This window comes from Gobius niger (assembly GCF_951799975.1).
Source record: "Gobius niger genome assembly, chromosome: 6".
Lineage (NCBI taxonomy): Eukaryota > Metazoa > Chordata > Actinopteri > Gobiiformes > Gobiidae > Gobius > Gobius niger.
Window position 1 is genome coordinate 9,816,867 of NC_136857.1, and position 144,179 is coordinate 9,961,045.

At 40.7% G+C, this 144,179-nt stretch overlaps 6 protein-coding genes across 6 annotated transcripts; 4 read left to right on the forward strand and 2 right to left on the reverse strand.

The window, feature by feature from the left end:
- Positions 1-5,683: 5,683 nt before the first annotated feature.
- Positions 5,684-21,671, forward strand: LOC306964388 (uncharacterized protein; the record flags this gene model as incomplete). The annotated part of the gene is made up of 16 exons (XM_079558381.1): positions 5,684-5,768; positions 6,444-6,560; positions 6,963-7,073; positions 7,350-7,466; positions 7,984-8,124; positions 8,389-8,493; positions 8,826-8,963; positions 9,250-9,399; positions 10,244-10,396; positions 14,735-14,866; positions 15,102-15,215; positions 18,289-18,394; positions 18,527-18,676; positions 19,850-19,932; positions 20,255-20,401; positions 21,499-21,671. Exons 1-16 carry the CDS (start codon positions 5,720-5,722, stop codon positions 21,669-21,671), a joined length of 1,986 nt encoding a protein of 661 aa, XP_079414507.1. The 5' UTR covers positions 5,684-5,719.
- A 12,618-nt stretch (positions 21,672-34,289) lies between these two features.
- On the forward strand, positions 34,290-35,402 carry LOC306964812 (WAP four-disulfide core domain protein 18-like). The gene is made up of 3 exons (XM_079558968.1): positions 34,290-34,508; positions 34,740-34,877; positions 34,972-35,402. The coding sequence occupies exons 1-3, from the start codon at positions 34,406-34,408 to the stop codon at positions 35,109-35,111; spliced, it is 381 nt and encodes a 126-aa protein (XP_079415094.1). The 5' UTR covers positions 34,290-34,405; the 3' UTR covers positions 35,112-35,402.
- A 132-nt stretch (positions 35,403-35,534) lies between these two features.
- Positions 35,535-42,586, reverse strand: pigt (phosphatidylinositol glycan anchor biosynthesis, class T). Its single transcript, XM_079558630.1, has 11 exons — positions 42,148-42,586; positions 41,597-41,774; positions 41,138-41,265; positions 40,947-41,047; positions 40,600-40,774; positions 39,656-39,753; positions 39,407-39,563; positions 38,970-39,170; positions 37,692-37,857; positions 37,125-37,208; positions 35,535-37,052 (listed from the first exon to the last, which is right to left on the reverse strand). The coding sequence occupies exons 1-11, from the start codon at positions 42,542-42,544 to the stop codon at positions 36,803-36,805; spliced, it is 1,935 nt and encodes a 644-aa protein (XP_079414756.1). The 5' UTR covers positions 42,545-42,586; the 3' UTR covers positions 35,535-36,802.
- Positions 42,587-43,134: 548 nt separating this feature from the next.
- On the forward strand, positions 43,135-99,579 carry phactr3a (phosphatase and actin regulator 3a). Its single transcript, XM_079558604.1, has 12 exons — positions 43,135-43,577; positions 78,378-78,542; positions 81,487-81,654; positions 82,621-82,836; positions 83,914-84,142; positions 85,526-85,758; positions 86,424-86,577; positions 97,582-97,637; positions 97,950-98,011; positions 98,153-98,293; positions 98,501-98,577; positions 99,016-99,579. The coding sequence occupies exons 1-12, from the start codon at positions 43,475-43,477 to the stop codon at positions 99,029-99,031; spliced, it is 1,620 nt and encodes a 539-aa protein (XP_079414730.1). The 5' UTR covers positions 43,135-43,474; the 3' UTR covers positions 99,032-99,579.
- A 19,235-nt stretch (positions 99,580-118,814) lies between these two features.
- On the reverse strand, positions 118,815-120,671 carry ppp1r3da (protein phosphatase 1, regulatory subunit 3Da). Its single transcript, XM_079559076.1, has 2 exons — positions 120,312-120,671; positions 118,815-120,107 (listed from the first exon to the last, which is right to left on the reverse strand). The coding sequence occupies exon 2, from the start codon at positions 120,073-120,075 to the stop codon at positions 119,158-119,160; it is 918 nt and encodes a 305-aa protein (XP_079415202.1). The 5' UTR covers positions 120,076-120,107; positions 120,312-120,671; the 3' UTR covers positions 118,815-119,157.
- A 173-nt stretch (positions 120,672-120,844) lies between these two features.
- fam217ba (family with sequence similarity 217 member Ba) lies at positions 120,845-124,808 on the forward strand. Its single transcript, XM_079559075.1, has 4 exons — positions 120,845-121,351; positions 121,451-121,550; positions 121,641-121,705; positions 122,049-124,808. Exons 1-4 carry the CDS (start codon positions 121,245-121,247, stop codon positions 123,445-123,447), a joined length of 1,671 nt encoding a protein of 556 aa, XP_079415201.1. The 5' UTR covers positions 120,845-121,244; the 3' UTR covers positions 123,448-124,808.
- The last annotated feature ends 19,371 nt before the right edge of the window (positions 124,809-144,179 follow it).

The window sequence follows — 144,179 nt, forward strand, 5'->3', positions numbered from 1 at the left end:
ATGCCATCCTAGCCAGTTGGCCTAAAGTTTGCGGTCACACCACACTCCCAAAGATGATCAAAAATGACGAGAAAATGTGTGAAAAAAGTCTTCATTTTGATCGAACAATGATGTGCTAACTATTTATGGAAAGGAGAACAAGTGGTGGCCCAATTTCGGGACCAGTCCAATATAGGTACATCTCCCCTACTTTTTTACTCTTACATGAGTAAATATTTGGGTCACAAAGAAAGAAAGAAAGAAAGAAAGAAAGAAAGAAAGAAAGAAAGAAAGAAAGAAAGAAAGAAAGAAAGAAAGAAAGAAAGAAAGAAAGAAAGAGAGAAAGAACGAAATAATGAAAAGAAAGAAAGAAAGAAAGAAAGAGAAAGAAAGAAAGAAAGAAAGAAAGAAAGAGAGAAAGAACGAAATAATGAAAAGAAAGAAAGAAAGAAAGAAAGAGAAAGAAAGAAAGAAAGAAAGAAAGAAAGAAAGAAAGAAAGAAAGAAAGAAAGAAAGAAAGAAAGAAAGAAAGAAAGAAAGAAAGAAACTGTCATTAAGTTCAGTGTCTGACCAGAACTTGCCATTGTTCCCAAAGGCACATTTGAAGACTCAGGACGACCTGTCATTTCAGTCTGTAGGCTCCATTTAAATTTGACTGTCCACCCAGGATCCCCCGCCCCAGTCCTCAAGCAGTCACCTGAGATTATTATTGTCTATATGGTCGGCTATATAAGTATATACATAGACAAGTATATATATAGACGTATAGAAGTTTATTTGCCATCAATATGGAACCTATAGACGTGAACTTTCAACACAATGTGATAGTGTATTGACACATTCATTATTACACTTTCCCAAGAGAAGGGTTTAGCTGCCCTTTGCGTCAGTGATTAGCAAAAATGTCAGTGAGACTTAGATGCGACAACATGGCCATGGCATTTTCATAGCATAAGGCATCTCTGTGAGACAATGTGAATGTTGAAGGAAACTGATAATTGCAGAGAAGGACAAACCTCAGTGTTAAAATGACACGAGTCCTAGATAGAATCCTTTGAGAAATGTCAACAATGGCTGAACAACAATGGACTGTCCTTGGTTCAGCTGTGCAGAGAATTACAGGATATATAAAAAAGTTTTGACCAATTGTTATTATAGTTGAGAACTCACAGAGCAGGCAGGTTTAGTTACTTTTATATGCAATAAAAAAGTTCCAGAACAACAAAAAGTCTACAGAATTGTCAAATCTCTCAAGGTTTCTTTTCATTTCAGTTGGACAGTTATTGCACTTGTTTGTCTGTTTCACTGTTTGTCTGTTCCTCTGATTGATCACATTAGATTGGATTAATGTGTGAAGCGACCGATGCTGATGTTGAGCTCCACAACAATAACTTAAATTGAATTAAATACATTTTTTTGTCAGATTTCCCACTGCACTTTATCACAGCGTGTGCCAGACTCAAGTATGTCTGACACAAGATAAAGAGTCACACTGACAGAGAAACAGCACATTCAAACAACCAGATAAGCCGTGTCTGAAGCCATGTTGACTTCTGATAAAGCTTCTGAGATCAGCCCGGGCACAGTTTATGTGAATAAATACGAGCACATGGGAGGTCAGTGTGTGACTGCAGCAGAGATGAACATGGATCGGTCTGTCCTCTGCCTCCTGATCATAGCTCTGGTCTTTGTGGATCTGCACCACGCTTGGTCATGTAGGTGCTGTTCATTCATTTACAGTGACGGGGAATAGATGCGTAAAAGAAAAAAACTTAGCTCTGTGTGTAGCTGAACATGCACCTTTTTATTAAGCATCCAAGATTTGTCTAGGCGAGATTATTAAGTGTTCATTTGAAAGCTGAGCTGCTTCTTCTCTTATTGTTTCAGTGTGTGGGCAATGGCATCGGGATGGCTCTTTCCTTAATTTGTTTGTGATTTAAACTAAACTTGTCTCTCCACAGTTGTCCCCCAGCCCAAACCCGTGTCGTGTCCTCATGATCCGTGTGGCGGGTGCTCCTCTGACCATGACTGTGGTCCAGGCCGGAAATGTTGCACCAAAAACTGCATGAGGACGTGCCTTAATACGTATGGACGTAAGGCGACACATTCACATTCACTCTTGAGGACGGAGAAAGTCTGTTGTTTTTGCTTGTAACTAACATAATCTTGTGTCTTTTTCCAAATCAGACCCATGTCCTCTTCCGCTCCCTCATGAAATCTGTCCGAGGGAGTGCTCCTCCGACACGGAGTGTGGAGTTGGCCTGAAATGCTGCTCCAAAGACTGCAGAAAACAGTGTGTGAAGCCTGAAGGTAACAATGAAGAATTATTTAAGGCATTCTTAACAATGAGGGGATTAAGTGACTTTACAATTATTTGTCATTATACTTACAATTACAAATGTGAGTTTTGGAAGCCGCTTAAAGTGCACGTGGCAGGTTTTAATCCTTTTGTTATTAAGACTTAATTCGATGACATCTGTTGTAAGTGATAATTGTAGTTTTATTTCAGTGAAGTGGAAACATAATGAAGAAAAGTTGTGAGGAAAGGTTTTTATTACATTTTTAAACTGACGGCAGATAGAGGGAAAATAGCATCTGACTCACTCATTTCTCATTGATATGACATGGTCGGCACGGCAACCGTTTAACCTTGGCTATCTGTGTCACTTCGTGTCAGTGTCCAATAAGGAAGTGAAACAATACACATTAAAAAAAAAGTATCAAACTAATGAAAACTGTGTCAAGATTTTTGCTTAAAGGGGCTAGACGCAAGTTGGCCATTTTATACTCACTACCGCCACCTCAGGTCATATGTGTAACTGCACCTTCTATATTAAGCTCGGGCATGACGGCAATTCGGACCCGAAGTAACACCGTTTTTTGGCAGTTTAGAGGCAGTTGTGGTGAACAGGTCTGGGCTCATTCTACACATTAGGACATTGTTGGAACATGTAGGGGGAGGAAAATACTTAATTTGAACATTTTTAAACTCCGTATAGTCCCTTTAAGCATAATTGTGTCTAATGTGTGAGCTGATGCACGTGCTGGTGTTTTGATCTCGTTTCTACTGCGTGTAGATTCAAACTCTGTCTTGAAATAGGCGGAAGATCTGTGACTTTATTGAAACTTATATTCTCATGTGTCTTTCGTCAAACCAGTGAATCCCTGGAATCCAGGAAAACCATGGAATCCAGGGAAACCGTGGACTCCAAAGAAACCGTGTGACGAATGCTCCACGGACAGAGACTGTGCCTATGGCCTGAGATGCTGCTCCGACGGCTGCAGTAAGAAGTGTTTGAGGACAAGAGGTACTTATGGATTCATTCAATACACAATTATTTCATATCAGTCAGTCGCCATGTTATACACATTATACAATTCACAATATCTAAAATTAGATAATAATCTAAGTTTCTTCCCTCAATAATCACAGCCATATTTCTATTCTAGAAAGTTGTCTCTGCTGAATTGCCAATTTGTAGTAGTTTTATCTCACAGTATTTTTCACTCTTACTTAAGCGGGCTGTTTGGTTATTCTTTCAGTTGTGAGTAAGTGACAAAATGAATCCAAGTTTAACTCATTCTTTACTCATACTCACACTCCACTTTATTTTACCAGTATCTTAGTTGGACAAAACGGGTTTTTAATTTCCAATTTTTGAATTGCTCTCCTACATTTATTAGAAGAAGAAGGTCTTTATTTGTGCCTTTCACAGACATAGTCACAAAGCGCTTATATTGACATTTTATTACTGCTATATTTTTAAAAAGAAGAAGGTCAGAACTGCAGAGTTTTGTAAAAGAACATTTTTCTCCCATATTGTTACATTCATCAGACAGACAACAATTAATGTATTTTTAATGATTCCAACCCAGTTTAAACTCATCATTTCATTCCCTTTATTTGCTTCCTCCTCTGCTCCTCCTGTGTTTCCTTTCTTTCCTCTTCTGCTCCTCCTGTGATCCTTTCCTTTCCTCCTCTGCTCCTCCTGTTTCCTTTCCTTCTCTGCTCCTCCTGTGTTTCCTTTCTTTCCTCTTCTGCTCCTCCTGTGTTTCCTTTCCCTTCCTCTTCTGCTCCTCCTGTGCTTTCTTACCCTTCCTCTTCTGCTCCTCCTGTGTTTCCTTCCCTTCCTCCTCTGCTCCTCCTGTGTTTCCTTTCCTTTCCTCCTCTGCTCCTCCTGTGCTTTCTTTCCTTTCCTCCTCTGCTCCTCCTGTGTTTCCTTTCCCTTCCTCTTTTGCTCCTCCTGTGTTTCCTTCCCTTCCTCTTCTGCTCCTCCTGTGCTTTCTTTCCTTTCCTCCTCTGCTCCTCCTGTGTTTCCTTTCCTTTCCTCCTCTGCTCCTCCTGTGTTTCCTTTCCTTTCCTCCTCTGCTCCTCCTGTGTTTCCTTTCCTTTCCTCCTCTGCTCCTCCTGTGTTTCCTTTCCTTTCCTCCTCTGCTCCTCCTTTGCTTCCCTTATCTTCTCCTCTGCTCCTCTTGGAGTTTTTACTCAGGTATAAATAGATGAACATTAAACACTTTTTACCCATAATCAAAATTCCAGTAGCCCTACATGTAACAGCACATTGGGCTCAAAAAGTAAACTGCCATGTGTTGATTTTTTATTTATTTATTTCATTTTGATTTTATTAAATTAAATTGTGAAAAAAATATTTTCTTTATATTTATATTTTCATGAAATGACACCATGAAATGACTCCAAATGATTTCCAGGTGTGACAGTAACACAACTGCTCTTGTTTGTCTGAAATATACAAAAAAAGTCAGGTGGTATTTTTTTTCTTTTACTTAAAGGCACACCGCGTAGAATTTTACTTATGAATATAATTGCAATACTAGCATTTATTTTATGATAGATCATTTCATCATTGAAAAATACCTCATAAATGCACAAACAAACATGTGTGTTTGCGGTGAGCTGCTCCTATCTCCTAAGACATGACTGTATCTTTACTGGGAGTGGGTACGTCTCCAGCTCGTCTCCATGGAGATGTGACTAAAGGCAGTTGAATTTAAGATTAAAACAGGTTAGATTCTCATCCAAATCCATTATTTGATTATTCCCTGCAGTAATAGTATTCTTCTGTGTCGAGATGGTCGGCAGGATCATGTTTTGCACTGATGGCAACAGTATAGTCCAAAATGTTACACGGTGTCCCTTCAAGTATATATTCTGGCTACTCTGCTCACTTCTGCCTAAGAAACCTTCCACACTGACTGCTGTTGGGTGGTGAAAAGGCAGAAGTAATGTAAATGTATATTGTTTAAAAGCAACCTCGAATTATCATGTGTCTTTACCCAAATCAGGACAGCGGTGTCCCCATCCGTCGAGGAGGCGATGTGACGAGTGCTCCACTGACAGTGACTGTGGAAAGTGTGAGAAATGCATCTTAGACGGCTGTTGGAGAAAGTGTGTGAAGCCAGGTAATAGAGCTATCATTTAAATTGTCTTTATTAGTTAGTAATTAGTAATATAGCAATGTTTCTTTCCACAATAACTGTAACGTTAGTCTATGAGGCATCAGTGAGTAAATCATTAATTTCCCCCTAATTTCTGGGCTTTATAAATTGTATAGACCTACCTACCTAAAAAAAAATCACAATTGAAGGGGTGAAAATGAAAAGGGCTGTTTTTGATGATTACCTTTAACTTACATTTCCTTGTGTTTAACCCAAACCAGAAAACACTTCTCCACCAAATCCATGTGACGATTGCTCTTCAGACTGTGACTGTGGAGAGGGCATGTCATGCTGCTTTGACGGCTGTAAGAGGACGTGTGTGCGGTGTGCAGGTAATTCAATAACAAAGCACAAATCTACACGACACAAAACCATATTTAAACTGAATTTACTGAAAAAATGCAGTCATTTTCCTTTATGACAATAGGAAAAGGGTAATGTTTCCTATCACATTAATCACAGCCCTGAATTTTTGTCTAAAATATGTTTGTTACTGAAATAGAGTCTCATTGATGCAAACATGAAAACACTGGACTTTCATAATAATAAGGTATTGTGCTTTTCAAGCCTGTCTTATCAAGTTTCGTAAAAAGCCACAACATGTAGAATTGTAAATAAGATTAAAAATTACCTCATAAATGTACAAACAAACATGTACTTTTGCAGTGAGCGGCTCCTCTCTCCTAAGACATGACAGTAACTTTACCAGGAGTGGGTGCGTCTCCAGCTCGTCTCGTTGGAGATGTGACTGAAGTCAGCAGAATTCATCCAAATCCACTCTTTGATTTCCCACTGCTGTTGTAGCATTTTCTGTGTTAAGCTGGTCATCAGGAGCTTGTTTTGTACTGATGGCAACGGTCGTCCAATATGCTACGTAGTGTGCCTTTAAAGTTCCACACTGTAGTCATTATTCATTCACAGCACACTTGAGTTTGAAAGCCGTGCCTCAGTGAAAGGAAACATTGCACTGGAGTTCATGGACTTCATTTTTTACTCATTTTACCCAGGTCGCTGTCCTCGTCCTCCTCCGGGAAAGCGCTGTCACGAGTGCTCGAGTGACAGAGACTGTAAAAGATGCCAGACCTGCGTCTCCGACGGCTGTTGGAGCAAGTGTGTGATGCAAGGTAAAGCAGATCAATCAATCAATCAAAGTTTATTTCTGTCACACTTTACAGGAAGTCAAGTATTAGAGCTATCATTTAAATTGCCTTTGTGCTGTATGAGATCCTGAAAATACGTCTTTTTTCTGGCTCTACTTTATAAATTGTATGGACGGACCTCAAAAATAAAAAGTCACATGAATTATAAAGTATGCCCTGATGAGGAAACCTTGAAAATAGACAAAGTAATCAGCGGCACACTGACTTAATTAAAGTCCTTTATTCTAAGTCGGACACCAACGTGTTTCGCTCAGTGCGGTCCTCGGCAGGGGTTACAAGTTATAAAAAGTCACAAATGCAAAGGGCTCTTTGTTGTTTTTGATGATTACATTTAACTTACATTGCCTTGTGTTTAACCCAAACCAGAAAACATTCCTCCTCCAAATCCATGTGACGATTGCGCCGCAGACTGTCACTGTGAAGAGGGCATGTCATGCTGCTTTGACGGCTGTAAGAAGACGTGTGTGCGGTGTGCAGGTAATTCAATAACAAAGTCATTTAAAGCACAAATCTACACGACACAAAACCATATTTAAAGTGAACTTAAACTTCTAATAAAGATGTCCCTCATGGTTAAACTGAATGTTTATACATTCTGAATATAATTCTCAAACATTGATTGCACTGTCACAAAATGCATATACTGTTTAATCCTGTCTTGTGTTAAAACACAACAAACCTTTTTATTGGTCAATTTACTGCTGTTGGTTGAAAAGGAAGGCTTTTAATTTTGATTTATCTATTTTTATCCAGGAATGTGTCCTCGTCCAAGCCGGTGGAGGGAATGTGACGAGTGCCAGTCAGACAGAGACTGTCAAAGATGTGAGACATGCAAGCCTGACGGCTGTTGGAAGAAGTGTGTGAAGTCAGGTAGTAGCTCCGTGAAATTATTTAAATTGGAAAGAAATAGAAATGATTAATCCATTGTAGTGTGTTATTTGTGGTTATATGTCGATGTTGTACGGCTTTTAGAAGGCACAATAACAGGCAATGAATAAAAAATTAAAAAAAACACTGGGCTTGCATTGAAGCAAACATTATAACATTTTATATTAAATGATTGCACAAACTGTAATGCCTTTGTGCTATTTGCTATTATGTTTCTTCCCACAAAAATAGGAAGGCAAAGCTATGTGACATCTGCATAAATAGATCAATAAACTTTATAAAAACTTTGAGCTGCATTTAATTTCTGAATAACCTTAGATTAAATAAAACAAGGGGAATAACCAGTTGTTCATTGATTTCATATTGAGCAGTTTTAAGGCAAACTGCTTCATCTCTCATTAGTTCAGTCTTTGGAGCAATCAATGCATCCATATCGATAGTACTGTACATCACTTCTTTAACTTTGTGTTTGATTGAACTGAAATAATCTTCTCCTCAGATGGGCCCAAACCCGGATCCTGCCCTGTAGTGATCCCACTCGCGTGGTGCCCGAAGTGCAAGACAGACAGAGATTGTTTCCTCGGCCAAAAATGCTGTGACGACGGCTGTGGGTTTAAAACGTGTAAACACTCACTTCAAGGTATTTTTCAATTCATTTTTTTTTATGTTTTACAACTCACATGATCACATTTAAACATAATTTACTGTATATCCTACATCTTTCGTTTTACTTTTATTTTATAGTGTCAATACGTTTTGACATGTATCATTGTAAAGAAATGTGTACTTTGAATGTAACCCTTTTTTGTTTGTCAAAGTAAGTGAAGCTGACGTTGGCTTTTTGCTTATATTGTTTTTGAGTAGAACTAACACAACTTGTTCTTTGTGTCTTTATCTGAACCAGCGATCTCTCTTGGAAAAAAGTCTTGTTGCACATCAGACTGTGACTGTAGAGATGATCTGAAATGCTGCTCTAATGGCTGTGGAACTCACTGCGTGAAGCCTGATGGTAAAGCTATTATCACAAAAAACTGGGAGGTCACTCAGTATAAAGTAATACTATTACTATTAAAAGTACTCTTGTTGGTAAATCAGGTTATGTATGCACTTATTGATAAAAAAAACACACACACAACTCTCGGTCTGGTTGCCTTTACAGCTTTACAACACGAACATTTTAGCCATTGGATCTGGCAAACTTATTGGATTATTATCAGCAAATAAAGATAATCCAGATCTACCTCTAAATTTTACATGAAGCCACGTTTATTGCATGTACTGTACTGTACTTTTTCTGACTAGTGACGGATGTGATTGCTCATTGAGGTCTTGTGTTTGTAGTGCCTTCAGACAAACCTGGAGTGTGTCCCAGCACCGCTCAGCATCCACACACATGTCTGATTCCTGTGTGCCAGTGTGACGGTGACTGTAAGGGGAACTTAAAGTGCTGCTTCAACGGCTGTGCCTGTGTGCCGCCAGGTAATGTGTCTCAGAGCACCGGCAGCTCAGATGTTGATGATTGTTGCACAGTTTACTCTGGGAACACACTGCTGTCCACAAGTTATACATCTAGATTTTTTAATACTTGGGCTATACTTTTGGATTTAGTTCTGTTATGTCTTATTGGTCAGTATTGAAAAGTGAAAATATTTCAGTATAAGTCTTAAGACAGTAAAATTTTGGTTCGAAATATATGCAGTTTATTTTTTTTAACCTCCCACCAGATCTTTTTGATTGGAACTAACATGAATGTGTCTTTTCACAGTTTTATGCAAACAAGGGTCGTGTCCGGTGGTGCACGGTCCAGGCCACTGTGCCGAGATGTGCTCCTCCGACATGGACTGTGGGCAAAACCAGAAATGCTGCTCCAACGGCTGTGGACATGAGTGTATGCCGGCAGCGCCACCACTGCCAGGTAATGCAGAAAAAGCCTCGATTTAAAATACTGTAGAAATGTGGAAGCCACTCAGAGTTAACTGATAGTACAATCAATTATGGTCGATCTGATATCATCAAGTAATGAAGAGTCCAGGACCAATGTAAAGTTGGACAAATGTTACAGCCAGTCAATCAGCCAAACCCTAACCCCAACATTGGTTCTGGGCAAACAACTTTACATTGACCCTGGCGATTTGAATTGATTTCCCTTTTAATAGCAATTCAAAAAACCCTTAAATCGATCCAAAGGTTGTGTTTCACAGCATGAACTATGTTTATTTAAATTGACAGTAACTTCAGAATTATATGCTCTTCATTTTGAGCGCTTGTCCTTCTAGCGCTCCGGGAGCAAAGTTACAGCATGGCAAAAAACGTGTAAAAAAAATAGCTCACCCTGGCTTTAAAATGGCTTTTGCGCACATGTTTTCATTGTCTTGCATATCTTCCAAACAAAGATTTAGTGGTTTATTTCCAAAAATCTTGCCATGGACAGTTTCAGTCTGGTTTCTATGGTGGCAGCCATGTTGTTTACTGTCAAAGGCCGTGCTGTGCTAGTGCTTCATTATGCACATGGCAACAAAGGGAGGGTTCAATTCTTAATGTAGATATTCATATTTTTACTCATTTACCAAGCTAGAGTTAGTTTCTACTATTTGCAGCATTAGTTCTTCTGAGAATGTGTTCCATAACCAAGTAAAATTGGTACTGCATAATAAATCCAATTGAATCATGAATCAAATTGGGCCCATATTTAGTGCAGTTGGTAGATTTCTCCAGATCTTGTTTTTAGTTGAAACTTACATGGCCTTGTATCTCCACAGCCAAGCCCGGGGTCTGCCCTTATCCAGTCCCTCATTTGACCATATGTGGACGCCCCTGCTGCATAGACTATGACTGTGATGCGACCCAGAAGTGCTGCAACAGTGGTGGCTGTGGGATGCAGTGTATGAGGCCCTACAGCCCCTACACAGGGGGTAAGATAGTTGGACATCAACAACAACAACAACAACAACAACAGCAACAGCAACAACAACAACAACAGCAGCAACAAAACAACCGGCGACACGGTAAAAAACAGTAATATCTGAGAAGTTACTTTTTTTTGCCACTCATGTCAAGAACCTTTAAGTACAACACAAGTGATGTACTGTTGATGTTATTGACCTTGGCGTTTTTTGCCAGATGCTTTCGTGAACGTTAGACAAACAGCTGATACATGATGTTGTCTTTGTGTATGTTTTTACTCTCAGTGAATTCATTTACTCACGGGGACAATAAATGTTCTGCTACTATTGTCCAGGCCTCCAACGCTTTTGATCTGTTACAGCACAAGGGAAGCTGTTTGTGATAACAGTTTATTTGCCTTTTCATTTCTCATTTATTTATCAATCATTTATTTTATACATTCATGTTGCCCATGACAACATTGTTTGTAGTTCAAATGGACAGGTTTTTATCTGACAGGAATCCTTTGAGCTTAAAAACGCAACTGCAGTTCACTGGCCACACCTGTGTCAGACTGTGTTGCCAGATAAGATGTATATCCAGTTTAAGGCATTCCCTACCAAAAGCCGAGATAGATTCGATTTTTTTAATTTATCCAAGTTAAGAAAATAATTACAGTAATATATTTTGAGAAGACTGTCGTGGAAAAAAGAGACTGTTATCACTTACTCTTCCTTGTCTTGATTATTATTATTTTTTCTTCAGTAGATTGAATACATTAAATATGATTTATCTAATGAATAAAGGTATAATTATATTCAACTATTCTTATTTTTGTGGACAAATGAATAACTTTGTCTCTTATTTGTAAGAACATGTTTGTTAAAGCCTGCTTCTCTCCTTTTGTCTGCATTTTCTTCACTCTATTAGCTATTCAATAAAGAATCAAACACTCCATATTTGTGTTTCCTTGCTGTTTTTGTTCATCAGCTTTTTATACTGTATATATATATATTTTAAAAAGTTTCACAGAATCTGTGTTAATATTAATAGTAATATTTGTATTCAATTAAAGTTCTTGAGTCATCCTCTGTGCTCCGTAGTTGAAGTGTCAAAAAGTGTCGCTTCTCATCCAAAAGGCTTCGCTCACAGCTCAGATAAAGACCACTGGGAGGAGTTCAGCCTGGCTTAGTCCCTCCCCTCTATTAACAGCTATTTTCACCTCAAGGTTAACATCTTTGTCTTTTTTTAATCTTTGTAATTCTATGTCCTAATGACCTTATTCACACCTAAGTTTCAGTCTGAACAGTCGACAAATTTCTCCAAAAAGTTCAACATTTCCCAACTTTAGCCCTGGAAAAAAAAACTAAAAAAGCTAACCATGTGCGAAAAGCTTTGAAACGTGCTGCACAGGAGGCGCGTGACTCGCTGCGGGATATTTTGACGCTCCCCGAGGCACGGCCTCCGCAGCAGCTCAGGACTAAAACCTGAACACTACTTGGATTATACGCTTGCACAATGACAATAAAGCAATTACTTACTTACTTAACTTACTTAGCTTACTAACTTACTTAGCTTACTTACTTACTTACTCTTACTTACTTACTTACTTACTTACTTACTTACTTACTTACTTACTTACTTACTTACTTACTTACTTACTTACATTATACTGTAGTCCCATTTTGCAATCAAAGGTAAGTGAACCATCTTTCATTGGTTCACTGCTGGTGGGTGACAAGGCATTTTTTAAATCGTTATTATTAACGTGACTTTGTGTCTTCACCGAAAACAGGATTCTGTCGTTCTATGTTCCCTCGGAAGCCATGTGTAAAAGAATGCACCTCGGACCAAGACTAAACCAGGCCTGAAATGCTGCAAAAACAGTTGTGGATACATGTCTTAAGCCACAGTCATAAGTACACTGTTCACAATTGTCCTGGCTATGAAACAAATAAAAACAAATGATCAAATAAACTAACAACAAACAACTTTTGATAACTGCTATAATTTATGTCAGGGATTTTAGTGTTCGATAAGATTTGTTGTTTTTGTCATGGTTAGTTTTGTTGTTGTGGTGGTAGTATTTGTAACAAACACATAAATAATTATATGTCATGTAATAAACCCAGTTTGGAAAGAAAAATGCATCAAATGTATTACTACTTATGATTTTAGTCATATGTTACGACATTATGTCAGTATCAGTGTAGACAACTTGTAAATTTGTGTTTTTTTGCATCAGGTGAGAACCACATACATATCTCATAAGTGCTATAAACCTGGAGACTGGTAACACTGTGTTTCGGCCAACAGCATCTACCTCACATAAAACAGTAAATACAATAAAACTATGGAATAACAGATCTGCAATAAGGTAACCGTAATGGTAATAATACCCATTTCATCACATTTGACTCAAAAGGTTCAAAATTAGGTATAGTCCTTTTAAGGACATTAGCATCATATATTATTATTAATATTATTATTAATATTTTTTATTTATTTATTTTTATCATAAACTGTATGTACTTTTGCTCACTATCAAAGATAGAGCACATTTTGGAACACACACTGTAACAGCTCATTATTTCATTAAAGTGTTTATGATGCAACAAAAGAGACAAACCAAGGTACAAACTGTACAACTTAACTCTAACTCAAAGCAATCAGTGTTACCAATATTTCCTTTGTAAACATTCAGAGAAAAATAAATTCACCCGGATTTATATCATCAGCATAATTCATATTTATATCATACAAGTATGAGCTCATGTTACATAATACAGTGCCGTGAAAAAGTATTTGCCCCTTCCAGATTTCATACTCTCATCTCACTTTAATGTTTCCGGTCAAGCGTGAGTGCAACAACGACTCATCCAGGAGGTCACCAAAGAAACCAGAACAACATCTGAAGATCTGCAGCTTCACTGGGCTTTTCACTGGTGGTCACAACAATAGCCGTCTGACAGATGCTTCACCACAGTCCAGATGACTGTATGGTTCTTATGGTGAACCATACAGTGTTCCAGGCCCTGATGAGCTCACAGAAAAATGAATTTTATCCATAGGTCTTCCTGTAGCTAGGTATGGGTAAGATTTGGTTTGTGGTGGATCTGGCTGAACGCTCGGATCGAGAGCTCAGTCAAAGTCAGTGTTCATGACACAACTACAAGATAAACACTGAGCAAAAATGGCACCCACGGACAGTTCTGGGGCGAAAACCATTGCGGACAAATAAGAACTCAGCATCTCGTCTCTCATTTGCCAAAAAACATCTGGATGATTCCCAAGCCTTTTAGAGAAATCCTCTGTGGACTGATGAGACGAAAGTTGAACTTTTTGTGATCTCTGCAACTCGTCACATTGGGCGTAAAAACAAGGAAGAATTTGATTTTAAGAAAGAACACCATGCCAAAAGTCAAACATGGATGTGGCAGTGCAATGGTCTGGGTCTGCTTTGCTGCTGGACAACTTGCTGTCATTGTTGGAATAATGCATTCTACAGTCCAGCTATTAGTTCAAGCCCTCAAGCTCAAGCCCACTTGGGCCATGCAGGAGGACAAGGATCCCAAAAATATGGCTCAAAAAGAACAAATTACAGTTTAGAAGTGACCGTGTCCAGACTTAACTCCAATTGAGATTCTGTGATGTGACCTTAAAGGGGCAGTTCATGCACAAAAACCCTCCAATATGCAGCAACTATATCCTGTGGCATGAGCTGATACAGTAACTTGTACGTGTAGCCCCTGATTACTCTGAATGTACAGGTTTGCTTCGCCAAATCAACAGACTTTTATTCAAAAGACTTTTAAACATTGAGAATCGAGTACAGATATTTAATCTCCAAAACCTGCTGAAGTTTGTGACTTTTTTATATTTACATAAAGTTATTGGTTAAGGATTAACCAAAAACCAAAACAATCAGCTGTGGTCTTTTAAAAAAAAAACTTCTGACAGACATCTGAAAAAGCACCCGAGCCCATTCAGTTTAGTCACTGAATTCATTAATACACAACGTAAAGAGCAAGGGCCCAAGAACAGACCCTTGTAGTACTCCTGTGTTATTTTATTAGGAGTGTGGATGTTTCATTATTGACCACTTCATTGCTCTTTCTGTTCCAGTTTATCAAGTGTGTCAGAGGCTTTACAAAAAGAAATTCTTACTTTGGCTAGGTATGTATCTGTTGTGTTCAAAACCACAATAAAGATATTAACATGCACATGAATTGTGACAAAACTGAAGTTGTAATCCAATATATGCATTTTTTTAAAAACCCACCCGGGAGGACAAGAAATGACATATGTGTGGCCTTATTTTGATCTTACTCTCGGATTGAAACTAACAAGAAAGTGTCTTTTCACAGTTTCATGCAAACAAGGGTCATGTCCGAGTGTGCAGGCCAGTGTGTTGAGCTCCACTGACACGGACTGTGGGGAAAATCTAAAATGCTGCTCCAACGGCTGTGGACATGAGTGTATGCAGCCACAACTGCCAGGTAATGCAGAAAAACCTTGACTTTACAATACTGTAGAAATGTGGACACCACTCAGGTTAGCAAAAGTTATTTTTACTTTTTACCTTTTCATTGTGTATGTCAATTGTAAAGTGGCAACATTTCTTCTCACACATTTGTATTTGTACTAAGTCCAAGACTAGCATAGAAATGTGGATTTTTAGTTGGAACTTACATGGCCTTGTATCTCCAATCTCTCATCTGACCACATGTGAAGACAAGTGCTGCAATGACTATGACTGTGACGTGAACCAGAAGTGCTGCTACAGTGGCTGTGGGATGCACTGTGTGAAGCCCAGGTCCTGCAGGGGCAAGAAAGTTGGACAAAAAGGTAAATAGCTCTCATTAAGAGCTATGACATCTTTTAAGAAGAGCACGTCACTTACTCTTAATAATAATAATAATAATAATAATGCATCGGTTTTATATAGCGCTTTTCTGGACACTCAAAGACGCTTTACATTGCATTGTTCATTCACTCCATACCCGGTGGTGGTAAGCTACTATTGTAGCCACAGCTGCCCTGGGGTAGACTGACGGAAGCGAGGCAACCAGTCTGCGCCATCGGCCCCTCCGACCACCACCAACCACTCACTCACACACTACATTCGCTAGGCTTCCTGGTGTTATACTAAACGGTCTCCCATCTAAGTACCGACCAGGCCCTTCCCTGCTTAGCTTCCAAGGTCTGATGGGATTGGGCATCGCAAAGGCGGTCTTCCCTGCCTTTAACTAAATGTTTGGATTAGGCAGATTGGATAAAGTCACCGGATAAAATAAAAGAAAGATTTTCACCCATTCTTATTTTAGTGCACATATGATCATGTTATGGTGATTACTTCTCATTTGTAACAACATGTTTGTTAAAGCTGCTTCTCTCCTTTTGTCTGCATTTTCTTTCATTTTAAAAGTATTTATTAAATAAAAAATTAAACACTTCAGAGTTGAGTTTACTCGCTTTTTTGTTCTTTTCATTCTTTTCAGGGTCAGTGTAAATATTATTTATAATGAGAATAAATGAGATTTTAATCAGATTTAGAATCTCAGTGTCAGTGTTGAATTTTCTTTTCTTTGCGAGAAGAAAGTGAATGGTCTCATTTGAAAGTGTCTTTAGAAATATAGAAGAAAAATAAATGTAAATGAATGTCAAAGTGCTCCTCAGGTATTATTACGAATAGCAATATAGTTCCCCTTTTCATCCGCTTAGAAAATTGACATATTTCATTTTGTATAACTATACTTTGAATTGTGTAACTACTCATGTAACTGTATCTAAAAATGTCACTTGGGCGCTTCTAACTTCACCCCCGTTTGGCCCCATAGAAGAGAGGAGGAGAGGCTAAATGCTAACAACATCTTTGGTCTTTTTGCGTGACTGAGCGCACGCACAAAGACCAGACAGGTACGCATCAACTCGTCATATCTCAGTATCCTGGCAAAATGGATGGTTGCGCCTTCATGTGGCGCTGTGTGGTACCGCATATCAAGTGTTGTTGTGCTGGAAGTTTATTTTTGTAGATTGTTAATTGTCTTTATGTCCTTTCTTACCAGGCATTGTGTCAGTTATTTTAGTCCTGTTTTAGTAGTTTTTAAGTTAGTCGTCTGTCCCCTTGTTATGTCACATCCTGTTTTGCTGTACCCTGATATAGGCCATATATTGGGGCTTCTCGCTTCCTCTTTCCCTTTTGCTAATTCCTTGTGGGAAAGAGCAGAACATGTGGGGCAGAGCTACAGTCGGGGCTCATGCCAATTTATTTGTGTTGCCAGAATACATGGAGTGGAGTGCTGTTTGCACGTATTTGTTGTATGTTGAGAACCAGGTTAAAACCTTAAATAATGCGATTCAAAAACCATAATATTAAAAGTTAAAAATTAGACAAATTCTACTTTATAAGATAATCTTTTCTTCTCTTTGATGCAACTAATTTCTTTCTTTTTTTCTTCTTTTATGGTTTTCAACCTGCAACTACTTTGAAAAAAGCTGAGTTGGCCTCCCGTCCTTTGTGTCTGTACAGGTCCATCAAGCTGGACCAGCATTGCAACTAATAAAGCTTGGCATTAGTGTGGTCATTTCTTTTCTCTGTAAATAGGCCTACAGCACTTTTGCTCCCCGTCAAAGTTAGTGTCTGTTTGGACTCTAAATAGAATCAAGCAAATCTATTACTAAAAGATTTACTAGAAACACACACGCACAAAAAACCCTGCTTCACAAAAGCTCAGTATTTGTTTGTTCTGTTCATAGTGTTAGGTCTGTCACAATTTGCTCTACTTTTGTTCACTATCTAAATGAATGCACCTTTTGTCTTCAGAGTGCTCCTGATAAAAGATAAACAGGTAATATCTGTATATATATATATATATATAAAATATTGTATATTATACTGAGGAGAACAACCATTTGCCCTTTGTCAAAGATAATGATGACAAAACAAATAAATCTTCTCCTTTTAACATTTTCTTATCTTCAATATAAGTTATTTCGGTATTGCAGTGATTCTATGTTCCGCTATAGAAATAGCGGTTTGATGGCACAGCGGTCAGAGCAACACGCATCCTACAGATACAAAAAAGTACACCTCAACCATAACATTTTATTGGAAAATGTAACTGCAGGGGTCATTGTTTAAACAGACATTTTCCCTCAAACCAGCCAACTATTTCTATAATAGTTGTTCCACGAAGAACATTGTGAATGGAAGCCAAACTGGGATGGGTGTAAAATGTTGTTGATTGTATATGAAAACCGTGGACAGGGAATTCTACTTCCGTCTTCATCAGAGGCGTCTCCCGACGTGCATGATGCGTCTCTTTGGAATGTTCTTCCCAGGCGTGGCCACACTGACATAAGCAATAAACCAGTGAGTGTGGCCACGCCGGCCGCCGAGTGGCCTTGTTTTTGTAGCCGCCAAATTACCCTGTGCAATGTCCACTCTGATTCCAGCGCTTAAAGACGTCTCGGACGCGTGTCTTCCAACAAATAGTCCAGAAAAATACTGTGTTCCAAAAGCTTTATTGGCATTACCTTCAGCCATGCACAATATACACAGCTCCTCAGTGACAACAAGACTGTTTACCTCTGCACTGCAACACCTGTGTGCCCTTCCCTCCTTCATTATATAGTGCAGGTAATCGGAACACACAGTGCCGCGCAATGGCGGGAGGCTAAACATAGATGAAGGCATAAATGGCTCCAACACAGTTTTATATCTGGTTAGCCGTCCCGCTGTCTCCTTTTCGCACTCCTTTTGATGTTTTCATTTGCGTTTTGAAAGTCTGTCCTGTTTCCCCAATGTATGTTTCATTGCAAGTTTTGCATGGCATTCTTAGATCACGTTGCATTAATGGTCGGGTTCAATTTTGTCTTAGGGGTGTACGACAGTAAAACCTGTTGGGGTGTACAACAGTCGACACGACAGTACACCCCACACAACAGTACGACAGTACAACAGTAAAGCCAGTCCACATTATGGACTGGGAGGGGGCGAGGATCGTGGGCACAGAAGAGCACAAGTACAAAAGCGCTGGATCCGGGAAGCCATAGATCAGAAAGGGAAGAGAATGATCCATCAGCAGAGATGAGGGCGTCTTTACCCTGGCGCACAAATGGGACTCATTTCTCCACTAACCACCACTTGGCGGCAGGTGTGGCCACACTGACCGGTTTATTGCTTATGCCAGTGTGGCCACGCCTGAGAAGAACTTTCCAGTAAGAGACGCATCATGCACGTTGGCGAACGTCGTCTTCTCTGAAGAAGACGGAAGTAGAATTCCCAGTCCAGCGAAACGTGTAAGGTATTTCAACAGAAACGTTTGTGTTATACCTAGTGTCTTTCTGAAAGAACCTTTAATATATTTGTAAACAAGAAGACATAATGAATGTAATAAAAGAGACGCTACTTTACACTACTCAATTCTTCCCTGTTTCCCAGATGTAGGGAGTTGTTCGCACTGAATGAACTAACTTATCAAGTGTGTCAGAGGCTTTACAAAAAGAATCCTTAATTTGACTTTGGTATTTAAGCATGTATGTATTTATTTACCTTTTTATGTATTTTTCATCCTCTGTCCGTTTTAAAGTATTTATTAGAATTACCATTTCCAGTTTAACCCCTTAAGCCCCGGTCGAACCGATTCCCGTTTACCCTGCAGGGCGGGTACGAGGACCAAGTGCTCGATGCTGACGGGGCAGTTCATGTGAATATATACAAGTGCCACACAGGAGTTTAATCTATCTGCCTTTGTACAGCAAGAGCAACATGGACCAGTGTGTGCTTCCGCCTCCTGACTCTGGCCCTTTGCGAATCTACACTCAGCTCTGACCGCAAGCAAGTGCATGTGACAAGATCTCTCTAAAGTTTACAATTTTTCTATCTGTATAAGCCATATTTATTTGCATACGTTTGATGTCAGGTGGGAAAGTGTTTTGACCCACTGTATTTGAAAGCTCTGTTGTGTTCAAAACCACTATAAAGATACTAACATGCACATGAATTGTTACAAAACTGAAGATTGTAATCCAATATATGCAATTTTTTAAAAACCCACCCGGGAGGACAAGAAATGACATATGTGTGGCCTTGTTTCGATCTTACTCTCAGATTGAAACTAACAAGAAAGCGTCTTTTCACAGTTTCATGCAAACAAGGGTCATGTCCGAGTGTGCAAGGTCCAGGCCAGTGTGTTAAGCTCCACTGACACGGACTGTGGGGAAAATCTGAAATGCTGCTCCAAATGGGACTCACTTCTCCACTAACCACCACTCGGCAGCAGGCGTGGCCACACTAACCGGTTTATTGCTTATGAATTACCATTTTAAGTGTATCATTGTGAGTAAGCGGTGATAGGTAGGTAACCCATTGATTGCAGGGCGGGTTCTAGGATCCAGTGCTAAATGCTGGCGGGGCAGTTCATGTGAATAAATACAAGTGCCACACATGAGTTTGATCTATCTGCCTTTGTCTACAGCAAGAGCAACATGGACCAGTGCGTGCTCCGCCTCCTGACTGTGGCCCTCGTCTTTGTGAATCTACACTCAGCTCTGACAACAAGTAAGTGCATGTGACAAGATGTCTCTAAAGTTTACAATTTTTCAATCTGTATAAGCCATATTTATATATAAAAATATATCTCATGAATAACAAATGTCTAGAAGTGTTTTCCCCTAAAATGACAGTCGTCACAATCGCTCTTTGTTTAAACTTTGTAACAGAACTATAATGTTTGATGTCAGGTAGGAAAGTGTTCCATAGTTTTGAGTCATAATTCACAAGAGACAATACACCAACTCGGGAGTACGAGGAATTACACATGTGTGGCCTCGTTTTGATCTTCTTCTTTGATTGCAACTAACATGAATGTTTCTTTTTACAGTTTCAGGCAAACAAGGGTCATGTCCGAGTGTGCAAGGTCAAGTAGGCCTGTGTGTCGAGATGTGCTCCACTGACACGGAGTGTGAGGGAAACCTGAAATGCTGCTCCAACGGCTGTGGACATGTGTGTATGCAGCCAGAACTGCCAGGTAATGCAGAAAAAGTTCACTTTAAAATACTGTAGAAATGTGGACGCCACTCAGGTTAGTAAAAGTGGATTTACCTTTTAACTTTGCATTGTGCATGTCAATTGTAAGGTGGGAACATTTCTTCTCACACAACCCCAATGTGACATCTGCATTGCAATACAATGAAATATAGTTTTAATTATAACATTTGTATTTGTACTACGTCCAATTTCTTACTATTGCTACAAGTCTATGGTGGGTTATAAACAGGCAACCGCAAAATAAAGTTTCCAAGTTATTTTTATTTTTTTTAACAGAGAGATGGGCATCGCTACGATTGACTTAATCACTGTGTTGTGTCCGGGTACATTACTCAGATCCCGAAGTCGTCTAAACGCTGTTAAAGGCAGACAAACAGATACAGTTCACTTCAAACCAACTCAGGGCATGCAATAACACGGCAAACCAAAAGCACCACAATGCACACACCTATGATCGGGTTTGTCATGAACCGGGATAACCAGCAATATTGGTAAGGTAGGGAAGTGACCCGCACAAAAGGACAAACAAACCAAAATACTGAAGGCATTAGTCCGCTCGTACAATCGGTCTATACAAAACAAAGGAGATTCCCTAACGGAGCAAACTAACGCGAAACAAAAAACAAAAATACAATCTAAAGGACAGCAGGAAGCGGTAACAGCAGTACTGCAATAAACCAAATAGATACATTACTATGTTTAAAACGCTTTTTAAATATTAAAATTCTTAAAATACCGCATACCTGGCGTAGAATTCCCTTTTCCAGACGGTCTCGCATAAAACCGTGTGACCCTGCCATAAAAAAAAAACAGCACTTAAAACTCCAATCACACAATTAAAACATTCATCAGATTAAAATATTTACCAGTGGTCGCTTCAATCAATAAAACACGGGGCCCAGCTAACGTCCTGGCCACCCCACAGAAAACTGGCACTTCCATCCACTTGCCAACTTCCTTCTATATAAGAAGTGCCCTGGGGCAAGAGCGACCCCCCAATGGTGTCACCCGTTACATTATACATACAAAGTAATGTGGATTTTTTGTTGAACCTGACATGGCCTTGTATCTCCACAGCCAAGCCCGGGGTCTGCCCTCGTCCAATCCCTCATCTGACCACGTGTGAAGACAAGTGCTTCGCAGACAGTGACTGTGATGCGAACCAGAAGTGCTGCTACAGTGGCTGTGGGATGCACTGTGTGAAGCCCAGGCCCCACAAGGGCAAGAAAGGTGGACGAAAAGATAAATAGGTCTCATTAAGAGCTATGACATCTTTTAAGAAGAGCACGTCGCTTACCCTGCCTTTAACTAAATGTTTGGATTAGGCAGATTGCATTTTCTTTACTTTTAAAATAATGATTCAATAAAGAATTAAACACTTCAGAGTTGAGTTTATGCGCTGTTTTTGTGTAAATATCATTTTTAATAATTACGAGAATTTGATCAGACTTAGAATCTCAGTGTCTGTGTTGAATTTTCTTTTCTTTGTGAGAAGAAAGTGAATGCTCACATTTTAAAGTGTCTTTGGAGATATGAAAGAAAAGAAAATCTAAATGAATATCAAATGTCACTTCCAACTGTCAATAAAACTTCCACCGATGTATGACCTCTATTTAAAACATGCTACTGCAAAACCAACTTACTCAAGCTTTAGCTCATGAGACAAGAGTTCAGGAAACCTCTCTGCACAAAGGCTGACAACCTGTTTTACAAGCTTTGGGTCGCATGTGCAACGACTGCGCTCACTTGGGACACCAGGGTCTAAGTTATATAAAGTGGTGTGATATCAGGACCCACCTTGAACAGAAAAGCTGTGATTCCAGCAGCCTCAAAGATGTGGATTCAGGCATTGATAATAAAGCTGATGATGAGAAGGTGTGAGGAAAACAATCTATTAACACTCCGAGAGGCCCCTTTAACCCCGGGTATAGTCCACACAAAGAGTATGTTACGGCCTGTTACACTGGTTTTCCCATTTCATTTGAGCTGTCATAGCGTACCAGGTTTTACAGTGACACTAAAAACATACCTCTACCTATAGGTTGTCCAAATAAACAGAGGTAAATAATAAATTAATTAATAAATATGGCATTTTAATAAGGCACCAGTCTATGCATTGATCCATTGAGACTATTAGTTGTTGTGCATATTCCTAAAGAACAAAAGCTCTCCTATCATATCTACTATTTTCCTTAATTTATTTTTCGATCAACTGTCCCTCTTTACCTACAGTGCATCCAAGTATTCACACCCTACACCTTTCCTATATTTTCTTGTATCACAGCCTCATTTCAACATGGATTAAATTCATTTCGTCTGTCCCCTTGTTATGTCACATCCTGTTTTGCTGTACCCTGATATAGGCCATATATTGGGGCTCCCTCCCTTCCTCTTTCCCTTTTGCTAATTCCTCATGCCAATTTTGTGCTGACTGGAAATGGAGTGGAGTGTCGTTTGCCTCCTCCAAATTGCATATCGAGTCCTTTTCATGGTAGAACACAACACAGAGTCCAAGCCACACCAGCCACACACACACACCCATGCAATGCAATGGGAGAGCTCAGGGATGTTGTTGGTTTTTGCACAATTCTATATATGTAGCAAAGGTTTAGGTTCATATTCATGCTTGGGACATGTTTAAGTCCCTAAGCAGATATGATTTAAAACACAAATATATATTGTATGTTGAGAACCAAGTTAAAACCTTAAATACTGCGGAAAAAAACATCATATAAAGAGTAAAAAATGAGCCAAATGTTATGTTATAGGATAATCTTTTCTTCTCTTTGATGCAACTCATTTCTTCCTTTTTTCCTTTTAAGGTTTTCAGCCTGCAACTACTTTTGATGAAAGCTGAGTTGGCCTCCCGTCCTTTGTGTCTGTACAGGTCCATCAAGCTGGACCAGCATTGCAATTAATAAAGCTTGGCATTAGTGTGGTAGTTTTTATGTTCTCTGTAAATCGACCTACAGCACTTTTGCTCACCGTCAAAGTTAGTGTCTGATTGGACCATGTTATGGACACAGAAGGAGGCAAGGTCCAGCACATTCAACATAATCTCTAAATAGAATAGTTTCACCTACCAAGTAAATCTATTGCTAAAAGATTTACTAAAAACACACACAAAACTGCTTCTCAAAAGCTCAGTACTTGTTTGTTCTGTTCATAGTGTTAGTTCTGTAACACTTCATTTGCTCTACTTTTGTTCACTATCAAAACGACAGCACCTTTTGTCTTGCTCTGTATTTGTGGTTGGACACAGTGTAACAGCTGATGCTCAGAGTGCTCCTGATAAAAGATCAACAGATATGCTGAGGAGAACAACCATTTGCCCTTTGTCAAAGATAATGATGACAAAACAAATACATTTTCTTCTTTTAACATTCCCTAATCTTCAAAATAAGTTGTTTTTATTCATTATATTATATCTATGGCTATTTCGGTATTGCAGTGATTCTATGTTCCTCTATAGAAATAGCGGTTGGATGGCACAGCGGTCAGAGCAAGATGCATCCTACAGATACAAAAAGTACACCACAACCTTAACCTGTAATTGGAAAATGTAACTGCAGAGGTCATTGTTTAAACAGACATTTTCCCTCAAACTGTGACAATAACATCTTTACTTAAAATACAACAACAGACATCAAATCATGCAGTTATCCAATATTTGTCTTCCCCAAAGGATCTAATCCCCAGCCTGATGCATTAAACGTTGTGCCTAAAAACATTTTTCTTCATACAGTAATTTCCCATTAGATAATCCACTGTAGCTGTATGTGGCTTTTGTTGATTAAAAAGGTGCTATTCTTATTTTTCACTATACTGCTTTATGAGATCCAAAAAGAAGGCGCCATCTATTTCTCTATAGCAACTTTGAGTTGTTTCACGAAGAACGTTGTGAATGGAAGCCAAACTGCGATGGCTGCGAAATGTTACTGATGTATATGAAAACCGTGAGCTGACCAGGTCATTCATCATCATTGTGAGTAAATGGTGATAAGTAGTGCTTGCGGGGTGGGTTCTAGGACCCAGTGCTCGATGCTGACGGGGCAGTTCATGTGAATAAATACAAGTGCCACACATGAGTTTAATCCACCCGTCTTTGTCGACAGCAAGAGCAACATGGACCAGTGCGTGCTCCGCCTCCTGACTCTGGCCCTCGTCTTTGTGAATCTACACTCAGCTCTGACAGCAGGTAAGTGCATGTGACAAGATCTCTCTAAAGTTTAATTTTTGTCAATATGTATAAGCCATAATTATGTATAAAAATATATCTTGTAAATAACAAATGTCTACAAGTGTTTTCCCCTAAAATGACAGAGGTTACAATCGCTCAATTAGGTGTTTTGTTTGCAGTGGCTTCAGACAAACCTGGAGTGTGTCCCAACCACAAGGATCTTCCAGATGTATGTTACCTGATTCCTGTGTGCCACACTGACCGTGACTGCGAGGGGAACTTCAAGTGCTGCTTCAACGGCTGTGGGAACGACTGTGTAAAGCCAGGTAACGTGTTTCAGAGCTTCGTCAGGTCAGGTTGATGATTGTTGCACAGTTTACTCTGAGAACACCCTGCTGTAAACGTCCAACACTTCAACTGCAGAGTACAGATCAAGAAACCTTGTCTAGAATGGACAACTTCTGTACGACTGAAAGCTCAAACAGACAAATAATAACAATGTTAAAAAGTAGTAAAGGTAAAACAATAGAAAATATATGTTAACCTATGTTAATAGCTTTGGGTCATAATTCACAAGAGACAATTTTTCCCCACTGTATTTGAAAGCTCTGTTGTGTTTAAAACCACTATAAAGATATTAATATCACATGAATTGTGACAAAACTGAAGTTGTAATCCAATATATGCATTTACATATTACCCACCCGGGAGTACAAGAAATGACACGTGTGTGGCCTTGTTTTGATCTTACTCTTGGATTGCTACTAACATGAATTGAATGTTTCTTTTCACAGTTTTATGCAAACAAGGGTCATGTCCGAGGGTGCAAGGTCTACGCGAGTGTGACGAGCGGTGCTCCACCGACATGGACTGTGGGGAAAACCTGAAATGCTGCTCCAACGGCTGTGGACATGAGTGTGTGCAGCCAGCGCCACCACTGCCAGGTAAAGCAGAAAAAGATTCACTTTAAAATGCTGTAGAAATGTGGACGCCACTCAGGTTAGTAAAAGTGAATTTTACCTTTTAACTTTTAATTGTGCATGTCAATTGTAAAGTGGCAACATTTCTTCTCACACTTCTGTATTTGTACTCGATCCAATTTCTTAAAGACAAGCATAGAAATGTTGATTAAATATTTATTGAAAAGACATCAGTGTTGACATCAGTAACACTCTCCCTTATCTTGTTTTCAGTTGAAACTTACATGGCCTTGTATCTCCACAGCCAAGCCCGGGTTCTGCCCTCGTCCAATCCCTCATCTGACCACGTGTGAAGACAAGTGCTGCACAGACTATGACTGTGACGTGAACCAGAAGTGCTGCTACAGTGGCTGTGGGATGCACTGTGTGAAGCCCCACAAGGGTAAGAAAGGTGGACGAAAAGATAAATAGCCCTCATTAAGAGCTATGACATCTTTTAAGAAGAGCACGTCGCTTACCCTGCCTTTAACTAAATGTTTGGATTAGGCAGATTGGATAAAGTTACTGGATAAAATTAAAACTCTTGGATTGCTACTAACATGAATTGAATGTTTCTTTTCACAGTTTTATGCAAACAAGGGTCATGTCCGAGGGTGCAAGGTCCAGGCCACTGTGCCGAGCGGTGCTCCACCGACATGGACTGTGTGAAAAACCTGAAATGCTGCTCCAACGGCTGTGGACATGATTGTATGAAGCCAGCGCCACCACTGCCAGGTAAAGCAGAAAAAGATTCACTTTAAAATGCTGTAGAAATGTGGACGCCACTCAGGTTAGTAAAAGTGAATTTTACCTTTTAGATTTTAATTGTGCATGTCAATTGTAAAGTGGCAACATTTCCTCTCACACTTCTGTATTGGTACTCCGTCCAATTTCTTAAAGACAAGCATAGAAATGTCGATTAAATATTTATTGAAAAGACATCAGTGTTGACATCAGTAACACTCTCCCTTATCTTGTTTTCAGTTGAAACTTACATGGCCTTGTATCTCCACAGCCAAGCCCGGGTTCTGCCCTCGTCCAATCCCTCATCTGACCACGTGTGAAGACAAGTGCTGCACAGACTATGACTGTAATGTGCACCAGAAGTGCTGCTACAGTGGCTGTGGGATGCACTGTGTGAAGCCCCACAAGGGCTGGACAAAAAGATAAATAGCTCTCATTAAGAGCTATGACATCTTGTAAGAAGAGCACGTTGCTTACCCTGCCTTTAACTAAATGTTTGGATTAGGCAGATTGGATAAAGTTACTGGATAAAATCCAAATATTTTTTTCACCCATTCTTATTTTTGTGCACATGATTATGTTATGGTGATTACTTCTCATTTGTAACAACATGTTTGTTAAAGCTGCTTCTCTCCTTCTGTCTGCATTTTCTTTACTTTTAAAATAATGATTCAATAAAGAATTAAACACTTCAGAGTTGAGTTTATGCGCTGTTTTTGTGTAAATATCATTTTTAATAATTACGAGAATTTGATCAGACTTAGAATCTCAGTGTCTGTGTTGAATTTTCTTTTCTTTGTGAGAAGAAAGTGAATGCTCACATTTGAAAGTGTCTTTGGAGATATGAAAGAAAAGAAAATCTAAATGAATATCAAATGTCACTTCCAACTGTCAATTAAACTTCCACCGAGATATGACCTCTATTTAAAACATGCTAGTGCAAAACCAACTTACTCAGGCTTTAGCTCATGAGACAAGAGTTCAGGAAACCTCTCTGCACAAAGGCTGACTGCCCGTTTTACAAGCTTTGGGTCGCGTGTGCAACGACTGCGCTCACTTGGGACACCAGGGTCTAAGTTATATAAAGTGGTGTGATATCAGGACCCACCTTGAACAGAAAAGCCGTGATTCCAGCAGCCTCAAAGATGTGGATTCAGGCATTGATAATAAAGCTGATGATGAGAAGGTGTGAAGAAAACAATCTATCAACACTCCGAGAGGCCCCTTTGAACCCGGGTATAGTCCACACAAAGAGTATGTTACGGCCTGTTACACTGGTTTTCCCATTTCATTTGAGCTGTCATAGCGTACCAGGTTTTACAGTGACACTAAAAACATACCTCTACCTTTAGGTTGTCCAGATAAACAGAAGTAAATAATAAATAAATTAATAAATATGGCATTTTAATAAGGCACCAGTCTATGCATTGATCCATTGAGACTATTAGTTGTTGTGCATATTCCTAAAGAACAAAAGCTCTCCTACCATATCTACTATTTTCCTTTATTTATTTTTTTATCAACTGTCCCTCTTTACCTACAGTGCATCCAAGTATTCACACCCTACACCTTTCCCACATTTTCTTGTATCACAGCCTCATTTCAACATGGATTAAATTCATTTCGTCTGTCCCCTTGTTATGTCACATCCTGTTTTGCTGTACCCCTATAGGCCATATATTGGCGCTCCCCCCTTCCTCTTTCTCTTTTGCTAATTCCTCATGCCAATTTTGTGTTGACTGGAAATGGAGTGGAGTGTCGTTTGCCTCCTCCAAATTGCATGTCGAGTCCTTTTCATGGTAGAACACAACACAGAGTCCAAGCCACACCAGCCACACACACACACCCATGCAATGCAATGGGAGAGCTCAGGGATGTTGTTGGTTTTTGCACAATTCTATATATAGTGGGGAAAAAAAGTATTTGCCCAAAATCCAATACAATGTCTATGTGAAACTGACTAAATACTTTTTTCCCCCACTATATGTAGCAAAGGTTTAGGTTCATATTCATGCTAGGGACATGTTTAAGACCCTAAGCAGATATGATATATCAATCAATCAATCCAATTTTATTTATAGAGCCTTTTACAACACTCAAGGCGACCAAAGTGCTTTACAATAAAACCACATAAAATCCATTAAAAACATTCATACAACCAACAATAAAACAGATAAAATGTACTAAAAGTGTTGCCGTGCTACTTAGTGTTAAAAGCCAGTCTGAATAAATGCGTCTTGAGCCTGGATTTAAAAAGGCCAAAGTCAGTGATGGTGCATATCAGGGGGCAGCTTATTCCAGAGTCTGGGTCCAGCTGCTGAAAAGGACCGATCACCCCAGTGCTTGGACTTGGTCCTGGGCACTTCCAGCAAGAGCTGGTTTGACGACCTCAAGGATCTGCCCGAGTCACGAACAGTTAAAAGTTCAGATAAGTACGAAGGGGCAAGACCATTGAGGGCTTTAAAAACAAAAAGAAGGATTTTAAAATCAACTCTAAAAGAAACTGGAAGCCAATGCAACGAAAAAAGGACTGGGGTGATGTGCTGACGTCTGGGTGTATTTGTTAAAAAACGAGCTGAAGCATTTTGCACCAATTGAAGACGATTAAGACAGGACTGGGAAACTCCAAAATAAAGGGCATTACAATAATCAATTCTTGAACTGATAAAAGCGTGGATGGTTCGCTCCAGGTCTGAGCGGTTTAAAAAAGGCTTTACTCTAGTTAAAACACGCAGCTGATATATTGCATGTTGAGAACCAAGTTAAAACCTTAAATACTGCGATTTAAAAACCATCATATAAAAAGTAAAAAATGAGACAAATGTTACGTTATAAGATAATCTTTTCTTCTCTTTGATGCAACTCATTTCTTCCTTTTTTCCTTTTAAGGTTTTCAGCCTGCAACAACTTTGATGAAAGCTGAGTTGACCTCCCGTCCTTTGTGTCTGTACAGGTCCATCAAGCTGGACCAGCATTGCAATTAATAAAGCTTGGCATTAGTGTGGTAGTTTTTATTTTCTCTGTAAATCGACCAACAGCACTTTTGCTCACCGTCAAAGTTAGTGTCTGATTGGACCATGTTATGGACACAGAAGGAGGCAAGGTCCAGTACATTCAACATAATCTCTAAATAGAATAGTTTCACCTACCAAGTAAATCTATTGCTAAAAGATTTACTAAAAACACACACAAAACTGATTCTCAAAAGCTCAGTACTTGTTTGTTCTGTTCATAGTGTTAGTTCTGTAACACTTCATTTGCTCTACTTTTGTTCACTATCAAAAAGACAGCACCTTTTGTCTTGCTCTGTATTTGTGGTTGGACACAGTGTAACAGCTGATGCTCAGAGTGCTCCTGATAAAAGATCAACAGATATGCTGAGGAGAACAACCATTTGCCCTTTGTCAAAGATAATGATGACAAAACAAATAAATTTTCTTCTTTTAACATTCCCTACTCTTCAAATAAGTTATTTTTATTCATTATATTATATCTATGGCTATTTCGGTATTGCAGTGATTCTATGTTCCTCTATAGAAATAGCGGTTGGATGGCACAGCGGTCAGAGCAAGATGCATCCTACAGATACAAAAAGTACACCACAACCTTAACCTGTAATTGGAAAATGTAACTGCAGAGGTCATTGTTTAAACAGACATTTTCCCTCAAACTGTGACAATAACATCTTTACTTAAAATACAACAACAGACATCAAATCATGCAGTTATCCAATATTTGTCTTCCCCAAAGGATCTAATCCCCAGCCTGATGCATTAAACGTTGTGCCTAAAAACATTTTTCTTCATACAGTAATTTCCCATTAGATAATCCACTGTAGCTGTATGTGGCTTTTGTTGATTAAAAAGGTGCTATTCTTATTTTTCACTATACTGCTTTATGAGATCCAAAAAGAAGGCGCCATCTATTTCTCTATAGCAACTTTGAGTTGTTTCACGAAGAACGTTGTGAATGGAAGCCAAACTGCGATGGCTGCGAAATGTTACTGATGTATATGAAAACCGTGAGCTGACCAGATCATTCATCATCATTGTGAGTAAATGGTGATAAGTAGTGCTTGCGGGGTGGGTTCTAGGACCCAGTGCTCGATGCTGACGGGGCAGTTCATGTGAATAAATACAAGTGCCACACATGAGTTTAATCCACCCGTCTTTGTCGACAGCAAGAGCAACATGGACCAGTGCGTGCTCCGCCTCCTGACTCTGGCCCTCGTCTTTGTGAATCTACACTCAGCTCTGACAGCAGGTAAGTGCATGTGACAAGATCTCTCTAAAGTTTAATTTTTGTCAATATGTATAAGCCATAATTATGTATAAAAATATATCTTGTAAATAACAAATGTCTACAAGTGTTTTCCCCTAAAATGACAGAGGTTACAATCGCTCAATTAGGTGTTTTGTTTGCAGTGGCTTCAGACAAACCTGGAGTGTGTCCCAACCACAAGGATCTTCCAGATGTATGTTACCTGATTCCTGTGTGCCACACTGACCGTGACTGCGAGGGGAACTTCAAGTGCTGCTTCAACGGCTGTGGGAACGACTGTGTAAAGCCAGGTAACGTGTTTCAGAGCTTCGTCAGGTCAGGTTGATGATTGTTGCACAGTTTACTCTGAGAACACCCTGCTGTAAACGTCCAACACTTCAACTGCAGAGTACAGATCAAGAAACCTTGTCTAGAATGGACAACTTCTGTACGACTGAAAGCTCAAACAGACAAATAAAAACAATGTTAAAAAGTAGTAAAGGTAAAACAATAGAAAATATATGTTAACCTATGTTAATAGCTTTGGGTCATAATTCACAAGAGACAATTTTTTCCCACTGTATTTGAAAGCTCTGTTGTGTTTAAAACCACTATAAAGATATTAATATCACATGAATTGTGACAAAACTGAAGTTGTAATCCAATATATGCATTTACATATTACCCACCCGGGAGTACAAGAAATGACACGTGTGGCCTTGTTTTGATCTTACTCTTGGATTGCTACTAACATGAATTGAATGTTTCTTTTCACAGTTTTATGCAAACAAGGGTCATGTCCGAGGGTGCAAGGTCTAGGCCCGTGTGTCGAGATGTGCTCCACCGACATGGACTGTGGGGAAAACCTGAAATGCTGCTCCAACGGCTGTGGACATGATTGTATGCAGCCAGCGCCACCACTGCCAGGTAAAGCAGAAAAAGATTCACTTTAAAATGCTGTAGAAATGTGGACGCCACTCAGGTTAGTAAAAGTGAATTTTACCTTTTAACTTTTAATTGTGCATGTCAATTGTAAAGTGGCCACATTTCTTCTCACACTTCTGTATTTGTACTCGATCCAATTTCTTAAAGACTAGCATAGAAATGTCGATTAAATATTTATTGAAAAGACATCAGTGTTGACATCAGTAACACTCTCCCTTATCTTGTTTTCAGTTGAAACTTACATGGCCTTGTATCTCCACAGCCAAGCCCGGGTTCTGCCCTCGTCCAATCCCTCATCTGACCACGTGTGAAGACAAGTGCTGCACAGACTATGACTGTGACGTGAACCAGAAGTGCTGCTACAGTGGCTGTGGGATGCACTGTGTGAAGCCCCACAAGGGTAAGAAAGGTGGACGAAAAGATAAATAGGTCTCATTAAGAGCTATGACATCTTTTAAGAAGAGCACGTCGCTTACCCTGCCTTTAACTAAATGTTTGGATTAGGCAGATTGGATAAAGTTACTGGATAAAATTAAAACTCTTGGATTGCTACTAACATGAATTGAATGTTTCTTTTCACAGTTTTATGCAAACAAGGGTCATGTCCGAGGGTGCAAGGTCCAGGCCACTGTGCCGAGCGGTGCTCCACCGACATGGACTGTGGGGAAAACCTGAAATGCTGCTCCAACGGCTGTGGACATGATTGTATGCAGCCAGCGCCACCACTGCCAGGTAAAGCAGAAAAAGATTCACTTTAAAATGCTGTAGAAATGTGGACGCCACTCAGGTTAGTAAAAGTGAATTTTACCTTTTAGATTTTAATTGTGCATGTCAATTGTAAAGTGGCAACATTTCCTCTCACACTTCTGTATTTGTACTCCGTCCAATTTGTTAAAGACAAGCATAGAAATGTCGATTAAATATTTATTGAAAAGACATCAGTGTTGACATCAGTAACACTCTCCCTTATCTTGTTTTCAGTTGAAACTTACATGGCCTTGTATCTCCACAGCCAAGCCCGGGTTCTGCCCTCGTCCAAACCCTCATCTGACCACATGTGAAGACAAGTGCTGCACAGACTATGACTGTGACGTGAACCAGAAGTGCTGCTACAGTGGCTGTGGGATGCACTGTGTGAAGCCCAGGTCCTGCAGGGGCAAGAAAGTTGGACAAAAAGGCAAATAACTCTCATTAAGAACTATGACATCTTGTAAGAAGAGCACGTCGCTTACCCTGCCTTTAACTAAATGTTTGGATTAGGCAGATTGGATAAAGTTACCGGATAAAATCAAAACATTTTTTTTCACCCATTCTTATTTTTGTGCACATATGATCATGTTATGGTGATTACCTGTCATTTGTAACAACATGTTTGTTAAAGCTGCTTCTCTCCGTTTGTCTGCATTTTCTTTACTTTTATTATTGAAATTAATATTTTAATAAAGAATTAAACACTTCAGAGTTAAGTTTACTTGCGTTTTTTGTTCGGTTCAGGCTTTCCAGGGTCTGTGTAAATATTATTTCTAATAATGATTGAGATTTAGAAAAAGTACAAGCAGATTTGATTTAAAACATAAACATTGCAAGTTAAAACCTTAAATTTACAAACCTTAACCATTTATAGGGCAAGTCCCTATATTTGGTAATTTCTGCACACTTTACATAATGGTCTCCTTGCTGCACATCAGCAAGGTAAAGAAGCATGTGGTCCTCAATCAGCCAATCAGAAGAGATCACCCTACATCACAGATCCCACTACTGTGGCATTTGACCAATCAGCAGAGACCGGTCACGCTCTAAACATCCTGTTTTCTCTGAATTTGGAAAAAGACCCAAGTCTGGCTAATTTCATGGTACATTTCTTTACATATTTGAAAACTAACCCTGGTAAATTGATGAAACTTACACATTTCATTGGTGAATAATTTTGCTAAGTAATGATATTTGTGTTGGTTTTGGAGGACATAGTGAAATGAGTGACATTACAGCATGAAAAAGGCAGGCACCATATTTTATCATATGCCCTGTTCACTTAAATCTATAGTTAATTTAGTTTTGTCCATATTTGGACATGCCCATTGAACCTATTATTCATACTTACAGGTATTTTCTTGACAAAAGAACCAATAAACCTTAGGACTATGTTTTTATGTTGCCAAAGGTTATTTTTGTAACAACAATATTGGAGGTGACTGACCCCTCCCACTGCACATAAAGCACATTACAAAATCTCTTGCCTACGACAGGTATACATCAATACCACAAAACACAACACCTCCTGAATACCAGCACTCCCCCCCCAAGCCCGTGACCTGAAAGTATTTTTTGTATACTTTATATGTGAACTTTTATATTATTATTATTTTTTTTACCAAATATGGTAACTTTGCTCACATATTTTTCTAATTCCACCAGTAATTCTTCAGAAAGAAACTGTTAATTCAAAGAGTAAATAGGTCATTATTCAAATTTTCTCAACCCAAATACATTTTTTTTCTCATACAATGCTTTAAATTCATAGGGAAAACATTAAATGAAAGAAAACGTATAGGACTTTTTAAGCTACTCTCAGCTATACTCCTGACATGTATTTTTACATTTCATTTATGGATTTTGCTTTTGATATTTCTAAATATCATATAAACAGAAAAGATATACACAAATCACGGCCATAACTGATAATCATTGTTTGCAAAACATAAAATATTTGCCTTGTTTTTTTTTGTCTTTGTACATGTTAAGAGCTGTACATATTCCCCTGCAGCAGTATGTGACTTTTGGTGACTAAAATGTGCACCGATGGGCACGAGGACCCAGGGCCAAACCTCAGCAGTGGGTGTAGTTTTTGTAAACACAAGTGGGAACCGTCAGTGCACTCCAGTCTGCAGCAGTCAACATGAACAAGCACTGGTCTGTTATTTGTGCCCTGACTCTCACTCTTTGCATCTTTGTGAATTTTCATGTGAGCTGGGCTACAAAACCTGGGGACAAGTGGATTGGTAAGTTCAAATATTTTTCTCTCTCTCTCATGGCTGAGCTGTTAATTCCACTGTTGGTTACATTGAGAGTCTTGATTACCTTTCACTCACTGACACTGGGCAGAATATCTTAAAATTATGTTCGTGTTTGCATATTTACATTAAATTTTGCCATCCACAAACACCAACAACTAAACTCAAGAGCACTGTCTGTACAAATAGATTCAACTCTCAAATGTCTGTGTCTGGCAGTAAAGCCCGGCACGTGTCCGCGACGGACCTGGGGTGTGGGGATGTGTGCGGAGTACTGCTCCTCGGACAGTGAGTGCGAGGGGGCCCTCAAGTGCTGCTCCAACGGCTGCGGACACGAGTGCATGGAGCCCTACAAAGGTAAGGAACAAGCGTTTACTTTGGGAGGATAAGAATGACAAAGTATAAGAAAAGTTTGTAAAAGTGTGAACATTAAACTGTGTTGTGTTGACAGTGAAGCGCGGCCGCTGCCCTCCCGCTCAGCCCACTCACATGTGTGCCGAGTACTGCCATCATGACGGACAGTGCCCCGAGGAGCAGAAGTGCTGCAGGACGTCCTGTGGCCACGCCTGCAGTGAGGTCCAGCCCTGCTGAACACACCGTCCCCAAACACACTACAGCATGTCAACATTTCTTTATTCTTTGTTTATGGGTGCATTTAATACTGACACTATGCCGTAACCACCAGTCCCATGTGTAGGCTAGTGTATGCCGCAACACTTCAAGTGAAGGGGGCAAAACCAGCTGGAGAGGTGGTATTCTTATTTTTCACTGTACTGTACTGTGCCTTTTGCACGTAGGATATTTAAAAGCAGATTTAACAGATAATTGTTTTTGTATTTTCTTTGTTTGTAGCGTCAAAAAGAGTGTCCCTTTGCATTAAATTGGGCCTACTTTTACTTTACTATTTTATCTGTGAGACTTAATCAATAAAGTGTACCGAAATTGAATATGTGCTAGGGCTCTTTTTGGCCTTGCTTTTGATTCAGCTACAAAATACAAAAATTCCCCCTACCTTGCACATTCCTCATACATGTTGTTGTTGCTTGGGCGTATCTTTGAGGTCTGTTTTCATTCCTCGCTGAGGTCAAACGCGGCTCGTGAGCGACTGGGACACAGAGAACAGTGTCTCCGCTCAGAGCACAGAGCCAACAGAGGGGCCAGGTCTGTTTACTCTCAAGCGCTCACTGGAAGTAATGTGGCCCAATTTCTGCATTACTGCAATATAACAAGAGCTCAGTGAGAAGCACAACAGATTATTAAACTTTATTAAGTACGCATTCCTGAACGTCTTTCAAACATTCAGTTGTTAGAAAACTCGAAAAAGTGGGATAGAAAACAAACTCCTGAAACAAATAAAAGATATTTCTGACTAAGTGAGATGTTTATAAAAGGGACATTTATGTAATTGGGGAAATACAGTATGTTTCAACATTCAAGTGTGTATCCAAAATCAGTGCAAATAAAACATTTGGTTAAAAGGCCAGCTCAGCAGTTTTCACAAAACAAGACTTAACTCATACACAGATAAACGTCAATAAATACAAACAATAGACTAATATTTATGGTTTCACACTTAGTGAAAATAGTATAACCTTGCTCTTTTCAATTGATGAATTTATGGTAAGGTACACTGTTTATCTGAGTAGCATTGTCACATGGTTTTTCGAAGGTGGACATGAGTCACAATGTTCAGACTAAGGTGATCTGGGTGTGAGCCGAAACTGGTGATCTATGTAATTAAAAGAAAAATAAAAGTACCGTAGTATACGTATGTGTTTTCAGAGCCAAGAGCTTGCAATTTGGCTCTGAAAGCACATACTAACTAAACCCAAAAGACACACAGGCAACCAAACAGTCATTTTCATTCATTCATTCATTCACTGTAAGAACTTTCAACTCACCAGGGAAGTCCCAGAGACCAGGTTTGTGCAAGAATAAAAGAATACAATGCAATTCATATATGCCCTAGATGAAACCTAAGCAATCCGACAATAAACAAGATTTCCAAATAATAAACTGAAGATTTCCCACTTCAACGGGCGCTTTTGGTTCCTTTATGTGGTTTAAAACATTTCATTGAAGCCTCAGCATAGTAGTAGGCAGCCACTATCAATACATCACCCTTTGACCCCAAGAAGAATAGCAACAGTTTATGAGGATCCCACCAAGAAACATAAAATCCTCTGCAAAAACTTCATTCAAAAGGTTCAGAGACTAGCCCATCCCTGAGCTTAACCATTCAATCAACCGGTGTAACCTCCCATTTCGGTTAGTATCGGGCCTCAGAGTGGCGGTACCCCCCTCATTCTCCGAATAACGTTGGCAATCCTCTTGGCCAGTCCTGGGTTTGGCTCCTCAATCTGAAAGTTGCGAGTTAGTAGATTGTAGAGGGAGCCGTAGCCCACGGCCACCACTGTACAGGTGAGGCAGATGACGTTGTAGGGCATGCTAAAGTCTGGGGTGGGCAGGTTCACCAAAAGAGGCTCCGTGTAGACGCGGATAAAGTAACTGGACTCCTCTTTTGTCGGGAAACTACAGCACAAAACAAAGATTTGGCGTTAAAAAGAGTGATAAAACCATAAAAAGAGGATAACAGGGACTTACAAGCTGCTGAAAAGAGGCCGGTCTCGAGTGTTGTTGGTGTCCATGGCAACAATGCTTGGGACAAGGGAGCTGACAACTGAGGACCTGGGAATATGATTAAAAAAAAGGAGAAAATAAATAAGCAGTCACTGTTTTGTTTGTCGACACCAGATGGCAGCAGAGTGCAAGAGACAAGCACAATATCTCACATACCTGTATTCTGATGCCTGGTTTTAAGCCCAGACGTACATGTAGGGAAATGATAATTGACCGGAGTTTACGGATGGCTAAGGCCAGGCTAGTATTCTGAGATAAAATATAAAAAATATAGAATGTATAGTATTTTATGCACATAACCTAATCCAAATAAAATTCAAAAGTTTAAAATGTCTAATTTAAATACTACTTGTATAATTGCCTTTTCAATTCCTCTAAAATTGTGTGGTTACATATATACAGTCTATGTTACTTGCTCAAGAACATAAGAACACACGTAAAAAATACACTCCTCATTCTCCTTCATTCTGGCCAACACATGTAAACCATTTCCAGATATTCAGTGTTGAGTGTAGAGTATGAATTTCATACCCGACATAGAATCCGTGGTTTGGGTCCGGTGTGTACTCGGTCCATTTGAGCAGAGCCCTCTCGAACTGCACCGTGACCTCCGTGACAGAGTTGGGAGGCAGCTGGACCAACATCTCTAGAAGGTGAGGCCTGATACGGTCTTTAGACGGCTGGTAGTGGATGTAACCTGACAGGGGCAGAATCACATCCAAATATGTACCACGCTGTATTAAGGTTTAATCTAAACTATCCTAAAAATGGTAACGATCGATGATGATTGAAGATCTGAGTTAAAAAAAAAAAAACTTGCCCTGGAAAAATGTACTAAAAGGTCCATCTTCTACCACAAGAAAATATTTATTTAAATATTAATGATTTTCTATGTATTGCAAGTCGGTTTCATTTCAACGCACTTAAATGTAGTGATCTGGGCTTGTGTATTTAGTCCAGATAACTATTGGCTTTAAAAAGGTCCTGTCATTCTTTATTCAGACTTTCACAGCTACTGAAAGCCTATTCACCTTATTCCGCCCCGCCCACTTTTGCCTCTTTTTGTTTTGTCTCGGCACCTCCGTTGTACAGACACTTCTGGTCAAGCGCTAAGCCCGTTCGTTCAAAAGGAGAACGAGGGAAAATATTCTCCGCTCAAATCTGATGTTTAGTAGATTGATTTGTGTATAATGGCCAATGTTCATTTGTACCAACATGTCAACACTGCACCGTTTCACTGCGCGGCCGAACAACGGCTTTGTTTTCGTGTAGTGACTGATTTTATGTGGACTCCAGTCCCATGTTAACAGACAGGAGAAAAGGGGAGGGCACAATTCCACGCAAACTTCCGGAATAAGGTGAATACAAATATTGGCTTTCATAGATGCATGTTGTACAGCACTTTGCGCAGTTACTGGGTGACCACTTGTTCCTCTTTTTGTTATACTACACAGCCAAACTGTCTCTGTCCTCACATCCCACCCGTTTAGACAATGTCCCTCTTTTTCGATGTTGCCACAGGAATTGTTTAAAAGATGGATTCACAAAGAACACAATACAGTATCCATTCTCATTTCAAGTATGTAGTTTAAGTTGCTTAACATCTATTACTACGCCAATCATCCGCTTTCAGTTTTAGGGTTCAAAACGGCAAATTAAATGATCCCATTATAGTCCTTATCCGTTTTGAATTCACTCCACCATGTCACACATCTATAATGTTTTACAGATGAGTTTTATACTTTCTCTACGAATATATCGGACCTGACAATGCAGTGTAAACAGGAGAGATTGGTTTAGATAACTCACTGGGCTTGTTGTCCTTGCCCTTGCTGGTGACGGTGAGCGTGTGCACGTACAGGCGCAGGTACCAGGGAACAGAGTCCAGCAGAAGTACCGGGAAGGACCTGTAGGGGTGGTGGTTGTACATCAGAGTGTGGATCTCTCCAGTCTGCAGCCCGTATCCTGCCACATACCGCTCGGCATGGAGCAGAGGGCGCAGTATGGCCCCTGCACAGAACACAGAGTTTGGGTTTGTATAACCTCTGTATAAATTACTATTTTATCATAATAGCTACCTTTCATACCTTAATGCACTTCTACTTAATAACCAAAGTGGAACGCAGACATTGATTTAGACAGTATTTAGCTCAGTTCACCAATCAGAATATAATTTATGAACTACTAATGTGCTATGATCTGTGAGCTTTGAAATATATAATAAATATATAAAAATCAACATTAACCTTCGGTGTTTTTCCATTTAATTTGTAGGTTAAAAGTTCGCATTGTGCCAAAGGTGGACGGATCAGTCAGGTCATAGACAGAGAACGTTCGTCTGTCTCCCAGCACCACGGCCTGGCTGAGGAGAGGAGTGGCGGGACTCAACTCAAAATGCTCCCCCTAAAAAGAAGAAATTAGTATAATTTGACTTTTTAATAAATGAGAGTAGGATTCTTCCCAGAATGTAAGTTAGACAGAGTAGGAAGACTCACCTCGGGATTGTCAGTGATGTCGATGTATATTTTGCTGGAGGAGGCCAGTGGGCAGGCGTCCGTCAGCGTGCGGGCAAACATCTTGAACAATGACCACTCTGGAAGTAAACAACTTTGATCAGAAGAAGCAGAATTACTCGGAACCCTAATAATCACAAATCAAATGAATAAATATGTTCAATTAGCTTTATTGTCAATGGGTTGCGTTCACGATATAGAATGATCACATTCTATATCGTGTGGAGGGCAGGGGCCAATACAACTATGGGTGAAATACAGTTCTTGTGAGAAATAAAAAATGAACAATTTATTTTCCTCATCAGTATTTGACAGTACCTATAGGCTCTTTAGAATGTTGTGATGTCACGTGAACGTATCCTATTCTATCAGATGTTTAGCACATGCAGAGAATCAAAATGTACACAAAATTCAGAGTAAGAGTCAATTTTTGTACACAATAGAGGGCAGCACGAGGAGGGAAGGGGAGAGTTCAGTTTCCTGACATCTATCCTATTAACTTCTCAAAACCAAATAATGGTATAATATAAATAAATATACAACAAAAAGGAAAAGAACACTCAAAGACTGAACAAAACCCTATTATTTCTGTATCCTTGATCTCAATTCTCTGATCTTGCGAGAGCTGCCACTTCTGACAGTGCTTTACTGTCACAAGAACAAAGCTGCCAGAATGTGATAGACAACCTTTGTTTCAACATGTATCAACGCTAAAGGCGTTTGTTTTGTCCCGCCTTGAAATATTACATTTCCTTACAAATGTAAGTGGAATTCTTAATTAAAACTGACTGACTCACTCACACTTCACATCAATAGAACATTAATCCATTCACAGCAAACACCAGTGAAAGAAGACGTTGGAAGCGAGGCTTGAAAGCGTCTTGCCCATGGGCTGAACAGCTGACAGAACCGCCAACCCGACTGACCTCTTTTGCCCTGTCCCGAGGTGTGCAAGTCAAACACCACGTCGAGTGTCTGCCTGAGCTCCCAGGACGTGCTCTTACACTCAACGTCTCCACACACCGGCCGAATGTGCACGGCCTCAGAGTGGAAACTGCTGTGGAAAAGCTTCTCTGACTTCATCAGGACCGCAAGACCTGCCTGAGAAAAACAAGAGCACAGTAGAGAACGATATAATTAAGGTTTTAGGGAGGACTTTTGTACAGGTTCTTGTTGTCGTTTTAGTGCAGCTCAAAAGAAAGCTCTCTATAGAGCTATGATATTCAGAATAAAAGCTATTAAAGCTCTAATAGCGTTTCATTCACAGACGCACCTTGGACCCGCATGGCAGCAGTTTCTTCCAGGGTGTAAGATTTTCAGTGCAAACTATTTCCCGTGGGAGAGTGGCATAACGGAGGAAGCGGTGATCCGTAACTGGCCGAAGACAACAACACTGTTACACATTATATCATGGTTGTCTAAACATTTTAATATAGCCAAAAAGACATAAATAGTTGGCTTTACCATTGCCAATACCCAGGGGTTTGAAGGAGGCACTGGGCTGGACTGTATTTGTTGAGTCGATGAAGTTCAGAGAGGCACAGAAGATCCCAGATAAAACATTTGTCAGCTCCTTCCAAGTGCCATCCACACTAAAGGAAAACAAAAGCACGTCTGTCAAAAGACACATTTCAAGACTGACTATAGTGAGATTCATCCTTTTTCGTTTTTTTGATCAAATCTTTATTTAGTCAGCCCCTCCTGGCCCTCTTCTTTTAGTGGTGGGGTAAACAGAAGCCCATCACAAGAGCAACCTGAGAATCCAACCTGGGACTTCAGCCTCCTAGAGCGAACCACTACATGTAGTTATCACTTTGGGACATAGAATAATGTGAATCGCTGTTGTTGTGATTTCAACGCACATTTGCAGAATGTGTTACCATCACATGAACAGTATCTTGACCAGCAGAGGGCAGTACTTACTCTGTGACTGTGTCCTGAAACCAGACCCACAGCTCCGCCCCTGGAGGAGCGGGCAGGAAGGGCTGTCCCCACTGCATGGTCCTCCAGTAGCCCTGGGTGAAGCTGATGTGCAGCTCCCGCACAGAAAACTTCGAGATGACCTGCCCCAGCGACTTGGGGAACAGACGGTAGTGGGACACTGGAAAATACAGAAAAGTGCATTGAGATGTATGATTCATGAATTAAACTGTTGACTGACTACTACACATTTGAACAACACATTCCCACATTTTGTACGACAATATCTCTAAGAAATGGCTGACAAGGGCTTTCTTCATGTTTATTTTGAAGGCAAAGTGATAAACTACTTTTCAAAGAATATACAATATGGGCTCTGACATTTTTTAAATAATCTACTGAATCTACTTGAAGTTTGGGAGCTGATGGATAAATCTCAGGAGGTGATGTCGAGTTCACACATTACTACGTTGCCTGTATTCAGTCATTAAAAACAAGATAGCACTTAACAGGGTATTCCCAGTTGGCCTACTGTCTGTTGTGAACCTGCTCACCTTTGTTTCCTTTCATGAAGTCTGTTTCCCAGAGCGTCCGGAACTGGAAACTGGCGTAAATGTCTCCGGAGTGAAGCGGTCTGATCACCAGCTCCTCCTGAAAATCCTCCCTTTGGTGAGTCTCGATGAAGCTGCCTGCCGTCCCGGGGAGAGGCGCGTTCTCTGCCGTGACAGGACCATCTTCATCAGGACTGGCTTCCTGCACCTCGGTCGGTTCCCACTGTTTCTCCTCCACCGCTGGCGTCCGCGGAGTTGTTTCACCTTGACCATCGGTGTTCTCAGAAATATCTGGATTGCCTGTAGTCGACGCACTTTCTTGTGCATTAATACACATTAAAAACGATGAATTACACAGAATAACAAGCAGCGCCGCGGACCAGTAACTGTGCGCGGCCATCTTTGCCCGGCCTGTTGTGCGTAAAACCTACTTCCGCGTCTCTGCGTAATCAGCCTCTGCGACCAATGAGCGACTACCACTCGTATTTCTAAGGCAACGACACGAAACTGCTTTGTTTTATGGAAAAATACGATTTCAGAAAATCCATCAAAATGGATATGTGAAAAGGGTTGCAGCGTTTACAAAATAGCTAGACAACGTCACGAATAGATAATTACGAAAAGACAAATTAAAGCCTTGTCAGTTCCATTCATAAATACAAAATAAGAAAAAATGTGTATTTAATTTAATTAAAAAGCAAGAATGAAGAAAGCCAACAGTACATGATGATTTATTTGTTAAATATTATTTCTGTAGCATACACAAACTGATAAATGTTGTTGACCCATATGACCCATAGCCCAGTGCCACGAACACTGTGTATTTTCATAGCCAGGATAATTCAAAACGGCGAGTGGCTGTATTGGAACAGCCAGGTAACACCCACCGATATAGCTACTGAGGTTGGCTCTGTTTGCAATAAGGAATCAAACGCATGGCGAGGGTAGAATAGGCTACCCAGGTTTAAGCAGGCAAGGATAGCCTATTTTTGTAATTTACTACAGTCATCCTCCCGTGTTGCTTGATGGGAACGGACTCGGGCATAATCGGGGGCACAACACCCCTCCCACATCCTCACATCCCTACGCGCACAGCCCAGACGCACGGACGCACGCGCTGGCACGCACAGTACCACACGCTCCACGCACATACACACAGCGAATTTGGTCTCAGCCATGGCTCTCCGGTTGATGCTCTGAAAGCGGTGATTGTCAGAGCGAATTTACCCTCTCCTCACTTGCAGCTTCCCTCCTGACCTTGCCTCCCTCCGGTTGGCTTCGCGATCTTTTATTTATTTGGGATTCCTGCGCGCTGGCTGCCCGTCTCCTCATGGCTACATCGGATGGACTAGACGGCTGTCTGCAACGAGGCAGATCTCAAAGTGACCCAAACATTCTAACGGAATCGGAAATAGAGCTGGTCCACAGCGCAGGTAGGTCCTTGTTTGTATGTATACAATGCGTTTAAACCCATGGCTGCTGGCGGTGCAGCTGTTTCCAAAAAGCATAATCGAGCTGCCGGTGGGATACCATGACACCAAGGGATAATTAGCGCATATGGTCTCAGCGCTGGACGTGAAATACAAGGCGATAACGCTGCAAATTGAAAATTAATGTGCCACATCAAGGCGTGTGAACCTCTCCATGCCGCTCCCTTGGTTTTGCGCGTTTTTATGGAAGACGCTTGTAGCTCATTTGGTGGCTGCACAAAGTAGCCTACACATATTCACTCTGTTGATGCCGGGTCATTTCATGCAGAATTGACAAATGTGCAGGGTGTAGCTGTTGCTTTGTGCATAAGCCATCCTCCGTGGCTTTACTTATCATCGCACAATCCGCGTCCATGTGTGGTCCATGATGCCAGCTTAAACGCATTTGTTATGTTATCGGATCAGGACGCGGTGTAATAGCCTTGTTATTATTGGAGAGATGGGGTTTGAGTCTTTGGCTGAGACCTGGTTTAATAATGGCTGGTTTGGTCCTGATTTTCCTATATGGAGATGCTATACTGTGTGATTTGATCTATTAAAGCCTACACCTGATGGAGTCATATCTTAGTCATGGTTTATTATAAGCTTATGTACTTCTGCAGTTTAGTCATGCAGTCTTGGCTTAACCTTTTATAAAGTAATTTGATGAATCAGTATATGTTCCTCATTAGTTGCGTATTTAACACTACACATTGATCATAATTTACTAGGCCAGATAGTTTAGTTCAGAAAACCACTGTAAATCTTGTAGTGCTAAACCAGCACTTCGTCCTGCCTTGCGCCAATTATTTATTTTGGCCAAACTTGCTTATTTGTTTCTTTCTTTTTCTTTATAGTTTGACTTCCATCAAAGCCAAATTTATGTAAACATTTCTCTTCAGCTTCAGTCGCTTGTCCATCGCTTGTTGTATAACTTCATATCCCACTTTGTACATATTGCATGAGACTCTGGTTCCCATTGACAGCTCTTCCCCCACTCCTCCCTCAGCGTCACTGTCATAATCAATGTCCTTCTCCCGGTGATGTTGTCCAAAGGTGCACCCCGTGACCCCCTTGGATGCAGCTCACCTCTGCATTTGTTCAGCACTGTTCGATGACCGGTCGCTGTTCTTCTGAGAGGCCTTTCCCGTTACTCAACCCTGTGCATTTGAAATAATGAAGTGATGTTTCATTAATAGCACGCTGAACACCAGGGAGCAGTCCTGTTTGTAGCACTCCAGTGAACTGACAGGCAAATGCACTTGTTACTTCTCATACTCAAAGTGGGAGAGGCGCTGGACTGACAGCATATCTATGTTTTTTTTTTTTTTCACTATTTGTATAAATGTACTAGTGTAGGCTAAGATATTGTTGACCGGACTGAGTGGAGGGTGTTTTGCTTCCAAGTTCAGAAGCTTCCTCTTGTATGTTACCTTACATTGAACTCCATGTATATCTTTACCATTAACACGATTTATTACTCTACTACTTCATTTTCCTGCTTTTGATTGAGGCCTGATCATGCTTTAAGAATTTACTCCACTGTAAATATTTGGTTTTATCTTAGTTTGTTCTTACATTCATCAAGGTATTTGTGTTCACACATCTGGAATCATTTGAAGATTTTCTCACAAACACTGAACCAAATAACTGGATGTTGCTGTTCTTTTTTTAGCGATTTGATATTGATTTGCTCTTGGTAAAATAGAATAGTCTCAATGCTTCATGACAGAAAATTCTTCTCCGAATGAATAAGGTAAACATGTTTATATCTGAGTGATTTTTTTTATCCTTATTTACACCCAGATATCCATAGATTCCTTGTACGTATTCTGGCTTAGTCCTGATTATATGTTACTCCTGCATAACCCGCTCTATTTATGGTGAATCGCGTGGGCCTGGACAGTCATTTGTAACGCCCACACACATTGAGTCGTAAACGTTGAGACTGATTCACAAAAACACGGGTCGCTATTTACCTTTCAGCACTGCACTAATGAGGTGGCTTTTTCATAATGTTCTGAACCACACCTGTCCGGCACCCACGGACCGTCCCCGGAAAACACTTTTTAATTGGAGCCGTGGTTTGGTCCGCGCTTCCTGCAGGATTTCATTCACACTTTGCTGGACGTGATAATGCCACGCCAAGTCAGCTCTGTCAAACCTCTGGATAAACAGCGCTGCAGATGACACTTGAGCAACGCTGTGTAGGCAGTGATGAAAAAAAAAGTTGAACAAAGAGGTGGCCTATATCAGCAAGCAGTGTCTCACTTAAAGGGATATTTCAGGATTTTTTACATACGGCATCATTTCATAGCTATCCGGAGTGTTGTTGATTTCTGGACATTTTTAATTCATGCAGTCCTTATATTTGAAGAGTTTAGTGGTGCTAGGCAGGTGCTAGGCTAGCGCATGTCTGTGGTAGCTAGTAGCCTGCATTAAAAACAGTCTTAAAAAAAAATCACTTATCACACCAGACTGTCAATATAAGTGTCTGTTTTGGCTGAATAGTTTTTGCAATATAACCATTTTGCATTTAAAATAGCTTAAATTTCAGCAGCATCAGCTTCCTGGTTGTAAGCTACTCAGTGGCGGAGTGATCTGCTAGGTTACCGGATCTAGTTTGTTTACCTGCGGCCGGCATAACTACATGTGGAATTCACAAAGGAGCTTTCTACAAATGAGATATGGCAACGTTTGGAGTGCCCGATGATTTTGAAGAGGTTTTTAGTGCAGGCTACTAGTTACCATAGACATGCGCTAGCCTAGCACTAGCCCAGCATCAATAAACTCTACCAAATATAAGGACAGCATGAATAAAAATCAAAGACACTCTGGATAACAAGGAAATGAGGCCCTATTTCAAAAATCCTGTAATATCCCTTTAAGTTACATTGTCAATTAGTGTTGTGACAACGTTTGAATGTCACTCTGATGACAAATCTGCATATTTAAAACAACCAAGTACCTGCGAGATGAATCACAATATAAATCAATTATCAAATTGCAAAGCTGCAATTATTTAGGCAATAAAATGTCCCACGTTTATATGTAATTTATGTTAACGCTGTAGACCAGGAAAATGTTCTGAAAGGATTCTTGCAGTTTTAGCAGTTCATATTTCAGTCCTGTCTCAAAGTGTTTAAAAGATGCACCGTGAACTGAATCCTCATTTGAATAAGAAATTGAAAATCTCATTTCTTGCTGGAAACAATAGAGAAACATTACCCCAAAATGGTTCAGCTCTTTCCAAGCCCAGCCTATTGTCCTGAGTCTTGTGAGTATTATGCACTTTATAAGACCAACTTTTTTTTAAACTGCCGCATATTATTGTATTATTCAGAACCAACCGTGTGGACCTACATTATATTCCCATATAGCACCCACACACCTGTTTGATTGGCAGCTGTTATATTTCACAGAGATTGTTGGTGAATACTGTACAATCTCACACACGCCAAACCTATTGTCCGTCATTTGTTGATTTAAAGACAATAACCTCAGTTATAAGGCGTCTAAAGGCCTGTTTACCTATGACACACTACCTAATGGCTTCACAGTCATGATCTTCAGAATCAGAATAGGTTTTATTGCCAAGGTTGGTGAACAGGTTCACAACATAAAACATAAAACTTGGTAGGGATAAATAAAAACTTTAAAAGGCAAAGTTGTGAAACAGAGGATTTAAGTTTAGACAAAAGACAACCTTGTTTCCATTGATCCGCAGCTACAACTAAAACGCACTAACAATTATTTATTTATTAAAGATGGGAAAGTGCTTATTAATTAACATGAGTCCTCAAAGTCCACATGTAAATATGCCAGAGTTAGCCACAATGGCTAATTTTCATCTGTAGTCCCAGGGCAGGCAACAAGCACAACAGACATGAACAAAAGACAAGATAAAATGGTTAGTAAAAAGACATTATAAACAAAACTACACAGACAAATAAGAAATTTTAAACACTATTGGTAAACAGCCTACATGTTCACTCTGTGACTGCAGGTTTGATTGTCCAGGAGCCAAAGTTTTACTGATCTAGTGAAGGTTCTCAGTGTTGGGATGTTCCTGATGTGAGTTGGAACAGTGTTCCAGGTGTGAGCCGCCCTCACTGAAAAGCTCAACTGACCAAAACATGTTTTCCTGAAAGGAACAGCACAGTCTCCTCTGCTTTGGGCATTTTTAAAAAAAATTATTATTCAGTTCAGTGTATTCTGCTTTGTGCATTGACATTACACATAAAGCTGGATGTTGATTACCCACTAAATGTAACATATTATGCAGACAAAATAACGTCTGTCCATAATCCAGTGACTTTTAGTGTGTGCAGTTCATTAGTGCTACAGCACATTTAACACACATTGCATGCTTTTTATGACTGCACACATGCTTAACTTTGAATTTGTCCAATAAAACCGAAGCACAGTGTGCTGTCGAGAAATATTAGACTCTATATTTACCAGTGCTGCTGTCACACTGTGAAAGATGTTGATTTATGTCATCAATGAAAGACACTGTCCATACATTTGTCAGGGCAAGGACAATGTCAGTGTCTGGTGACCCAAAGTACACATCCCCCTCCTCACACCCCATCCCATCCAAGCACACAGCCATAAGCGCACACATACCCCCCCTGTAGCTCATCACTGCGCTAGCGTCTGGGACAGAAGTCACTGCCAACAGATTACTTTGGCAAAGACTGTCTTTTTCCCCTCAGCCCTGGGCCCTGCAGCTGCAGAGCCAGACACTGTATTCAGCCTCCTCTCAGCGCTCACACAAGTGTCAATACAGGCGCAGCTACAGTCGCCACCACTGAGGACAAGCCACTCCTTTTCGGATGGATGTGCGGGACAGGAGATTGTTTTTGTTGCCGAAAAGAATAATGAGTCCGGGTTGGTAGTTTAGCTCAGTAGCCTTCTTTTGCAAGCGGAAACACACAGAAAATGTAAGTCAGAGATATGAATTTCATCTAGGGGTGCACAATATGAGAAAACTAAAATCATATGACAGTCTTTTAACAATGTGATAAAAATATTGCGATTCTACTAAACTATTCCAACACAGTGCACTCCACAGAATTGAAACTGGTAAGCAATTAGTTTTTTTGTAAAATTGTGTCAAAATAAAACTAAGAAAGCAGGACCTAAACGAGGAACACATTTCGGAAAATTATACCTAGAACTGAGCTTTTACGTTTTAGGCACAACAATGATGTGTATGTCATGCGATACGTTATTGCTTGCAAAGTGGATATTGCATTACGGGATATTCACCGTATTCCGCCTCGCACCACTTTTGGCTTTTTTTTTTTGCCACTAACCGGCACCGGCACTTCCGCTGTCTTGACTCTTCCGGTAGAGCACGAAGTCAGTTCATTAAGCGAGGGAGAATGAGGGGAAATGTTTGCCGCCAAAATCCGACGTGCAGCAGATTGATTTGTGTAAAATGTCCGATGTTCATTTGCACCAACAAGTCAGCACTGCACTGTTTCTGTTGGCGGCATGAAAACGGCTTTGTGTCCGTGGAGTGATTTTCTCTTGTCGTCTGCCGTCCTATGTAAACTAATACGAGTGAAGGGGTGGGCACAATTCATGGCGTCGCCCACAGGAACTTCCGGAATAAGGTGAATTCTGCAGCCCTAACCAGATATTAAACTTGTATTCTCGAGCAAATATTATTAGAAATATCATATATACATTAACATACCACTTTGCCAGAAGCTCTACATGGGACCTCAACCATGAGAAGTAGGAAAATCACAGCATTTCTATCCCCATTTCCTTCTAACACCGGTTCTGAAAAGATTCGGGTAATGTGCATAAAATAAAAACAAATGATAATGAGAATTTAGAACTCTACTAAATAAAGTGAACATTTAGTAATATTTTATGCGCATTGAACCTTATGTGTTAAACAATTTAAACTTTGCCAGGTTGGCGGTGTGCAATGTAGGATTAGGGGTTGTTAAAAAGTGTTATTCACAAAAGCAAAAAAAGAAGAGTGAAATGGTTTGGAAAATGCTAAAAGAGAACATGACTTGAAAGTTATTTGCGCTTTTAAACTTTTAAACTGACCAGCTCACTTTATTCCTGAACACATCCCAAATATGAATTAAATTTGGTTGATTTGTGTGTCTTTGTGCTTCTTCTTATTGACTTTGATCACATTCCCCGACAATTTATTACAGTATATTCAAAAAGGCAGGGCATCTGGCATACTTACTCCTTGTATATTCTTGAGCTGACTCTAACTAGACAAGCTCCTCTTTACATTTGCCGCTAATGAAATGTCACTTTGTCTGCGCGTTTCCCTTCGCCGCCGCGGAGTCAGCCCAGGTAATGGTGCGGAGGGGACACCTTGGAGCGGTCAGCACAGTCCGGTCTCTCACGTGGCCTCCGTCCGTCCGGAGAGAAAGCGGTGATGTAAACAAAAATAGTTTGAGTGCGGCGATGTGGCAGGCACTGTATCGGCATTTAAGACGACAGCGAGGAGTGGCCTGCAGCAGTTTTGTTCCACTGTCTGCAAGCATGAGGAAAACAACAATCCTCCATGACACTTTTCAGTTCAGTCAACTTTATTTATCCCACATGGGGCGATTCCTTTATCTTGTCGGCTTCATAGTTGCCTAAGTCCAATTTTAGGGCGTTTGGGGAAACTGAAAAATCCTTGGATGCTGTTGATTTGTGTCATGTAGAGTTAGAGATTGTGATATGGCGGTTAGCACTCACATCTCACATGTTATCCCTCTGTGTGTGTTCCTAACAAGACTCCCTGTGACGATCTGCTAATTTGGAGTGATTATCATATCACCATTCTGTGTTGTGTTCGAACTCAGACTCTATTCCACACCCACTCCTCCTATTGGTCACGCTCCGTCAGATTTAACCAATCTTAGTGGAATGTGAACTTTGAGGAGCAGCAGATGACTTAATTTACATCTTAATGGTTACATAAACATACATATAAGTACATGTGAATTGTGCTGAACGTTTTTATCTCGGCTTTTTATTTTTATTAAGCAAAATCAAGCTTTTTATCTTATTACAATGTTGTTTTCCCTCAAAAAACATACCTGGAGCTACGTTTTGAGTTGCTTGCGGATCTTCGAGTAATCTATGGATCTTCTCCAGTAGCTATTCTTAGCACGTATCCAGGACATGTTTTCCTCACCTCTCGATCTCTTGCTAAGCTTAATCCTGCACAACAGTCTTTTTTTTCCTTTAGTCTTTTAAACAGCTGTGCAGCAAAGGGGAGCTTATATTTACATACACAAAATGTGTTTTGGATTATTTAGAAATACCTGCAAAAGCATATACCCCCTTCTTAAAATAATAATAATAATAGAGTCAAACCTTATAGCTATACATCTGATCAAGAATCTGGTTCCCTGGGGGGGGGAAAGGAAATGCCACTGACAAATGCAAGCTCAAAAATACACATAATAATTTGGAGTCTACATTTTATTAGGTTTAAACACAGCACATAGTATAGTAGAGATGCCTTAAAGGAATAGGCCACCGTTTTTGCATACTGAGATATGTTCTTACCTGAGCTTAGAGGAGTTGATGCGTAACTGTCTGGTCTTTACGCGTGCGCTCAGTCACGCAAAAACACCGAATATGCTGTTAGCATTTAGCCTCTCCTCCTCGACCAAGCTCTTCCACATTTTCCCTATTTGAATACGGTTAGGTAAGTAGTGACACGATCCAAGTATAGTCACACAAAATTAAACATGTCGACTTTCTAAGCGGATCAAAAGGGGCACTATATTGCAAGGCATAGTAATATTATAGGAGCACTTCGACTTTACTGGGCAGATGTTGAAGTGCTCCTAAGGTGTTATTACGCCTTGCAATATAGTGTCCCTTTTTATCCGCATAGAAAATCGATATGTTTCAATTTTTGGCTTGTGTAAAGGCTCATGTAACAGTATTTAAATAGGGAAAACATGGAAGAGCTTGGTTGATTCTAACTTCACTCCTGTTTGGGTCCATAGAGGAGAGGGGGAGAGGCTTTTGCTAATGCCGTCTGTGCTCTAATTATGTGACTGAGCGCACACGTAAAGACCAGACAGCGACGGATCAACTCGTCTAAGCCAAGGTAAGAACATATCTCAGTATTTAAAAACAATCTCCTATTCCTTTAAGTATCCACATCCTTCAGTATCCACATATGAAGAGTGTTTTCCCACATCCCTCGCCTATCGCGCAGACAGCAGCGGGGCAATCCTCTCAGATCTGTCATCAGAGCGATCTCCAATTATGACAGATATCCGTGTACCCCCCACCTCCACCCTGCTAAAACCCATCCACATACACAGCTGTACTGAGGGAGAACAGCACTGAGCGCTCCTATGACTCACCTGAGCCGTGTCTTACATATAGCTCTCTCATTGTGAGGCTGCTGTGAGGAGATACAGGGGACTCTGAGTCAGACAGCTGGCCTTACATAACCGCCTCCCGAATCAGCAACGGTTTGTTTAAAATGAGGGAGGAATATTCAGCAGAGGCCCTCGCGAATCTATCAAGAGTAGTTACTAAAACCGACATGCTTAAGTCCATAGGCTCATCATAGTTTCCAAAGTTGGCTTCTGGACTGAGCTGTTGAGTTTAGGACGTTTAGCCTCTTCACAAAAACTTTTATTGCTCTCAGATCAACCCAGTCCAGTTGACAATTTTGGAAACTTCTTCTATGATGGTGAACTCCTGGACGACAAAGACCCTTGTGCATTTTATTGTGAACAAGTAAAATGAGTAACATGGATGATGATGATGGTTTTGAATAGCTCTTTGTACATGCAAAGAAGATTTACATTGTCTTATTCATTTGCTTCATACTATAGTATGTAAGTGCTTTATTTGTCATTGTACAACCGTACAACAAAAGTGTGTTCAGGTGTTAGTCCTGAGCCACCGCCACTGTGGGTCAACCTGACCAGCATGTTTTTGGAGTTAGAGGAAACCTGGCTGTCTTCAGTCTCCTCTGATCCTTTGAAACGGTGTAGCGCCTCCTGGGTTTCTCCCAGAGCGTGGTGTCCTGCACTGGTCAGCTCCACCTCCTTCCTCCTGCGCTGCTCCCTCCACTCCACAACTGTCTTTTACCATCTTCTGGGAAGAGCTAATCTGTTTTATTCTCCATTGAACGCCCATTAGCCAGACAATAGAAGGCATGTGTGGAGTCTCGCCCGGATACCTCCTTGTTTGTCCCTGTTTTGTTTCTCCACTTGTGATGCCTCCACTGTGCTGCAGGTGTGGGGGGCTCTTAGCGCCTCTTTAGTCTCTCAGTGGAAGAAATGTGGAGGTTTCAAATGGGTTTAGCTGATTTTAGCTGTTTACTTTTGAAAAGCTGCTTTCTTCATTCATGCAGTAAAACATCCACTGATCCCCACAAAAACACGGCATACATACAAAAGTATGCAGTAAAACAATGTGGAGCATAGAAACAAGTTCGCAGAAAAAGGCAAAAAATACAGCTGCACCGAGAGAGTGGGAGGCTGCTGCCTGTTTACTTGTCGCCATGGTGGAAAGCTACTACTGTGGCCACAGCTGCCCTGGGGTAGACTGGCGGAAGCAAAGCTGCCCCTAACACTTTACGTTCCTCGGGAAAAAAAATCACTGGAACCAACGAAGATCCATGTGTAAATTGTAAAACTAAAGGCCACATGGATCTAAACAAACAAAATGAGAGCTAGCACTGGAGGGGGCAGATTCGGTGACCTGTGGCTGATGTACTTGACCTCTACAAGAGTCTTGTTAGTGCTTTGATGGGCCGTTCGAGTGTGCGCTGAAAGCTGGGATAAAGGAACGCTCATATTTGTTGTGGCTATTGACAAGTTTCTTTGTTCAGTAATAATGTGTGAACCTTTGAACTGATCCTGCCCCCAACTCAGCAGCAGCACCACCTCTTTCTTCACCGCTCCCCCCTGTATAAGTTAATGAGTTTATGAATGTGGTTGGTTTATTCATGCAGATGTGACTGTGCGGGTGTTGAATTGGGCTCCCGAAACCCATTTTATTCCCAGTCTCAATTATAGCGGCGCCTGTAAATGTGTCTGACACTTGCACTGTCTACGAGCCAGTAACTCAGAATAGACTCTCAGCAGAGAAAGTCATCACTGTAATCATGGGTTTGGAACTCAAGATAAAAAGTGGTCAAAGTATATTATTATATGTTTAATTTTTACAGGTCTGAAATTCCAAATGACCGGAAATTCAAAATGTCAAATATCTTTCTTGAAGAGATGCAGCCCTCGGTGTTGAGTGCTGTCTTGTTTGTTTTCTATTTAAATGGCAAGAAGAAGCTGTATTTGAAGAATTTATTGTCGACCGGTGGGTTCTTCATCAGGGTTGCGGTAGTGCAGCGGTTAGTGCTCGTGCTTCACAGCTAGTGGGTTTGATTGTATCTGTGTAGGTTTCCTCCGGGTACTCCGGTTTCTTCTACAATTAAAAACATGTACAATAAGTTAATCCTCCAGCCAGGTGATTCTGACCATCAGCCTGCCTGAAGATGGGTCCCCAGGTGCAGCACAGCAGTCGCCAACTGCTCCTTTTGGGTCGCCCCAGCGTCATCGAAGGATGGGTCAATGCAGAGGACAAATTTTCCTATGGGGACATTAAAGTACACCTTAAAACAAAAACTATGCAAAACTGGATGAGCAGCATTATATAGTAATTTACGCATTACTCACACTGCATTCACTCATTTACATATCAGATATACTGTATATGTTGGGACCATAAAGCTGTAATACAGGCAATTTGAAATGGTGAATTTAGGTGCTTTTCTGTCGATAGAAGTGTTCATTCACCTTTCTCTTTTAGATTGTCGTGAAACAAATGCAGGTGCAGCACTGGATATAGTCACTGTTAGTCTCAACATTATCATTAATATTGTCTCTGTCCTCCATACCGGCATCAGTAGAACCAGTGTGTTGGTTTCTCTTACCTATTATTCAATTTGCAGCTGCTCAAATAGATTAGTTTTAGCACTATCAGTATATGTTTGTGGATCAACTGCGTTTTTGAAACGAATGTGGAACAATAAGCTAAAACAAAGAATCGGAAGCCAGTGGTTTGTCGTACATTCACTTTCTAGACAGCCTGTGTCCAAATCCAAACATGGGCCAACTGCTTGCTTGCGTGTAACACGAGTCCATGTGGCACCAACTGCACAGTAACAGCTGATATAGTGAGCGCGGATAAGCCCTCTGCGGACCCTTCGCTGTCTTTGAGGCTGGCCCAGAAAGCAGGGCTGCAAAACTGAAGCTAAACTACAGGGGCCCTGCATCGCGCCTCGTCCCACTGGAGCAGAGAGGGAGAAGGTTTTTGACAGCAGCTACTGAACCATGTGCTGCTTTTGTTTCTTCTGACTGTATACGTTTGAGTGTGTAGGTAAATCGGAAGAAGGAAGAGTCGTGTTCACCAGAAACAAGAGGTTCCCCATTAGGCCATATTATGTCTGCTCTCAGTGTTTTTTTAATGGAGGCTCAGCTTGTTAACCTCGTACCAAGCCTGAACCGAGCGCATTTTCTCCAATTCGGCATTACCCAAATTTAAAAGCTTCAAAATGTGACAAGTGACAGAAATGTTACAAAAAAAACGTAAAAAAACGAGGCGAAAACAGAACATAACAGTAACGACAAAGTTACTTTTATGAATTGACTAAAATTTAAAAAGTAAAGCAACTGGCTGCAAAGCTTTTTTGAGTTCACTCAACTTGATCAAGAAGGAAGTTGTGCCAACAAGTCAACTTTGCACTTGATTCAACTCTTTTGTTTTTGTTTAAGAAATTGTAGTTGACCAAACGTATTGTTTTAAGTCCAGCAAACACTTAATTCTATGTTTGGTAAAGTTTTTCTTCCAAGTTGGATTTATTTAAAGTTTGTATTTGCTTGTAATAATAGAAAAAAATAGGCATAAAACAAACCAGGTATTTTTTTTACCAACTTCCACGTAAGATTTGGCTAAACAAATACCGTTAAAGTTGGAATAAAAAGCTTTGCAGACAGTTGCTTTACTTTTTAAAGTTGACTTAACTTTTTATTTATCACAATGTACTATACACGATATGACTGTATCGACAGGTCGTTTCAGCTCTTTGTTTGAAGCGGAAATTGGAAGTTGCTATTTTATGTCACGTTTATGGTACTGGAGTGGAAAGCATGTTGTCTATCCCATGAACCACATTAGTAACACATTCATGTATGTCTTTTTTTAATCTTTAAAGGTCCTATATCATGCACAATCGACTTTTTAGAGCTTTTAGCCATGTTGTTATGCTATTTCCTTATCAAAAACACCCCCAGAGTGGTTGGTGGCTTCATTCACGCAGCTCTCAGTAATCCTCCTGAATCCTGCTCTCTGAGCAGCTGCGCCTCCCTCTCCTGGTGAACGACTGAGTGTTCAGTTGTGTCGTAACAGCGGAACTGAAGTGCTCAACGTCTGTAAAGCAATGTCTTACAGCCTGATTTTAATTTGTATAACAGCTTTTTCATTATTTCTGTCTTAAGAGAGATGCAAAGAGAAAAAAAAAAGAAAAAAAAAAAAAAAAAGGATGTGCCCGAGGTGCTTCCAGGTCAGCTGAGGCCAAAACAAACACATCCCCTGAGCGTCTGAACAGATCAGTCATGTTTGCGCTGCAGCTGTGAAGATGGAGCTTGTTAAAACCTACTCTGGACACACCTGTTCTTTATTCTTACCTAACGATAATGTCACGGACGGAGAAAAAGAAGCGCATTTGGCTACGAGGACGGAAGTTTATTCAACCTTTTTCAAGAAGAGGCCACTTGAAGTTGTTTTTTTCTCCGGGATTCAGCTACTATCACCAAAATGGTGTTTTTCTGTGACTGTCTCTGATGGATGTTTGGTGAACCTTTGCCTGAATCAAAGCGGATTAACTTTTATAACCAACGCAAGTCCCATAATGTAAGCAGCGATGGACCAGAGCGGTGAGTCAATCCAAACGCGGGTTAGCTTGTGTGTTAGCATATTAGCATGTGTGTTAGCCATTTATGAAGCTGTGTTGCAGATGTCAACTCCTTATAACTGCATCGTGAAGCAATTTCACTTATTGCTGTTTATTTATATTACGGTAAAGTTGTATGTGCGGAGAGAGGGGGCGGAGTTAACTGAATCGAAGCGTTGTGTCTTCCGGGTTTGAAAAATACCTCCAGAAAACACTTATATTTATCACAAAAATGAGTTCTCAATAGTGGTAGAGGTACAATATATCATATAAATGCCTATACTTCACTTTGGAATGGCTAAAATAGCATGATATAGATCCTTTAACGAAAACCCGGACCAAAATGATGATAAACAGCTGAGATTTTTCACACATAGCTTTGAGATATGATGTGCAAAAGCCACTTCACTGACCTCGCTGCAGCTGATGATGAAAAACTCAAGCCAACTAAAATCACAGGTGGACAGTGGCAGCAGCTGAGGAAGAGAAATGAAGACCCCACAGCCCCACACACCTGTCAGGCAGCCACACAAAGGACGCGTGTAATGGAGCTATTTAGCCTTTAGCAGCTGAGGTTAGACCCGGAGCAGCACGGCGCATGCACTTTGCTTTTAAAAATCTGTAAGGAAAGCGTCTGTAGAGGGGGGTTAAATTACTAGGGTTTGGTACAGGCGGAAACAGAGCAAGGAAGTACAGCAACGGGGGAAACGATGAGGCGGCCAGTCTTGAGCTCCAGCCAAGAAGTTGTCCTAATTGCTAACTGGCCGTGGTGCAATGATGGATGGTGTATAGGAGACCATTTGCAAAGAGGCAGTGAGTGTGTGGATTTGGAAACTCGAGATATAAAACCTGGCCTGCTTTCAGTGACGCTCGTGCGAACCTTAAATAGGGGGAATGTCGAGCGAGGACGCCATGATTCTCTGTTTTAAATTTAGCAGCTTCTTTGTCATCAAATTATGTTTTGCAAATGCTGTTAACGCCTTCTACTTCTTTAAGTCTGTTGGTTAAGATCTGAAGATCACAGATCGATTCATAATGTGCTGTTTTGTGCTCCACATCATTGCTTTCTTTCTCCGTGGAACATTAGTCTTTCTGTAAACTAATGGAGCCTATCTCCATATTTAATTTAAGGAGGATTATTGTGATTCTTTACTTAAGAAACAAACTCAATACCAAAAACACTTATTACATTGGATCATTTTAATTAGGCCACATTTTTGCCAGCATTAACAAGCTGCAGTGTTTCATGATCCTATAATATAAAGCAGGGGTTCCGCAAACCCCAAAACCGGCAAGCAAACAACCCGGGACCCCCACTGTAAATGCCTCTTACTATATATACATTTTCTCCTGTTTGGCTTGACCCAAATGTAAAAGCTTTTTGAAAAAAAGCGTCAAAATAGCGACAAAAAGAAGAAGAAATCCAGGATGAAAACGCAAAGATCAATTTAGATCAGTTTTTATTGGTCTTAGCTTTCAAATGAGGCATTACTCTCCAAGAAACTTTTAGATTTGGGCAATGCCGAACAGGAGAAAATGTGTTCGGTTAAGGTGGATGATAAAAGGTTAATGTATTTTACTTTACGGTTTAATTTTCCTGGAGTACACGGTTTTTTACTTAGTTTTATCTTGGACGCCCACCCAGAGCCTCGCGACCTCCCGGGATGTCCTGACCCCTTCTTTGGGAACCCCTCCTCCAATGAGTGTCTAGTTTTTGCAACAATTAGTATGTGAGAATCTCCTTTTTTGACAGCCCTAAAGTTATGGAGAATATGCCTTTCGTGAAGCCTTTTGAGCTTACTCATTGGTCTTGATTTAGCCTGCCTGTGGTCAGACACCTTTAGTGCCTGCAGAGTCCAGACGATGGACAGCTCCTGTACGAGTGAGAGCTTACACAGACCTTACGGGAATTAAGGTTTGCCAACTTCACACTGAAAGGGAATGGAACTCAGGAAAATTTTCGCTCTAAGGAACAAATTAAAGAAAACCAAATTCACATTTTCTTCAGTTCGGCATTATCGAAATCTTAAAGCTTCTTGACCTGAGAGTTGACTGCCTGTAGGCCAATATAAAGGATCATTTGAAAGCCAAGGCCTACAAAACTCACTTAAGGGTCTTCATTGTTGTTGTCAAGCTTTAGTCATTTTTGTCGTGACAAAAACGTGTCGAAAAAGCGATGAAAACATGACGAAAACGCAACAAAAACATGACAAACACATGACGAACACGTGATGAAAATGATGAACATGTGACAACAAAAACGTCCTTAGCTTTCACATGAGCCGTCACACTGGCCTATAGGCTTTAAACTCTCAGATCAAGGAGCTTTTAGATTTGGGTAAAGCCGAACTGCAGTAAATGTCCTCAACGATGGGGGTTAAGAGGTTAATACTATTGCTTTTTTTCCATTATATTTTCAACGTAACAACTGCTCTGACCTCCATGACTCTTGTTCCAGGATGCTAAAACAGCACTTCATGTGATATTCCTCTGTGCCTCAATTGTGTTAGTCTTGGTAATGTTCAAACCGCAGCTGAGATGAGCAGTAGTGCCGTTCATAAAACCACCATCGCTCCTATATAGGCACTTTGCGCTCGCCTTTTATTGAACCTCCCCGCGCAGGCCTCTCGGGAGATGCTAAATTAAATACATAGTCATATCAGATCACTGGAGGAATGGCACCGTAAAAAGGAAATGAATGGGGGAGTTTCATTTTGGTGCTGAGAGTGGGATGCCAGAGCACGAGCCGAAAGATAAATGAACCTTTTCACTTTCATTCACTTCGAACGGCGGCCGCATTCCTCAACATCATGGAGTCAAGGACAGACACATAGTAAAGTAGTCTCGCTGAAGAAGACTAGCTCTCTAAAATTTGTTTCACTATGTTTGGAACTGCAAGTAAGCAATGCTCTATGCAATGGGAGATTAAAACTATGATGAATCTATTTTAATGTGTTCTGCATGCATAAGTGTCATCTCTGTATATAACAGGCACACCGCTGTTGCTATAGTATCCGCAACCTGCACAAACCCGCAAAGAAATGAAGGGAAGAATGTGCCTTTTCAGCTACACAAACAGTTGCTTTCAGTCACTTTAGATTGTTGTATTTGTAGGAAACTTTCCTTTATCGTTTATTTGTCTGCGCCGGTCCTGCTGCCTATTATTGTTGTCGATGTTTATTGCTATCAAGTCCAGACCAATCCACCCAAGCTCTGACTGGTGCAGACTGTTGAGTAAGGCACTTCACAGTATGTCTCAGTGTCTGGGTAAACTCGAGGGTCTGTTTACATGCCTCATGTGCAGTGTTGGGCAAGTTGCTTTAAAATTGTAATGTATCAGTAGTTATGGCTTTAAAAATGTAATGTGTTTGTATTACATATTACTGTTTCACTACTTTGTGTTACTTTGAGTTACTTTTGACAAAATACAAACTGAAAATAGTAATAACGCTACCGAGCAAATGTGCAGTCAAAGATTATTCCTCATGTTTTGTTTCACGTCGTTAGCTGAGGTTAAGGTCAAGGTTTCATTGTCCCCGTAAGGGAATTTGTCCCATTTGACCCATCCCTCGATGCCGCTTGGGCGACCTGTAAAAAGCTTACTTAAATTGTATAATGACACATATATTCCCATATTCTGTTTGAATGGCCAACGTTTTTTCCATTCCTGAGACATGTCCTTACCTGAGTTAGAAGCAACCAAGCTCTTCCATGTTTTCCCTTTTTAAATGCTGTTACATGAGTAATTCTACAGAAGTGAATATTACTGCTCAGACGTCGAATTGCTTAAGGTATTGTTACGCCTGACAATATAGCACCCCTTTTTATCCGCTTATAAAATCGACATGTTTCATTTTGTGTAACTATACTCGTGTAACTACTCATGTAACCGTATTTAAATAACGAACATGTGGAAGAGCTGTTTGGGTCCATAGAGGAAAGGAGGAGAGGCTAAATGCCAACAACATCTTTGGTCTTTTTGCTTGACTGAGCGTACGCGTAAAGACCAGACAGACAGGCATCAACTCGTCTAAGCTCAGGTAAGAACATATCTCAGTATGGAAAGACGCACTATCTTGTTCAATGTCTATTCTCCGAGTCCTGTGTCATAAAACTTAAAAAGCTTATTTCTTAGTGTTTGACACATTTTTTTTTATTGAAAGAAAACAACTTGAAAGTGATCAATATTATGAAAATGAATCTAAACAAAAATCAAAGGTCTGTTTTTAAATAAACCTCTACTGATAGAGCTGAGACAGTCCATTGCTTTCGTCATTGAGCTGAGAGTGTGTTTCAGCACCACGGACAGAGGCAGGCTTCTCCCACTGCGGTGCGTGTCTCGAGTTTTTATCAGCCCTGGCCCCGATGATCACTGATGCCTATAGACTCCACCGTCCCGTCTATCTCCCCAGGAAGACAGTGAGAGAGAGACAGACCGGCGCTTTCCCCCCCTATTTCCTTTCTCGTTTTTATCTTTTGCCCTGATAACACTTTAATGAGGATAGGACAATGTGCATATCCGCGCACAAAATCCCCTCCATCTAATCGTCCCGTACATCCATGTAAGCCAAAAGCCCCTCGTACAATCCTATTAAAAATGCTGTAAGAAGTGCGTCCAAGGCTGACTGTATGGTCATTATTGATGAGCTCACAGCCACTTTCTTCATCACTGATTCATCGTTTTTGTTGCAAAGGCACATCCCACTGCTAGATAATCACTCTCCTCGACGCTCAACGCTGCCGCCGCCTCTCCAGGGCTCGGGGCATGGAAGTTGGTGTGTAATGTATCTCTGTGGCTGGGAAAATCCTTTGTAGACAGTGGTTTGGTCTGCCAATAGCGGCTGATAGCTCCCAGCTCCGAATTGACTGGGAGAAGTGAGTCATTTGTGCCTCTGTCTGACCCGACACACTGTGCAATCGCAGCCCGTCGAGAGGAGGAACGGAAACATAAAGCCTAAAGTGCAGCTTTTCCTACATGTGCTCCCTAAGTAATCAATTAGCGGAGTATATGAGAAATCAATTAAAAGGTCACGAACTTTATTTTCAATGTTTTGAATCATTATTTTTATCAATAGCAATTAAAGCAGCCGTGACTCACTGGAGACTGGCCTCGTTTGTGAGACTGTAATTATGGATTCTTTTTTTGTAAACCTGTTTTAAAGGGGACCTATACAAAATCAGCTTTTTAAAGGTTTTAGCCATATAACCTCATCAGAAACAGCCCTGGAGAAGGTATGCGCTGAGTAATCCTGTTTCATTTGCTTGGGTCTTCTTCTACTACAGACTACTACTACTTCTAATCTGTATTTCTTGGATTTTGGGGATAACAAAACAGTCCCCCATAAGTTAGCATTATGCTTTTTTCCAGGTTATAATGTCAGCAACATCTTTATCTTATTATAAAGTCCAGCATCGAGAGGTAAGGAAATGATACGTAGGACCTCAGGAGGAGCTTTTTGAAAGCGGTCGCCTTGATTGTAAGAATAGCCGCTTGTGAAGACTCAAAGATTACTCAAAGATGTGCTAGCAGCTCGAAACACAGCTCCAGGTGTGTTTTTCCTGAGGGAATAACATTGTAACTTGGCAATTAGCTGATACAAAAACATGTAGAAAGTAGATTTTTTTTAAACCCTCCCCTATCACATTTGTTAGCACATTGTTTGCTTAAAGTAATAATCTGTATTCACTGTTTTAACACATGTCATTCCACATGTCATTCCTACCTGCAGAGGGTGACTCTGCATAATTTCAAATCATAACAACGCCACCAAAGAAGTGACTTCCATTACGCCAAAATAAAAGCACACGGCTCGTCATTGCAAGAATATAATTAAATACACACATTTATAAGTTTAACTAATGAACAGCTGAACTAATAAATAAGATGGTGCTTTTACTTTGGTGTGCTGGATTGAAACGTGTTGTTAAAAATTCTGACCAGCCCAGTCAAGTGGTAGTCACATAGGAGTAAAAGAGCTGGCTCGAAAGTTATGTCAAATAGTCAAAATAAAATAATTAAAACAAACAAACAAACAAACAAACAAAGTGTAAATTACTTGTGGGTTTTGAATACTTCCAAACTAATACTAAGAATGGCTTGGATTTGTATTGAATTACACCACCAACCACTCATTCGCTAACCTTTCGTGCTGTTGATAAACTCTCGACTGGATATGTAGCTCAGTTAACACTGCTGGATTTATAACATCGTATTAATACAATGAATCTTACCTCCGCAGCGTTACATACAGCAAGTGCAGCAGTGTCCATGAGGCTCTTATTGACACGGTTATTACATGGAAGATATAATGACAAATGTGACCAAGCGTAGCCGTGTCTGCCTGTTTAAGCATCTCCATATATCTATGACAAATCAGGTTAGCCCACATTTAGTGTAATGAGTCGTGTCGGTACACAACGCCGTCATGTATCAGCCACAGGCAACAGTTATCCTGGGCTTTAGTAGATCAGAGCAGACGGGATTTTTATGATCTAGGATTCCTGGAAGTGGAAGTATTTTCGGATCATATGTTTGTTTCCCAGAAGAAGTTTCAGCTTTACAACATCACTGTACACTCTGTGCTCCACTTCCAACACCTGCCTGGACGCTCTTTTGGAGTTGTTTAATTTGGATAAGCATCCCACACTCGCTGCTCACTTTTGAGAGAGGGGAATACAAAAGCGAGCGGTCCTGCACTTTGGCATAATTCAGTGTACAATTTGAGTTTTTGTCTTCTAAAATTAAATGAATTAATACTTGACCGGGTTAATGCTGGTGTTAATGGTGTTTTATCTTTCTGTGAAGCACTTTGGTCCTCCTGGTGTTGCTGTAAAGTGCTATATAAATAAACTTGATTGATTGATTGAATGCTGGATGAGAGGTTTTCCTCTGTTTGTTCAAAGTGAGTTCTCTTCAGATACTGAATATGATTTACAATGAATGTTGGTCTTGTCATTGTCCAGGGCAGGATCCTTCAATATTGACACTTGTTTAATTATGGGCCTGAGGTGGAGAGTTGGAGATGCTAGCAACACAAAAAAAAAAACTATGCAAATTGTTGCAGTTGTTATTCATTAAAGGGACTATACAGAGTTTAAAAATGTTTTCCTCCCCCTACATGTTCCAGCCATGTCCTTATGTGTAGAATGAGCCCAGACCCATTCACCACTGCTTCTAATTCGGGTCCGATACTGCAGTTAGGCATAAGACCTGATGTGGCAGTAATGAGTATAAAATGAATAAATTGCATCTAGTCTCTTTAAGTTCCCAATGTGAATATAAATGTGAAATGCATGAGTACTGAGAGAATTGAATATAAGGGTAGCACACAAAAGGTTCAGCTTCTGCCTTTTGAGCTTCCATTACTGTGTAATGATATGAATTGCTCAAAGTAATACCGGTAGTCTGTATTCACTGTTTTATCCCATGTCATTCCTACTGCTACCTGCAGAGGGTGTTTCCAGCCAATTCAAAAGTCTGGCCAGCTTAGTCAAGTGGTAGCTGCAGTAGGAGTAAAAGAGCTATCTCAAAATAAAATAGTTCTAAACGTAATTCTATTCAACATGATGGGGAAAAAACGGAGAAGAAAGTGACCAAGAAAATGAACTGGAGAAAGGGCAGGAGAGCTCTTACTGCAAACAGTCCCAGGTCTAAGGTTAGGCTTCACTCAACATTTTTAGAATTATTTCAATGAAAATGGATAAATGCATGACAATACAACTGACTGACAGACTTTACTGCCTAGTTGCTTATCAAACACTCCCCCACAGTCTGAAAGCCCAGTAAACAAAGCTTTAAAACATATACACCTGTAGAAGGTAGTACATTGAAGTACAATATTCCTAACCACTGAAGGTGCTCAGAAAGTGCTGTCTCCAGTGCAGCTCATTATCCCATCTCTGTAGTAGATAAACCCACGGCGTCTTGCTCCGGCTGCCCTCAGTCCAATTCAATTATTTTCACCGGGTCTATTACACAGCCTTTTGGAACCGCTGATCGATAGTTGTTGTTTTGATAAATGGCATACGGCAGACAAAATGCAACAGAGAATATATCCAGGAATTTTGGCCAAAAGCAGAAATGCGTGTTTCTGAGATCAAACCCAAAGTTGTATACAAAGTTGGATGCTATGGTTCGCAATACTAAATATTTAGAGCTGCTAATTGCTTTTTGCCTTGTATTCCTATCTCCCTTTGTACCCACATCATCTCCACAATATAGTAGTAAAAAACACAATACAATGGCCATTAGCAGCGTGGGTGCCGTCTCTGCCTCGCTCTGCTTTCATCTGCAGGTCAACCCCTCCGCATTGATTAGAAGAGCAGGATCACGATACACTATCTTTGCATCTGTAGCTATTCTGGTGGAAGCCGCCCACGTCCCACTGCAACTCCGCTCTGAACTCACCTAAACTTGAACTTTGTGAGGAGGCTACAGCTCGTGCTCATTTATTTATAGGCTCACTGCGATATTAAAGAACTCCGAGGCGAACAAGGACGTTTCAGGCTGCTTCAGGGTTGGACATTTTTGCGGGGAATCCTTTATCCAGACAAGGATACCTGTCTTTTGTGCAGTCAGCTGAGAGGAGTGATTTTGTACTGGAAGTGATTCTGTCTAGTATAGTGCACGTTTGAAGTTATAAAAAGCTCTCATAGACTTGCAATGTATTCTCCTGTGTTTCCTGAAGAAGAAGAGCTCCACCAGGATTTGTCTCTAATTAATAGACAAAAAGGAGAGCTGCACTAATAGTAAATGATTGTATCAAGCCTACTGTATGCTCATATTTGTAATATCACTGCTACTGATAGTAAAAGATCTATGGGTGCAACTTGTTCTACCACAAGTTTTAGATTGTTGATTCTTAAGTAAAAGTGTGTACATGTACTTTGAGATATCTGCGTCCCCAGATATGAAACTAACATGTTCGAATCCAATAATGGTTTTACTGATAACGGTTGTAATGTTGATTTATCCACAAAAACATTTTGCATGAAGTAAAGGTTTCTGGTTTTATAATGGGTCCCAATCTTCGTTTTCTCACGTACCCCTTAAGTCTTTCATTACTCCTCAAAGTGCCCCTTAGCTCTTAGCTCCCCTTAGCTTCTTTAGAAAATGATCCACTAAACTCTAAGATTTATTAGTATGTTTGTAAACTAAGGCTAAAACAGTTTTTACAGGCGCATATCACTGAAATTAACTTTTCTTTTAAAGCAGTACTAAGTAACTTGTTGACCTTAATAAATCCTTCTCGTAGTCCCTCTGGGGGTAATGCAGGTGTTGATGGGGGTGATTAGGGGATATTTCAGAAAGTAGAATGAGCTCCACACTGGAGGTACCCCGATCCTATGGTTAAAAATGCCTTTGGTAATACACTCGGGGTCATTTATCAAGAGAGGTAAAGAGCTAAAGAGCGAGTGCAAGATGTCTTTAGGCATGCTGCACCCGATTTAACATTTGAAATAATCTCCCCCGGTGTCTCTGTCCAGAAAACCACACTTGCAGCTTTCCCTGCTTTACCCAGAGGCCCCGAAGAAGAAGCTAACAGGCTAGCGGGTAAAGCTAACTGAGGGCTAGCGCCACTTAAGCAGTATTTGCAGCCAAGTTTGAGTGAAAAAAATTATCTCCATTGTGTAATTGGATGTACAATATCCCTCTGTCCCTTTGTCTTTTCTGTCAGCGTAGTATTTACTCTCACGGACAATTAATGAGTAAAAAAAAACACAACATGCTACGACACCTGCAGTGGCACTTATGTCCTCTAGGGGCATGAGTTACTTAGTACTGCTTTAAAATCACATTGAAATACAATTCAGTTTCATCTTTTTGATCTGAAATAAATCCAAGGAGCCTCAACACAGACACTGGCGTACCCTCTGGGGTCTGGCACCCCTGATTGGGAAACATTGCAGTTATCTAATCAGAAAGCAGAATGAGCTCCACACTGGGGGTACCCCGATCCTATGGTTAAAAATGCCTTTGGTTATACACTCGGGGTCATTTATCAAGAGAGGTAAAGAGCTAAAGAGCAAGTGCAAGATGTCTTTAGGCGTGCTGCACCCGATTTAACATTTGAAATAATGTTTGCTACCATGAAATATTACACAATACCGGATGATTACAATAATTATAAATAATAAATAATAAATAATTACAAAATATCAATTGTGTGATTTGTGAATGAAGCTGAACCACGGAGTCCAAGTGCTTTTTGTTGTTAGGTTTCCTCCTCAGGCTCCTTCAGTGTCCCTATTTTCATGTTTGAAAACTGAATGTCAGCGTTTGTTATTATATTCGGGGTGCTATTGTGTGTGTTTCACAGATAAATGCTTCGGTTCCCCTCGGAAACGAGACACTGCATCTCAAGGGGTTTCCCATTTATACATTTTAAATCCATTAACAAAAACTGCAGGTAGGAAACAAAAGCATTTCAGTTTATTTGCGACAGCGGACTCTATTGTGTTTGTCAATTAAGTACCATGTAATCTTGCTTTTGTCATGCTATTTCCATCATATTAGACATGCTGTTACTGTGCTGTAAAGTGCAGTGCTCCCCAAAGTGTATCCGAAAGTGCACGGGGCTGTTTTAAACTTCAGTATAGAGAGAAAATCCTTTGACCAATACTTGCCAGAGTGTTGTCCATGGTGACAGCGGGTATAAGCAGCAGCAGTATAAGCTCCTTGGTTCTTGAAGAGCAGGTTGGAGTGACACGTGCGAAGGCCTGCCCTATTGTGTGGGTGACGGGAAGAAGCACTTCTTTCTCTGGCTCATCCTCTGCCCACCAGACGAACGGCGTCCTGGATACTCCGGAGAGAGGCTCGCCGCGAACATATAGACCTGCCTTTTTTCTGGGCCAAACGCAGAGGAGTGTCTGGGTTTAAATTTGTCCTGTGTGGGACTGTGGCGGCGTATGAGTGTCAGGAAGTAGCAAGGGGGTCATTTGAAAGATGGTTGCTGCTTTGGACAATGATAGACAACTGTATGTATGTATATTTTCATTTGGAGTTTTATATTCTTTGAGGCCTCGAATAAAACTTCAGCCGGGTAGTCCTGACCAAACCTGGCTGAAGTTCTGGGGATGGATCCCTGGCTGCTGCACTGCCATTGCCCACCGCTCCTCAAAGCTTGCCTCAAGATGTGTCAAATCCCTTGGAGGAAAACAGCTTTTCTTTTCTTTTTTTTTAACCCTTGCACCCTGCTACGTTTCGAATGCGTACGGCTTATTCATGCTTTCCAATTCACCGCAGACAAAATCCATTGAAACACTTCTAAATCCTTCTGTGCAAAGCTGAGAGTGAACTAGATTCCTCCTCTTTTGCGGGTTACACGCGCATCATCCCACCAGTCCTCATTCTTAACACTAACATATGGTAACAAAACAAGAGCCCCGGGGCCGTTCCTATTGGCTGGCAGCCTCGTGACATCATACACCCCCCCCCCCCCCCCTCACCACTCCCCTCCTCATGCCAGTGCCACACGCTGCAGTTTCACACTCGCGTTAAGATCGCCGAGATGATTTAGAGCCCCGACCTTTTGCAGAATCATGTCTTGTTCAGCGATAACCCGGTTTGTGCAAGGGGTGATTTGATGTTTGGACTTTTAAGAGCTCATATTGTTAGTTTGAAACAAGTGGAAAAGGGGGAGTTGGTAATGAGGCAGTGCTTTCCAGATGAAGGGTGAGGATTTCAGGATAAGATAGTACTTATATGCAATGGTGGCCAGTAAGAAGGATGTGTATACGCTGTATTCAGAGATCGGTAGCATATTGGAGGATTACTTTTGTTGAGAAATGACTTCTTTTACGCCACTCCATTCGCTTACATCAGTGGTTCTCAGCCTTTCTTGTCTTAAGGCCCTTCCAGACAAAATGTTATCAAAGTGTTCAGCTCAACTCTGATTAGTCAACCTCTTCATCGCCACCTGAACCGAGCACATTTTCTCCACATCCAGAAGCTTCCTGTAAAAAGTGTCTAAATACCAGATAAAAGTGTGTCGAAAACGTGACGAAAAAGTGACACAAATGTGGGAGGAAAAGACAACAACAACAAAAGTGACAAAGACCTGATGAAAAAGGGGCAAAAATGTGGGGCAAAAGTGCAACAAAAAAGTGACAAAAGGCAAAGAAAATGTAGAAACATTTGATGAAATCCCCCCTAAAATGCGGTGGAAAATAAAATGTCAAAAAAGTGAAAAAGTGGTTATTAACAAAAGCATTGGAAAGATGGTTGTGGTAATGTACAAGACATTGGAATAGTTCAAGCTGGGGCTGTTGTGTGCACTTTTAAATAAAGCTTTGTAAGTTAGACTTCTTTGCCAATGACAAGCTCTTTGTTTTGCTGCTTTATTGGTTGCAAATCCAAGAGCAAATACTAACAGCAAGTTGCAGGAATGTTTGAGTTGCACGCTTCTCCTTATGAAACCCGTTAATAATTATCATCACAAATTAGGCTTTTATTGAAAGAACAAAGCCTCATTCATTCTCTGGCTAATGAACCGCATTGTTATATGGAAAATTAAAGCCGGCAAACATGAAAAAAACTAAAATAATACCAAGGACGTGCCCTCTGTGTTCTCCAGTGGCCGTCTCTCTCATGAGCACAGCGCTACATGGAAATTCAAATCAAGCACAAGGTAATTGTGGCCCCGCGAACTGCAGTACAGCCAGCAGAGAGAATCACAGGTGTTGCATGTGTAATTCTTGTGGTCTGGACTTCTTTGAGAGGCATGTCGAACCGCATTCAGGCACATTATCAGGAAAGAACATTATAAACCTGAGAGCGCAATGGATGTCATTCGCGACGGCCCTTTGCTGTTGTTCTTTAAAGCTGTAGTGGCTCTCAAACACTGTGACACAGGAGCACCACAGATTGCCATTTTAATCCCAGTTTTTGAGCAAGCTGATAAATAAAGCAATGAGAAAGACTGCTCGAGGCTCCTTTGATGGAAGACCAGAACACGAACTCACAGTTGGAGAGTTGATGTGTACAGTTTAAAGCTGTAGTGATTAAAACTAGAGCACTTTCAATATTTTATTACCACCTACAGATTAACCGTGTCACTGCACTTACTGTTCAATGAAACATTTAGTGCGGGGATGTGCACACGGTCACTCTATTTGCTTATTTAAAGTCTTATTTCAAGAGTATGTCATACAGGCTTCTTCATTTAAAAGAACTGCTTCCATCACAACTCAAGCTGGGTCGCCTTGAGCTGGATAGAGGACATCAATTTAACTACCGGGAAAAGAGATTTTAGATCATAATGAGTTGTTTTCGATTGAGCTCAATTATTTGCTGTAGGATCAGCCAACCAAAGGTGTCTGGCTCCGTCTGCTTTATGTTTGGATAAACAGCTCAAGAGATTAAAAAAGGAGAAGACAAGACACAACTTTTAGATTGTGTAAAATGTTGATGTGTACATCCGTAAAACCAACATCTCAGTTGACCATAATCACCTCACACTGTAACAGAGCAAATTAAATCAACTTTTTAAAGCTTTTAATTATGTTATAACGTTGTTCCTTCATAAATCAAATTACACCAGAAGTTGTGTCTTGTTTCATTCATGCATGTTGCCTCATCCTGCATATTCAGTCTACTATACACTCACTCAAAAGGCTTGCCTCTCACCTGCTGGTGTCATAACTTCAGACCGATTCAAACTGGCCTCCACTACAATGCATTTCTTTCTAACATGTGGCCAATGTCCTAGCTTTATTTGGCATATACTTCACTTCTCTTCGTGTTGCAGCAGAGAGTGTGAGTTCAGCAGTCTTGCATGCTTGGCATTAGTTTTAAGCTTTACGTCGTGAATTGCAACGCTGAGGTGACATTTTGCAAGATGAATCCCATTGAAAAAAAAAGCTCCAGACGCACACTCCTTCCGCTGCTATTCTTGATCTTCTTCATTCACTCGGACTGTGCTCTGAAGGCTGCAGAGGCCCTGAGGCGGAGCAGCTCTCACAGATGGCAGCGCAGTCGTGGGAGCCAAGAGGGAGAGAGAGAGAGGGGGACAGAGAGGGAGAAGGGAGAGAGAGAGAGGGAGGGGGGAGAAAGAGACTGGGAGAGAGAGAGAGGGAGGGAGAGAGGGGGAAAGAGAGGGAGGGAGTGATAGAGAGGGAGAGAGAGAAAGAGAGAGAGAGAAAGGGAGAGAGGGATAGAAGGGGGAGAGAGAAAGAGCTAGAAAGAGGGAAGGGGAGAGAGCGATCAAGAGGGACAGAGAGAGAGAGAGAGGGAGGAGGAGAGAGAGAGGGAGGGGGAGAGAGAGAGGGGGGGATTGAGAGAGAGAGTGAAGAGGTGGTCTATTCAAGGGCAGGCAGAGTCACCTGGGGGAGTGTGCAGGGGGTCCGGCCTATAAACACATGCTGTTATTACTACTACTGCACATGCATGCTAATTTGGTATTCTGGGATATGTGTTATCTTTTCCTGCAATTAATTGTCCGACTACATTGTGTCTTTTGCCAGTGTAATCTATCTGTATTGTATCTAGATTTTTGACAAGTGGATGTCAAGTGTCGGTGCCTTCTTCCCTTTTACTGTTGCTGTATGCAGGACTAATAGAGTTCTTCCTAATAGAGTTCAAACAAGCTTTTTCTTACTATTACATATCTGCCATTTGCATTGTTATATTTGCACTATTTTTCACATTCACTTCTGCTTTTTATTGTGCGTATTATATACTGTCTATTCAGAGTTTGTTATCTATCTATTTTATTCTAATTTTATTATGCACGTCCCTAGACTTTGCCGTATACTTTACTACTACAGTGTTTCATGTACACTTTTAGAAGTACTCACACACCCTCACATCACAATGACTTCAAAGTAGAGAAGGTTTAATTTCCCGCAAAATGTGTTATACCGGAATTTTCCCATTGTTTTCCAAAGGTGTTTAAGTAGTCGTCTTTACCGCGTTGTTTTTGAATGCATGCACCTTCAGTACAAAGTTTCAACCAGATGGCGATGGAAAGCCATGTCTGAACAATTTTTCCTTTTAGTTCACTTATGACAGAGCGGAGTGTTGCTATTGTAAAATGAGTGAACTACAGACAGTACAGTGGTTCACAAAGGCGTTTGATATCATTAGGCGCAGTACTTTTTATAGTGATTGCAACGTAGCACACTGTAACATCGAGGGCACAGCACATTTTCTTTGTTCTCTGTGGTGCTGCGTGTATCAAGATCCTAGTTCAGCAGTGGAGTAATGGCCTTATCAGGGAATCGCCTCTTGTAAACTTGATGCTAAAGGTAAACGCTTAAAAAGCCCTGATACAGTATTGATTTACACTGTACTGGTTTTAATCTTTTATGACCACAGTGAGATCTAAAAAAACACACGCGGCAGCTCTCGCTCATGATCAAATAGTGATTCAGCAAAGCAAAGGACTGTACAAGCCTCTGTGCAAAAGTAGTCCATTCATATTATCTTACAACTGCCTTGATCAATGACAAACACAGTTGTATCCGCAGTCGTGTGGCTTTGTGGTTTGTATTCCCACACTGCGGTGTCTATTTCAAATATTCTTTCTCATAATAATAACAAAAATGTATTTATAATGATTACTTTACTCACTAGGAAGCAGAGGCTGGGGACTCGGAGGTGGGCTCGCCCATCACCCGGGCTGAAGTCACCGAGGTGGTGAGAAAGCTCCTCGGTGGCTCCGGGGGTGGATTAGAATCGCCCCGAGTACCTTAAGTCTCTGGATGTTGTAGGACTGTCTTGGCTGACACGTCTCTGCAACATCGCGTGGCGATCGGGGACAGTGCCCCTGGATTGGCAGACCGGGGTGGTGGTCCCTCTCTTTAAGAAGGGGGATTGGAGGGTGTGCTCCAATTACAGAGGGATCACCCTCCTCAGCCTCCCTGGTAAGGTCTACTCCAGGGTGCTGGAGAGGAGGATCCGGCCGATAGCCGAACCTTGATCCAGGAGGAACAATGCGGTTTTCGTCCTGGTCGTGGCACACTGGACCAGCTCTATATCCTCCGTCGGGTGCTCGAGGGTTCATGGGAGTTCGCCCAACCAGTCCACATGTGTTTTGTGGATCTGGAGAAAGCGTTCGACCACGTCCCTCGTGGTGCCCTGTGGAAGGTGCTCCGGGAGTATGGGGTCCGGGGCCCTCTGCTAAGGGCTGTCCGTTCCCTGTATGACGCAGCAGGAGCTTGGTTCGCATTGCCGGCAGTAAGTCAGACCTGTTCCCGGTGCGTGTTGGACTCTGCCCTTTGTCACCGGTTCTGTTCATGACCTTTATGGACAGAATTTCTCGGCGCAGCCAGGGGCTGGAGGGTGTCCGGTTTGAGCCTCAGGATCTCATCTCTGCTGTTTGCGGACGATGTTGTTCTGTTGGCTTCAACAAATCAGGACCTTCAGCTGCTCTGGGGCAGTTTGCAGCCGAGTGTGTAGCGGCCGGGATGAGGATCAGCACCTCCAAATCTGAGGACCGGAAAAAGGTGGTTTCCCCTCTACGGGTCGGTGGGGAGTCTTTGCCTCAAGTGGAGGCATCTGTTCCGGATGCCTCCTGGTTGCCTCCCGCGGGAGGTGTTCCAGGCATGTCCTATTGGGACAAGGCCTCGTGGAAGGCCCAGGGCACGCTGGTGGGACTATGTCTCCGAGCTAGCCTGGTGTCGCCTCGGGGTCCCCCCAGAACAGCTGGAGGAGGTGTGCGTGGATCAAGAAGTTGGGGCGTCTCTGCTGGGACTGCTGCCCCCACGACCCGGCCCCCGGATAAAGTGGAAGAAAATGGATGGATGGATGGACGTTACTCACTATATTGGTCATGGATGAAGCTGAAGTGACGGGTCATGTAGTCCAGGGGTGGAAGATATAGCAAAAGCTGAATAAAAATAAAAATATTGTGGATCCACGTGCAACTTTACTACTGGGTCTATGTTAAAGACCTTATATATGATTTTTGTTGTTGTTTTGTTGTTGTTTGTCACTCTTATCCCGATTCTTCACAGGGATTGGTTTCTAAGCACGTTTCACAACTTAAAGGGAGCAATATTGTCACGGTAGCGCAAACAACAACAACCACCACCCTGCTAGGTCATGATTGATAAAAAGGGTTTCGAATAAGAAACTCAAAGATCTGTTTTCACAAATGTCAGCTTTTACACTGTTCTCGATTACCAATTTTACTACTGAAATATACTTACAATTCAGTCACAGGGCCTCTAACTTGTCTAATTGTTGTAATGTGAATCACCATTTACCTTTTATACCAAAACACTACCACTGTATCTTTAAGTTTCATGTAGCTGAGCGGGACAGCTTGATATATGGTCTTTTTGATGACATTGGATTGTGTCGCGGGGAGGAGCTGTGTACAGTGTGCTGACGCCTGGTTAAACGAGGTGTGGTCTGTCGGGGCACTTTCACTTTCAGCTCCTGTTGCCAAGTCACATTATGAAATTACCTCCTGAACGTCCTCCCTCTAAAATCGTCTCTCCCAGCTCTGCAGCAGCAGTACCATGTGGCATTCGTGGCCACTGTTCTCCTTCGTTTCCCCATGTTTACATTCGCCACATTCTGCTCTCTATGTTGGGAATGAATTTCTTATCCTGTAAACGGCATGATTCATGAAAGCCCCCCCCCCCCACCTTACACCGGTATTACAGTGGCTCGGGGTGAGGCGAAGGTGGCGGCGATGCGTCGTAAGCGGTCCCGTGCATCAGCATGACACAAGTGTTTAATAAATCCTATTTGCATTAGCATATTAATTAGAACCGCCACATCCTCTCTGCCACATGGCCGCCCATTCATGCGCTCCTATTTGTGGCGCCAACAACAAATCTCTGTGTGTTTGGGTTTTTTTTTCGTTTTTTTTTTCACCCAGACTCCTCCTGTCATTTCCCAAACACCCTTCAATGAAAAATGAAGAGTTACTTGATATGCATTATAAATAGCCGCGTCGTGATTGGAGCAGAGCCGCTTCTCCGAGAAGCTCTTCCGTATAGCAACAACCCCCTCTCACCCCTCCTTCGCAGCCCACACTCGTCTCACTGGAAACCCCCTACTTCCTTAGCCCCCCTCACCACCACCCCCACCCCCCACCCTTTCCCTCCACGGTGTCTTTGCCACCTTCCCAGATTACCCACAATGCACCAGCTGCTGCCACTGGCCGCGCAGAGGTGACTGTCGCTGGTTGTCCTGGCTCCATCGGGGGTCTCACTCTCACTCTCCCTCTCCCTCTCTCTCTCTCTCTCTCTCTCGGTCCTCGCTGCATCTGGATGTAGTCGTCATGGTAACAGCAGCAGCAGCACCAGCTCTCAGGCCCCTCCCCTCCCTCCCTCCCTCCCTCCCCCCGGCTCTGTGTGTCTCCGTGGCGACAGGGAGCGCTTCCTTTGGTTTTTTAAGCTTGACCTGATTCGGATTCTGCGCGGCGCCTCGTCTGCCACGCTGCTCCGGCATGAGACAAACCAAAAAAAAAGAAAAAAAAGGAGAGGGTTTTCGAAGAACTTTAAAATCACACATCAAAGCATCAAACGAGGGAGGGACTCGCTGTTCTTCAAAGACACTTTCCCATTTGTTTCTCTGTGGCTAAACGTGCTACTTGCAGTTGATTTAGACAACACAAGGAGAGAAAACACCTTTATTTTAGTTAATGCAAGTCCATTTAGGATGAGCATATGTCCCGTTTTTGGTTGCACTGTGCACTTATATAGAAGTAGTCATACTTAAATGGGGTCCAGTGTAAAAAAAAAAAGTCTAAAAAAGGAAGAAAGAAAAATAACATCATTGCTGCATTTTTGTTTTTGGCTCCCATATTGCACTTGCATTTTTAAATGTATTATGTTGCATCACCAAGGAAAACAATCCAGTGCATTTAGATAAAGCTATCAACCTGCGCATAAAAATGGCAAGAATTTATCAAACCAAAAACATCGATTGATTATTTTTCGAGAACACTTGCCATTTGTGTTTGTATCTACAGCATTAGGCAATGCAAGGTATGCTTTTCTTCTGCTCCCTATTATTATTAGCTTCACACACTGCCCTTGCTTCATTCATGTTTTTTTAAAATTCCATAACACATCAAGCATTTTGTAAAGAAGACTATTTACCACTGCTGTTATACTATATCAACACACATGGTAATTGCTATGGCCTGTATGTACTATTTAACACAGCACCCTACTTGCTCTTTCTTCTAATCATCGCCTCGGTCCTGTCCCTGCTCACTGCTCGTGTTCTCCAGGGAAAGACGTGGTGGGGGGGGGGGGGGTTCTGTGAGAGAGGAAGAAAGAAGAATCATGAAAGAGTCTTCAAGTACACGCCCTCCTCCATCACTGTACATCGCGCCCTGAGCCTTTCCACTTTCCCCTTCTCACACCCCCACTTCAGCAAATCCTCCTTTGGCTGGATTTTTGAACAAAGATATCAGCCTCCTTTTGTGGCACAAACACTGACGCAGGCGGATCCTAAACGCTTCGCCGTACATTTCCTGTTCCCGCGCGTTATTAAAAAATGTGGGCAACAGACTAGACAGCCACATATGAGTCACATTCCGCGATACATAAAAGATCCGAGCTCAATATACAGCTGCTAACTGCCATTGTAATGCAAATGATTTGGAGATAAAATGTGCCTCTTGTTTAATTGGTGGAATTGTGTAGATTCTGGCGTCGCTGTTTGCACATTGGTATTCAGGCTGACAGTGGGAGTGACTGACAGACGTGATTGACAGTTCACTCTCCAGACTGTCTGTGGCTTTGAATACCTGCTGTCAGTGGATTATGATCCCTGAGACGGGCTGCGCTGCCCCGACTCAAAGCTTTTTATGCTGTGTAAACAGAGGGGAAAGATACACGGGTAAAAGTTTACAGTGCAATATGAGTACATTTTTAAAAAGCACAACATATAGGTTGCCATAACAACTATGAACAACTTTCCCGACTGCAACAAGTGCTCAAACTTTTACTACAACAACTGCTACAATCAATGTGGCTTGTTTTACATTTGGGTTACATTTTTGTAATCTTTAGTACTGTACTATGTCTGGTTATTGGCAATGTTGGCTGTACTATATTCATCTAGGTATCTGGTTTGCATCATTACTATGGCTCCAGGAAATGAGATAAAATTCCACACTGTTAGAAGTAATGGTAGAATAAGTAAATTTTTCCCTAATTTGTGCCATTAAATTCAAGAAATGTGTCCATGAGGTAAGTTATTTAACAATTTAAGATCATAAAAAGATTCAATTGCGCTCACAATTAGACAAAATCTTAATTGACAGATTCAAATCAAATTCAAATCAAGGACAAATATACTTTTTTTCAGGAAGATTTCACTTATTTCTAGATTTTAGAGTTTTTGCAGTGCAATATTTAACTGTCCAGAATAGAAACAGTGTTAGGGAGAATACTTTGAAAGTGGTATTAAGTTGCTGAATACTGAATACTTGCCTCAAAAATGTATTTTGTAACGTATTCCATTACTTTGTCTAATCAGAGTACTGTATTCTGAATACTTTGAATACTTTGAGAGTACTTTCACATTGATTGTCATTATATTTATGCATAAATATGGCGTATAATTACAAAAATGAAGACTACGATTGTTGGAACACCTGTTATAAACTCACTTACCATTAATTAGGAACTTAAAGGGGCTAGATGCAAGTTGGTCATTTTATACTCACTACTGCCACCTCAGGTCATACGTGTAACTGCACCTTCTATATTAAGCTCATGCAACAAGTTTTTGAGTGACAGTGTAAAATTTTAGAGGCAGTTGTGGTGAATAGGTCTGGGCTCATTCTACACATTAGGACATGGCTGGAACATGTGGGGGGGGGGGGGATACCTTATTTAAACATTTTTTAAACTCCATATAGTCCCTTTAAAAACTCTCATGGCAAAAGGAGCAGCAGATGCAGCATCATGTGACACATTTGCAGTGTTTGTATGAACTGTGGCGTAAGATGTTTTAAATCTTTATTTTATTTTAGGAGGAAACAGCTCATTATTAATTGGGATATATTCCATTGATATTTGTAATAACTGTATTCTAAATACTCTCAAATGAAATACATGTATATAGTTACTCTCCAACACTGACTGCGATAATGTTATTATTGTTATTGTAACATTATATGATTTCAACATAGTGCGTTACACTAAATGAAATCAGAAACAGTAAGCAAACAAAGCTAAAAGGGAACAAAATTAGGAAAACTGTGACTAAAATTAAACTTTTGCTCACTTTTGTTTTAGCCTGTGTGAAAGACTGAAGTGATATCGTGTTATTTTGTGGCTTCTTTTGTTGATACACTGTGCAGCCCTTTTGCACACTCTACACAACGATTTAACACATATATATTTCTTTACACGTGATCTGTCATAAAAATAGTTATTTTACAAATCTCATGCCTTTCTCAGCCTGTCACTGTACTGTGTCCCTGCGGCCGCACCTGTTGTTCTCTCTGAAAAACCTGCTCCTTCCTCCCCTTTTAGTCTAATAATACCCTTTTCTCCCGCCGCGTGCTGTCATGTTTCTGTGCGCCAGATTTGGACTGTGATATGAATATATTTTGATATGTGATATATGCCTTCAGGCGAGAGGATTCAGCAGGAAAAAATAGCTGTGACAGAGTGTGCCTTGATCAGATTAGCCTTTTTTAATTCGATCTGTTCGCTGCATTTGGACCACGCTATGGTTTATTCAGCAGCAACTCATTGTCGTTTCTCTGCCATTTGCGAGCTTTAAATATTCCCCCCATAACATTAATATTTCACATGCATAATTAGTTGCCTTGTTGTGGCTTCATCAGTTCATTGTTTTTTTTCATCTGTCCCTGCAGTGGAGGTGGCCGACCAGCAGAGGGTGCTGAGAGCGGGATGCCTCGTGTCTGGGGTTCACACTCCACCGATCAGGAGAAACAGCAAACTGGCCACGTTAGGACGCCTCTTCAAGCCCTGGAAATGGAGGAAAAAGAAAAACGAAAAGCTGAAGCAAAGTTCAACAGGTAAGGATCACATTTGAGCGTGCAACAGGCAGCCACGCATGCGCAAAGTGAAATAAAAGCTGCTTGAGTTCTTATAAAAAAAAACATACATATACAACGTATTCAGTACTACATACCGTATATACTAATATGTTAAAATTGCAAAACGAGGCCTTCAGAACTGGGACAAAATTTCCATTAACCTCTTAACTCCCGCCTGAACCGAAAGGATCTTTTTCCTCACGTCATCAGATTTTTTTTCCCATCATTTTTTTGTTGGGTATTCAATTCATTTTAGTAACTTTTTTGTCATTTTTTTTGTCATTTTTTGTCACATTTTTGTCATTTTTTCATCATTTTTTTGTCACATTTTTGTCACATTTTTATCAGTTTTGTATTTTTTTGTAACATTTTGTCACATTTTTGTCGTTTTTTGTCACATTTTTGTCATTTTTTCGTCCATTTTTTAATCAATTTTTTGTCGTTTTTTGTCACATTTTTGTCATTTTGTCGTCAATTTTTTGTCAATTTCTTGTCAATTTCTTGTGACATTTTTGCCACTTTTTCATCAATTTTTGGTCACTTTTTTGTCAATGTTCTCTCACTTTTTTTGTCACATTTCCATCATTGTTTTCGTCTCAGTTTTGTCGCTATTTTCACAGCTTTTTTCCTGAAGCTTTTGGACTGGGGTAAAGCCAAACTGGAGAAAACGTGCTCGGTTCAGGTGGGAGTTAAGGGGTTAAAAAGTTTGCATTTGTTTTAGTTGAAAAGCATGCCCCTGAATTATGTCACGGTAAAAGCGAAAGTAAAGGTAGTAAAGGATTTGTGAAATTCTCTGTATTCTCTCCCTTAATTTCGATCATCGCGAATAATCGTTGAATCGCAATATTCTTCCTCACAATAATCGTGACTCAAATATTTAGAATCGTCCCTCCTTTGATTACTCCGGCAAGTAAGTTATAATCTAGTTGCAGTCACAAATATGATCTGACTCTCTCCCTTAATAAATGCTTTTTTACACCAGATGAAAAGAATGCTAATTTCCCCTGTCATTCAGTGGGCTGTCAATGAATCATCCACCGATTCAATGTGTAAACGGATAAGCAACAAGCGGACAAAAACACAAGGCCGTTAGACCAGGGTTTTTCTCTATCACTGCTATTGAAATAGTAGCTGGAGCGAGAACATGTACAAAATGTCCTCTGTGTAATGGCTTGATTATATCTATAGTAATTTAATAATGCCTTAGACCTGTATTGTGCATTCAAGATAAATTACCCCGCATTCTTCATCTTCTCTTTCGTTACTAATGCTCCTACGACTGAATAAGATCTTGTGCAGCAGCATAAGGCATTGTATCAATACATTTATGTGTAGTGTCCTGAATCAGTCTAACTGCATTATAAAAGGTTTGGTGTGCCCGAAAAAAGCTTGGTCAAGTTTACTTCAAGAATTTGGAAGCATTGGCGCTTCTGCTTATACAGTATGTGTAAAAAAATGTATGATGTAACTTTTTCCTACTTTTCTTGCTATATATATTTTTTTTCCTTTTAATACTATCCACCAGGATTCTTTGTCCTTAAAGTTAAATAGTTTACCATTTTTCCATACTGTGATATGTTCTTGCCTGAGCTTAGATTAGTTGACACGTGCCTGTCTGGTCTGTGTGCGTACCCGTGGAAGAGCTTGGTCGCTTCCAACTTCACCCCGTTTGGAGCTATAGGAATATACAGGGAGAGGTCAAATGCTAACAACATCTTTGGTCTTTTTGCGTGACTGAGAGCACACAGTTCTTTCATACTGAGATATGTTCTTGCCTGAGCTTAGATGAGTTGATACCTGTCTGGTCTGTGTGCGTGCCTGTGGAAGAGCGTGGTAGCTTCCAACTTCACCCCGTTTGGAGCTATAGGAATACATTAGGAGAGGCCAAATGCTAACAACATCTCTGGTCTTTTTGTGTGACTGAGGGCACGCATAAGGACCAGACAGGTACATATCAACTCATCTGAGATCAAGTAAGAACATATCTCAGTATGGAAAAACGTTGAACTATTCCTTTAATAAGCCTGAATGAATGAATAAATGTAGCTACAGGTGCCCTGAGTGTCTTGCCCAAATGCTTTACCACTGAGCGGCTATGGTTCACATTTATTATAGTAAAATAGATTGCACTAAACCTTCATGGCACTACGACATTTGTGCAGTCTTTCAAACACAGCCAGTTTCAGAATGTAAATAAAAGATTTATTGTTCTAATGTTTTCCCCTATATTTTTCTGAATATCTATATACTGCCTGGATTGAACTAACTGTTTTGATCTGGGGTTGCTGCAATTTGTCAGGTCTAGGTTCAGTAACACTATATGTGCCCAAAGATCTCATTCAGGTATATGTGCAGCTGAATGAGATCAGCTGACGACCTGAACATCCTGAATGACCAGGTTACTCCATCGATGGATTTCTTCTTCCCTGATGGCACAGGCATATTCCATGATGACAATACCAGGAGAGTCCAGATCTTAACCCCATTGAGAATCTTTAGGATACACTGGTCACACTCTCCCATCATCAATACAAGATCTTGGTGAAAACTAAATCACTGGATCTTTTAACATGCCACCGCGCAGGTGTGCTGCATAATCATTCAATAATAGGTAATGATATAATATAATATGCCTGGATTGTTGTATGTGTAGGTTCAGACATCTGTAAGAATGCAGTATTTTCAAAGATTTTCCTCAGAAGTGTTAATTAGCGTAAAACCACTGCATTAGAGACAAGTGGACACCGCACAAAATGGCCTCATCACTTCACTCTGATGGACTCCTCTGTGAAACGGGACCAGTTTCAGACACAGGCCATGATTTGATTAGCTCCGTGCTCTAATTGCATTGTTCTGACTGCAGAGCCGCCTATGCACATGTAATGAATTGATATTGACTTACGCTCTATCTTCCCGCTCATAGATGTAGCATTATCCAGCGGTCTTCTGTGCCATGACCACACCTCCCCGACCCAGGGCTGCTGCTCAGACGGAACGGTCCTGCTCGGGGGATTTGGGGGCTCTCTCGGTGCAAGCCTCACAGTGAGCAGTGTGGAGTACCTCGGGCCAGACGAGGACCATCTCTCTCCAGGTACAGCCCAACACATAAAGATACAAGAGGCACAATATGGTCGGAATTTGGAAACTGCAAGTGTACAAGCATAGACAAGTAGGGCTGGGTACTGTTACATTTTATTTCAATACCAGTACTTTAACGATACTTGGTTTTCAATACTGATACCTGAACAATACTTTTTTGATACCTATACTAAAATATCTGTCATATAGAACCATAAAACAGAAGCCCATAAAATACTATTTCTTTTAAATTTGTATCATTTATTTGAGGTAAAACAATTCAAGAAAACTTGCTTTATTGCTGTCCCTGGACGAACAGGCATCAAAACTTGGATCCAAAGAGAAATGTATTTTTTCTGTGCCTGCTTTCGATACTTTTATTTCTTCGATACCATACTGGCATCGCTTAACACGGTGGTTCATGAATAAAAGGTTTGGTACTGATACCCAGCCAGCTCTACAAACAAGAGTGTAACTGCAACCAGTAGAGGGCAGCAGAGACTACAGAGTTGCTGAATAATGTCTGTGTAAATAACTTAGTATTTGTAATGTATTATTTTAAATACAATACTAATGATTGCTTGTTTGATTTTTGCTTCATGATAATAATAATACCCTTTGAATGACTTACCTCACCATGTTGTAAATGCTTAATCATTAGCAAAAAACAGTGTCAAACCTTTGTTGGTAATAAGAAGTAATATTTTCACCATCTCCACATTGTTTACATGCTGTATTATGAAATAGACAGCAACAGCTTGCTACGGCCCATAATTGGATGAGGGTGGGACAAAAGGGCATGAGAACAGTCTGGTGCTGTAGCAGTGACAAAACAGTGGTTTATGTAATATATCCAGATGGCATCAGAACACAAAAGTTTGTACATTTGAAAATAATAAATATGTCTGGTGACAGATATCTTCATCAAAGCTCATCCAATAGTCACACTTGGTCTGTGTTGTGCCTCTGCCTGTTGCAGTGGCCAGCCCCCTGCAGGATGGAGGGTGTGTGGAGGAGAACATGGGTCTGTCAGAGGAGGCCCGGGCCGATGAGGTGCACCCAGCGGGAGAGCTCTGTGATGGGCTTCAGGATGGCGCAGACTCAGGGGATGTCCCACCAGAGCAGGACGTCCCAACGGGAACATCACCTCCACAAGTACCTCCCAAACTGGTGTCCCAGCACAGCTCAGGGGAAGGTGGGTTTATTTTCTTTTCTTCTATTTTCTGTTGTATTTCTTTAAATCTTTTTAGTTTGTTTCTCAACACGTCTCAGTGCTCCGACTGATATCATGGTGCTCATGGTGCTCTTCTTCTCTGGGAAGCGCTCATTTTATCATTCAAATTTCCTTCAGTGAGAGGCCTGTCTGACCATAGTTGCTTTAGCCTTCATGCATTCTTTGCTGGCTATTGGGCTGCAACTAACGATTATTTTGGGCATCAATTTCAAATACTTTAGGATTGCTTCAGTATTAAATGTGAATTGTAATGTTCAAACTTTTCACTTCATAAAAAAAAGGGACACCACTTGAGGGGATGTTGATGGAGTAAACTTGAAATGAGTGTTTGTAAGAGTGCTAATTCTGCTTTCTGAACAGAATTAATGAACCTTAGAATGTACAAAACACTACATAGCATAACCTCACTGTAAAAACAAAGTCGTTTTTCATTAAAAATACAACATTTTCATGTCATTTTTGCTCCATATGAGTTTGTGTTTACCAGAAAACGATTAATCAATTACTGAAATCGATTAGTTGTCAATTAATCGATTAGTTGTCAATTAATCGATTAGTTGTTTCAGCCCGAGCTGGCAACAATGGCGTTTGTGGTCACATTGTGGTTGTGAGTTTCCTTTACTTTAAAGATATTGCGTAAACATACACTGCTTGACCAAAAAGTCGCCACCTTGATTTAACTAAGTGTTCTGATCTGGAGTTGCTGCAGTTGGCCAGGTCGAAGTTCAGCAACACTAGTGTATGTGCCGAAAGAATGAGAATGAGACACAATTTTCACACATGGATTGGTCACCACATTGAGAATCTTTGGGATATGCTGGAGAAGGCTTTGCTCAGGGGTCACATTGCAACACTGGATCTTTGAAATTGCAGAAGTGTATTGAAACAATGCTACAGTCAATGTATGCTGTAATCAAAGCTAAATGCGGTCCAACAGTGTAAAATACCAGTATTATTATGTCTAAGAATTGAATAACACATGAACTAATTCTTTTTGGGTCTTCTAACTGTATGGCATCTCTCTCATCTGTCTGTTAGACTCTGGGCCCATGTCGCTGCCCGCACATCTGCCAAACTCCTACCTCCAGCCCAAAGAGCCGCCGCCCCGGGCCTCTGAATCCATGGCGACAATGCCCCTGCCTTTAAGAGGGCCCCTAGGCAACCCCTCGGGCTCCCCACATCTCAACATGATCCACCCTCCCATGCCCCCTAGCTGCATCATGGAGGAACTGCAAAGAGCGTTCGCCTCGAAGAACAGACAGGAGAGGTGAGGCGCAGACACAAACACAAACGCTCAAGTTCATGGGGGCTTCCTTGAGATTAAATTTCATGAACATAGACATTTGCTTAATCCATTTATGACAGACTAAAAATAGATCATTACTGAAGCTGCCATTAAATATTCAGTCAGAAAGTCTTGCAACCTCAGCTATCATCATCATTATCTAGCTCAATGGTTTTCACACTGTGATACTTAATACTAATTTTGTTTATGGTTCAGTTGGCCCTAATGTATACAAGTTAATGTAGACGTTTCTCTGAATTAGACATGGTTTACACCCAGTGTCGTCCAATTTAGTCTATTTTTGACCGTTTTTAGACCCGGTATAGTCTGATTTGATCTAGATAAGGGGTCTCCAACAGATGATGATTCATCTCGGCCCCTGACTTGTAGAGCACAAATTCCTGAATACCGGTATCTAAAAAACAAACAAACAAATTTAAGTCTCTTGTCTATTCCTGTGCGTAGTTACTAAAAAGTTCATAAAAAAAAAAGGAAAGCATTCCGCGTGTGTCCAGCAGAGGGCACTGACATAAAAAGAGATCAGGATATAAACAACACATTATAACCATGTGGTAAACGGACAGTCGGCCCCAGGGCAGCAGTGGCTACAATTAATTGTAAAGTGCAATACAAGTGTAAGTCATTTTATGAGGCTCAATATTATTCATTTATTGAAAAAGTTTCCTCAATAGTATTTTCCCAATAAAACATATTTTACTGGAGCTTTTGTTTTTAGACCCCGGCAATACACTCTCGATATATTTTGGCCCCCAGGGTAATTTACCTGGAGACCCCGATCTAGATCTAGGCCTAAAATATTTTGAGGTGGTACTTGGTGTGAAAGGTTTGTGCACCACTGATCTAGATAATTTATGAGACTGTTATATTGAATGAATGATGACAGTGAAATGCCTATTTTTAGAAGATAGAAACGCTAGGTGAGGATGCAGGGATGAAGTAATATTTCTATAGTTTAAATTCAGAAGCCAAGAACATTATTCCATCTATGTAGGCCTGTAACAATAGTTACTATATCGACTATCGAAAACAATATATAGTATTTATTGTCAGTACATTTATTTACATTTTTCCTTATACTTGAACAAAGTAAATTGTGTTTGTTTGAGATTAATTTTAATAGCAAATCATGTGTTATAAAGGATATGTTACTTCATACTTCCTGAGGGATGGTTGAGATTTTTTTTTTTTTTACTTCAGTGGCATCAAGTGTTCCACGATAATACCGTTTATCGCAATATTTTCCTGCCTCGATATGTCAAACTTCAAATGTTGTTATTGTGACAGGCCTACATCTATGCCGAGATAATAAAGTCTAACTTAGTTAACCTACACCTTTACTCTCAGTGTCCATCAGGGGTGTGAGCAGAGTCTGTGGTGCTCGGACGGCCGGCTGTCCCGCTCCTGCAGCTCTGAGAACCAGCACTCGGGGCATCTCGGTGGGGGCTGTGTAGGGGGGTCAGACTGGCCCAAGAAGGAGGCAGAAGAGAACAAGGAGAACGTTCGGCTGGACCAGTGCTTCTCCTTCACCTCAGGCCTGCCCAGCGACCTGGACGGCTGGAACGAGTCGGTCATCTCTGGTCAGTATTTTACATTATCATAACTTTATTGATTATTACTAAAATGATGCCCTGCTGACTTAGAATAACATTTTCTATGTGCATAACTTCAAATCATGACAATGCCGCCCAAAAAGTGACTTCCTGTTTCGATCCAGTACGCCAAAATAAAAGCACACAGCTTGTCTCATTGATTAGTTTACTTACTTTACTTGTAACATTACAAGAATATAATTAAATACACACATTATAAGTGTTTTGCCTGTTAATAGTTAGGCAGAAAGAAGGTTGAACTAATGAACTGCTGAAATAATGAATAAGATGGTTCTTTTATTTTGGTGTGCTGGATCGAAACAGGAAGTCACTTCTTGGGCGGCGTTATGATTTCAAGTTATGCACATAGAAAATTTTGCTTGATGTTGTGGATATTAATTACCTTTTACCCTGGACGGGCCCAGGATTGTCTGCAGGGTAACATTTGTCAACTGTTGTGCTTTTCAAATTGTTGCTTCAAACAGGACTCACTGTTATTGTTTTCACCGATAACCTAGTTTGTGTATTTAGTGCGTGTATTCTTGTGCTTTTGGCAACTTGAAGTGCGATGAGCAGACTATAGCCTTCACACCCTCCTTCACAAGTTTTCTATTTTGCGTGTTAAACTTGAGCGCTAAACTTGTTTGTTGCAGGCACACTTCCTCGCAGGTTAAGGAAGGAGCTGCTGGCTGTGAAACTACGAAACCGACCGAGCAAACAAGAGCTGGAGGACAGGAACATTTTCCCTGCAAGGAGCGACCAAGAGCGCCAAGAAATCCGCCAACAGATCGAGATGAAGCTCGCCAAGTAAGTAGTAGTGTCCTCACCATGTGTCCATCCGTGGGTTTTGGGTAGACCTCGTAAATCTACATGGTCAAATAAGGAAGGAAGGAAGTAACAGTTGTACTTTTGTGATTGGTCGCATTTGCTACGACGCTGAAACCTAAATTGGAAGAGAAACTCGCAAACCTCCTGTTGCAAATTATGGATATTTTCCCACAAATCTTTGGAGTATAGTTTACGCTGCACTACACTAATGACTCACACAGCTATTTTACAAATCTATTCTAGTAGTTTATTTAGCCATGATAGTTTGAAGTCACATTACTTTGACTCATGCAAAAGTTGTCCCATGTAATGATGAACGTGTACGGTGTTTCAAAACACAATTTCCTTGTAGATGGGAAGCTTGAATTCTCATTTGCATCTTTGTTGCATAAGCGTTCACAGTAGGTGGAGGTGGGTGCAAAGAGATTATCATAGTTGATTTATGCTGCACAGTCTGCTGCTGCTCAGAGCTTTGAGAGAACAGTCAAGTCTTTATACCGACTAACCCACGAGACACTCTGTCAGAGGTGCTCTACTTTAGACTTCATCTCATCATGTTTTAGACTTAACATGATGTGCTGATTTAGAAAACGCTAAAATCCTGATTGACTGTGGTTTGATATGGATTTCCAGGACATTAGCATTAGCCAACTAGCCAAATACTGTTACAATTTCACTCCTAGTATAGGAAGGAAACATCATCCACCAAGTCAACTAGTCAGGGCAGCTGGGTGGGGACTTGTTGATTGGGGGCTTCCACCCACTCTCAACAGGCCACTATACACTCTGGCTTTTTTAGATAGGGTATACAAATTGGACATGCCATTGATCTAATATCGATAACAAATAGTGGATAGTAATGACAACAAGGAAGTGGCAAGATGGCAGAATATGAAGTCCAATATGACTATAATATGAAATCGGACATTCATCCACTGATAATGACAAGAATGACAATTGTTATGATAAATAACAATAACTACTAATTACATTTATTACTATTTTTTATTAGCAAGCTGTGTTAATGATATGAAATGGTCAAACCTCCTTGCCAGTGCTGCAAAAGTCTGTTGATTGTATGTTTACAATTGTAACAACAGTAGGATAAAACTTATCTCACAAATACATATAGGTATATATTTGTGTTCTGAAACTGACATAGAATACTCAGAAAGGATTGTATTTTGTTTATTTAATGTAAATGTAAAAGTAATGTATAACTGTAGCATCATGTATTGCAAATGTAAAGTACATGAACAAGGGGTAGCAAACAAACAAACAAAGTATACCTATATGTATATACAGGGTGTCCGCGGGGCATTAAAAATCATTTAGCCAAAATCAAGGCTTTGAATGTCATTAAAAAGCATTACATTACATTAAAATTGGCATCAAATCTATATGTACTGGAAAATTATGACATTTCTCAACAATGTTTACTGTATAAATTCATAGAAAATACCAAAATAATGGTCTAAAACATATCCAGTTGCCTCATCTTTTGCTTGAAAATTGCCGGTTTTGTCCAAATCTCTTTCCTCTGTTTGAAGAAATGTTTGCGTTTCTCAAGAAATGGATTATGCGCAGATTTTGTTCTACGTTTGCCGCATTAAAATATAGTATTTGGCCATTAGAAAGCGCTAAATTTCACTTGCTTCTGATATAATTTTACAGTCAATTAATATATTAATTACAATATGTCTTGTAAACTCATTAAAAGTGGCTTGTAACATTTGAAAAAGAGTAAAGAAATAGCCCAGCCATCACGCATAAACATGTGTAATATTAAATGGCTTAGTTTAACTGAGTCGTTAAAGTCTGTGACTGAAACTAAAATAATTTCAAACCAAGTCATAAATTTGAGAAAAATACTGCAATTGATGTGCTGAAATAGCGTAGAAAGTATCTAAGAACCTAAATAAAACAGAAGAATAGATAGTTGTATAGCTAGATAAAGAGTAGATAAAGGGGCAAGTGAAGTATACCACATTTAGATCTATTTTTATGCTGTGTCGTCTTTTTCGAGACTGCTTTGAGTAACTCTATGCTGAGCAGGGAGTCATTTCCCCAAAGGTGTCGATTTAAAGTACGGGAAGTGTTCCTCTTAAATAAATGCTCAGTGTAGCGAAAGGTGGTTTTTACTGGAAAAAAGATCACATGCCATTACCAAGCATGCACTTTTGACATCACCTCCTGTGAGAGAAGCAGAACTAGGTCTCAGAGCTTTGTAAGGGGAACAAGTTACATAGACACGACCTCCTTCCAAGAAACAGGCTGGAATGAGACGCTGAAAGAAGATCTGTTTTTGTCCAGGGTAAAGACTAGACGTCCACAGCCCTGCACTGTTCGTATGTGTCACAGGACTGGAGCGGTTTCACACATTGTCTCAAACAGGGGCACGGCACGCCATTGCATAACACACAGCTGAGCCATTACTCTTCCAGACTTCTCCCTCCTCTCCTATTCAAATCTGCGTTCATTTTTCATTCTTTGAGGCGACGGTGAATACTCTCTCGCCGAGCTATATTTAGATTTCCGGGGGAAAAAATAAAGGTGTCATATTATCACGAAGTAAGAGATAACGCATGGGTGCAACAACGCTCTGCATATAAGTGAAATGGAGCCTGAAGGTGGCTTGTGTTAGGAACTGCAGTCTTTTACAGACACTGCGGTGGAGGCAGTCCCTTTATGTGAATGTTTATGTTACAAATAAAAAACATGTTAATCACAGAAAAATGTATGCATAGACGGCTGAGCAACAAGCAGGGCTAATGAAGAAGAGTTAATGTGAGCTTTGTAATTGTGTAGAAACAGCATTGTAACCAAAAGTGTAATAGTGTGAAAAATATGGGAATTATCCTAATCCTAACCTGTGATTAGAGTGTCAGTAAATGATCAGGAAACATTGTATTTTCTTGGTCACATGGAAACCTGGCTGTTATCTATAATTACATTACATGCTATTTCCATCCCATTATCATGTCAATACTGTGCTGTAAAGTAATAATACTTGTTTTAGTAAATCCATATCAAACTGATTAGGATACGTATTGCATTTCAAAAGTCGAGGTAACCAACTTGTGATAAAGTTAAAAAAAAATAAGTCGCCATAGCAACAGATGCAAGAATCTTCTAATGTACAGTGAAGCTAAATATAGCGTCCAGCAACAGTCTATTTTAATGTCTCGCCTCATGAAAAAAAAGAAAGAGAATAGAAAGAGAGAAAAGAATAAAGCGAATGTACTGTATGTTTGAACATGGCAATCTTCATCCATTAAATGAAAACATATTCAACAATATCACTGTAATTCATGCATTTGACTTGCATGTTAAATGAAACAAATACATTGCTTTTGTATTTTGTATTGATATCATTTTACATTTCCTTTCCCACCTATGGAGCTTCCTCATTGCAAAGTCTAAGCCCAGTTGTTTTGTGTAAATGTTCAAAGTTTGAATAAACTATGTGGACGACTAAGAATCTGCTTTGTTTTACAAAACTCAGACCTTTAAGTAGTTGTATTTTTAAATTATTATATAGCGTACATCAATCCCAAATCTAAAACCTTCTCGACTGGATCTTACAGCCAGGAGGCCAGAGTAACGCCTCATTTTAAAGCTTAGGTTAATGGATCTTTTTCCTTACGTTGTTGCTGTGTTGTCATGGTCACTTTTTTCATCTCATCTTTCCCACTTTTTTGTTGAGTTTTTGTAATTTTTTTGCTGCACTTTCATCTCTTTTTGTCATTTTTCCCCCCATGTTTTTGTGGCATTTTTGTTGCATTTTCATCCTTGTTTTCTTCTCGTTTTTGACGTTTTTACCAGAAGCTTTTAGATTTGGGCAGTCCAAACTGGAGAAAAAGTGCTCGGTTCAGGTTGGGGTTAAGAGGTTAACGAAAAATAAAATCTGGCAATATTATAATCACAGAGACCACGCCCAGTCTAGTTTTAACAAAAATAGAAATTCCCCTCACAATATTCCCAAAATAGCTCAAAGGTCGCCATTGCGCACCAGCGTCTAGAGATAGAGATTTCCTGTTTACCATGAATCCAGAAATGGCCTTTTCATGTTCACGTATTACTGGCACACTGCACCATTTTGGAGGGAAACCCAGTCTAAAAATAGCTCTGGCGTGTAGGAGGAGGAGGACAGTGAGCGAAGGAAAAAAAAAAAAAAAAGCACATTTCCCCCTGGGCGTACGAACTGAATAGCAAAACAATCCATCACTTTATGCCTGTGGAGTTAGCGCATGGCTCCCAGCTTGAATTGAGAATACGATATCAGCGAGTCCATGAGAGAAACTCCACTGTTAAATGGAGCGTTGGTGGAGCGGAAAGTCTACGGCGTTCGAGTTTGATAATGACATCTCGTCTGATCATCGAGGCACGAGTGACAGATGACCTTTCTATCTTTAGCCCTTTCGCTGACGGACTGTGTTGTTGCTAATCTTGGCCTGTTCAATAATGCACACTCCCTCGCTCTCGCCGCAAAACGTGTTGTCGGGATTCACGCCAGCAGAAATAATCGTCGCCGACTGCAGAACGTAGCCTTACGAGAGTGAAAGAAACCTCCAGAATAGAACGAGCTGATTGTGGCTTTGAACAAATGGCAGCAAAAACACAAAAGAGGAACAAGTTGACACTCCGCACGCCCACTTTGCATATCCCTTTGTTACACTCTAGTCCTCTTCCCATCTCCGCTTTGTTTGGCGAGAGTCTTTTTTTTGTTTTTAGCCTGACTTTGTTTTATCATCATGAGTGGGTAAGAAGACACCCTAATGCGTCATCCTCCTCGTGGTATTCTGGGGATACCGTATATTCCTTGAAATCAGACACCCGATACGGATGCGGAGAACAAGTGGTTTGGGATGGTGCAGTCAGTGAGTCAACACGTTGTGTACCCAACACATCCTGTATCGGGGGGTGGGCAACTTCGCTCAGTCAAAAGATGGGGGTCCCAGCAGGTGTTTAGATCTGTGCTGTGGGCAATAATACAGTTTCTCAAATCATCTAAAGGTTATATGCTTGAGGACAGATTCGGCTTGTTGCTTAGCCCTGTCCTAGAGCTTAGATTTCTGGGATTTCTTCAAATGGGGATCTTACAGTGTAAAATACTGGAGATAGCCTACAATAAAGGCGTTCGGACACTACTTTGTGTCAACCTCTCACCCCCCCGCCTGAAACCGAACGCATTTTCTCCAGTTCGGCTTTACCCAAACCTAAAAGGTTCTCAACTGGAGAGCAACAGCGTAATGCCTCATTTGAAAGCTAAGACCAACTAAGGTGATCGTAACTTTGTCGCCACGTTTTTGTCGCCATGTTTTGTCGCAATGTTTTTGTCGCCACATTTTTGAAGCGTTTTTTTTTTCATGTTTTCGTCTCTTTTTTTCTTGTGTTTTTAATGCATTTTTGTCAATTTTTTGTGTCACTTTTTGTTGCATTTTTGTCACTTTTTTGTCATATTTTTCTCACTTTTTTGTTGTTTTTGTTACTTTTCTGGGACGTTTTTTGTCACTTTTTGTTGCCTTTTTGTCATGTTTTTGTGTCACTTTTTTGTTGCATTTTTGTCTCTTTTTTGTGATGCTTTCGTCACGTTTTTGTCACTTTTTGACATGTTTTCGTTACATTTTTCTCACTTTTTTGTCATGTTTTTGTTGCTTTTTTGTTACTTTTCTGGCACATTTTTTGTCGCTTTTTTGCTGCCTTTTTGACATGTTTTTGTGTCACTCTTTTGTTGGATTGTTGTCACTTTTTTGTCATGTTTTTGTTACTTTTTTGTTGCCTTTTCGTGATTTTTTTGTCACTTTTTTTGCCATGTTTTCATCACGTTTCTGTTGGGTTTTCATCCTCGTTTTTGTCATGTTTTCATTGCGTTTTTGTTGGCGTTTCATCCTCGTTTTTGGCGCTATTTTTAAGCTTTTGTTTGGAAGCAGAAAATGTGCTTGGTTCAGGTGGGGGTTAAGAGGTTAAATGTTTTTACCAGTAAGAACATGGCAGTTGTTCCACAGCTCCTATATTGTTCATATCGTTCTATATTGTTGTTACATAATGGTCTTTTAACAATGTTTGCTTGTACCCCCTAACATGGCCGACTTCCAACCCAAACTGTATCGTGTGAAAGGTGCTGTGAGGATTTGCCTATAATCCCTCTCTAAAGGAGGCTGCAAGATTAGCCAAAATTCCAAATTGATTGGTCGCAATTTGAATAAGAATGTCCACAAGTCTCCTTGAGTCCGCATATGTTAGGCCTGCTGTATGGAACTCTACAAACATATTCTTAATTGCTTGTGATTCTTGCATTAGTCTTGCAGCTTTTATTTCTGAAATGCTAATGCTACTGGACGTGTTGAAAATGTGCGCTGTGATCTGAATCTTGCTAATTTTATCAAAAGCGTGATACTTTTCTTTTTTTTCCCTCCTACAAATCGTTCCACCTAGTTTTTTAATAGTCTGGAACTCCCACTAATGAAGAAAACATGTGCCTCTGAAAATAGCAGCTCAAATGAGGATGCCCACAGCCCTCGTCGTGATGGTAAGATCCCCACTAATGGGTTGCTAGGGAGAAAAGACACCACCAGCGCTGTTGCTATGGTAACGCCACTCAATAACAAAGATCGCACAGTATCCGCCAGGGTTTTGCCAGTGATTTTCTGTTTCATCTCTTTAAAAGGTAATGGAGTCAACGCTGAGGGGACTCGCTTTAGCTTTGTGTTTGTTTTGCAAAGCTTCGGTTGCCGCTTTGAACGTGACTGACTTGATCTCAGGTGATCAAGAAGTGGTTCTGCAGCGGAGCAAGGCATTCCTCCTGATGCTGAAAAGATACGATTACTCTAGGATGGCCGGGAATATTCAATTTACAAATAGATATCACATTAAAATGGGAAACAATTGGGATTTAGTTATTACGATTTTTGCGCCACAGTTTGGACAGGACAGCGTAGTGTGGAAAAGAGTGAAGAATAGGAAGAGACATTCAGCAAACTCTTAAGCAATCTGCACGTAAACAATATGTAATTTAAATTTGGACATGCTGGGTCAGTACATTTTTACCCCTTAACCCCCACCATAACCGAGCACATTTTCTCCATTTCAGCATTACCCAAATCTAAAAGCTTCTTGACCCGAGGACTTTACAGCGTATAGGCCAGGGTAACGCCTCATTTGAAAGCTAAGGGCCTACAAAACTCATCTAGGCTCCTTCCTTGTTTCTGTTGTCAAGTTTTTGTCAAATTTGTTGCCTTTTTGTCGCGTTTTTGTCACGTTCTAATTGCTTTTATGTGACGTTTTGCCCGCATTTCGTTTTTTAGTGTAATGTGACGGTCACAACGGTTCCACTGTGCAGTAGTGCAGGGCAGAAGTGGAAAATAATGACCTCAATTGAGGCCCCGTCCCTCTGTGTGCGAACCACTAAACACTAAGCCACTGTGAGACTGGGATTTAGGACTACTACTAGTCTATTTCCCAACTTTTAAAAAATGGTAAATGGCAAATGGTCACATTCTCTCGCCTCTAGTTCCTGACCCACAGTTTGGGAACCGCTGATTTAAAACTAACCGAAACCTGCACCTGATGGTTATTTCTGTCTGACCTCTGAAAATTAGCCTGAGTAACCCAATTTGTTTTAGACTGTGCACATTCAGAGAACCAGAGTTACTGTAAGTAACTGAGCGCATGAGAACCGTGTAGATTCAACTCATCTTGGAGACAAATAGGCCCATAAAAATGCATCGATTAATCAGGGAAAAAACACCGTAGTTTGACTGAGATGCGGGGCCTTTGCGGCTGTGCGGGCCCTGAGCAACTTGCATTCTATCCATGGGTCTCAAGTGACATTAGGACCACTGGTTGACCCAATTAACAATTTTAAACAAATCATTGAATCTGTTAAATAGACAGTATCTGCCTGAAACCCATGGAAAGGCTACGTCCTGTTTTAACGATGACCATAAACAAGCTTAAATCGTGCCTTGTTTTAGCATTTTTGCATCTCTCGCGGCTCATTAAAGTTCTCCGGGGAGCATTACTGAATAATTACTCACTGTGGTGTATTCTTGGATGCCTAGTCACATGTGCTAATTAACAGAGGCAGATTTGTTAGTGTGTTTGACTCATTACATGCACTGACAATGTTAGGAACAGCTAAAAATAGCACAAGCTGTAAATTCCAGTAAACAGTGGGTTACCTCAGGCCGAGGAAGACAGGAGAAATTCTTTAGTACAGGCCTGTGTGATATTCTGACTGTGATGGAAATTACATGTTGTTTTTGAGATTTAGCAACTCCAATTAAATTCAAACAGGCTTGTATTTTCTTTTATTTCCTTGTAAAAATCAAAACCTCAACATCAGACGGTGGTCAATGTAGTGAAACATTCATTTGTGTGCGTTTTGCATAGGTTTAAACCGAGCAACCGCACTGTTTTTAAGCTTGGGACTGTCATGCGAGCTCTGCTTACATTATAATGTGTCAATATTACTTAACATGAGTCCTTAAAGTCCACATGTAAATTTGCCTAAATGTAGCTAAGGTTGGTGTTTACAGGTAGGAAAGGCCACACAACAACAAGCACAATGACAATAGACATGAAATGGTTAGTAAAAAAAACAAACGCAAAATAACAGTAAGTAAACATTATAAACAAAACAACACAGACAAATAAGAAAGTACAAAATACAAAATGGTACACACTGTTGGTAAAAATCTACATGTGTCAACTCAAGAGGAAGAAGCATCCCTGGTCTACTAAATAACAAGCACAAAATTATGTTAATGTTCAAGGCAGTTGCAAATATAATAATGCATTAAATCTCATATTGTGCAGCCGGATCAGAACCTAACTACATAGATATTGCACAAACATATTCTTTATAAATGTGGAAGATCTCATTGCCTTTTATCTTTACAGTATATTTACAGTAGTATCAAAAGAGTCATGTGACTGGCACGTTTCCAGTCCTCTGAGTTTGACCTAACTTTGATGCTGTACTGGACACATCTATAAAGTGTCCTGTGTTCTGTCGGAGAAGGGCAGAGAGAGCCTGCTGTGCTGTGGCATTATGCCCTCTCTGCCCTTCTGAGGTGTGCTACGGGACGGCCCGCTCGCTGCCCGCACTGCTGCATTTATAATTCATACAAAGTGGAGTTCACACAGAGGAGACTTTGGGCATTGGATTCCTTTGGAGCCCTTTGAACGGGATGTAACGGGACAAACATAAAACAATTAAGGTTTAAAGAGGTACACAATGATGGGACTGGAAGTTTTTTGACTGTTATTAATATGATCCTTTTGTCAGACTATTTCAATGAATGTTTTACGAGCTTATTGATTAACTTACATACAAACATAATTGCTTATTTGATGTGTGATTGCCTGCTTCTTTAAACCTCATATGAAACAACAGAAGCTACAGGACATTAAGAGGAGCTCACATATTTTTTATACTGCATGCATGGGCGAATTATCTAAAGTTTATTGGGGATGCTGTATTACTGAGTGGGCTGGCCTCCCTCCCCAGAACAACTTGAAACTTTGCTGGGAGCAGGACAACTCATCTCCATGGCGATGCTGCTGCTTTGCTTTCAACACAGATAGCCAAACCTACATGAACTCCTCTTCTAAATGCTGCAAAGACAGTAATGTTGGTGTCTAGCTGAGCAATAGGAGTATATTTGGTCACCGACAGTGTTGGTTTAAATACTTAAAGTTATGACATCGGGTTGACAGGCTAATATTTAAGTTAAGTTTATAGGGGAGGTTAGATTAGAAAATAGGAGTCGACTTTGCTAGAACCAGACGTACACAATTAACAGTGAAAAATAAGCACATTGGATAAAAGTGCAGTTTGATAACATTTATAACCAACCATGTGTGTGCCCCTTTCACAGTTTAGGAAATGTGTTTAACCCCCCATTGCCCCTATGTTGGGGTTGTGTGGTTATATAAAGCCTCCTCTGCCAAAGCAGTTTTGTGTCATCCTCACACACTGGAGTAAATGGTACAGAAGAGATCTTATTTTAAGGCTGTAAATAAGTCTTTCGCAGCTTCAAGCCACCGCTACCATGGCAACCTCATTAAAGTGGCAACAAGTGACAAGATGGAGGAAATGTGTGGGATGGTAATGTCTTTTCAAAGGAGGACAGAGAATGAAAAAGAACAATATATTGCCTAATTTGGAATACATTCTGGAAAGGAAAGTCCTGGGATATTACTGTTTTTTGGTCTTGTCTGTTTGAGTTATACAGTAATAAGCGTGTGGCTTTAAGAGAAAGGCTCCAGTGTTTATAAAATTAGATTATGTAACAGGTGTATATTTATTGTGCATTGTGTTTTATCATCAACTATAAGAGGAAAGCAAAGCAGTATGTATTTTGTATGTGTTCCGCTATATTTCTTACATACAAGACACTTCCCTTTGTCAAAGTCGCCTTATCATTCACCAAAATGGTTGAAATCCAGAGAAAGCGTGACTTGCAGCCTAATCCAGAGCTTACCTCATGGTCGTGTGAGTGTTGTGCTACTAGCCCAGTAGAGGAGCAGCCAGCACAGCAGCAGACAGGCAGGGAGGGGTTGGGGAAGCCTCTGACGCTCCGCCCAGAGCTCATCGTGTATGCAGTAACCAGGGAGACTAGGGCAGCCCATCCTCACGACTCACTTCAAAAGCTCCCGTCGCGCCGGACTCGTAGTAAAAAGCCAGAGCAAGCGGCTCGGGAGAGGAGCTTCAAGCAGGGGAGAGCAGATTTGGAGATGCTCTTTTGTGCCTTAATACAGCGGACATCAGCTCTTTTGTAAAACTATCCAGATGTGGGGAGTGCCTCTGCCCAAGTATCACAGCCGTGGTTTGGATGCCAGATGGAGACATAGGAGATTCCTCTGCCGGACACGTACCATTAGGAAAAAATTTGCACTGAAGCCATAGAAGAAAGGGGGACTGCACTTCCAGAGTCCAAGCATGGTTCAAAACGTGGTTCTGGTGTTTCTCCGCAGGCGGCTGAGCCAGAGACCAAACGTGGAAGAGCTGGAGAGTCGGAACATCCTCAAACGTAAGTTATTAAGAAACCTTCTCTTTCGTGTATTTTGTACTTGTGTATAAACCTGTCTGAATAATGACAGATTTATACACAAAGTATAGTGTTACAATAAAAATGTTTTAGCTTTATGTGGTACATAATTCAGTGTTCCTGCCTGGGTGCACACTGTTCACTGCGTACAGGTGAAGTGTGGGGCATTAAAATTGCATGCCAGCCCCTGCTTCGAGACCTACATACAGTGTTTTCATATACTATGTGCTTTGGCGGAAGGATTTAAGTCAATATTTTCGGTGGTTTAAACACTTTTTTCTCATTTGATTTCAGAGAGGAACGATCAAACCGAACAAGAGGAGAGACGGGAGATAAAGCAGAGACTAAATAGAAAGGTAGGACCACCCCGATGTGATTTTTAAAAACCTAAGCATAGATATTATAAGTTTGTGTAAATAATACAAATACAAAAGTGTGATTATTATTTGTGAATGTTTACATCACATAATATCGTCTTTATATCTATTTTTCTGCAGTTAAACCAGCGGCCAACAGTTGACGAGCTGCGAGACAGAAAGATTTTAATCCGTTTTAGTGACTATGTGGAAGTGGCCAAAGCTCAGGACTATGACAGGAGAGCGGACAAGCCCTGGACACGGCTCTCGGCAGCGGACAAGGTGGGTGTCAGCCCTTAACACTTGTGTGACGCTGCTACATAGGCCCAGCATGGGAAAGAGCATGTCAAAGTCCTAACCGATAAATCCATGAATTCAACCCCAATCTTATCAATCTACTCCATATGTTTCATCCGCTGTTGATTACATTTTGCTTTCTCACGAAGCCCTGTTGGATCATCAGGACTAACGATCCTCTCTTTCCCTCAGGCGGCAATCAGAAAAGAGCTGAACGAATTCAAAAGCACTGAGATGGAGGTGCACGCATCCAGCAAACATCTAACCAGGTCAGTGGACTGTACACGGTTGTAGTATGTGTCTGATTGCATGTATGCATCATCTATTCTTAGCTGCAGAGGGTTATTTTTAGCTCCCCTCACTTGCCGGAGAGCAGTGCGTTGCTAAAGATAGATGGGAGTGTGGCTGGTGCGGGGGCAAGGGCTGTGGAGAGTGTCCTTAGGGGCTCTCCATCAGCCAAGCAATAACAGATGATACGCCAGAGTGTCCTTGGGTTAGCATGTTCAAGATGCTAGAGGGACACAATAACAAAGAACTGTGGCCAAGAGCGCAAGAAAAGCTGCTCTTTATGTTATGAGCACGGGGCTATTATTAGAATCGTGACGCGATGAAAATCTGAGGTTACAACTGAGCAGTGAAGGACACCCAGCTTTTACTCTGTGCTTGTCACATGCATTAACAATATTGTCCTCTGTTTGTTATTGTAGGTTCCACCGGCCGTGAAGCAGGATTTTCTTCTGTGAAGAAATGCTGGTCAGTTTTTCTGAGGCTGTCGAAGATCGCTCAGAGCTGACGGTTCAAAGAGCCTGGAGCTGCTTGTCTTCAGTGCGTCTTTAGCATTCGTCCAGTGCCCTTAGCTGCTGTAGCTACACTATGGAGGCAGGGTCGGGTGAAGAAGAATGGTCCGTGGCAGTGTGTCCTGGAGACTACTTTAAGTGACCACTTGAATGATGGAATGAAGGCGCCTCTGTCTCTGAGGAGCAGAGGTTTACAGTATTGTCAGTGTTGTTCATTTTGTACTATTTCATGGACTCCTGTGACGAGGCGCGTGAACCGTGTAGTGGACGAAGTTGTGCATGTGAGCAGCTTCACTTTTCTTACTGAATAATGTGTCACTGGGACTGTGTCTGCACTGTGCAGTCTGGGACGGGGACAGGGTTTATATGAACTGTACATACAGTATGGCAATGAATGGGACAGTGTCAATGTCTTCACTGAAAAGAGAGTACCTTTGTAAGCACCACTTGTCTTCAAAATACAAGATCTTTTGTACGAAATGTGTGTCTTTCTTAAACTTTTAGTTCAGTTGCAATACAAACACGTTTAAAATGCAATAGGTTTTCCATAACATACTGACATACGGAAGAACAGATTATTTATACAACAGAAACTAAAACATAAAATCCGAACATTAACATTAACAATTGTATGAAAACTTAATAATAAAATACCAGATATATTATTCTGAATAAAAATCCCCCGTCCGTTGTGTCATTGAGGGCCTTACAGAAGTGAAACGCCTAGTGGGATTTCTCACTTCAAAACCTGGTTGCATCAGGAAAAAACAGGGCATGCAGACCCCTCTTGACGCTCTGGACCTCTCCCTCGTGCTACAAACACAGGAAACAGAAGACAGTGTAAAAGAGGGGCTCGGAAACGTGTAATGAGTTATGAAGTCAATGAAATTTATATCAAGCTACTAATGAATTCCCAAAGATGAATAAAATATCTATGTGAATACAAACACATTCTAGGTATACTACAAAATGTAATTACCTGCAAGTGCATTTATGAAAGTAGAAAATAAATTTAAAAAATAGATACAGTCTGAAACTAGGACTTTAACCACACATTTGAATACAAGGTTCAGGTTTAGGTCCTGTAGAACACTCACCATTTCATTGAGCAGCCGGTCCTGAGCTGACTTCATGTCCTTTCTTACCAGACACATCTGTAAATAGAGCAGAGGTGGCTTTGTTCAGTACAGGGTCTAACAAGAGATGAGCTGAACACGTGGCACCATGGGTATAGAGAATGTGCTCTTTCTGGTTTAGAAAACAACAATCACAAAACAAGCTTAGTTATAATTCTACGTAAAATGTACTTCAGCACGTTCACCTCTTCATGCAAAGACAGACAAATCCTATCTTTGAAAACAATAATAATAATAACAATAATAATAATTTAAAAAAGACATTTGTTGGTCTGAAGCGATAATTATGCAGCTATTATTAACATGCAGGCAACACATTTATATGAGGCTGTAACTGTGAAGCGCTCAAACCTGGGATGTGAAAACTCGCTCCTCGTACTCCAGGCTGTGGCGCAAGTTATTCTCAAGTGTTGTTCTCAGCACTTCGTTTCTGAGGACGAGAAACGGGAAACGGGATCACAATACCAGCTTCATAATGGAGAAGATCATTTCATTCTTGGTACAAGGATAAAATGACATGAATGCATCTTATTTATAAGCGCTAGTTAGTTAATCGTGATCCATCTCAACATAGCCTAGTTACTCAAATGAGGTCAAAGATGACAACAGATACAGCAGTTAAAACGTGAACAAAGAAGAAGCTGACAACACGATCCAGAACAGATGAACAGACGGCGGTGGACGACTTGTGACTCACTGTTTGAGTCAGTGAGACGTCCTGAGGAGGGAAGAGGAGCAGCTACAGCCCAAAGACCAAATACTTCACTTTATTAAGGGATCAAAGGATATTGTTTAAAGGTAAAAGATAATGAGCAACTGAATAAAGATGAAATTCTAAGTGTCATTCGTGATAACTTTGAACAAACATTTTATTTCACGATTTACACGTTTTGTGTTCCATTGTGTTTTCAGTCAGCTACGATCCTAAGAACTTGTGTCAGAGGAGGCCCCTGTAGAGTAGTCCTTTTGGGTGATAGGCGCCTACTGCTCCTGTGGTGGAGCTATTTTGTAGTGCTGTGATTTTGTGTATGCATGGACTAAGCAACTAGATAGGAATTCTGGTGTAGGCGATCTTCAACCAATGACGCTCAGACTTCCAAGACACGCCCCCAGGTAAACCCCTGACTTACCCATTGGCCACCTCTCATTGGACAGAGAATATAAACGCACCTGAAGGAAGCTTAGGGGAGGAAAAAGAAACAGGAAAGAGGAAACGGGGAAACGGGAAGACGGACCACGGACCACGGACGGGGACGCGGATGAACCGACAACGCGTGCTACTACTAACACGGCTGCCACGGAAGGAACGGACGGGATCCAAAAGGAGCGGGAGACGGAGGGACGCATACCCCCAGAGTGGGATTCAACGCGCGCTACAGCTAAGTAAAGGGACGTTTACAGCTGGGCCATTTGTTGTGGGAGTAGAGTGCTATCTATACGCGGGTACTGGTGACTGAGCGCGCTCTCCTCGCCCCACAGCCCCGCAGTCCGGCCGCCACGTGAGGAACCAGACCGTGATCCAAGAGGAGCGGGAGACGGAGGGACGCATACCCCCAGAGTGGGATTCAACGCGCGCTATAGCTAAGTAAAGGGACGCGGCCCGTTTGCACTTGTGTGTGTGTGTGCGTGAGGGATTTTTTGTGTTTGGTGCTGGACCCTGAGCGTTTCCTCCCCGTCTACAGCGCGACGGTGACCGAGGACCACACAGCCGATCGGGTGCGGTGCTGGCGAGGAGCGGACTGCGGGACGGAAATCTGCGTAGGCCTGGAACCCCAGGGAGGCCGGCGGGTGAAGCGAGCGGGAGCGCACCACCATCAGGCCGACTGACACCGAAGCCCAGAGGCATCTTAATCTACGGTGATGTCTGCAAGCTGCAGGAATCGTTGTGGAGGTGCCGCGGACACAGGGGCGTCGGGCAGGGGAACGGCCGCAGATTCCCCACCCAACAAGGAGCCGCATGGGAGAAGCGCTTCCCCTACTCCTAGATTCCAGTTAAAGGCCGATTCACATTTTTAGGACTTTTAGAGTAGAATGATTTTTTTATCAATTTTTATCTAGGGTGACCTAATTAATTGTAAATAAACGTTGTCTTTTGTGGAAACGCTCTCTTTGGTGGATTAAACCTTGTCACATTTCTGACACTTGCAAGGAGGTGTAGTAAAGATTTCAAGACATGATTCATGATTTGGTGAGGATTTGACTGACAAAAAAAAGATAATTTGGTCCACAAAGAAGTTAAAAGCTTCTTAAATCTCGACAGAAGGGACGAAAGGACATTGCTGAATATTCTGTTAAAAAATCCCTGTTATATGAACAAGTGCGGGCTTCAGTCCTCTCCAAAATAGCAGCGGCTCGCGGGAGCAAAAAGGGCTTTGATGAGGAGCCTTAGGGAGACACAGATTTTCCAGGAAGATGTTTTAATCCAATGTTTAATAACAAGTGTAGTATTCATCCTGTTGCAGAGCGTTTGAGTTTATTGCCGGTGGGACCTGCACTGATCTGAAGGCTGTGTGAAAATAGCATTCACTAACACAGAAAGATTTAAGTTTACCTTCTTTTCTCTTGTTTCTGTAGCGAGCGGAAGGCCACGGTCTGCTTGTTCCAGTGCATCTGTAAGTGGAGATTGATCAAATACTGGACAAAACTCACAGTAATCCTCCCGGGATAAAATGAACAGATAAAGACAAAGACAAAGAAAAGGCTGTTTGTTGGAAATTGATACTATTCTGTGGTGGACGACATGTCTGGGACAGATGTTTATTGGGACACGTTACTTATTATTATTATGTGCAAGTAGTTTCACGTGGATAGGTCCAACGATACTATAGATCAAGTTAATACATCCTAATTACCATCAATATTCTTGTCTATCACTTTAATACATGTTAATGTCTCTAGAACGTTATTAGACTACATGAACAGAATCTAGTTGTTGCTTTGCTTTGACAGACATGGACATATGAACTGTATTCCCCTGATGTAAGACCGTCCCCTGTGTGCTCTGTGTGTGAGACATGAGTGAGTCAGTGGCAGACGAACAGCAGGCTCAGGGACCTACAGTGAGGTCGTTCTCCATGTTTTTCAGCACAGTGCCGTCCTGCTCCAGTTTATGGACCTCTTCCAAAAGTACCCTCTGAACCTTCTCTAAACCGTTTGTCCTGAGAACAGATAGGGTCAACACATCAATGAAGGAAAAGAAAGACGGCAGTCTAAAGAAGTGAAAAATATTGACTGTGACAAACCTGTGCTTGGCCACTTCAGAATTGATTGTAGAAATGTGTTGCTGGACAGACTTCAGGGACTGTTTGTTGTACACCTCGACCATCTTGAATCGACTCTGAGCACACGGCAAGAAGATGAACAAGTAAGTCTTACATAACTGCAATAAAAAAAGTCATTTCTCTGAATAAACACTGGTGTAGTGCTGATTGGTGAATGGTTGTCTGTATGCGACTGTGACCCCCAGCAACATTTTATTATTATTATTTACAGTATATACATATTTTCTACATAGTTGACTACTTGATTTTACAACTTTTAGCTAAAAACAGCATGGAGCTGTACTTTTAGGAACTATGGAACGTAGGTATATAATAATTGTCGCCAAGATGATGATTCACAACAAAAGATATTTTATGGTATTTATTGTGTTAAAGCTGCCCTAAGCAATGTCTTCTTCAATTTTTTTCGTCAGTAGGTGGAGTAGTACTACTCATTAATCTTGTGTGAAACACACATTTATCAGCATATATAAGATATGTAGCAAAGTAAACATTTAGAGACTTACTAATTTATTTGCTGGACTGCAACTTTCATGAAAGTCTTCCATTTAGAAATAAGTTTACAGTGCAGAACTTTCTTCCCCCGCAACCCTTTAACGCCTCACACTCACAGCGGTGCTGCTGTAATCACGAGGAGAAAAACTGATCTGATGGCTCCTTGTAGATGTTGGATTATTACACAAAGGGACATTTCATGAGGATTTCAGCTGCATCAGAGCAGGTCGGTCAGATGTTTATCAGTTCACCATCTTTTTGTAAACTTCTATCATAATGCTAAACTGTTAGCTGCTAACTGTTGCTTCGTCTGCTGCTTCAAACATTTGTGGTGTGTACACGTGTTTTTGTTTATATGGTGCGGGGGGCATGTGGGGGTGAGGGGTGTGTTGGGGGTGTACTGCAAGGTGAGGGAGGTGCGGCCTCTTTCTTTGGCACAAAGTTCGTTGCTGTTTGCGAGTGTGGCGCATCTAGCGAGGCAATGTGGGAATGCAACTATGCTGGTCCGGCAAAACGGGGTAGCTTAAAGTAGCTTTAAATAACTCAGACAGCATGTGCACAAACACAGAAAAGCATCAATATGACTTGATGTTTTTTTGTATTTTGCCAAGATTTAATCAAATTTGTTTGATCAAGCTTGTGTTGAAATGTAGAACGCTTTTGAGCAGCCGCTTGGAAAAGGGTGAAGAGTTGCAGAGCTCCTGAGCAACAGGTTGGAGACATCTGTGCATCAGGCATTTTATACTTACAGTCTGCTTGCACTCACAAAGTTTTTCTCCTTCTTTTAAATGTAACTAAGCCATATTTACAGGTCGAAGCGCTCCCTGTGTGCAACCACTACCTTAAACTTCTGCTGGAGTTTGCAGGAGAACTTGTGGCACACGTCCTGTGGGTTTAGGATGGAGCCGTCCATGTCCTCCTCCACGTCTGCATCCTCCACATCGGCGTCCCACTGTCCACTGATGACTGTGTGGGACGAGGACAGTAGCTGGCTCACGCCGCCCTCAGCCGACACTTCCGTCACTGTGGACACAAGGCTCAGCTTTTGGCCAAAATAAGACAAGAATGGAGTTTGTTCAAATTCGAAGTTTACCCGTGTCTTCACTAATGTATGTTTTGCTTCTTTTCTTTTTAGCACTGAGACTTTCCTCCACCAACTTCTTTGTGACCTCTGTCCTGCTCTCTTTCCCAGTTTTGTCTACTTTCCTTTGGGCTCTCCAGCCTTCCGTTGAATCCTGTGCTGTGGATGCTGGAACAGTGAATAAATTAATAAACTATTTACTAGGGCTGGAATAATATATCACAATGTGCCACTGTCTCAATATAAAAACAACAACAACAACAACAACAACAATAATAATAATATTGCATAAGTCTTATATAGCGCTTTTCCAAACGCTCAAAGTCGCTTCACAATTTTGTGCATTATTCATTCACTGCATACTCTGTGATGGTAGGCGAGGCAGCCAGTCTGCGCACATCAGCCACAACCACCAACCACTCACACCCACTACATTCCCCAGGCTTCCTGGTGTTCCCGAATGGTCTCCCATCCAAGTCCTGCCAGGCCCTTCCCTGCTTAGCTTCCAAGGTCTGACGTGATCGGGCATAGCAAAGGCGGTGTGGCCACGATATCAAAACTTTATCATCAAGCATCACCTTCAATACTTTTTAAATGTACATTTTCTACAGTTAGCACTTTATAGTAAACCTATATTTCTGCTGTGGTAATGCACTTTATAGTCTAAACAAGTTTCATTGGGTTCATAACTTTTGGAAACATCACTTGGTTTTCAAAAGTTTCACAATACTTACTGTATCGCAATACATAACGTATTAAGCTTTGTCTTAAGTATCGTGATACATATTGTTATTGTATTGCATTGTATTGTATTTTCATGTGCCTTAATGATTCTGGTCCAGAGACTCACCAGACTTGAAAAGCTTCCTCGGCTTCATCCGAGGAGAGTGTTGTGTTCTCATTTTGCATTTCTTTATTTGCTCTTCCTCATCCGAATTTGAAGAGTAGTACGAGATGTGCCTCTTGCGACTTGGACCTGAAAAACAGACGATAAATGCTGAACTAAAAAAAACTAAAGGCAATAGTAATCGTAGTGATCCCAGCTTGGATTAACTATTTTTACCTGATACCACATCCTCGACAGATTCGAGACTTTCATTCATTTGTGGAGTTTCCTGTCAGAAATAAAATGTTTTAGTTCAAGTCAAAAACAAATACATTGAAAAAGAAACATCCTGCTGACTTCATTTAAAACACCCATTTTGATAAACCAAGTTCTTTTTATGGAGAAAATGTGTTTTGAAAATTGTTTTCTTTTCTTAGTTATTTACCAAACTTGACAGAAAGTCATTTTCTAAAACATTACGATGAATAAATGAATTGTATTATGTTTATAGTTTATTTCTCGCATAAAACTGATGGTGTATAATTTTGAGCTGTCTTTTAGAGAAATAGTAATAGCTATATTTTGGAAGATAATTGCTAGTTTTAAAGTATAAGAACAGATCGTAATTCCACTCATTTTATAAAAGTATCAACAGTCCATCCCCCAAACCTCATCTAATGTGGATATTACAACAAATCCCCAATGCTTTCAGTAATTTTTATTAGACAGTTTACTCCAAAACTGTTCTGACTCACCTCTGCCCTCAGACCAAAACTCAGGGCAGCGTCGTCCTTGTCCTTCACTTTCCCTGTGACAGAAGACTTACTGGACACACGATAGAGAGAGACTTCAGACATTTGAGTGAAGCTGAGGTGGGAGCTCCTGCTGCTGTGGACTTCCGACAAAGGTGACTGGGGCACAGAGGCCACAGCAGGCTTGTCCTGGTTCACCAACGTGGACGTCATTAACGGCTGGGACAGAGAGAGAGGGGACTGAGCAGGTGAAGTCAGATCCTGATGCTTTGGACTCTACAAATGAAAAAAAAGTGTAGAAGAGTAATAGTTAATGAAAAAAGGATAAATGCTTCTTTTCGATGTAATTTGATACCCTATTTAGTTACTCTTATCTTCTGACTGATGTAGGTCATTTTTCATTTGTATACATTTTCTGTATTTTTTTGACAACTTTTCTTCACTCAAACATGTAATGTAGTATCATGACCAACTTTTTGCACCAAGCTTCCCTAAAAATATGCCCTGTCCACACAATAAAGGGCTGGTCATGGACCTACACTCTTCGTTTCCAGGTTATTCACTATGAAGATCTTCAGTCATTGAGTAATTCACAGCTCGAAGACACGCTGGCAAATTCCTTCAGAGTGAAAGGTGTGTCTTTATCCGGCGCATTTTCAAAACTCCAGAGCATTTATTGTCAATCACATCTCAACTTAGAAAAGACAGATATAACAGAAGCGAGCAATAATAATATGATTATAGAGGTTACGCGTGAGATGTCATAACATTGCAACTAAATTGAGGCTGCAGCTAACCGTTTAGTCAACTATTTCCTAATTTTCACAGTGTAAAAATGAGAAAATGTCAATACCCCAGCTTTACCGTTCATTGTAATAGTACAGGAGATTTTGCGTTCAATTAAGTTAGTGTTACATCTCCCGTACATTTGAAATGAGAAAGACTTGAAGTTGATGACCTGATCTAAGCCGTATTGTTTTACCTGAAAAGCACTAGCCTGAATGGCTGCACAGGGTTTACTGAACCCTCGGGCAGTGAGGGAGGTGAGCGAGGTCACAGACATGATGGACTGTGTTCTGGAAGCATCTTTCTTCTTCTCTGCACTGTGGAAAGAAGGCATCTTGAGGTCCCCAGCACTAGTGTTCCTGGAGCACAGTTTGGGCAGCAGCAGGACGGGCGTAAGGGCATTCAGGACATAAGGAGGGGACAAAGTGAGAGGGGAGCCCCGCAGACTCAGAACTGGGGAACAGGGCACGTCCAAGCTGGGGCCAAATCGCTCCGCAGCTGTGAGAAATGAAAATAAGCACAGATGTTCAAACATCAGAGGTCAATATACATGCGACATGTCCATCAGCAGTTTAAAGGTGAAAGGTAAAACTTCACATTTATATAACAAGAAAGCAGTTACCTAAGTCTAATAAGCGTTATTTCCATTTGGCAATAGAAAGTTTAAATTTAGAATTAATCTGGTCAGTGGGTAATATGACAGCATTAACCTTCACGGGTATTGAACTAATCTACGCAGCTATCCATGATTCAAATCTTTATAATCTTCAAACAAGTGGTAGCAAATCTACTGCATAATATTAAAAATACATGGTCAGCACTAACTTCCTACTCTGCAAATGAGCCACAGATGATTAGTTATTTTACTTTGGCAAGCAAACCACTACCTAACATGACAACATGATCCAAAAAAAAGAAGGCTTTTACAACACAAATGAGAGTTATCTAACACTGACGCTGATATGTGTGACTTTCCAAGGCGCCTTACATCTCATCCTCTCGATAAAAGAGGGAGGCGGAGACACAGAGGCCTGGCGCTCTGCCCAGGGTGGCTTCAATGTAGCTGTCTGTTCTTTCACTGGGGCGGCATTCTTCTTGGTCCGTTTCTTGGGTTTTTCTGCACTTTTTTCATCACCATTCACAGGCTTTAGTTGCTGGAAAACACAACCATAAAAGTCAATCATTTTCCACAAATCAAAGAAACGCACAGAAAACGTAAATAATTAAACCTTTTGTGAACAAATATTGTACATGTACAATGCCATGCCACAAAATATAGGATGATCAAACAGTGTTACACAGCAAAGTCAGTCACCTTATTACACGACTTTTGCAAATCTGGGAGACTCGTTTTTTTCTGTTTTTTGTTTGCAGCTTGTTCAGTTCTTGTAGTTGACTTTTGTGCATCTACAAAACACTTTGGCTGAAATACAAAAACAATTTACTGCAATTAATAACCTTTTTGGGGGAGAAAATGATTATTTAGTAACATTGGTAATTCGTCACTATATCATTTATAGATGCATGATTGCATACACACTGTTTTAACATGTTCTAACTAGCCCTTCACTTCTTTGAGCAATTGTTGACCTTTGCACAAGTGCTTTGTTTTGTCACAGTTGATCAATGCTGATGGACTTCACACAAGGTTTTAATTTTGTAAAAGCTGAGGTGGACAGCATGTTATCAGGACAAGAAGCAATCTTCTTATGACACATGTCAAACCCTTGTGAGATGAAAGATTAACCAAAACCATTTAAAACAAGTGCATCAATTGTCAAACATTGGACTGTTTACCTACACTCACACAACCATAGATAACTGGTGAAACATGTTTACAGGCCAACTTTAAACACTACAGGCAACAAAATGAGATAAAGGCCATCTCTACCTGATCCACCTCAGACTCAGATTGGCTGTTGTTGCTCTCTGGCTCTATGTAGCTTTTTGCTGGCTTGCTTTTCTTGTTTTTTTCCTGAATCTCTTGAGTTTTCCCAGATTTTACACCCTAAAAAACAATGTAATTTTTGTATTTGAATACCTGTGATAAGATTAATGGAGGAAAAAAAAAACCTTAAAGGCCTTGATAATGAAGTGTCTCAAACAATAAAAAGGCTCAATTGCCTTGGAAAGCTCCGACTCCGACTGGCTCTCATCACTGTCTCTCTCCTTATAGTTTTTGTTTTTTTTGGCAGCGGCTCTTGGGGGCCTCCTGCTGGCAACCGGAGCTTTGTTCAGGGACTGAGCTGCCTTTGATTTCTTCTGCTGCGGCTGGGACACATCCTTTATATTACACAACAGAGACATTCAGTGGCCGTCATGAAAACTGCAATAGTTTAAAACCAACACAACCCCACCTTGGTTGATTTAGCATTGGCCTTGGATAGTACTGGAGAAGGAGCAGGTAAATCAGGTGAGTCGCCTAAAAAAAAGGGAATAAATTATGCACAGTTGAAGATGATATTGTGAGTGAATTTGAGCATACATGATGGAAGCGTCGGGGCCACTTTAGGCTTAGCAGGAACCTGTCGGGAGTATTTAACCACTTTAGGCTTGGGCTTTCGGCTGGACTCTCTGAGCCAGCTCACGTCTGTGGTGCCACGATCAGTGTCTGTGTCGCTGAATAGATGCTTTTTCACATGGCGCTTTTCCTAGAAATAGAAAGACACACAGTTATTCACAAAATCAAATATTGTTGTTTCTTACAGAATCTAACTCAAGTGTATATGTGTTTTATAATTATGACTTAATTTGATTGGATAATGCTGACTGTAGTGGATATCTTCTAAAACTAAACAAAGTGACACAGGGAGAATGATATATATATATTTCAAAGACAGAGTTGGGACTCATGACCCTTATGTGCACAATTGTGATAACGGTGGTGCAATTTAAAAAGTCAAATCTTTAGAGAGAATACTTTGGGAGGTGGCTGTTCCTTTTTCTTTGTGCTGGGAAGTCTTGAGTCATCATCCGTGGCACTTGAGTGAAAGTGAAACATACAAACCACAGTATAAAGCAGATAAATACACACGCTAAACTTCATCTTATCTGAGCAATAAATACCTGATGCAAGAAGACGATGTGATGGCTTTGCTCAGCTGTAAAAGATGTCAATGATTTACAAAACATCACCAATATTCACCAATCTTATAGTAGATTTAAATATAAAACAAATAAGTACCCTAATGCTTTGTGGCGTATCAACGTTGAATGCAAAAACATCTTTTCTGTACCACAGAAGAAAATTAATTTCAGAGTGCTGAAAAAGCCTGATATTTTGTGTTACCTTTCCCTCGTAGATGAAGCTTTAATTTTGCTGTTTGACTTCAACAAAGTTGCAACGTTAACATTTCCCTGGGGAAAAATAATGTTTTTATTGGTTGAGATTTGTTAGGAAGAGAATCAAGTAAACCATCTTACCATAGACGTATGCCACTTCATGTTGAAGAATGGTCTTTGATGAAAAAAATCAATAAAAGTTAGCGTCTTACTTGTAATGACCTTCCACAATGACCATATAAATAATGATAATTACCGGTCAATGAGTGGTGCGATCAAGCTCTGGGGGATTTTGTTTCCCTTCACTTTGATCAGCGAGTTGACTTCATAATGACTGGAGATGTGCTTAACCATTTTACCAGTGACCTCAGCATCCCTCTGAGAGCAACAGAAGGAAGTTTATGTCCTACAACCGCCAAATGAAGTGACCAACCCAAATCAGATTGATTTGTGTATTAACGTGGAAAAAAAAGAAAAAAAAAAAGAAAATAATATTGAAACACAACAGTTTTCAATCTGCACAAATGCTAAATAATGTCTCTGACCCAGTGAAGCGCTCCTGCTCTGTTGTATTCTCCAACATAATTATTAATAATATAATTAAATAAGTCCTACCTTTTCTTTACTCGACATGGTAGTACTTTTAACCATGAGGGACTTGTTCTCTTCAGCAGCTTTTACAGGAGCCTTCACAACAACAGCTTCTTCCTCCATTTGAGACTTGATTTTATTTCTAGCGTTGGCCTTGCTGTTTCGCTGAGGCTTCTTCATCTCTTTCTGATCAATTGGGGCAACCGAGCTTTTGGGTTCAGGATCTGTGTATGTGTTGGATTTTTTTCCTTTTTGCATTGGGACGATTTCAGGAGACAGTGCTTGGTTCCTTTCTATCAGCACGTCTTGTAGACGCTGAGTGAGCTCCGCATGGAGCTGCTTTGGGTGGATCGGGCCAGACGATGGAGCTGAGGCGTTCTGAGCTGAAGGGCACACTTGTTTTTGTGCTGAAGTTGGTGGAGAACCTAAAAATAGAAAAAAAAAAATCATGATTCAATGAAGTGGATTCAAATTTTGTTCCGTGTACACGGAATGATGCCCATTTAAAGTCCTTCTTTAACATCAAAATTGTACATTGCATTGTCATTTTCAATAACACCTGTATAATTTCCTTACCAGTTATTGGGAGAGAGCACATTTTCTGTGTTTGCATCATCAGCATCTCAGAGACAGAGTATTTGGGCCAGTTAGAGGAACTGTAATTCACAAGTTCCAATTCACAAAGCTGAATATGTTAGTGTAAATTCCAGATACTTCATAATACTTACATGTTTCTGCCAGTAGTGGGCTGCGAGTCAGGCACAAAAGTAGCGTCTGTAAGTAAAAAAAACAAAAACAAAGATATTAATTGCTGAATTTGGGTGAGGTTAAAGTTTATAACAGAAACACACCCAGTGGAAGCTCGTCTTCACTTGGTCCTGATAAAACCACAGCCCTTGCTTTTGACAAAGGTGCACTCTTGAGAAGAAAAACATTGAAGGGTTTAAGAGATACACAACATAAGGCGGCACAAAGGCAAATAATAAAAAATACCTTTTTGTTTTTGTCAGTTACAGTAGTCTTCAAAGTTGACCTCTTTACACAAACAACATATCAAAAAAGAATGATAAAGCTTGAGCCTGGCTGTGCCTCATGCTGTGTAAACATCAGGGTACCTGCTCTGCTGCAGCGTCTCTTCTGGCAGTGGTGGGGATGGTGTTAAAGCTGCTCTTTGCTGTTGTTTTTAATTCACCCAAGTCATTTTGCCCTGATCTTTCAACAGAGCGGGCCATCTCCAAAGGGGGCCTCCCTTTGCATTTGGCTTTACAAATACAAACATTTTAAAGATTTCATACTAAGTGAATTTTAGATTAGATTTACAAAAATGAATGAGTTGATCCACCTGCTGGCAGAACAGCGGAGACAGACCTGGCCCCTCCACCACCGCTGCTGCTGATGTAGGTGGTCGACTCTGATAACCTCCTTTTAGCTGGAGTTTTCATCTGTCCACAAAAATCAAATGAATCGGTATCAACCTCTTGCGTTCCCATATCACATAATACTTATTCAGCTGAAGTATTAAGCTAAGATGAAGTTGGATCACTGTTTTCCATTTTTTTCTGATACATAAATGTAGCAGTGAATGTGTTTCACATTAAACATTGAAGCATATTGTTCTCCCAAAGATAATTATTTAAGGAATCTCCAAATCAATAACTGACATAATACAAACACATTTGTGGACGCATCATTGAATTATAAATATAGTAATTGGAGTGCACCTGGATAGAGGCAACATTTTTGTCACTTTCTCCGAGGGACAATTGACTTTCTGGAACAATCTGCACAAAGCAAGAGATTCAGTTAAATATATTGTTATAACTTATAACATTCAGATTCTTCACTTAGAACTTTAATATGATCAAGTCCCCTGCACAATCAGGAACAGAGGGGTAGTTCCAGATTTACCTGAGAGGTGGTGCTGTTCTCATCCAATACAACTTTCACAGTGGTCTTTACCACAGAAGTCCCTGTCTTCCCCACAAAACCCTGAGACAAAAAGCACGTGTTCAAACAGGTTCAGGATGTGTCCACAGATTGCACACAGCGATGCAGCTGATGCAACATGATAAATGCAGAGCCAGACCTGGCACTAGTGCAAGTGTGTTTCACATTCTTTGATTGATTGCTGACAAAATGAAAAAATTCTCCGATGGTAATATGCCTTCCACACAAATGCAAAGTGTTTGAATTCTTGCAAAACTGAAACAGTGCCAAAGTCATCTAAGGTCATCAAAGCTAGAGCAGCAAACAACAAGCAACCTTTGAACAAGGGAATTCATTGAATTCAATGACATAAATATAGCTTTGGTCACGGGCCTTAAAACACATTTAGAAACCACTTAAGGACATAGGACTCAAAACAACTCAAACTTAGCATGATTAAAAGAAAAAAAAACACCACATTAAAATTAACCTACTGTGTTTTTATTGTGCCCATAGAGGTCTTGAACAACAGGCAGAATGTCCAGGCCACAGCTGAAGTGAACAGTGAGAGTAGATCCCTCCACGGAGCCCACAACCAAAACCTCAGACAAGTCCAACTGCAGCACGCTCCTCTTGCCATGTCCTAAAAACAGCAGAAATGTAGCAATATTAGTCAATTTATGATCAAACACGAAACGAAAAGTCTACATTACCTTTGACTGTGTAGCTTTGGACCTCATTTTCATTTATGCAGATTGTTTCCCACTGTCCTTCCTAAATATAAGGATACATGTATAAAACAGTCCAAAAAACCTGAAAAATAAAGTTGACAATTTTGCAATGATCTTGGACCTGTGCATCTCCAGGTAAAGAGAAGTAAAAGGAGATGCTGCGGCTGCCAATGTTGAAGTCAATCCAGAATTCCTCTAGCTTCTCATCAGCCGGCTTCAAAAGCTGATTTTCAGTATTTCCAATATTAATTACATATGGATAAAATAATAAATGTTGAAAGTATCAAGTTTCAAACACCACAAAACCTAATAGCTACATTGATGCAATACTAACCTGAGTTTTGCCCAAATAAACCTCCAGACATGGGTATGAGATAACACTAAACAGTGACCAAAATTGACAATAAGAAGTAGATTTTGTTAATATTTGAATTTCAAACATATATTTTTAAAGATCATAAATGTTTCACCTTGTTCTGTCTCCTTTCATTCCATTGACCATGTTGAGAAACTTGCGACAGTCCTGAAATCACACACGCAGAAAGGTTTAGTTTAGTTTACATTATGAACAAATAATGTCTCTGTGCAAACAAAGTTGTACCGTCTCAAACTCGTTGTCTTTAATCTTGGCAAATGCTGTGGACAGGTTCTCCATGGGAAACCAGCGACCGGCCAGGTGCCTCCTCTGCCCAGATGTTACCATTCTGCATAAGGCCTCCATCAGTGCTGTCTGGAAGTCATAATCTGACACAAAATCATAGACGGACATTATTAAAATCTAATAGCTCGGAATTTAGCCACGAGTCCAAACCTTAAATGTAAATCAGCCACGTTGTTCAGTATTCAACCAATAAAATGTTTTATTCCAAACAATAGCTTAAATCACTCACCACCACCATCCAGTATTCTACTGACGATTTTGGAACTATACAAAGTAAAGCAAATCAATTGACAGAATCTCATTAAGAACATTATGTTCTATAAATGTATAAAGAAACACATACATGATATCTGTCGCCTCTTGAGATTGAAGAATTTTCCTGTCTTTCTTTAGTTGCATTGGGCTTTTATCCAGAATTAAGTTGAATTTACGAATTGCCTTTCAAAACAGTACAAAATAACATATCCTGACAAACTTTTGCTCAAACTAATAGATCTCAAAATATTTCTAACCTCTTTCTGAATGAGAATATAAATACTGGTATCGACCGCCATGTGACCAATGGGGTACAGAAAGGACTCAGTCACTTGAATGACTCCTGTAAATGTCATAATTGTATTTATTTATTTTAATTATCATGTTATTCCTTTTTAAATCACTCATACCTGTATTTCCTGACTCGTAAACCTCCTGCAGAATGAAAACAAAACAGTTAACAACAAAATAGACACTGTGCAGTAAGTTAATACTATATTTTTCATATGCGCTGACCCTTAGTGCATCAAAGAAGTCCTCTGCCAAATTTAATAAGTTCTCATCCTTCAAAGAACCTCCAAGGACCCACAACTGTCTGCACAACTCAAACCACTGCAACATGTGCACAAAAGAAAACACAAGTTAATACCCGAGGTGGGTAGAGTGTAGGGCTATGGACAACATTTCATATCTCGATATTCATGCTAGATATCTCAATATCGATACGATACGATATAACTACGGGTTCGGTGAAAACCAAGCATACATAATATACAAAAACATGATACAAAAGAGTGCAGTTTTATTGATGAAAATCTATCTCGCTTATATTTTGCTTTTTCGATTTTAATGTTTTGAATGTTTATATCTCGATTTCGATACAATAATACTTTCAGCCTTAGTAGAGTGGCCAAAATGACTCATGTAGGAGTAACGTTACTTTGAAATAATTTTACTGAAGTACAAGTAAAAAGTAATGACCCAAACAATTACTGTAGTACTTGGAGGAAATGCTACTTGAGTACTGTGAGAAAACTGTTTGAGTAAAATACTGATTTATTTTCAAAGACGACATAGTTTGAAACAAAACATAAAATCCTGTTGAAATTGTGATATTTTGAAAAAGTCAGAAACTACAGAAAAACAAAATAATTGTAAAGAACAAGCATGAGACAAACTAATTCTACGAAGCATTTGCCGCTTTAATATTTCCTCACAGTGGAAAAAGTGGAAAATTTAAATTTAAAATAATAGTATTTCTTTTTCAAGTAAAAAACAGATGTGTCATCATAATATTACTCAAGTAGAAATAAAAAGTACTGTATGATAAAATTTATATAAGAGGTACAATTTCTTCGAAAAGTCACTCAAGTACATGTACTAACTTCACCCTAGTTATTACTAATCAATATGACATAATTTGATAAGGATAAAATACTTATCTTTGTGACCAATCCTTGTGTGATGAGCAAACACAGGCCTTGGCCTCCAGGTAGTTTCAGGTGTTTGCCACATTTGTAGATCACAGTAAAGCCCAAACTGGCAGCTGAAACATTGGACTCATCTAAACTCTAAACAAACATAGCTGGTTGTTTTAGGAATCCTACAAGTCAAATACATGGGTACGTTAAATTATGATATTACCTTGCAAATGAAATTGTCCAGTTTGTTAAGAAAATGTTGGGAACATTGTATAATGTCCCTTTCGTCAAAATCTTTCTGTAGGAAAACATTCAGTGCCTTGACGTTCAAGCTTTGTGAAGTTTCATCAAGAAGAGTTTCTAACTGTTTTGGAGAGACATAATATTAATATTAATATTAATATTAAAACTAAAACTGCTTATTGTTTGTGAACATTATTTTCATACCCGATTGGTTTGACTTTGTGGCATCTCTGCAAAATCTTCAGTTTGCTAGGATGGCTGTGTCAGGTTAGTTCTGTAAACAAAAAAACAGTACAACACGTTTTGTTCATTTTTTTTTTGGTTTAGTTACGAATAAAGCTGGTGCTAAATTACTATTTTTCAAGACAATAAAATTAACTAGTAGCCTATGTTCTCTTTATTTATTTATTTATTTTTTTATCATATTTTCCCTTCAGGAATATAATTAATATGTCCATCAGGTGTGAAAACTTGATAACGAAAGTTATTGTGAGAAGTTGGTTGCCTCAGGTAACGTTTGCCTGGCAGTTGCTAACAAACACAGCTAACAACATGGCTATGGGCAACTGGTGCAAGACAAATTATGACATAGCGGTCTCAAATCGTGAAATGACAATTAGAATATCAGATTTCATCATCTTAAAACCGATTTACTTACAACAAATACAGGATTCACGACATTTGTATTAGCTGTACTCGTCGCTCCAACACTGAACAGCTCTGATTGGTTGGCTGTAGTTTAGCGCGAAATACACAACGTCACTGGCGCGCTTCACTCGGCTTCACTCGGCTTCACTCGGTTTCACTCGGTTTCACTCGGCTTCATTCGGCTTCACTCGGTACAGTAACTAGACAGATGCTGTTTTAAGTTATTATAATGCAATACTTGTGTATAGGAAATAGATGACAAATCAAATCTTTGCCCAGACAGGCTTCTGTTTCTGATATGGTAAGCTGACAAACTACAATTAGCTTTAGCTATGCATTTAGAGCTGCGGTGTCCAAAGTGTGGCCCAGGGGCCAAATGCGGCCCTCAGATAAATGTTTGGTTGCCCTCAGACGTCTAGTTGAATTGGCACACATCTCCTGAGAAGGTACTTTTTAACTTCAAGTTTCATAATTTCACACAATTAAAACCTTAAAAACTATAATTTTATTGTGTGACAGAGCTGGCATTATGGCTCCAAGCCTAAATAAAGATGTGGGACACAGTTAAAACCCCTGTAAAATACACTTGGGTGAATGATTCACTGCATTGACCACCGATCTTTGGCCCTCCACGCCACATACACTTCGATATATGCAGCCCTCAATGACTGGCTTTAGAGCCTTGCCTGGCTTGCAAGACTACATGCTTTTTCAGAGATATGTAGTCCGGGAGACTTTTCAACTCTTTCAACTAAGGCAGGGTGATATGGCCCAATATCTATATTAAAAAAATATATATTTGATGATATAATTGACAATGGACAAATTACTTAAACATCCCAGCCTTACGCCTATTGGGAAGATTAATTCAGTGATTTTTTATTGGCATACTAATGTCTCGATACTCAAGCAGTTTACGTCCTTCATTTCACTTTACTTTTGAAGCACCTGTCCCCATGTTCTACAGTCAGTGCTTATGCTGCTCTAATGGAGCTGAACGTAACATAAATGACATATCACGATACCGCTATGCTGTACGATATGGCCCACCCCTACTTCCAACGCTGTTTCTTGCTCCAGTTTTAGGGATTTTGTATTTTTCAAATCATTTAAAACAGAAAGAGCAGAAAACAGTGTATCAGTCGCTGTGCATGCCATCTTTAATGTTTTGGAAGAGTGTGGTGACAGCTTTTGTCTCTTGATGCGATGAACTCCTGCCTCTTGGTCAGTGAGTGATCCGATAACAGTAAAATCGGGAAATGATTGGCTGTGAGCCGCTGTCCAGATGGTTCTTCTTTTGAACAGAAAGGAGGAGTGTTGGCCAGGCAATTTAGAGCATATAGTCAAGACTATTTAGCTTTAATTTAAAAATGTGGACATGCCATTTTATTGCACATAACACAGTTTGTGTAGCCTCAATACAGTTCTTTGTTGCTTTGTTCAAGAGGCCAAGACGGGCACTGATTTAAGTGGTGTGGTTGAAAAAAGACTTATTTAATTTCCAATGTTTATTCTGTAAATAAACAGCCAAGAGAGAAATCATATATCATATTATTGAGCTTTATTTTAAGCAAAATGTGAACATGACAATGTGTTACACAGTAATAACACAGCTTGATTTATGGTTTGAGCACCATAGATTCTATTGCATATAACGCGGGTTTAGTGTCTCATTTTAGTGAACTGTTAGTGAACAAACTGGTGGTTATGATGGTCATTGGTTGCTTGACAGAGCTGAGCATGAAGTGAATGTTCACGTTTAGTGCAAAATGGCATCAATATCAAAACAGCAAAGGAAGGCATAGCCTAATTATATGCTACAGTTCTTTTTTCTTCTTTATCTTTTTAAAAAAGATTAATGAAAATGTACATTTCATTTTAGGCCATAAAGTGCGCAAAGATAGTGCTATTTTGTTTTGTTACTTTCAGTCAGCATCTTAAATGAAATGCACCATGCTATCCTCACACTCTCGGGGCACTGACAGCTTGTAACTCTCACAAACTAACTTGTAATTGTCCCCATTATTGTTATCCCAGTATTCACGACGACACACTTTGTATCGGATGGCAAACTCCAGCACAGCACCAGGCTTAAGGAAAGGAGGAACAGGTAAGTGAAAGCGAAATGTATCGCAACTCATCAGCCCTCCTCCTTCCAAACTTTTGGTGTGCGATGACACCCAAGTCGCCTGTGTTTCCGTGCTGCTTTTCCACTCTGTAAATGAATAGCGGGCAGTAACTTCCTTCTCAAAATTCATGTTGACAACCTGGGTAACACCCAGGACGCCAAGTTCAGAACAAAAGACTCTTTCTAGACACACTTTCTGCTGTTCTAGGCGATGGAGAAAGTGTGGCCCATCATCACCGGGTTGTTGGTAAAATACTGGCTTTAAATACGGTAAGGAGATTTCCATATGCCTCTCGTCTGCCAACTCTGCACCCATGAGTAACCTATAGGTGACATGGGGTGGTATGGAGGGGTTCTCACCCTTTTTAAAAAGTCGGACATCTTCTAGATCAAGGCCTAAAGAGTCAACGAACCTCACGCCGACATTTTTACACTGCTTCTTCTTCTCTGAGGAGGGGGGCAGTGACTGTGAACGTCGGATGATGGGCTTTGGCGTGGGTTCACATGAAAGGCTGAGGTGTGGCTCATGTTTCCTTGACACAGTGGTTTTGCTACTGCTAGGAGGACGTATTAGCACTGGCTTTCTCTCAGATTTGTCAGCATGTAGCATTTGAGACAAGTTGATCGTCATTCTGGGCCTGGGGCTACTGCTGGAGGATCCAGACATCTGCTGCTCAGATTTGGAAGGGGGAATTCTTTGGTGTCCAATAAACCAGCCTGTGTTCATGTTTGATAGTCAGGTGCTGCTGTGCTTGTCACCTAGAAAACATAGTACAATGTAAACAAAACATTAAAAATCCCTTTAAAGAGTACTTACAATAGTTTGTTATGAAATGTGAACATTTTGTGACAGTCAACGCACAATAGGTGGGCGTGCACTCGAGTACGTGCTTGAAGGCGCACTCATTCACATAAAACACATCGTTTGTACAAGAAAATTGTCAATCAGTTAGCATTTCTCACCCGCACAATAGTCATGCGTCATGTCACCTAATCCAAAGGCACACACTGAGCTCGTTTCTCCATCTAAAGAAGTTGCATTGTGTGCATCCGTGCAGAGCGTCTGTCTCTGTGCGCCATCGTGCGTCTACAGATGTAGGCATACGCATCTACGCAACCCGATTCATAAGAAATACATGCTGCGAAAATGCACCAATGTTCTTAGCATGTTGTGTTATAGATCTGCGGAAATGGGCGCACGTAGTGTGGAGCTGAACACGGAACTGGAGTTGGCCGAGGCGGCATGGGGAATTGAGGAATTGAACAGAAAAAGTTTCTTTGCGCGTCCACATAGCTGTTTGTTTTAAAAATCTACTTCTTATATTAGCCGATTACCCTTTTCCATTGAGAAATACTTTACCAACAGGATCCATGCGAGTCGACATGACGCTCTTGAAAACCAGTTTGCTTCAGCTTCACTACATCTCCCATAATGCGTCTGTGTCGTCGTGGGGCCAACAGCCAGCCACTCAGCTGCAGGTAAACAAAGCTATCTGACAGTGGGCCAAACAAAGCGTATGCGCGGTTTGCTCCCGTCGTGCATTTTTAATCACGAGCAGGATGCCATCGGGAAGGAACATACTGATCTGGTGTTACCGCTTCATTAACTAAAACCGCCGCATTCATTCAAGACAGAGAGAGGTGTCGAAGCGAGACAAGTGCGACTGAGCAACGAGAGACTCGACTCGGCTCCATCATCCTGTACAGCGGGGAAGCCAGCCTGACGCTCCGTGGAATCTGCGCATGATGCATTGCAGCACTTCAGTGGAAATGCTTGTGTTTAGCCCAATTATGAGAATAGAGAATCTGTTCCGAGATGTAGGCTGGGTTCTTTAGCTACAGTCCCATTCATTTGTGCTGGATTCCGCAACAACATCCAAGCTGGCGACCTGCATCATGGGCCCCATCATGCAGGAGCGCACAGCAGGCACGACACTCAAACGCGCTGTCTCCAAAGATAAGATTCGGGTGAAAAACACGGAAAATGCGGGGCTTTCAACCAGGTAGGTCCAAAAACACCACTGCACATTTTTTTTCCCCTTTATGTGGTTAAAGCAAATGCAGCTCTGATATAGTTATGTCTGGCTGCTTCATATCAACAGTTCAAAGAAAAGCAACAAGGTGAAGAAATCATCAGCGCAGGTGAAAAACGGCCTCTCGGGACCAGGTCAAGAAAAGGATACTGGGGTCCCTGTGCAAAAGGTACAGGCTAATTTCTGTGTGTAATTGTATTCCTCCTTGCAGTTACTGTTACAGTAAGGAGAGCTAATTTCCCTCATAATTGTTTTACAGGCTGCACACGCCAAGGGTGTTAGGCTCAAGTCTGGAGCCACACGGAACACAAATAAGCTCTCAAGGTATTTTATCATAGCTGCATAATAGGCCCACCAAGCAAAATGACTTATAATGTAATATGCATGTCTCGTCCTGTGGAAACAATAATCATTTTATAATTTGCCTAGATCATGCTTTAAAGCCGTTTCTTTGCGATTGCTTTTATTCTCCCTGTCATTCATAGAGCTGCATTAAACATAAATATACACTGAATCCTGATATGACAATCCCTTCGAAATAACAAATCGTAAAGAATACCTGATCTGGATTTGTGTCTATCGTAGTTTTTGTAAACCTGTAACAGCTCTATTATCAGTTTTTGTGTAGCCATTTTGTTAGGTGTGATGCCATCCTTCTCCTTTGCAGTCCTGATGATGAAGGAGAAATTCGACCACAACTTCGGAAGCACTCATCGTCTCACAGAAAAGAGGAAAAGCGAGAAATCCAGCGTTTGTCCCCATGCAGTGTCGATGTGAACCAGAAATGTGGAGCGATGGGGAAGAACAGGCGCGCCCTGTCTTTACCCCTCTCCCCAATTTCCCCAGGACTCCGACAGATGCCAGCACACCCCCTAACACACTCCCCGGCCCCCACCCCAGAGGCCCTACGCCGTCATTACAACCAGAAGGAGGATGATACGGATAGCGCCAGTGATCTCTCTGACTCGGAAAGACTCCCCATACTTCCATCTCCCTGTACCCCCTGCACACCTCCCCATCTCAATCTCCGCGCAGAGGTCATCAACACCCTTGACTTGCCTCCAGACTTTCCGGGACCAAGAGGGATGGCGACAGATGACGAAGACGATGACTATGAACGACCACACTACAGCTACCCAGATTTCCTTCCACCTCCATTTAACAACTGGAGCTTGAGACAACTCGCAGTCTTCCTTCACACAGAGGGTCGCGGCGCTCCTCGACCAAAACCTGTGGGGCCTTTAGAGAAGTATCTGGAGAGGCTGCTGCAGCTCGAGTGGCTTCAAATCCAAACGGTGCAAGCAGAAAGCAGTCGCGTTCCCGGGACAAGACAGAGACCGCTAGGGTTCCCCTCTGCTACCATGGCCCACCCTCCAAGACCCCACACGGCACCCTCATCCCGACTTAACTCTCCAAAAGGTGTCCGTCAGAACCAGAGAGGATTCCCATTCACTCCCATCAACAACCCGCCATCCCCTGCCACCGCGTCAAAGCTGCCCGTCTGCCCACATTGCCACATCCGGTATCCTCTGTGTAACGGAAGCTGCTCTGCCTCTGTCTACCAGCGCCACTCCAGACTTAGCCCTTTGATGGAAAGAAAAGCTCGACCGGGGGCGCCCACCAAGAGGAGCAGCAGTGAAACACGCACCAATTCAACTGAAGGGAGAAGTCCAGGAGGGCCTCAAACTCCAGTCAGCCCGTCTGCTGCGAAGAGTCATCTCAGGCACATGCAGGCAGCCGGCAACGCACGTAAGCCATCTCAAGATTGTGGCACTGACAAGAGGGGACCGGTGAGGAGGAGTCGTGTGCGGGCCAACTCGGAGACGGATGTGAAGAAGGAGCCTGCTGGGTTTAAAGCCGCCGGTGCTGAGAAACATGCTTTTGCTGCCAGTAAGAGAGAGGTTCTCGCCGCCAAAAAGGCAGAGGACTGGCAGAGGGGTGAGGCTGGAAGTCAGCCTGTAAAAACTGCCATCAAAAGAGCTACTAAAGAGCCACAGTCCTCCAAAGCACCTCTAAGTAGTAAGCATAACGGCAAAACTAAAAATGTGCACTTTGTCTCAAAGTGATCTCTTTTGGTGTATAGGCATGGGATTGCACTTAAATATTGAACTTGTAGGTTATATGTTTGCATAACACTGTTCTAATGAGCACTAATTGACTTCTGCATATTACAGCTTCATTTATGCAGCAATTAAAATGGGCCCGCGTTATTGTGAAGATTCCTGATTAATAGTTGACCTACAGTGCTTTCGGCTACAGTTTTAACAGCTTGGCCGTACAAGATAAAAATGGCATTTGTGGTCTAGTTATAAACATTGTGCTACATCTTAACACCAGCATCCCATGCCTACAGCACACAATAAGAGGTTACAGCTTGAACCTATGCTTGCTTTCTGTGTAATCTGTATGATACTAACACCTTGTAACTGTTGTACAGCAGTATAAACCAGTCGATAGTCTTCACTGCCTTCTAAAGGTCACAACTAAATAAGGATAAGCAGCTATAATACACCAAGAAATAGGATCGTACTGCATAGTTTACAATAGATGACAAGAGATAACTACATTCATGGAGGGGAAATAAACACCCAGACATCTTTTGCTCAAAATATTGCACTGTTCAGTCTTCTCTCAATGTATACTACTAAAGCAATGTTTGAACTAATGTACTAATAGGCTTCAATACTTCTTCTTCTACTACAACTACTTTCAGCGTAAGTACTCCATTGTGGCATTCAACACGGTAATAGCATTTCACCCATCGTCCAAAGCAACTGTAGCTGTTTTTAGTGGAGTTTTGAATGTGGGAATGTATATATGTCAAGATTTGCTTTATTTGATGTTGCTCTTTCTACTTTCACTGGGGCCTCGCGCTTTAAAGTTAATTTCAAACCGAGGCGCAATAAACGGTCATTTGCTGCTGTAATGTGATGAGTTTTTAAAAGTCCCAGTGCAATGGTTGGTTTTACAGTTTTCGTTTAAGGGCTTTTCATCTTTGAACAGCTTGAATTGTAGTCTCTGAAACTGTATTTTGCCTACAGCCGAGCTCTTTCTATTTATTGAAGACCGTGTAATGTTTGCTACAAATGTAAATGCATATTTTTCCAAGTTTTATATATCATAGTTATATTTATGGAAACTTGTGGTTGACTTGTATCGGTCATTTTGTCATTTATTTTGTTTACATCATCACGCACAAAAGGATGTTAATGTTTAGTGAAAATGAATGTATATTTTATGTCTTTTGCTGTACCATCGATTGACTGAACAGACTGTCACTCATCACCTTTGGGTGCTACCACAGATAATGTTACATCACCTCCATTTCCCACTGCAAACTTGACGTCTTTTACGACACTTGTGTTTACAATGGAGCGTCTTGAGCATTTTCTTGTGCTGTACCACATGATTTAAGGAAACACTTAATCCAAATAAAGGTTGTGAAACCTACCAAAGATGTTGCTTCTCTTTGAACTGGAACTTGAACTTTGAACATGACTGGACAGACGACCAGTCCAGTCATGTCTGGGACTGGTCATCTGTCACATTGTGATAAATCAAATTAAAATATTACTACAAAGGATTGTACGGAGCTCTTCGGGGTTTAAGACAGCATATTTTTCAAACTTGAGATTGACAGCTTTACACTCTATTACTGTTTAAAGAGGGGGTATTATGCTTTTTTCAATCACATAGCACCAGTCTATAGCACACTACAATGATGACCAAACCTTCTATTGGTCTGTAAATGCAGTAAATTAGAATAACTGCCTTGTATAAAATTGCTCTCTCAAAATGGCTGTAGCGAATGTCTTGAAATAGGCCTCTGTCTCTTTAAGAACCTCTGACCCTTTCAGACACGCCCCCTCCACACGCTGTCTGTGGCATCAGTGGGGAGGGGGTTCTGCTGAGGAGCAGTGGTTGGTTACTCGGCTGGTGACGAAAGCTCGGAGGCGTCTCGAGGATGTGGGGGCGTTCCTAGGAGGACTCAGGCAAACCTATCCCTAAAATGGCCGCCATCAGAGTTTTTACAGATTACTCCAAAATACGTGAATGTGCCAAGGCAACACTTCAGGCATGTTTTTAACGAGGGAATGACATAATAACATGATGTAAAGCTTGAAAAAGTCGATTTTGCATAGTACCCCCCTTTAAAGGAGACCGATTTACAATGTTCATATTGCTTTGGTACTTTAACTTGTTTTCTTTTTCTTGAGCACTGCTCCACACGTAAACCAATTGAAGATATTTAGAAATTAAAATGCAAAACCACAATGTAAATTATTTATTGACACTGATCATTTAATATGCAAAAGAAGACCAAAAGTGCAGCACATCTGTGTGGCGAAAGAGGTCTTAAGTTTACAATTCATCAATTACAATAATAACACCACTGAGGGAAAAATACACTAATATTGCAGTGTGGTTTAATGCATGCTCTCAAAGCGCTTTCTCAGATTAGAGATTTCAGGTCACTGCATTTGTATACAAAAGCAAACACACTGATATAATTTGCAGCTTTATGTTTGTGCAAAGAAGACACTACTGTATATTGTTTTGTAAAAAATTCACAATCATTAAAATTGTGAATGAAATGAAATGTATTAAAACATTTCCTTTAATCGCGCAGCCCTTTAATTAGGATGCTTGGATTATTTCCCAAAGTTCTAGCTTTTTTTTTTTTTTAACAGGCACAGTTTTTGCCTCAGGTAATGTCAGGTATGAAGACTGGCATTAAAATCTGACACACAAAGTGAAATGTAACCTTAAGATTGAGCTAACAATATTATCAGTGTACAAACCAATGAGTGAGTTTTATAATGTTTGGATTGGGTTAGCAGTAGGTTGCTGTGGAATTATTTACAACGATATAATTGTACCTCTGTCTCACAGATTTATGACCTTGTTTTCTTATCCAGCTAAACAAATATGGAAACTTGGGAAAATAAAGCCATCTTTGCCAGTCATGCCACACTGTCTACGTGTGCAGATGATAGATGTGCTGTGTTGACAAACGTCTCTGTCGAGTACTTCTGAGCTATGTGCTGTTTGGTCACACACAAATGTTTGTTTTTCTCTTTGTTTTTTAATAGTAAGACTATTTCAAATGTTCTAGAATTGAAACATAAATCTGGGGCAAGGACTTAAATGCACTCTTAAAATACTAGCTTTAAATTGTTGTTGTCATGGCAACATTAAAACAGGAAGCAACCTCCCTTTCTCCTGGTACAGCTGAATTTTCTGCGAACTGCATTTGTGGTTTCTGTGTTCCACATTGTTTTTCTGGATACTTTTGTACATCTTTGCTGTGTTTTTGTGGAGGTTTGGTCGATTTGTTTTATTTTGAGAGTCCAAAATGGTCCTGAAGAAAGCAGCTATTTAAAGGTTAACAAAATGTTAATTTATAAGCTAAACCCATTAGAGACCTACAAGTGTCTTCTTCTGAGACACTAAAGAGGCACCAAGAGCCCCCACACCGGCAGCACAGTGGAGGCGTCACAAGAGGAGCTACAGGAAACAAAAAAGGGACAAACAAGGAGCTGGTGACAGACTGTTATGGAGCAGAGGGAGCTGCAGAAGGAAGAGGAAGGAGGAGGTGGTGGAGCTGATCAGTGCAGGACACCATGCTCTGAAACAGGGACAAACCCAGGAGGCGCTGCACCATTCTAGAGGATCAGAGGAGACAGAGGGCAGCCAGCAGCAGCTCGGCCGCAGCAGCTCGGCCGCAGCAGCTCGGCCGCAACAGCTCGGCTTCATTGTATGCTTGTGCAATGACAAGCACTTCCTTACTTACTTACTTAAATATAAATAACTATACATTTCATTAATATTTCAGTAAAATAGCAAATAAAAGCAATATTGCATTATGATAATGTTAAAGTAAAATCTATTTTTTTTTAATTCAGTAAGTAAGTTTTGTGAAAGCTACCATGTCCACATAGACAAAGACATGTATTTACCTTCATTATTTAAGCAGTGGACTTTTGCTGCTGCACCAATGTCCACTTGGTGGCAGTAACGTCCTTTGGAGCAGGCCAGTAAAGTTTCAGTTCTAAGTCAAAAGACCCAATGTTTAGTTTTTTTTTGGTTTTGTTTTTTACACTGCTATAAATGAACACGTGGGTCTGAGTTCATTGTGTTTCTGAGAGGTTGATGGTCAGAGGGAGGAGCTGACCACATACGCCCAGGTCTCACTAAACGTTTCTAAAGTATGAAGCACTTTTAATTGATTCCTGTAGATTTTTGGTCAGTAAACATGTTGGAATCACTGGCTATTATATACATACACAGCTTGCAAAGATAAAGAAAAGTGGTTTAGTAACAACTGGATCCTTGACCTTTCATCTTCTATAATGAAGCACAACAAATCGTTCTTAAAGGAATATTGCTCTCATTCGTCAGTGCCCATAGAGAGAGTTCTATAATAATCTTTTATTGCTGTAAAAGACTGTCATAGAACACTCCAGTTTTCATCCAAGTATTTGTTTTCTATTTCTCTTTCAAACAAGATGAATCACATCATGGTACGCAAAGTGTTTTTGATAAATGACCGTAATATCAGTACTGATTGGACATATGGCCCAGGTTAGATGTTGGCCACACATTGTGTACGATCTGTCCTGTTTGAGATGAGTTGCTTTCTCCGTCTAGACTTCTGATCCTAACCAAAGCCCCAACCTTCCTCCCACAAATGGTTTAGAGTTAAGAGGCAATTATTTTCGGTACATTACAATATTATCTGCCTAGACTATAACGAAGAAGACTGTTCCGGTCCCATCAGAGACATCACTTTAGGTTAAGGCGTATCTTACAGTGCCTGTGTTTTTGAAAATTATTTGGAGGACCGCAAGCGCCTTAGAGAATCAGCCTCGCAGCATGCATCCTTTCCTAGCCCTCCATCCTCTATTGTTGTGTATGGAGTTGGTTTTGGCACTCAGCAGCACAAAGATGAACTTTCCAGCAGTAGCTCAGCTTTGTTTATACTTGCTATTTTGGCTAACCTCTTCTGTTTTTGTCCTTATGCAACTTGAAATTCTGCCTGACTGTCTATATCTTGGAGTGGAATGGATTATAGGATATGCCCGTGGTTATGTAGGGATGCGTTAATCTAGCCAAAATTAAAGACTATTCAAAACAGTCTTTTTTAATCAAGATTTTTAATGCTGAAATTTCCAATTCGTCATGGCTCCACTGAACATTTCTGTTCGACCACAAAAATGAATACGAAACAATGGCACACTGCGCAGCGTCCTGCAGGTCATTTTGTGAAGGTTGCGGTCATCAGCGCTGCGCAAATATGTTACCAAATAGTCTCTAATTACACCGTGTTTTTGCTTTCGGATGTGGAGCCTATATGTACAAGTGTAGAAAAATGTGGAAAAATGTGTTCGCAAACAGCACAACAAAGACACATGGACAAAGATCTTAAAGTTGTAATGACATTCTAATTGATAGATCCAACGGTACAGCACCATCTCCACGAGTCTGTCCTGACCTGAACAGCTGGTGTCCTAAAAATGACCCTCAAGTCTAGACTGATGGCCACAAAGAATGTATCCTCAATGCACTCTTGAGAAGTCTGTTTGCAATTAATTACCTTTTTGCAAACTCCTAGATACACCTTTTTGTGAGATTAGAAAATGAGTATCCATTGTCCCACATTAAATACATTACTAATTTCATTCACTCGGTGTGGTCCAGGCTGCTGCTGTCCCAACAATTTACTGAATGTCTCTTTTTTTGTATTCGGCTAATTTGGTTTCTAAACTTGTCACCCATTTAAAAAGAAAACTGCCTAGATGGAGGGGAGCGACTGGTGTTGGATATGTATTACACCTCGACTGAAGATCACTCACAGACACAGCTGAACCATTTGTATTGAGAAGGGATCTCGGTTTTCAGTGGCTACTTCAAAGGCCTCATCCTTTCAGCACTGTCTTCTTGACCCTGAACGCATCGCATTTTGTACGGTTACTTGCCTCACCGTCTACACATCTGCAGACGCACTCGGGCACAGCCTGTGAGATGTTAATGCCACCTGCTTGTTGTTTCTCGTTCTACCCTCTTAAGCATCAGTGCCACGCCGGGGGTAATAGATCTACAAATCGCCAGGCTTTGGATCGCGAAACTGCTTTCTGATAAAACAGAACTCTAGGCCAAGGAAAACAGAGCAAAGTGGCTGTTGAGGTCCTTCTAAAATATAACCTTTCCATTAGTCTCTTTGTGTGTCTCCTAGTGAAATCGTTTTCACCAGCCCCATAGTCCACAGTTAAGAGGAGCATATTTCTTCATCTTATCTTTTATGCCTTCATTTGTGTTCTCATGTATTCAACATTATGCAGGAACTTTGCTTTTTTTGCTTGAGAGCTACCATTTATAATGCCGACACATGCAACTACTTGTGTGTCTGTCCAAATTTATACTAGAGCGAGAAAAAGCTTCTGAAGATCAACCCAGTCCAGTCGACAGTATTTGAGCATTTAATTTCTATACGATGGAGAATTCCTGGACCACCAAGAGCCTACAAAAACAGTTTGAAAGAATGTTTGGGGTGAAATAGCTATGTGGTGGCAACTCAGGATGAGTTGATTTGTCATAAAGTAACTTGATTACCTTAATAAATTATTTTCGTAGTCCCTCTGGGGGTAATACAAGTGTTAATGGGATGACTGGGGGGTCGTTCATCTTCCCCTGGTGTCTCTGGCCAGAAAACCACAATTGCAAGGAGTCACCAATACACACTAATGGAATCACAAAGAAGAAGCTAACAGGCTAACGGGCAATGCTAGCTGCGGGTTAGCGCCACTTAAACAGTATTTACAGCCAAGTTTCAGTGTAAAAAAAATACCTCCATTGTGTAATTGGATGTACAATATCCCTCTCTTCCTTTGTCTTTTCTGTCAGCGTAGTATTTACTCTCATGGACAATTAATGAGTAAAAAACCATCACATGCTACCACACCTGCAGTGGCGCTTATGGCCTAGGGGCATGAGTTACTTAGTACAGCTTTTACATTTTGAACAAACATTTGAATTGTTTTTCTTTGGTGTGACAAAGTGGGCTTGTCCCATTATTTATTTTGCTCATTTTGCTTCATTTGTTTCATTTGCAATATCCATCAGCTAACAATAACCATCGGATTCCTATATTAAGTAAATATTTACGTCACATTGTTGGTTTAAAACTTTGCTTATTAATTCATTTACTCAGTATACAAGCTTACCTGTACCACATGGTTGGAACAAAGGGAAGACATGGTTCTTGTCAGCCATTTTAAAATCTCAGGCTGAACCATGTGTCAGGGGGGGAAAATGGTCTAAACTTTTCACTGAATTTCCTTTGCATAGGATTTTTGGTTTGTATGGTCTTTATTAGTTTGATTTGAACAGTTATAATTTTGGACTAAACACCAACTTGTTTTAGGTAAAAGGTTAAAGCTTGCCAGCTAAGCTTACCCATCAAGCTAATGGTACTTACCTGTGGGAGATCTTTCCCCATTAGGAGAGTTGTAAAAGCTGACTGCTGTAGTCACTTAGGGAATGCCATTTTGTTCATGCAAGTGACATGTGGCACTGAGAACTTCCTTTTGTGTGAAGAATACATTTTGCTTGGTAAGAACTTTTTGTTGAGTTTGCCTGCCCATTTCGACTACTCGTGGCCAGCTTCCCCACATTTGGGAACCAGTAGAGGTTGGCGGCACCATTAGCATTAGCCACCTGCTGTTGTCAAACCATCCACCACATTTTTAGTGAGGCCAAAGCCCGGTTTGAAGTCATTAATGAATGTACACGACTTTTAGATACAAATTAGCGTTTGAAGTTTCCTCTGAGCTAAATGCTAACTCAAATTAAGTGAAATTCCTACTTTTTGGGGGTCGGATACACTTCACCAGTAGCCACTAAACATCATCTCATTTTACGCTGATGATAAAGAAACTGGCAAATCATACTTCACCATATGTTAGCATTGCCCCGTTGCCTCCCTATTCATTTGAAAAGTTCAATTTGACTCAATTTGAAAATGTGCGCATTTATAAGAACTGGCTCAGATAGCTAAAGGCCTTTCTGTGATTTCTATGGGTGGGACTGTTGATCTACATACAGCATTACAAACTTTCCTGCCAAATGTTAACTACCAGTATATTGCATTAACTTCTTCACGCTTACTTGAATGTCTTTTTTTTTTCCCACTTTTTTTTTTTCATTGAACGATAAAAGTTAACACTGCTGACAACATCTGATGTTTCTGAAACTATGGAAAGTGATTGGATTTTATTGCGTACAACAGTCACTAATAAACATAATGAGAGAGAACATTTTAATGACACCATTTTGAGGTTTTGAAGCACTTTATCTCATTTCCACTCAACGTCAATGCCAAAACCAAAGACTAGCATGCTACAATCCACATTTATATAGGGTTTATGCTGAAACAACTAGCAAGGTAATGCTCATGACCAGGTTGGGAGAAGTCTATTCCTTACTCAAGACTGCAAACTGATATCTTGAGGATGTCTCATGTATCATTGTCTGCACACACACACACACACACACACACACACACACACACACACACACACACACACACACACACACACACACACACACACACACACACACACACACACACACACACACACACACACACACACACACGCACACACACACACACTGTCAAAGCTCCAGCCGGGAGAAAAGACAACAGAATATGGTCTTCATTTAGTCGGAATTTTCTTGGTTTCTCAGTTTGGGGAATGTGTCAGAGATTTGGGTATGGCACAAAAGCCTTGCCTTCAGGGAATTTGGGAAGGGACCAGAGGGCAGTCAAGAGTCAAGCAAATGTAGGATAGAGAAACAATCGGGCAATAAGTCGGGGAAAGCAAAGACTTTTAGAAAGTGAAATATGTCAGATTTTCATCCAAAATGTAACAAAAAATATCACAGAGGGATATTGCTGTTGACAGGCGCACACATTACGCAAATTATCAATTGGATGGAATGAGCCTAAAACAGTGCCATCAAATAGGGCTGATGAAAGACCTCACATAGGAATACGTATTATATCAAAATGAAATCCATCAGCAAAGTAATTTTGTGACGGATCATTTCATTTTTGAGTTAGTGTAGTTTTACTTTTCATTTTCCCTTTGAGTTTTTTTGTGGAGAGATTGTTCCCCAATTGTGCCCAGCGTCTATACTGTCTGAATTTTGTGTCTATGAATTTGAAATCTTTTGTTTGGCCAGACCATTTTTTCCCGCAGTTAAAATATTCTATCTCTATGGGTTGTCATGTGTAAAAGTTTAAAACCCCATTTACACCTCTGCAAAGCCAGTCATTTTAAAACCTAAGTCACAAATAATCGCAATCACAACGCTTGTCAGAACAATCGCAAATTAATAATAATGGATCGGTTTTATATAGCGCTTTTCTGGACACTCAAAGACGCTTTACATTGCATTATTCATTCACTCCATACTTGGTGGTGGTAAGCTACTATTGTAGCCACAGCTGCCCTGGGGTAGACTGACAGAAGCGAGGCAACCAGTCTGCGCCATCGGCCCTTCCGACCACCACCAACCACTCACTCACTACATTCGCTAGGCTTCCTGGTGTTGCCAAACGGTCTCCCATCCAAGTACCGACCAGGCCCTTCCCTGCTTAGCTTCCAAGGTCTGACGGGATTGGGCATCACAAAGGCGGTATGGCCACGAAATTATATTTTACTAAAGCCTGAGTATGAGAGGTATGCTATGATGCTTTAAGACATAGTGTCAATCTAAATAATGCTTCACGAGAGAAAACCAAGTGAGAGGAAATTGCTTTTGGGGCGCACCATGAACAAGGTTTGTTTTCGTTACCCTGATTGGCGCAAAGCTGTAGGTAGCGCTCACAAAAAGTGCTGGGGTAAAACATGTCCTACCACCACTCTAGGGCTCAACACACCAAAATAATAAAATGTGTAACATGTAATTCAGTAATTTCCAAAGTTCACAAAGCAAGTATATTGAAAACAATAAAAGATTTGGAAAGCAAATGTACATTTATTCCCTAAAATGTACCACTTAAAATCTGTATTTATAGCTACTGCCATTGTAAATGTTTTCATGTAATTGTAGCTATAAAATAATTATTATTAGAATAATTATTAGTTCCTTTGAATAGAGCAAATTATTATTAATGTGGAGCCCCTGGGAGATTTTTGGATCAATAATGAGGCCGCAATGTCTTTGGGAATGGCTGGTGTTATTGAACAAAAGATTTGTGGAGCTTGGAGGTGGTGTTGACCAACTCTTGCTACTAAACTTCCACAAAACCACAATCCAATTCCAAGTCGTTCCCGAATAAATTGCCAGGAATGTACCCAGTAATTGTCACCACCAACATTTAATTTAGAAATGGTTTAATAGAGCAAATTTAACACTTGATTTTGTTTTGTTGATGTGGTGGCACGGCAGCTGCCGTACATTAATCACGCCTTTCACTCTATTAATATAATTTATGTCACTTGTTTTGCCATAGGCATAACTTTGTCTTTGGGAACATTCTTGTCTCATTATGTAACCATTTTGTTTTTGATTTTAGAACCAGAACCTCTGCTGTTTGATGGCTATGTCTATGATTATAATGAGTTTAAAACTACTGACATATATGAAATAATTTTTTAATACCATTTCTATTGTAACCATGTCGTTCTTCGGGTTCAATATATTATGATATAGATATTTCTTTCATTTCAATATGTTATTTTAATCATTTTAATTACCACTGTTCCCAAAATGCCGTTCAACAGAAATTTCACTCAGTTATTTATTTATACAGTAAAGACAAATCATTTATTACACTGACGAATTGTCAATTGTGATGTGTCTGTAAAATGTCTTTCTGTAAGACACATTTTTTCTGTAATTGCTTGTTATTAAAGGAACATGAAGAATTATGGCACACTTGACATACAGCTTAGCCTAAAGCTCAGCAGCCCTGCCTCCTCTGTCAAACGGCATGAAGTTAATTATGTGTGACTGGCGGTATATGGACCCTAATTCGCTCCACAAGTTTACAGAAACCTATGTAAAGTACAGCAATATATTACATCCATTTGAATAAAAAGCTTCTGTTTTTTCCAAGAAAAGTTTCTGTTTTAACTAGAAAAGTAATTCTGTGTTATTGAGATTTTCACCATTTAGATAATTTGGTAATAATACTGCCTGATAAAAGAAACTGCTGGATTTAACGGACTGTTATCTGGTGTTGGTCAGGGGTAGATTCAGTAACACTGTGTGCCCAAAGAATGAGATCAGCTGACGACCTGAACATCTTCAATGACCAGGTTATTCCATCGATGCATTTCTTCTTCCTTGATGGCACAGGTATATTCCAAGATAGCAATGCCAGGATTCATCGGGCGCACATTGTGAAACAGTGGTTCAGGGAACATGAGACATAATTTTCACACATGGATGTGTCCAGATCTTAACCCCACTGAGAATCTTTGGGATGTGCTGAAGAAGGATTTCCCCCATGGTCACACACTCCCATCATCAATACATCAATTCAATTCAACTTTATTACGGACTCGCGGTCCAAAAAGACAATGCAATCTTGTGATACATTGTAACACTGGATCTTTAGACACTGCAGAAGCTTAGTGAAACAATGACACAGTGAATGAATGCTGTAATCAAAGCTAAAGGCGGTCCAACGAAACATTTTGACATGAAAAACATAAATGACAAATGTTTCCCCTAGACCAAGACAGACATGTTTCAAGTCAAACATGTTTAAAAAAGGTTCATTGTCAAAGTTAAGACTCAAGCTTTGAAGGGGACCCTGCTGTTTCTCAACCTGAAACAGGTTGACATCCATCAGAAACATAGGCTGCTGTGGGGGCAGTGTTTTACACAAGAGTGTGTGGAGGCGTGGACTAGAGTCTTCCCCACCAAAATCCTGAACCTTAGAACTGCTCAGTCCAACCAGAGTGAGTTTGAAGAAGCATCTCTGTTTCTCTTCTCCTGAAAACTTGTGACTTTTCCCTGTGGCTGTTTTTACTTTTACTTACAATGTCACCGGTGTAGGTAAGATTTACAACGCAAGCCCTTTGAAACTGGATTTGGTGACAGCATCTTCTGACTTTTGCTTGAGGAATAGCAGGAGATGAGTTGCACCCGGACATACAAGTCCATGGATTCTTGTACGATACATGTAGGGGACTAATACAACAGGTCTTTGGGATTTATTTTTAACATGGCAAGGACACCGTCAAAGATGCTCTTCAAGATAATAGCCTTACTGGTTTTGCAAGGTAGGTTGAGGACTTTTGAGATAACATCTGCAATTTCTTTGGTTTTCTAACATCTTATCTATTTCACTCAAAAGGTGCTTGGATGTCCCATAGCAGGATCGTCTCTGAGGTCAAAGGAGGGGTAATCTCTTATAAACCCACGGGATTTGGGACATCTGAAGATTTTGGGATATCTCGGACAGCAGACGCAAAAGCAAGAGCCAAGCGCTGCACCTGCTATTCCTATATGGACCGAGAATGTGTTTACTACTGTCATCTTGACATCATCTGGGTCAACACTCCAGAGTAAGTTTGAACTTTTACTATTACTAACTGCATAGGTACAACAACAATTCCTATGAGTGTTTACTGAGACTTTGGGGGTCACTCTTATTTTAGTATTTTTGTACATCAATTGACCATGAATCGACTAACAAACTATTGGGGAATGACTTAAGTCTCCTATTGGGAATCTCTGAATATGGTCAGATTTCAACAGGTGGCATGAGTTTTCTTTCATTGGTTGCAACTCAAGGGTGCCAATTAGAGGTTTTGACAAACCACGCTGGCATCTTGAAAGTTTGTGCAAATGAAGTGACTTGGTGTCTTAATAAATGTGTTGTATAGTCACGCCCAGGAATTAGCACCCCGAGGCGCGGGACGCTGTCAGGGTTCAAGTAACAGCAGGCCCAGCACTAAACAGTCTTAAGCCTCAGGGATCAGAGGGCAACCGCGTAGAGTAAGGGGTCAGAACAGAGGCTGTACCATGACCAGAAACTTCTAAGAAATAAAGGATGAGACTCACTATAGATCACATATTACACGGTTGTCAAAAGTTCATTTTCCCAGACTTGTGGACTTTCTAAGATTTACTGTAGGACTTGTAGACAGGTACATCTAAGAACAAAGAATCTCTCTCTGTTATATTTTACTATGTGAGTGTTATCTATGATGTGATTATTTGCTGAAAATGATTTGAGCATTAGTTTATTCTAGAAGTGTGTGTAATTCTTCCATAATGTATGAATATTATCATTGTATATGTTGTTATAAGGGACAATTTATGGTTTTGCTATATTTCACACCACGGCTTTGTTGTGATGATACACGTATCGTATCGGAAAAACCTGTGTCTTAATAAGTCTGCAGTTCTCCACTGCTTTTACAGTCAACAGTGGACAAGGAGCTGATTTAAGATTAAAATAATTCTACAATTGTATTTATTTATTTATATCCATGCCATTGTATGTCACAGATCCACTCTTTTGGTGCATCATCTAAACTCAGCAACTGACAAAAAAGTGTATGACAATTTTTGTGTTTGAGTCTCAGTCCAGGGACTAATGGAGATTTGTCTCATTACTTACTATTTTCAGGTCAGAGGAAATTTCTACAGGCAAATTCACAGGTGTGCCATGAGCTCCTTGCCAATTTGTACATTCACTACCACCAGTCACTAGTTCAGATATATCAACACTCATTGACCAACACCTTCTGCCAAGCCTTGCAGGTGTGGCTATTCCTTATGCAGCTCAAGTAAAAGAAAAAAACACTCCTCTCTGGAGTGGCCAGATTGAAAATATAAAATATTTAAATATTTTGGCAAGAGCAAGAAAAACGTCTGAATATAGAAGCATAGTGTCCTTAACTTAATCAACCTATTCCAGTCAATGAGATAAATCTCTGTCTCTTGTTGAGGCCAGCCTCACGCTCTGCCCTGACAAAGCAAAGGCAGCGCTGTGTCTATGCCACATATTTCTGCTAGAAATACTGTGCTGTAAGTCTGATGTATTTCTGTGCAGTTTTAAGGGCCTATCTCACCAGAGATAGTTGGAGAGTCTGCAACGTCTCTGCATGGTCTCTGAAAGGTCTATGCGATCAAGCAGCTGCTGCAATGTTGCAAACTCTATTTGTTGCCCTCAACCTGTCACATGTTTCTGTGGCGTCCCAGCAATGTGTCCTGTCCGGCCTGTCGGATACTAAGGAGATTTCAAGGAGTCGTATGGAGTCTCAGAGACATTGCAGGGACGTCACAGATGTCACAGGCGGCATAGGAGCACAGTGGTTAGCGCTTATGCTTCACATCTAGAAGTTCCCGGGCTCAATATCAGGGATGGGGTCTTTCTGTGTGGAGTGTACAGGTTCTCCTAGTGTCTCCACCTTCCCCTACCACTACATGTAAAACATGTACAATAGGTCAATCTTCCAGCCATGTGTTTCTGCCCATTAGCTTGGCTCCACATCTGGATAGGGGTCTCCGGGCACGGTCTGGTTGCTGCCCACTGCTTCTTACACGTTGCCCCTGCGGCATCGAAGGATGGATCAAATGCAGAGGAGAGATTTCCCTATGGTGACAATAAAGTAAACTTTAGCCTTAACCAGAGACATTGCTGTTAGTCGTCACTGAAGCTGAAACAGGTTGAGGACAACAAATAGTATTCGCGACAGAGACCTCTCAGAGACCCTGCGCAGACTACCTGGAGACTCGCATTATCTCAAGGAGACGCCCCCTAGACATTTCCGTGACCAGCGGCAACTCGAGTCACCAACTGGTCTCCAGGCTGGTGAGATAGGTCCTTTAGAGAGCCCTTTTGCAAGTAAAGGAATTGTTAAAAGTGAACATTTTGCATTTTTTTGCATATTCAAGTGCACTGTGTAGCTCATCACTATTGCACACATGATACCTTTTCTCATTAAATTTATTATGGCAATAAACTGAGAATACATATTGTGTCTTTTTAGCTTTTAAGTGGCAAGAACTGTCCATGCAAAGAAAATATACACCACTACTAAGGAGTGTAAGTTGCATCTTCCTACAGTTTTATTGACTTTATATTGGAGTCTATATACAATAGTTTGCCTCACCCATGGTTAACCTCCCTGTACGTTACTATCGTGACATGATATTTGTATTTATTATTTTTTCATGATTGTGTGTTGAATCATGACAAAAGTGTATGGTCCAAGCTCTCGTGATTTTCTATCTCACGGTCATGGTTCCTTCAATAACTTTCCACCACTTTAACAGGAGGCATTACAGTAATAATTTTCTAATAGCCACTAATACTAGTATGGCTTGGCAAGGCATTATAAGGTAACGGTGCCTACTTTAAAAAGATTTGGCTTTTAGCAGTCAATAAAAGTACATGGACTGGAAAGTATTTAGCAATTGATCAAAGACGGTGCTTGTATCTTCTTTAGAGCGTGCTGTAACAGATTCTGCTTGCAGTGAAGTCTACATCCATGTTTTTACAGCTTTCGCTCACATTACAAATTACTTTGTGTCATCAGTGATAATAACCATAATGTTTTATTTGCCGAGGTGTGAATCAACTTGGAAAATTACTTTAGATTGGAAAAGATGATGATGAAACCTCAATAAATTACACAAACTATACTGTTCAGTAGCAGGATTTACGGTTGCACCCAAAGCTTAAATTGTCTGAATGAAACCTTTTGACATTTCTGAAGTAAAATTTCTGACATCTTTTTGGTTTGAATGACAGCTTCAGAATTCCCCCCTGTAACATCGTATTCCGATCACTGGCAGAGCGCTGCTGTTACATAGTTTCTTCCTCTCCTGTTTTCTCGTGCCAAAACTGCTGCCGGCTGTTGCAGGTAAACAACACGCCTTGTTACGGCTCGGCAAGTTTAGACATTTTAGACATTTTTTTAACCAGGACGATGAGGAGATTGATTTCCACAGCGCTTATGTAAGGGCGATGGTTGATGGGGTGTGAAATACAATGTAAGTCGATGATGTGGCGCATGGTTACTGTGGTCGGATATACAACCGTTTAGAGCTGAATTGAGCTTTACTCCGAGCTTCCGGACAGTAAATGTGGTTAAGATTGTTTCTCTGAGTCAGTATAGTTTTAGTCAACAGTGTCAACACACTTAGTGTTTATTTTGACTTTTCAAAAACCCGAGCTAAAACATTGAAACCACTGACTAATATAGTTGTACAGGCAAGTCCAAACAAATGGGAATGGCACTAGGTAGATAGATAGACTGTGCTCGATACATAGAAACTTTATTGATCCATTATAGACATTGCATTGAATTCCTACGAGATTTGCTGCTACCGACTTACAAAGACGAGTAACAACAATTTGAATTGGTTTAGTGATGGTTGTGCAGTGGTTTGAGACTACGATACGATACTTCACCATCAAATCTTAAGTAACTTGTTTACCTTAATAAATCCTTTCCGTAGTTCCTCTGGGGTCACCAGACCGGAGCAACCAAATCACACTAATGGAATCACGAAGAAGAAGCTAATAGGCTAGCTGTGGGCTAGCGCCACCTTAGACAGTATTTACAGCCAAGTTTGAGTGAAAAAAAAATTTCCATTGTGTAATTGAATGTACAATATTCCTGTGTCCCTTTGTCTTTTCTGTCAGCGTAGTATTTACTCTCACGGAGAATTAATACGTTAAAAGTGCCTTTTCCAGATTGATCATTACACGTGCTAGCAAAATGTGTACGTAATATTAATCTGGTTTTGCCCACCCCCATTCTCTATCGCTCTGTTATAAATTATATGAAGACGTTTTTCCTGTACCAGTGCTTACAGACCATCATTATGTAAGACCAATCAACAAATGATCTGATTTAGATAAAACTAAGTCGGAGTTTTGGATCTAGTGTTTATATGCAACTGTGGTGAGCCAAAACCATCGCACAATAGAAATTTGCAAAACATTAAACATTCCAGTTAGTATTAGGACAGAACAGGCTTCTTATTATGTGCTTAGCTTCATCTTTTAACTTAGTTGTTTGGCTGCTGTTCTGTGCCACGGGCCTTTGTACCATCAGTGGTAGGTGCATCCAAGACATTCTTTGTTGAGTGGTTAGGATAGGAAAATACGGGCCATGTCAAACTAATATGTTGATTCCACTGGCCAGACTAATAACTGAAACTTTATTATTGACAGCGAACAAAGATCAAATCAATGTTTTCATTTGCTTGGAACCACATAAGTGCAATGAGATCAATAACCTACAAAGATGTCCCTGGAGAGCTCTGACTTGATTTAGCCATGACACACTTGCTCCGTGTTCACTCTTATTGTGAAAAGGTCAGTTACACAGGAGGCTTTGGTTATTTTACAGTAATATATATTTTTTAGTTTGATGAGCTATGGTGATGTTTTAAATGTGTGGGACAAGACCTTCATTATGACTATTGTACCGTAAAGTTGTGAACTTGACGGCTTCTCTGGCACAATAAGAGGATTTAGTCAAGGAGAACACAAAAAACAATTTCAGTACTTTTTTAATGCTTTGGGGGTTTTTGTTTCTCTGTGTGCCCATTATGTTTACTTTATTACTGATTGTGATTACCGTTGCCACACACTGTCTTTGAATGGAAGCTTTGTGCTTTTCACATGACACAATCAGCCAAAGTGAATTCAGTCTTCATTCACTCCTAGCTACAGTCTCTCCTGGTAGACGGACACAACTGCAACTGCCCACATCTGTGCGAACGGTCCCTCTGACCATTCATTCACGCACACATATCATTCATCCCTATTGTACATGTCTTTAGTGGTAGGGGAAAACAGAGTACCCGGACGAAACCTGCGCTGACACGAGGAGAACATGCAAACTCCACACAGAAAGGCCACACCTGGGGTCCTTCTTACTGTGAAGCACGAGTGCTAACTGCTAATTTCAAACATGACATCTTGCTGTGGAACAGAGCCGTGCAAGAAGAAGCCATACCATATTATTCATTTTTTACTCTGGAGACACAAAACGTTGTATATATTGGCATGTCTCACTTTATCTACTGATCTCAGCCTCTCCACTGGAAGGAACTTTACTGGCGTGACCTCGGATTTTTTCCAGTACAGGATGTGTATGTCGGTGGAAATCCTAACCACACGTCTCCTCCCGCCGCATGTGGCCTCTAACAAACTTGGCATTAAAATCTTGTTTTCTTTTGTATGCCCTACCTACCTACACAAATATCTTCTGTGTTTTTCTCCAGGCGTACAGTGCCATATGGGATGTCAAGCTACCAAGCCCCACAACGGATCCGACGGGACACAATTGAAAAGTCTCCACGCTGCCTCTGTGTTGTGGCTGACACAGACCAACAGTGCAGAGATTTCTGTCAGTCAAGGTTAGTGTAAGACACTTTATAGCACAAAGCCTTTGTCCAGTTTTTCCATATTTATTCTGTCTGCGTCTGGTTTATGCATTTTTTTTTTTTTTTTGCATGAAAAGTTGGACAAACAGTAGAAACTCCTGCCAATATAGTTTAAAGGAAAACTTCATGTATCCACTGTATTTTGACATCGGCTCTTAAACTTGGAATACATGGCCTGAGAGCCCAAGAAAGACACACACCAATATCTTTTAAACAACACTATATACAGTGTACTCGTGAAAAAGCAAATTGAGCAAGCAAAAATGGAGTGAATGAATGAGAGATAAAAAATGTCGTCTTTGCAATTGTTCAGTCTGCCGCTTTAGCCCCATAGTAGTTGTTATATATAACTGCTAGAGTAAATATGCTTCCTTTTCCCATAATTTGCGGCAACTCAAAAGAATCTTCTTGGAACTCACATGTTGGAAAGAACAAATTGTTTTGAAAGACACAGTTTTAGGATTTATAAAACGTTCGTATTGGCTGACATCAGTAACTTAAAGCCTTGGGCACCTGGAGTAACATTTCTTTCCCTGTCATAAAGAAATAAATTCAGGATACTTTTCTGGCCAATTTATGTCATGCGTCGTGTCCTTGAAGCCACACTTATGGAGCTCATTTGACTAAGCCTCTTTACTATTCTCCCCGCAGACCGGCTCTCCCATCCCGGCGCGTCCACAAGGGTGCGGGGGCAGGCTGACAGCTTGATGCCCTCCCCGTAGCTCATCATGGGTCGCTGCAGCCCACACTCTCCCGTCTTTGGCTTCTCCTCCTCTTTCCAGGTACTGTCACATTCAAAGGAGGGATCTCTGGAGTCTGACAATGCCGGCATTCCATAGAATCGTAATTTTTGGAGCAAGTTCCATCAGGTCGTCTGGTTTCAATCGGTTCTCTCTGCGGTAAATTTGACACAGATCTCTGGAGGTGAGGTTTCTTTGTTCTCGGGGCGCCCTTGCGGATTACAATCACAGTCTTATTATAACTGTTGAACGGACTAACATCTGGAAGATTTAATCAGAAAATCCCTGTGATTCAATGTCGTCACGCTTTATTTAAGGACCACACACATAAAAGTTTTTTTTTTGGGGGGGGGACTGTAAACCAAGAATGAGGAAAGATACTGCCGCAGCCTGATTTTCATCTCAAAATCAATGGCCCAAGAGGGTTGTGACATCAACCACAAAGTCAATGGACAAACAATAGCATACATTTGTTGTTGTTTTTACTATTGTAATGATTGCCAAAGACCACACAATGACCAGAATTTGTTCATCATATATGTGGACATAATTGTCTTGTAAAAATGCAGTTTCTTACGTTTCTCAAAGTCACATAATAAACATTCTATTTACTTGGTAGTTAATCAGTCTGTGTTATATATGAAATGGTGTTATTCGCAAACCTGAAAATAAAAGTGAATTAATGTACCGCACTTCAAACTGCCACTGCTTCAACATTAACACCCTGAATCCTAGAGCAGGTATGGGCAAACCTTTTGACTCAAGGGCCACATTGGACTTTACACTCTCCGAGGGTGAGGGGTTGGGGGAGCGTCAATTTTCCAATTAAGCTGTACTTGCCTTGAACGACAACAGCAATGACTAAATAGCAGTACAAATGTAAATTGTTTGTTTATTTTGAGGGAGAACGGTGGTGTTTTCCACTCTTTTCAGTGGAGGATTTTCTCAGAACTGATGTGTTGGCGTAAACGCTTTTCGGGTCAGATGAAAAAGGTAAAGCACAGCATGTAGCTCCAAGGTCCACCTTAGTTTCCCAAGAGACATTTTTTTTGGAATTTCCTTAGTGAACCTTGTTTCTACATCTGTTCACTCAATGTGCTGTGCAGCTTGCTCCATTTGCTCCCGGCTTAAGCACACAGCTCTGCTACTGACAGTGAATGAATAATGTGATTTACCATAGTTTAGGGCTGGTTGAATGTTCTATAACCCCATGCACCCTCTTAATGGGTATGAACGCACGTTTGACTGATTTGTCTTGTTTTCTGACAAACCCAATACACCAGAGGCTTATGTTTATGTGCACAGTGGCATTCGCTAAACAGATTTACAATGCTTTTGAAAATACTGTGTGATTTTCCCTAACACTGTCATGCAGAGCTCCATTCTGTCAAAAATCCTAAACATTTATCAAACGGTGGCCCAGACTCCACACTGCAACCCTGCGCTAAGTGGATAAGTAGTGTTTAGTGGTTGGTTTGTGAAATGTGGTCACTAAACACTGAGAGTATTTCTATGTAAACGGCCTGAATGTCAGGAGGGAGTTTAAGACACGGCTGAATATTGGCACAATCATCCATTATTGCCCAAGGGCTGAGTGACGCATTGTTTTTGTCTATAATAAT

Bases quoted from the DNA above. Each gene is read 5' to 3' on its own strand.
- phactr3a (XM_079558604.1), top strand. From the start codon at position 43,475: ATGGCTACATCGGATGGACTAGACGGCTGTCTGCAACGAGGCAGATCT. The intron at 81,655-82,620 runs GTACAGCCCAAC...TGCCTGTTGCAG, and splicing joins CGAGGACCATCTCTCTCCAG to TGGCCAGCCCCCTGCAGGAT. The intron at 84,143-85,525 runs GTGAGGCGCAGA...CTTTACTCTCAG, and splicing joins TCGAAGAACAGACAGGAGAG to TGTCCATCAGGGGTGTGAGC.
- ppp1r3da (XM_079559076.1), bottom strand. From the start codon at position 120,075: ATGAACACAGGCTGGTTTATTGGACACCAAAGAATTCCCCCTTCCAAA.
- pigt (XM_079558630.1), bottom strand. From the start codon at position 42,544: ATGGCCGCGCACAGTTACTGGTCCGCGGCGCTGCTTGTTATTCTGTGT. The intron at 39,564-39,655 runs GTGAGTCTTCCT...TCTTCTTTTTAG, and splicing joins ACATCACTGACAATCCCGAG to GGGGAGCATTTTGAGTTGAG. The intron at 37,858-38,969 runs GTGAGTTATCTA...TGCCCCTGTCAG, and splicing joins GGGCAAGGACAACAAGCCCA to GTTACATCCACTACCAGCCG.
- fam217ba (XM_079559075.1), top strand. From the start codon at position 121,245: ATGGGCCCCATCATGCAGGAGCGCACAGCAGGCACGACACTCAAACGC. The intron at 121,551-121,640 runs GTACAGGCTAAT...ATTGTTTTACAG, and splicing joins CTGGGGTCCCTGTGCAAAAG to GCTGCACACGCCAAGGGTGT. The intron at 121,706-122,048 runs GTATTTTATCAT...TCTCCTTTGCAG, and splicing joins AACACAAATAAGCTCTCAAG to TCCTGATGATGAAGGAGAAA.
- LOC306964812 (XM_079558968.1), top strand. From the start codon at position 34,406: ATGAACAAGCACTGGTCTGTTATTTGTGCCCTGACTCTCACTCTTTGC. The intron at 34,509-34,739 runs GTAAGTTCAAAT...TGTGTCTGGCAG, and splicing joins ACCTGGGGACAAGTGGATTG to TAAAGCCCGGCACGTGTCCG. The intron at 34,878-34,971 runs GTAAGGAACAAG...TTGTGTTGACAG, and splicing joins GTGCATGGAGCCCTACAAAG to TGAAGCGCGGCCGCTGCCCT.